At 41.9% G+C, this 142,469-nt stretch overlaps 11 protein-coding genes and 6 non-coding genes across 17 annotated transcripts in view; 9 read left to right on the forward strand and 8 right to left on the reverse strand.

The window, feature by feature from the left end:
• Positions 1 to 1,715: 1,715 nt before the first annotated feature.
• On the reverse strand, positions 1,716 to 1,795 carry Trnal-uag (transfer RNA leucine (anticodon UAG)). Its single transcript has one exon. It is a non-coding gene; the product is annotated as a tRNA-Leu (tRNA).
• Positions 1,796 to 9,108: 7,313 nt separating this feature from the next.
• On the forward strand, positions 9,109 to 12,021 carry LOC128301788 (glycine--tRNA ligase). The gene is made up of 4 exons (XM_053038417.1): positions 9,109 to 9,610; positions 9,697 to 11,377; positions 11,444 to 11,631; positions 11,710 to 12,021. Exons 1-4 carry the CDS (start codon positions 9,242 to 9,244, stop codon positions 11,818 to 11,820), a joined length of 2,349 nt encoding a protein of 782 aa, XP_052894377.1. The 5' UTR covers positions 9,109 to 9,241; the 3' UTR covers positions 11,821 to 12,021.
• A 1,261-nt stretch (positions 12,022 to 13,282) lies between these two features.
• Positions 13,283 to 13,354, reverse strand: Trnae-cuc (transfer RNA glutamic acid (anticodon CUC)). Its single transcript has one exon. It is a non-coding gene; the product is annotated as a tRNA-Glu (tRNA).
• Positions 13,355 to 13,594: 240 nt separating this feature from the next.
• On the reverse strand, positions 13,595 to 15,046 carry LOC128305450 (short-chain specific acyl-CoA dehydrogenase, mitochondrial-like). Its single transcript, XM_053042900.1, has 2 exons — positions 15,011 to 15,046; positions 13,595 to 14,942 (listed from the first exon to the last, which is right to left on the reverse strand). The coding sequence occupies exons 1-2, from the start codon at positions 15,030 to 15,032 to the stop codon at positions 13,750 to 13,752; spliced, it is 1,215 nt and encodes a 404-aa protein (XP_052898860.1). The 5' UTR covers positions 15,033 to 15,046; the 3' UTR covers positions 13,595 to 13,749.
• A 181-nt stretch (positions 15,047 to 15,227) lies between these two features.
• On the forward strand, positions 15,228 to 16,426 carry LOC128305454 (uncharacterized). The gene has a single exon (XM_053042903.1). The coding sequence runs from the start codon at positions 15,975 to 15,977 to the stop codon at positions 16,413 to 16,415; it is 441 nt and encodes a 146-aa protein (XP_052898863.1). The 5' UTR covers positions 15,228 to 15,974; the 3' UTR covers positions 16,416 to 16,426.
• Positions 16,427 to 16,740: 314 nt separating this feature from the next.
• On the forward strand, positions 16,741 to 19,089 carry LOC128305448 (probable ATP-dependent RNA helicase pitchoune). The gene is made up of 5 exons (XM_053042898.1): positions 16,741 to 16,912; positions 17,022 to 17,147; positions 17,215 to 17,925; positions 17,994 to 18,295; positions 18,365 to 19,089. Exons 1-5 carry the CDS (start codon positions 16,849 to 16,851, stop codon positions 19,013 to 19,015), a joined length of 1,854 nt encoding a protein of 617 aa, XP_052898858.1. The 5' UTR covers positions 16,741 to 16,848; the 3' UTR covers positions 19,016 to 19,089.
• On the reverse strand, positions 19,046 to 20,032 carry LOC128305453 (BLOC-1-related complex subunit 8 homolog). Its single transcript, XM_053042902.1, has 3 exons — positions 19,890 to 20,032; positions 19,636 to 19,813; positions 19,046 to 19,561 (listed from the first exon to the last, which is right to left on the reverse strand). The coding sequence occupies exons 1-3, from the start codon at positions 19,945 to 19,947 to the stop codon at positions 19,216 to 19,218; spliced, it is 582 nt and encodes a 193-aa protein (XP_052898862.1). The 5' UTR covers positions 19,948 to 20,032; the 3' UTR covers positions 19,046 to 19,215.
• A 354-nt stretch (positions 20,033 to 20,386) lies between these two features.
• On the reverse strand, positions 20,387 to 21,786 carry LOC128305452 (prostaglandin reductase 1-like). Its single transcript, XM_053042901.1, has 2 exons — positions 21,479 to 21,786; positions 20,387 to 21,419 (listed from the first exon to the last, which is right to left on the reverse strand). Exons 1-2 carry the CDS (start codon positions 21,582 to 21,584, stop codon positions 20,530 to 20,532), a joined length of 996 nt encoding a protein of 331 aa, XP_052898861.1. The 5' UTR covers positions 21,585 to 21,786; the 3' UTR covers positions 20,387 to 20,529.
• Positions 21,787 to 22,205: 419 nt separating this feature from the next.
• LOC128305449 (COP9 signalosome complex subunit 2) lies at positions 22,206 to 24,513 on the forward strand. The gene is made up of 4 exons (XM_053042899.1): positions 22,206 to 22,390; positions 22,581 to 22,901; positions 22,964 to 23,778; positions 23,847 to 24,513. The coding sequence occupies exons 1-4, from the start codon at positions 22,334 to 22,336 to the stop codon at positions 23,989 to 23,991; spliced, it is 1,338 nt and encodes a 445-aa protein (XP_052898859.1). The 5' UTR covers positions 22,206 to 22,333; the 3' UTR covers positions 23,992 to 24,513.
• A 14,570-nt stretch (positions 24,514 to 39,083) lies between these two features.
• Positions 39,084 to 48,241, forward strand: LOC128301254 (very long-chain-fatty-acid--CoA ligase bubblegum). The gene is made up of 8 exons (XM_053037636.1): positions 39,084 to 39,478; positions 39,560 to 39,770; positions 45,745 to 45,846; positions 45,918 to 46,318; positions 46,392 to 46,842; positions 46,922 to 47,191; positions 47,256 to 47,376; positions 47,455 to 48,241. Exons 1-8 carry the CDS (start codon positions 39,093 to 39,095, stop codon positions 47,526 to 47,528), a joined length of 2,016 nt encoding a protein of 671 aa, XP_052893596.1. The 5' UTR covers positions 39,084 to 39,092; the 3' UTR covers positions 47,529 to 48,241.
• A 1,052-nt stretch (positions 48,242 to 49,293) lies between these two features.
• Positions 49,294 to 63,076, reverse strand: LOC128304680 (insulin-like growth factor-binding protein complex acid labile subunit). The gene is made up of 4 exons (XM_053041889.1): positions 62,129 to 63,076; positions 61,458 to 62,015; positions 61,198 to 61,389; positions 49,294 to 49,506 (listed from the first exon to the last, which is right to left on the reverse strand). The coding sequence occupies exons 1-4, from the start codon at positions 63,074 to 63,076 to the stop codon at positions 49,429 to 49,431; spliced, it is 1,776 nt and encodes a 591-aa protein (XP_052897849.1). The 3' UTR covers positions 49,294 to 49,428.
• On the reverse strand, positions 58,725 to 58,796 carry Trnah-gug (transfer RNA histidin (anticodon GUG)). The gene has a single exon. It is a non-coding gene; the product is annotated as a tRNA-His (tRNA).
• Trnah-gug (transfer RNA histidin (anticodon GUG)) lies at positions 59,633 to 59,704 on the forward strand. The gene has a single exon. It is a non-coding gene; the product is annotated as a tRNA-His (tRNA).
• A 10,114-nt stretch (positions 63,077 to 73,190) lies between the features above and the next one.
• Positions 73,191 to 73,262, reverse strand: Trnae-cuc (transfer RNA glutamic acid (anticodon CUC)). The gene has a single exon. It is a non-coding gene; the product is annotated as a tRNA-Glu (tRNA).
• A 19,375-nt stretch (positions 73,263 to 92,637) lies between these two features.
• LOC128305099 (neuronal acetylcholine receptor subunit alpha-7-like) overlaps positions 92,638 to 142,469 on the forward strand; it is a 75,397-nt gene continuing 25,565 nt past the window's right edge. Inside the window, exons 1-5 of the mRNA XM_053042400.1 lie at positions 92,638 to 92,746; positions 94,132 to 95,406; positions 108,306 to 111,061; positions 133,041 to 133,180; positions 139,228 to 139,272. Coding sequence (XP_052898360.1) covers positions 110,911 to 111,061; positions 133,041 to 133,180; positions 139,228 to 139,272 — 336 coding nt within the window. The 5' untranslated portion in view covers positions 92,638 to 92,746; positions 94,132 to 95,406; positions 108,306 to 110,910. The remainder of the gene's footprint in view (positions 92,747 to 94,131; positions 95,407 to 108,305; positions 111,062 to 133,040; positions 133,181 to 139,227; positions 139,273 to 142,469) is intronic.
• On the forward strand, positions 111,371 to 112,284 carry LOC128305100 (uncharacterized). The gene has a single exon (XM_053042401.1). The coding sequence runs from the start codon at positions 111,371 to 111,373 to the stop codon at positions 112,259 to 112,261; it is 891 nt and encodes a 296-aa protein (XP_052898361.1). The 3' UTR covers positions 112,262 to 112,284.
• Trnap-agg (transfer RNA proline (anticodon AGG)) lies at positions 112,829 to 112,900 on the forward strand. Its single transcript has one exon. It is a non-coding gene; the product is annotated as a tRNA-Pro (tRNA).

Raw genomic sequence — 142,469 nt, forward strand, 5'->3', positions numbered from 1 at the left:
CCGGCCACGGGGGATGGTGGTTGGGCTGCTGCTGCTGCTGCTGCTGCAACGGGATAATGCACCGTGGATGCTGTTTGGACGGTTTCATGCTTAAGTCATGATTTATGCGCAAATGGGTTTTCTCCCGGGGATCAAGTTTCACCTACCGGGAGATTTCAAATGACCCTTTCGCGATGAAGACGTTCGCTGCTGGCATAAGCTGCAAATGGGTGGTGCGTGAAATTATTTTACTTTTTGTCGCTCTTCTTTACCATATCTCACACACTTAAAAAGGGATACTGGAGGCTGCTAATGAATCTTTGCAGCTGAACAAATTTATCAATTAGGCAGTGAGATATTTCACACCATAATTTCCTCGAATCAATGTTGCTGGTGTGCTGGGCTAGGTGAAGCTATAATGACGGCGGATGGTAAAGGATCACACTTTGGTACTGTGTGAAAAGAATATTTTTTCATTTGATGCAAACATCGCACCTAGCGTAATGAAGGAACATCCATTTTTATTTTGTCGGTTTTTGAAGGAGTTATGCGACAATGCGATATTTTATTTGGAAAATTGGTTAAGAAGCTATATTCCTCATAGTTATTTTATTTTGAATGAGTATGAAACTTCATACGGAAAGGTATTATTTGTAAGTTTGTAAGTAAGTAAGATTCAATTGTATTGTTTTAATTCATTATAAAATTATGACAAACAATTGTAAGAATCGATTTCTGCTCAAAATTCAAAAATAAAATTAACGAAAAATATCTCAAAATGAAAATATAACCCCAATCCCTTATTTTGGAAAAAAATTAAATTGAAACGACTGTTTCATGTCATTTAAATTTAAATTTCCTATCCTTGGAAAATAATGGGGTTAAGATTTTTTGTAAGCTTTTTGCCAAATTTCGAATTTCTTGTTTTCTTTTGAAGGTATTGAAGAATGGAATTTATTTTCTCGAGCTTCTTATATGGTTGTTTCCGATTTGATCTCATTAGTTGATTTCGATAACACTCCATTACCGTCATCGATTACAATAACTCATATTAGTTTAATATATATAGTTATTTATATAAAATCAAGTCTTCACTCCATTTTTGATTATTGTTATTCTGTCATTATCATTTTTGTCATTATTGGTGTTATGTCAAGAGATGCACCTAGTAAAAAAACAACAATAATCATGTTAGTTCATATATTCCTGGATCTGGTCCCACCGGTACATCGTCTTCCAACGCTTTTAGCCATCCTACGCTAAGACTGTCCCCAGCATCGAAATTAACATTTTAAAGTTATGGAACCACTTCTGACACCTTGTTTCACTTAGTAAATCATCTCTGTGCACATTTATCAGTTGTTGATAAACATTAAATACCGTAAAGATAGCTTTAAAAACAAGATATAAGACCTCCCGCAAATGACGGTTATCAGACACGATACATTGAAGAACCCAATAGTAGTATAATAATTAAATATCCAATAGGTTAATTCAGTTTACATACTTAATACCCCATTGTGATTAACAATGTTTAGATAAATAGAAAACGAAGGAGAATCTCTATCAACGATTCAAACCGGACGTTACTTGAATTCACGGACCTAATATTTATGTACGTTCTAACGCTTTAAAAGAATTTTAACAATAACAAGGGAAAACTAAATAAACAATAACCTTAATTATACCAGATACATTCCATATTAAGATACAAAAACAAAAATGGAAAATAATACTGACAGCGGTGGGATTCGAACCCACGCCATTTCTGACTGGTGCCTAAAACCAGCGCCTTAGACCGCTCGGCCACGCTGCCCTCCGGGACTGCGCAGAATTCGTTACCGCACACATCATTTGCCACCCCTTCTACGGCCGATTGAACGATGATTACACAATCGCTTCATTATCACCCTTGTCTGGACTGCACTGCTTACTACACAGTGCCCATAATACATAATACATAATACATAATTTTAGTACTAAAGTGAATTACTACTAAATTTAATTTAAATTGTATAAAGTAAATTGAAAAAAAATGAAATATGTATTGGTTTCAAAAATACAAACGTAAAAATATCACATTTTTAGACGTACAAGTGCACACACAAGTATTACATCGAGCGTAGCACACAGTTTCGGTTATCATTTTTCAAAATGAATCATTACCAATTAAGCCTCATCATTACATTGTATTTTTCAGAAAAGCTTGCCTCCTACCGGAAACGAGCTCATGTGACTCGGCTCGCATGTGTTTCTCCATTAGTCAAGCTTCTGAAGGTGGATTTTCGTGGATGCCACGTTTACTTGCGGGACACTTTCGGTGCTCTGTTTGTTGATTTGGCCTATAATCACGTCAATATAAGATTTTGCCTCTCTCTTCTTTGCCTTCTGAACCATACCAGTGCAACTGCAGCAAGGTTTTCCTTCTTTTCTTCGGGAGCGCCACGACGGAGTGTGTTTTTCTCCACCCTTGCGTTCGAATTAACCCTCGCATGATGGATGACAATGTGACAAATATTTAATAATATTTAAGTTGTTTGGTATTTTTACCCCGCGAAGCAGAAAAGCAAAATAAACAAATTAGCTTTTTCCCCCTTTCCTGTTGCGTTGTTTTTCCAACCGTTCTTCACGCGTAATACAGTTTCGGTGCATTTTTCAGGCTCGCGGCCGGTGTTAGTGTACTGCTGAAGATGAATTATCGGCACCATCTTAAGCGCTAAGCGTACCCGGGAAGGTTCCCTCCCAAAAGATGACACTATTCGAAGCAATTTCCCCCTGGGGATAGTCGGCCAAATGGATCTCCATCATGAGAACGCATACGGGAATGATGTACGATGCACTTTTGACTGCATTCGAACCGTTCCGAACGGCACGGGAAGAACAGGAAAAGGGGAACGTTTTGGAGGATTCTTGAAACAAAAAGACACTTTAGCATTTTTCTCGCTCGTCCTCGGCTCGAGGTGCATTCACAAGCGTGGTTCCGTCCAGTGTCGACAGCGTTTAACGCGCGTGAACACGTGTTTTCATAAATGCATGTAATTTATTTTCGTCCACTGTGTCGAGGCTAGCGTTGCCACTGTGGAAAGCAAAACGGAACTGGTGGAAATATTGGTCGGAGAAATAAGGGTCTCTCCTCGGTTTCGGTTAAGCAAATTTATTCCCCAAAGGAAACGATTTCCCCGAGAAGAATATTATACCTTGATGACATCTAAGTTAGTCGTAATGACACCTGAAGCATTGAACGCGTCAATTTTTTTATTATTACCTCCATATATTTGTTAAACTCTGTCCAAAATTTCAGCTTTCTTCGATCCCAGATGCACTAGGGTGTCAGCTGATATCCTACAGACTAAAGAACAGTCTTCTTTACTTAAAACGCCTACAACTAGGTGCTATAAGCTATAGCTTCTTTGAACTTGTATAGTTGCGGAGATATAGACTTTGTCCAAAACTGACGAAACCTTGTTAGGTGCTTTCAAGAGGATGATCTTAAGAAAGATGTTTGTCCCAGATTATGTGGAAGAACAAGGAGCCACGACATTGACGAACTTTACGAGTTGTACGTGCTCGAATTAGACTCGCGAGGCTCTAATTCTCATGATGATCAGTCATGTCATGAGAATGACACCGGACGACTCAAACCGTAAAGTTCTTTTAGGTCATCCGTAAGCGGTTTTAGCGCCGGTTAATTAGGAAGTTATATTTTTCCATGTTAAAAACGTAAGCTTATGTAACATTAAAAAAAACTAAAAGTGTCATCATCAGAATCATCAAACGTATCACTAGTGTAATACAAGTAAATCATGAATTTCACATGATTTAACTCTCTTTAAATATAACTTGATCTTAACACCAACGTACCAACTAGCAGCAACGTGATCTTGACCGATCGGTAAATGTTCGCGTGAAACGAAACAACAAAAAAATGCCACACGAGTACAATGATACGATGATAACCTTTGCACTGGAAAGCTTCAACCGGGGCGCAGCTTCCCCGTTACCGTTCGAAACGATGGCCCCGTGTTGCGGTGATATGCGTCATATGTGGCGCTGGGTGGTTTTGCTTAGATTCCGATTTCATCCGCCGTATAGTGGTTGATAAGGGAAGTTAACATGCAAGTTCGGTTTGCATGTGATCTTTTATCACTGCCAGACCGGATTTACTTTGCTGCGATCAGCTCCGCACGCTGGGAGTGCTCTATTTCTGAGACCATTTGATGTTTGAGCAATTGATTGCAGACCCCAACCGGTTGAAAGGATGAAGTATGTTAGTGGCTTTATTGCATCACACATTTAATAATTAAATGTTAAATGTTTTAATGTGCATAAGTTTTTAATTTTGATATTATATTTGTGCTCGAAATTTCTAAATAAGATTTTTTGTTTATTTATAAAGAACGGTCTAGTACCAATACGGCCTTGCTAATTTAAATTATATTGTAGAGATTTCCTTCTGCGAAAAGTGAAAAAGCACCTTAATCGTGGGTGTAAATTTGAAATCTTAACTATACAAAATTTAGAAATACATAATTATATATAAACTTCACACAAATGTTGTGCTTTTCATGTAATCCAAACACTACACAAACCTTTTATTTGTGCCGACTGCTCAGAGCGATGTCAATTAAAATAATTACTCCGAGCGCTTGTAAGTAAAAACAAGAAAAACTATAAAACAAACCGTTCAACCCGTACATTTGTCATATCTTATCAGCCGCAGCAATCGAACTGCCGCCACGACAGTGTTTAAAAAGGATACCGGAAAACCATCTCATTGCACTGGCTTTGCATAAACAAATCAGTCATCGCGAAGGTTACATGCAGTTAATTACCCTGAATGAGCGTGTGCTCAGGAAATAGTAAAGGGAAGGGTTCAAGCGTTGTCGGAATGCACAGAGGAAATGAGCAAGCGATGATGCTCTTTGAACCATTTTGCAAAAGCCTTTTTTTACGCCTTCATCTTATCGTTTGTTCAAATCAAACTTACAAAACATCGCCAGAGCCAGTGTCCAGAGAGGATGATCAAAACAAGTGGATTACGCGAGGCAACGATTTATTAGACATGCAGCATTGAGCGTGTGTTGCAAGGGTTCCCTTGCACAAATGCAGAAAGTTACGGAAAAAAAGGAAACCGTAAGAAGAAGACAATATTTCTTACTGATTACAAACATGGGAGTAAGAGGCAGCAGGAACCGTGATAAGGCACAGACATGAGCTAAGATTGTTTGATTTACGTTGAATTTGATTAGATCTGATAAAGGCGTTTGACTTATGGAAAATGAAGGGTATAAAACAGTAAAATGATCGCCCTTCCCATGGTTAATGAGAAGCAAATGTGGCCTTTAGGGTTGGGTGAATGTGATTCAGATTCATTAAACTGCATGAATATTTGAATTTGAATGGATGAATCTGATTCTCTATGAAAAAGATTCATGAACCTCCCTCCTCGTCACTTTCCAAACATGAGCCCAACTACCATCGGGCACTGTTTTAAGGATTCATGAATCTTTTAAGAGTCTATTCCTCATTTCAATTACTCCTCACTCAAGATTCATATAAATGGCTCTTCTCAAAAGATTAATAACACACAACATTAGTGACGTTTATTGGTTAATGAAATAGTTTAAATTAATTCTAAAATTTCGTCTAAATAACATATCACCAATAACTCATCTAAACGAATCTGGCAACAATGCACACAACCTCGAGATGTCTTTGGGCCCAGCTTGTCAGGCTGAAAGCTTCGAAAACTTTAACTAAATTTACTTCATAGTTAAGCATTCACGTTCACAAGGTTATATTAAAAAAATGCAAGTAGGTCACATACTGAAATTCGCGGTTAATAACAAAATTCATCAACTTTACAGCAGACAACCAAAAGAGCCTGATTTATAGCCGATGGCTGTAAAAATGTTGGATCATTCTACACACGCTCCACATTTTGCAGAAACATGAAGAGCGTGAAATTTGACATACCGCATGAAAAATGCTTTTCCGTAAGAAAAGCCAACAAGCACAAGCATGGACAGTTTGCGGAAAACATTTGTCTAACCTGTGCTTCATAATCTCGAAATAAGTTAAGCTTAAGAATGACTGTTTCGAGGCAGAAGATACCCTTTTTGCTTAATTCTTTATCATTAATAAATTTGTCTGGTAGGACAAATCTGCAAGGATTACAAGGAAATAGAAATCACGACAAGAATTTCGTAGCTGATGAACAATGTTAGAGCAAAAATAAATAAAACATAATATAGTTCATACTTCTTTTGAGAATGATTTATGAAGTGTATTAATTCTTGCTTAAAGCAAGGTTACACAACTATTTATATTTGCTCGTTCTTCACCAAAAACATCAATGTTAATTTTCTCAAGAAATCCCCAAAGCTATATACAATCCCTGGCACTCAATCGTACGCATCACGATCACAGTCACAACAAATTCTGGCTGCTTTTCGTGTTCGTCCTAATCGCGGTTGTGACATACACGCATGCCAAAACACGTGCAAAGCGGCAAACCAAAATATTGGTACCAAAGCCTGTCACCAACCAGTCAATGCTTCGGACTAAATTATGTTTAACTAAGCGGTCTCCATCATCATCATCATCACCATCGTCACACGTGCGGCGCACATCGGTACGGCTCCATTCTCTGCTCAGTTTCGGTTGTAGTCAGCCTCAGTGCGGCCACCGAAAAGTGCATGTTTGTAAATAAACTCTGTTTTGTTTAGTAAACTTTTTTGGCATGTTTACTAAGTCGATTCGTTGTACTACTTGAGTTGTCACCGACCATCGTCTTGTTGATGCTTTTGGTTATCTACACTAACTATATTTGCTTTTCTCGTTTTACAATTCTCCGGAAAATCAATAACGTATTGCTTAAGCTGTTATTAAGTAATTATGTACTTTTTATTACTTTGCATTTTTTATTTTTTTTTACATTTGTCCATTTTACGGTCCATTTACATCACCCAACAGTGTTGTTTAATGTGAAGTTATGGATGCGTGTACTGCTTATTATTATTATTCAAATGTACCATTTATTGTGCGCTGTTATTACGTACGAAACGAAACAAGTTAATCACTTTCACCTTTGCTATTCTTATCCACCAACTAACCTTTTGCTAGCTTACAAAACATTCGCGTAAATCCGGCTTGTTTACTACACCCATTGAAAAGTTGAACAAAAATATGTAATTATTATTATTTTGTTTCGTTCACAGCTCATTTGAGCGCTGCCCCACAGAGATTCGTACGTTCAAGCGAGAGATTGTGCTGTGTTTGTGTGTGCTACATATTTTGAAAAACATAAAATCCGCACAAGCCAAACCAATTCCAAACCCAAACCACCCCATATTCCGCCACAGCCCCTTCCGGCTTCCCCCTTCGGAAGTCCGCTGGCACTTCGCCTCAAGTTGGGTCCGGCAAGATGCTGCTGAATGTTGGTAGCTCCTGACAAATGTTTGTAAAATATTTCAGCTTTATTTTTTGTTTACTATGCTGTGCCCGCCAGCATCACTTTGGCGGTAGTGTGGTTAGTGTTTGTTTAACTTTTTTTTGTGTGTTTTCTTTATTTGGAAGATTATTTGCTTTTGTCAACCTGCTCTCTCTTCACGTTGGGTAAGGTTATGGCTGGACAGATGGTACAGACTTGCACGAAGATTGAATCGTGATACGAGTGCTGTGAGTAATATGGTTCCAGTTTTCCTTTTTTTCCCAGAAATACGATCGACCGATACAACGTTCAGGCTTATTTTCGGTCCAGTACGCTCCGTTTAGACTCATTTGAACTGTATGAAAAATATTAGAGATACTAGCTCACAAGAGTTTGGCGAGTCAATCGTGACCTTGACTTACTGCAGGATAATCTGCAACCATGTAACTCTATTCTAAATCTAAAGATTTCTAGAATTTGCACCATACATTTTGGTAACAATATTCTAACCATCAAATTAGTAGTTCAACTGCTTTCATTGGTTTGTCCTAACCTGAAGTATTGGTATTGAAAGTATGATATCCTTTGAATTATCCCATGCAAGACATACTGAGTCAGCTAATATGTGATAGAACTCACCGAGTCTCTCAATTCCATCGATGTCCCTGTTACATGGAGATCAATCCACTTCTGCATCGTCTATTTTATATCCTTTTCTACATACAAGACTTTTGATAAAGTTTTCACTGATAAAGTTAAGTTCAGTGACAAATTAAGTTACACTCTATCATCCATTGAGAAAACTTTCAAACACGTCACAGAAAGTTTTGTTTTCTCTGCCAGAAGACTGCCACTTGCAAATCTGCCTTTTGAACGTAGAAATTAAAAATCCTTATATACTTAAAGTCCACCGAACAGAAACGATCTGGAATTTGTAACATATTCTCTTTCATAGGAGAATGCCCAGAGAGCCGAAAGGAAACCTCAAGCAATCCGAAAACAGACGAGCTACAGTGCAATACTGTCTAATGATGAAGATAGAAGCCAAAATGACTTTATCTTTCCGCAACGAGATCGGGACAATTTGAGCAGTGATTACCTTCTAGGTGGTTAACTGTAAACATTTTGCTGAAGGCCATTTGATTGGCCTTAAGATACGACCGTCATAACTTTCATGGGCAAACCTACAACGGAGAATCTACTATAATAATTTCGAGGCCAAAGCAAAGGACAATGAGAAAGATGAGCCAAATGCTAATGTTGGGTAGCATATGTGTTTTCTACATGACTTATAAAAAGGGAGGATTTAAAAGGTTTGATTGAAACTACTATTGCCTAGTCAATATGATGACATTAGTTAGTTTTATTAACGCAACAAAAGTCTAATCACTTGGTTCAGTTTTATTGCATTGCAACAAAATTTTCAAATATTTACCACATTTTTCACGGCCTTGGCGGATTTGAATGCAACTCTCCAGAGGAAAAGCGTTACAGAGCGTTATATTCCAACTGTGGAAAATTTCTATTCCACCCTCCAAAGCAACCCCTTCGAGTACATGACGTTACAGAGCTGCTCGAATTACACCATAAGCATTGACAACTGCTCGATAGGTTAGTTGGGAATCTTTACAAACTGCCTTGCTGTCACGCAAACGTCACCAAAAGTAAAATAAAAAATATTGCCGGTGCGAAAACGTGTGAGACCATCCCTGCGTCTATGCGCCAATAATTCCTTTAAGGTTGCGTTCAACGTGAATTCGTGGTGGTTTCCTGCGTCTTCAACTGTTGGTGACCATTGTTCCAACGGATGGTGCTGGATTCCATGCGTAAATGTCCACTCAGCTTTTTCTCAACTTCCTCAGTAGATTAGCGCCTCCTAGAGTTGGTGGTCCCGGTGCAGTGCGACACATTTTCACCTTAGTTTCCCCTGGTAGCGTTCGACCTTTCGGCTGTTCGTCCGTGTACAATTCTGTCATTAAACTACAGAACCCTCAGCACTGCAAACAAAACCCATTTTTGGAACAACGACGCCTATACGCGTTAACAGCCAGCCAGAGCGACACATCGAGAAAGCCCTTCAATTGGGGTTCAAACAAAAAGCACCGTGACGTGAAACTTCGCCTCCAACTGTTGGAAAACATGACTGACCCAAAGATTGAAGAAGAATTGGCGCCGTTGCGTGAAGCAGTAAAGCAGCAGGTATGTTAGGGGGTGTTTTTACTCCCTTCGCAAACAAATGATGCAATGTTCCATCTTCCTTTCACTAAACAATTTGTGTTCCGCAGGGAGACTTGGTGCGCAAACTGAAAAGTGAAGGCGCTCCGGAAATCGACGTGAAGAAAGCGGTCAATGAGCTCAAGGCGCGCAAGAAAGTACTTGAAGATCGCGAACTGAGCCTCGCACCTCAAGTCGCCAGCTTCGATCGGGCGCGCATGGAAGATCTTCTGAAACGACGATTCTTCTACGATCAAAGTTTTGCCATTTACGGTGGCATTACGGGCCAGTATGATTTCGGTCCGATGGGCTGTGCGTTGAAATCGAACATGATAAATACGTGGCGTCAATTTTTCGTTCTTGAAGAACAGATGCTCGAGGTAGATTGTTCGATCCTAACGCCCGAACCGGTTCTAAAGGCGTCCGGACATGTGGACCGTTTTGCTGACCTTATGACGAAAGACGTGAAAAACGGCGAATGCTTCCGGTTAGATCATTTAATTAAAAACCATCTGGAGAAGTTGGCTGCTGGCAAGGATGCCATGGCGGAGCTGAAGGACGATTGCGCCGATATCGTGATCAAGCTGGACGGTATGACAAAGGACGAGATGGCAGCCATCCTGCGGAAGTACAATATGAAATCACCCATCACTGGCAATGATCTTACGGAGCCAATTGAGTTCAACCTGATGTTCGGCACTCAGATCGGTCCGACAGGCTTAGTGAAAGGATTCCTGCGTCCCGAAACAGCGCAGGGTATTTTTGTGAACTTTAAGCGTCTGCTCGAGTTCAACCAGGGACGTTTACCTTTTGCGGCTGCACAAATCGGAAACAGTTTCCGCAATGAGATTTCGCCCCGCTCCGGGTTGATTCGTGTGCGAGAGTTTACGATGTGTGAAATAGAGCACTTCTGCGATCCGCAGGCGAAAAATCATCCCAAATTTGAGAATGTTGCCGACACGATAATGACGCTCTATTCCGCCTGCAACCAAATGGATGGAAAGAGTGCCCAGCAGGTCCGTATTGGAGATGCAGTTGCCACTGGACTGGTAGCAAACGAAACGCTTGGCTACTTTATGGCGCGCATTCAAATGTTCCTGCATCGTATCGGCATTTTGCCGGATCGTTTGCGCTTCCGGCAGCATATGGGCAATGAGATGGCCCATTATGCGTGCGATTGCTGGGATGCGGAATGTTTAACGAGCTACGGATGGATCGAGTGTGTTGGATGTGCCGATCGGTCCGCGTACGATCTGACGCAGCACACGAACGCGACCGGTGTCAAGTTGGTCGCGGAGAAGAAATTGCCCGCCCCCAAAACGATTGAGGTGACGGAAGTTGTGCCGAACAAGGCCGCTATAGGAAAGGCATTTAAAAAAGATGCGAAGGCTATTACAGAGGCGTTAGCGAAACTAAGCCTAGCCGAAGTTGAGAGCATTGGAAAGAATCTAGGTGAAAATGGAGCACATACTTTGGCAATAAACGGAACGGATATGAAACTGACCAATGATCTGATCGCCGTGAAAACTACTTCCAAAACAGTGCACGTGGAGGAAATTACTCCCAGCGTCATCGAGCCCTCGTTTGGCATTGGACGCATTATGTATTCGCTGCTGGAGCATAGTTTCCGGATGCGGGAAGGGGATGAGCAGCGCAGTTACTTCTCGCTTCCACCAGTGGTGGCTCCCCTCAAATGTTCGGTACTTCCGCTAAGCAACAACACCGATTTTACTCCGTTCGTGAAGAAGATTTGTAAGTAAAAGGACACAGTGCTGGGCAAAATTGGGTATTAACTCTTGTAATTTTGGGTTCTCTCAGCAATGGCCCTGACATCCGTGGACGTGTCGCACAAGGTAGACGATTCTAGTGGATCGATCGGTCGTCGTTACGCACGTACGGATGAGATCGCGATTCCGTACGGTATAACGATCGATTTTGATACGCTAAAGGAACCGCACACGGTGACGCTCCGTGAACGCGATTCGATGAAGCAAGTTCGCATTGGGGTAAGTTCTGGTACACCAGCCTTTCTTCCTTTTAAACATAAGTCTTTCTAACTAATGCTCCTTTAACTACATTTGTAGCTGGATGAAGTAGCGAACACGATCCGTGATCTGGCTACCGGACGTATCAGCTGGACCGAGGTGGAACAAAAGTATCCACGCTTTGAGCAGCAAGAAGCTTCTGCCAAGTAAAGCAATGTTCAGCCTGGAGTATGCATTTGGAAACGAAAATGACACTAAACGCGCTTAAGAAGAGTTTCGCCTTTCTCGCCCAGTGGTGGTTACTGAATATTTAATTTACATGATACTTTTAATGCTAAGCCGAGGTATAATTTCGTGCGCGCAGTATGTATACCCCCGCAGAAATCACACTTAAAATAAAGTTTCGTTCGTAATGCATTTATGAAATTTGCTATGTAAAGTGCTGTTCATTTAGAATTCGGTCAGACAATTTAACGTATAGTAGCGCCACCAGTGGTGCCTGGGACTGATATGGGACTTTTTGACATTTATGTGTAGGTATTGGAGCACGCATCCAAGTAGTGCAATAGTTTTTGCAAGTCCGTGCAAGTTTACAATTGTGGATGACCATGGAACTAGAACGTCGTAAATTAATTGTGCACATCCACTTAGAAAATCCTACTTGGTCCGGGAGAAAAATTGCCAAATTCCTGAAAATCGCCGCTTCTACAGTTCGATGTGTATTAAAACGGTTTCGGGAGTGTCAAAGTACTACTAGAAAGGTGCAACAAAATCGTCGATCAGGAACAGTGGATCGTCAGCTGAACTGGAAGGTGTTGAGGACGCTGAAAGCTAAACCAGGGCTTTTCGATGGGGATGGTGCAAAAAAAAATACGGTGCCATCATAAGTACCGCCAGCATAAGTAGGCTACCGCTCTTTTCATGCATGAAAGCATCCCAACAGAACCCTGAAGCAAAATTTAATCGCAAAAACACGCGCCCGAAAACTGTATGATCAGGTTTTGACGAGGTACAAGGGTTGCATTCTCATGGATGACGAAAAGTACATGAAAATGGATTTCATTCAGGTTCCTGGCCAAAAATTGTATGTTGCCACAGCTCGGGGTGATCATCAAGGCTCACAAAGGCCCAAAAAAGTTCTGGCCAGATTTGGCAAGATGTCATTACAGTCGGGATGTAGTACAATGGTACACCAATAACAACGTGGGCGTCGTGGATTACAACCCACCGAACTGTCCAGAATTCCGGCCGATAGAACAATATTGGGCGATAATGAAAAGAAAACTGAAAAAGACAGGGAAAACCATCAAACAGCCTCGCAACTGGCATATTATTGAAAAAAAAACTGCTGTAGTTGCTAAATCGATTGTGCGCCAGCTGATGCGAAACATCATAAAAAAGACCGTGGTTTCATCCGTACATTAACATTATAATTTTTTACTTGGTTTAGTAAAAAAAACAATTAAAAAAAACTTTCATTTGTTGTGAAAGTTATACTTCTATGTTTAAGAATGGTCCTTTAAGAGCATGTGATGAGTGACCAAATTCTAAATGAACAGCTCTTTAATGATTCATTTATGAAAAAAAAATTGAAACAATTGTGCGGTTTAGTAAACTTCAACAAATTGTAGACTGTTCGTAGTGTTAATAAATAACACTTAAAAAAAAGAGTTTCCCATACCGGGAATCGAACCCGGGCCTTCCGGGTGAGAGCCGGATATCCTAACCACTAGACAATATGGGACTGTCGAGAAACGAGCGTTTCATTGCGTACTTAAGCTTTCTCTTTCGTGCCAAGCATGGCCAAAACTAATTTGAATTCACAGATCGTATTTTACATACTTTAACATTTTAAGATCTCCAATGTAAAGAACTTGACTATAAATTAATACATGGAGACTTCCATACACTCTTTTCTTATTCTCAAATAGATCTCGGAATATAAATATTTATAATTGCATACATCGTTCCTTTTGATCAGTTTTACTATATTTGTGCGATCCGTTTGAATGTAAAAATATTCCAAAAATACACCATATAGTCTTTCAGACTTTCACCGTGAACCATAAAATGGAAATATATTAAAACAACACAATTAAATTGTGCCGATTCTTTATAATACTAACACACCCGAGTAGATCATGCCAGTTCCTTGATTATCTGGTCGGCGACAATTGATTTTTGTACGTCGGTTACACCGCCATATATCTCGGTAATGCGAGAATCCCGATAGTATCGTTCGGCCGGCAGATCTTTAACGTATCCCATACCGCCTAATATTTGCTGACATCCATGAGCCGCATATGTTGCCGTTTCACCGGCTACCCATTTTGCCATCGAACAAGCCTTAGTTGCTTGCAGTCCACGATCGACTTCACCTGCAGCTTTACGAACAAGCAGACGTGCCGTTTCAATTCGCGTTGCTATTTCGGCAATTCTTGTACGGACGGCAGGAAGATCGATTAGTGTACCACCAAACGCTGTACGCTGTTTTGCGTATTCTATAGCCGTTTCGAGTGCGGCTTGACTTATTCCCAGAGCTTGCGATGCTATGCCAATGCGGGCTCGATCGAGTTGTTTCATTGCAATACGCATTCCGCCACCAACAGTACCAAGTACGTTGGCGGCTGGAACGCGTACGTTTTCCAGTATTAGATCGCATGTGGAAGTACCACGAATGCCCAACTTATCTTCCGGACGACCGCGATGGAGTCCTGCTAAATTGCCTTCTTCAAAGTCGACCAAAAAGGCCGTAATGCCTTTATACTTTAGCGAAGGATCCACTGTGGCGAATATGATCCCAGCCACCGCTTCTATGCCCGATGTTACCCAGCCCTTTGTGCCGTTTAATATCCAACTCCCATCAGCATCCTTTGCAGCTCTAGTCGTCATAGCGGCCACGTCCGATCCTGCACAGGCTTCGCTCAATGCGAATGCACCGATGGTATGCTTATGATATTTGTTAAAAAATCTTTCTCGCTGCTCATCCGTGCCCAGCCGATCCAACAGGTTGGCGTACAGGCAGTTGTGTATGGAAACTATGGAACCGGTGCTTCCGCATCCCCTTGAAAGTTCTTCCACCACGAGCGATAATGACAGCATATCGAAACCAGATCCACCGTAACGGGGAGATACGGTAACTCGCATCAAACCTAACTGCGCCAACTTCCCAATATGCTCTTCGGGGAAGACACCGGTACGATCGATCGTACTTGCTGTCGGTTTTAATTCCCGTTCGCTAAACTGCCGACATAGTTGCTGCACGTCCTGGTGTTCCTTGGACAGCTCACTAACGCTGAACGATCGCATTAAAATGCAACGAGCGTTGATGGCTGAAAAGGAGGGGGTGAAAACAACCTTCTTATCTTTTACGCAGTTAACAGAATATAGATAAACTCACCAGTGTAAAGTTTGCGGAACATTATTTAACTTGTCGGTACGGTATAAGCAAAACTGTTCAGCTAGCTCAATCGATGACTGATTTTGCATGTTTAATTAAAATGTAAATTAGTTTTCTTTTCACCAGCACAGAAATACTTTCAGCGCAAGTTAGTTTGTTTACGTAAATTAATACATATATGCCAGCCTTTGCACACTCCCAGAGCAGTTATCGATGTAGTTTGTTGGTGAATGCTTTATCACTGTCGGCGAGAAACATAGCACGTTGTACAACAGCACATAGTTGAACTTAAAACGATGTACAACGTAAAGAAATTATAATTTTACTCTTCGATTTTAGAACGACAAGCCTGTGTCAAAAGACCAGGACGGATGAAGAGCAACCGACGTGACAGCACACGATTGTTTACCATTTGTTTTGGGTCTCTTCAACGGAAATAACCAGCTTGCAGTGCTCGTCAAAAAGTTGTGTGAAAAGGTTGTGATTATTAAGGAGTTTTTTTTTGCGTGCAGTACATTAACATGCAAAGATCTAAATACGCTAGCAATAGGGTTTCCAGTTTAGCAAATCGATTATGGGAGCAATGTTTGAAAGAAGTAGAAGAGGAAATGCGGCTTGAAGATTGTAAACGCATGCGTTTGGTACCGAGAGGTAATGTTTTCAGAATTTGGAATGTGTTCATAGGCACAGTCAGAAATGAATTGCGTTATCACTGCAATAGCATATCACTAATCAATGGATGCTGATTATTACGATTCACATGATACAATTTTGTTAGTATCTGATTTTTACACCATTCCTCAAACAGGATGGATACATCAGGCTTGGAGGTACAAAACGAAAAGTAGAGCCTCCTATCCAAGTACGTAGAGGTACATCAATTACGAAAGCCTCATCACACACCGACCATGAAAATCAGCATATTACAAAACATGGACAAAACCCCCCAGAAGAACAACAACATATGGCGCCTGACGAAGAGGATGCTTTGGCAGAACATTTTCTACAACGGCATCAACGCGTTGTGATAGAAAAACAGGACTCTCATCAACAAGACATCTCTGAACCAAAGCAACAAGTTGTAAATGACGAACGGGACCCTCTCGAGCATGATTTGACCGAACAACATCAACACATCGTGAAAGAAGAACGGGACCCTCTTGAGGAAAGCTTGCCTGAAAAAAAGCCATTGGAGGTGAAAGAGGAACAGGATCCTCTCGAAGCACATTTGCCTGAACAAACGGTTATAAAGACTGAGTGTGATGATGACCAAGAAGCGACTCAATCGTTTGACGCCAAATTGCAATACTGGGCAATGACGCACCAAATACAGCCAGCAGCACTCGATGCATTGCTGGTACTACTGCGACAGAGTAACATCTTTGAGCTCGCAACAGATAAATAAATGCGTTTTGGCAAACCACAACAAAATTAAAGGTTTTAGAATGTTGTTTTGTATTTACTCACCATTGTCGAATGATGGCGCTCTTGATTGCAGACGACAACAGAGTATTATTTGCAAAATAACTACATGCACTATTTTCAGTAGGACTACACTAGCTACATAAAACATAAAAATTCTGAATACGTTCCAAAATCACCTAAATTAGCAATGCAAGTGTTGTTCTTGGAATTTGTTGAATTGCGCGATTTGAAATTTGACAGCTCGTTCGGCATCGGGGGAGAATTTTTGGCAGCTGTCAACTGTGTTTCTTTTGGAAACACACGACTGTCATTCGATCGCACATGTGCTTCATTTACTTCGAAAGTGCGCATAAAATCGTAATTTTTCTCGATTATTCTGAGTAATTAACTGTGCTGACCACAAACGGTGTACCATGGCGAAGAAAAACAAAATGAAAATTCCCGCGGTAATCAATAAGAATGTGAAAAATGGGCATGGTAAGTAGACTTGATGCCTCATCGAACTTGGTGCGGTGTGTACACGAGGGCTGACATTCCGGGACGCGTAGAAAAGTTGCCTGAACTAAACATGTTTCGTTGCATTTAGGTACAGTAGAAGATTTGGAAGATAATTATGTGGCAGAAGAAACCACTGCAAAAGGCAAACAAATGGCGAAGAAAAAGAAAAAAATCGCCCAACCAGTTAAAGAAGATAACGTGGAAGTAGGCCGAGGTAAGAGGGGCTCCTTAACCACGACGTGTGCCTTTCCATACAGTGCTGTAATATTTCTTATTTACAGGGGTTAAACGGCCAAAAGATGACACGGATGATGAGGAAGAGGAAAACGGTGAAGATCAGCATTTGGAGAGTGAAGAAGAAGAGGGTAGCGATGATGAGAGCCAAACGGAGGCCGAAAAAGATGCATCGGAACCGCAGATAACAAACAGCGCTTACGAGATTCTGTTAGGAAACCAGGAGTTTAGCTCGCTCGTGGGGAAGGTTTCGAATAACACGATTAAGGCCATCGGCGATATGGGTTTCACCAAGATGACAGAAATTCAGGCCAAATCTATTCCGCCACTGCTGGAGGGTAGAGATTTGGTTGGATCGGCTAAAACTGGAAGTGGAAAAACATTAGCTTTTCTCATACCGGCGGTTGAGCTAATCCACAAGCTACGATTCAAGCCCCGCAACGGGGCGGGAGTCATAATCATTTCGCCAACACGCGAACTGGCCATGCAAATTTTCGGAGTGCTGAAGGAACTGATGGCTTATCACTGTCAGACGTACGGTCTAGTAATGGGAGGAGCGAGTCGACACACGGAAAATGAAAAGTTGGAAAAAGGCATCAACATTATCGTCGCAACGCCGGGACGATTGTTGGACCACCTTAAAACGACACCGAACTTCCTGTTTAAGAACTTGCAGTGCTTGATCATTGACGAGTGCGATCGCATTTTGGAGATCGGGTTTGAGGAGGATCTTAAACAGATTATTGGCATCCTACCGAGTAAGTATTAGTTGTGCTCGATGTTGAGACAAAATATACAAAATGTAATTACATTTGTTCGTTTGCAGAAAAACGTCAGACCATTCTTTTTTCGGCCACACAGTCATCCCGTATGGATGAGTTGGGAAAGCTGGCCTTGAAAGCGGAACCGATTTATGTCGGTGTGGATGACAACAAGAAGGAGGCCACGGTAACGGGACTCGAGCAAGGTTACATTGTCTGTCCATCGGAGAGGCGGCTGCTAGTGCTTTTTACCTTCTTGAGGAAGAACCGGAAGAAGAAGGTTATGGTGTTCTTTTCGTCCTGTCTGTCAGTGAAGTTCCATCACGAACTGTTCAACTATATCGATCTTCCGGTGATGTCGATTCACGTATGTTTACAAATGATCGCGGAAATTTATGAGCTATGATTATATACCCTAATGTTTATTTCTCTGCAGGGAAAACAAAAACAAGCGAAACGAACCTCGGTATTCTTCCAGTTCTGCAATGCAGAAACCGGAATTTTGCTGTGTACGGATGTTGCTGCTCGTGGTCTTGATATTCCGGCCGTTGATTGGATCGTACAGTACGATCCACCGAACGATACGAAGGAATACATTCATCGCGTTGGCCGAACGGCTCGCGGTGAGGATTTGTGCGGTCATGCGCTACTGATGCTCCGTCCGGAGGAGCTTGGCTTCCTGAAGTATCTGAAACAGGCTAAGGTGCCACTGAATGAGTTTGAATTCTCTTGGAGCAAAATAGCGGACATTCAGCTGCAGCTTGAGAATCTGATGTCGAAGAACTACTTCCTCAATCAATCGGGCAAACTGGCCTTCAAGACATACGTTCGCGCGTACGAAGGACACCACATGAAGGACGTGTTCAATTTGGGTAACCTCGATTTGGTACAGGTTGCAAAAAATTTCGGTTTCACGCAACCGCCGTATGTTGATTTTGGCAAGAGCTTCAAGTTGCACAACCCCGAACGAAGACCAGGCAACCGTGGACTGGGACATTTCAAGACACTCAACAAGGACAAAAAGAAAACGTTAAACATAAAGCACATTAGCGATAGGAGTCAGTTGAAGAAGATGAAGTACGCATGAACGTAGATAACGTCGAGTGTGTATGGTAGCGTCAAATAAAAACATATTTTATTGATGCGTTCCCGAACGGGAACAAAATTATAATACTTAATTCTGTCATCTCTCTGAGAGGAATGTGTAAAACGGAAACATCACAGATCGTAAAATGAAAAGGAACGAATGAAATTTAGCAGGTGACTAGCTGTTAAACCCTTTTCCTCTCAATGAAGTGTCGTGTATGATCGTTGCAGTTCAGCAGGACCTCCGGTGGAGGAGTTCGTTGCAGTCGGTGGGTTGTTGTTTATATTGCTGTTTGAATTTCGTGCCTGCGACATCATATGCTCTACACGGTTGGTAGTTTCCCGCACCACTCCGGATATGTCGGTCAAATCAGGCAGGTCCAGCGTAATGTGTGCCGAAAGTCTTTTGTACACGGAACTGTTTGTATCTTTCTTGGGTCGTCTGGATTCAACGTATTTGAGCTGTTGTTTGAGAAATATGGCATTTTTCAGTAGCTCTTGAACATTTTTCAACGAAGTGTCTGCTGCTTCGATATCCTTCACGGCACTGTAAGGTTTAAACAGTTGAAATTGTGATTAAAGAACTACAATTCATCCTTAATTCCATGTCTTCCTACCGACCTTATCGCATACTCCATATCGTAACACTTGCCCTGTAGATCTTGTTGCAATTGAACGACTTCCGCCCGGCGGTCTACTATGAGCGGGATTACCTTGCGAACATGTTCTTGGATGCGGTAGAACGCAAGACTTGGCTCGTTGGCAATGATGTGCATATTCTCCGAAATTTTCTCAGTCGCTACGGGGAAGAATAAATAGTAAATCTGTAATGCGAGTGCTTCACACGTTTCGGAACCAACGGCGGGCTTTTTTACTTTTCTTCACTTTGGCCTGCAATTCAGGGTCGTTAATCGTGGAAGCTTTTTGATTCATTGCAAAGAATGCTTATAAATTACACCACCAAGTTTGCAATAAATAGAGAGCCAAACCAAATTAATGTTTTGATTTGAGGACAATAATTTGACAGTAGAGGCTCGACGCGAATTGAGAATGGATTGTAAACAAAATCACGTCACAATAGGAACGCTGCTCGGTCATCGTCGCCTTTTTTGCTTTAAATTCATGAGCGTGATAAATACGAATGAGATAACATAGCTAAACTTTTATATTAAATGGACTTAAACTTTTCTTTCAATACTGATATTCTCCAAAGAATCGGATTTGAAAAAGACAGAAAGGCCGACCATGTGCATTTCCGTCGCTCTGACGATCAGCGATCGATACTACTGGAATGAATGAATTTGGGGCTATACCAATGTTAAAACTATGTAAAGGATGCCATTAATCGCTTCACAAGTAACGAACGTTCTTCTTAAACAATTTATTTTCATATGAACACATGAAAACAAGAAACAAAACTGGGAACATATATACGATGTTTGCCATACAAAGATTACAATAGCCCGTTAAGTTCCGATGGATGCGCACATTCAAAGCAGCTAACTTCTTTGAATATTATACCCTAAGGACGGACTTTCCAATGTTATCACCACGCAGCATTTTTATAAACGCATCCGGTGCGTTTTCGAAACCCTCGTACACCGTTTCTAGATGCACCAGCTTTTTCTCCTTGATCCACTCTAGCATTTGTGTGATGCCCTCCTGCCACCTGCTCAGCCATCGGAATACAACGAACCCTTCCTGGCGCAGTTGCTTGGTGACAAAATCACGCTGCGGATCCGTCACCGGGGCCGGTTTTCCATTGTAGCTCGACACAGTGCCACACACGGAAATTCGACCATAAAGATTCATCCGTTCGCGTACCAGCTCCGTCAGCTCACCACCAACATTGTCAAAGTAGCAGTCAACGCCTTTCGGTGTCGCATTAATTAATTGTTCTCGCACGGAGCCGGCACGATAGTTTATAACGGCATCAAAACCGAGTTTCTTAAGAACGCGCAGCTTTTCTTCCGATCCTGCAACACCCACTACATAGCAGCCCATTGTTTTAGCTATTTGACCGACCAAATGTCCGACCGCACCAGCAGCCGCACTTACGACCACCGTTTCACCCTGCTTCGGTTTACAAATTTCCAGAAACCCAAAATACGCTGTATTGCCGGACAGACCGAGCGCACCAAGCCCGATCGCGCGAGAATATCCCTCCAGCTCGGGCACCTGATAGGGTGTTTGGTCTTTGCGCTTGGTCGGATTGAGGATGGCATGCGTACACCAACCTATCCGGGCGCACACATGTGCAGCACGCGGAAACGATTCGTTCCGCGATTCGATCACTTTCGCGATCGCCATACCGATCACTGGACTACCAACCGGCAGTATACCAATCTCCATGTACCCACGTAGGCCGGCATCGAGACTGAAGTACAACGTTTCAACGAGAAAATCTAAAACGAACAATAAATTTCATTACAACGTTAAACGATCTTGCACAACCTCTCAATACCTCCGGGTTCCAGTTCAGGAAGCTCTTCTTCTTCAATGGAGAAATCCGTCGGTTTGGGTTCGCCATCCGGGCGCTTTACGTATATCCATTTCTTGGCCAGCACCATCTTCCAGAGCAGCTAGTCTAGTGATGAAATGTACTTTGCACTTGTCTTATCAAACGAATGCTATCTCAACCACACCGAATTCCGGTTCCACAACTGCCCAATATACAATATGAGATATTGGCGTTATTGCATGGCGCGGTGGCTAAAAAGATAAGATGATTTTTTACGGAATGATCTGTTTACCTAAACCAATAGTTGTTCAATTCCGGTAGGGGTAAGCTGCGCGGTGTCGATGGACTTCAACGAAGGTGCATTGAGTGATTTTATTTATTCTTCACGTGTTATACTTGGTTAACAACAGGACAGAACCTCAATAAAATACACACCTACAAAATTCCATAGCAATTATTTATGTCAAACGTTCTACTAAAATGTGAAAAACCTGACGAATTCTGTAAAATTTAAAGCAAAACAAAATTTTTCTCAAACAACAATTATCATCCTTGTATTTTCTCAACTCTGCCACCTTATGATGTATTTATCCTCCCTTTGAAATAATCCAAACCGCACATTCGTACCCCTGTGATGTCAAAATATGCAACTGTCACCGGTGACAACACCTCCCGCCCTTCCCCTTAAAAATACGCAAAAGAAAAACGCGAACGCGACTTGTCTCGACCTTCTTGCTGCGTTAAATAATTGCTCTATTTATGTGCATTTGGGTGAGAATTTCGGTAAAAGTACATACACCGGCTAACTGTTAGCGTATCTATTGAGCGTGTACGTGAAGCGAACGAACCACAGCTACTATGTCAGACATTGACGACGATTTCATGTGCGACGACGATGATGATGATTATGGATTGGTAAGATACGCGCAAAATATAAATACATGCTACGGTTACGTTGAAACCGGCAAAGTTTTCATGTGGGAAACCCACATCAAGCAACCAACGATCCGGACCGTTGTTGGCAGCCTGATCTAATACAGCTATAGCATATAGACGGAGTGTCCTTTGTTGAATATGAACTATGCATTGGCATCGCTTTTCACAGGAATACTCCGAAGACAGCAACTCGGAACCGGATGTTGATTTGGAAAATCAATACTACAACAGCAAGGCGCTGAAAGAGGAAGCTCCACAGGATGCGCTGAAATCGTTCCAGAAGGTGCTAGATCTGGAGAATGGCGAGAAAGGCGAATGGGGCTTCAAGGCGCTCAAACAGATGATAAAGCTAAACTTTAAGCTGCAAAACTACCAGGAAATGATGGCACGCTACAAACAACTCCTGACGTACATAAAGAGCGCAGTAACGCGAAACCATTCAGAGAAGTCGATCAATTCGATTCTGGATTATATTTCTACGTCCAAAAATGTAAGACTAGCGTGTTCAAATCTCATTTGCCACCGTTCATTAATTGCTAATGTCCATTACAGATGGAACTGTTACAAAATTTCTATGAAACTACGCTGGAAGCTTTGAAGGATGCGAAAAACGATCGGCTATGGTTCAAAACCAACACCAAACTAGGCAAGCTGTACTTCGACCGGAATGATTTCGGGAAGCTGCAGAAAATTCTCAAACAGTTACACCAATCCTGCCAGACTGACGATGGTGAAGACGATCTGAAGAAGGGCACACAGCTACTCGAGATTTACGCGCTGGAAATTCAAATGTACACGGTACAGAAGAACAACAAAAAGCTGAAGGCACTGTACGAGCAGTCGCTGCACATTAAGTCTGCCATTCCGCATCCGCTGATTATGGGTGTGATTCGGGAGTGCGGTGGCAAGATGCATCTGCGGGAGGGTGAGTTCGAGAAAGCACACACGGACTTTTTTGAGGCGTTCAAAAACTACGACGAGTCCGGATCGTCCCGCAGGACGACCTGCTTGAAATACCTTGTGCTAGCGAACATGCTGATGAAGTCCGGCATCAATCCGTTCGATTCGCAGGAAGCGAAACCGTACAAGAATGATCCGGAGATTCTGGCCATGACGAATCTGGTGATGGCGTATCAGAACAATGACATCATGGAGTTCGAGGCGATCCTGCGCAACAACCGGAACAACATTATGGCGGATCAGTTTATACGGGAGCACATCGAGGATTTGCTGCGCAACATACGTACGCAAGTGTTGATAAAATTGATCCGACCGTATACAAAGATTACGATTCCTTTCATATCGAGCGAGTTAAATATTGAACCGGCCGAAGTGGAAAGTTTGCTTGTTTCCTGCATACTGGACAAGTAAGAATGTGACTGGGTTGGGCGTTCAAAATTCTGCAATACTACATTGTTTAAACTTTCCTTTTCAGCACGATCCAGGGTCGTATCGATCAGGTAAACCAAGTGCTGGAATTGAACAAAGAAGCCCGTTGCGGCGAACGAGATATTGCGATCGAGAAGCTGGCCACGCAGATTAATTCCGTACAGGCGGCTATTATCAACAAGATGGCCTGAAATCAGGATTGCTAAAGAAGTGATCAAGCTCGATGGATGGTGGCTGTAAAAGAAAAACCAGATAATGTTCTCCGTCGTATTGCAAGTGATGAACCAATGCAGTAAGGATCGCGAACACTGAAACACGTTCACGCGCGAGAAAAGACACGTAAACACGTACTGCGAGTAGTACAGCTTTAACATTTAGCATCGGCTGTAATTCAAAGCATAAGAAATAATCTCGTTGTGCACCACCGCATTTGTCGTGTTTTCAGCGTATGTTTTATTGCTGGTAGTTGTCCGGGTTTGGCTTAACGATTTTAAATGATATTCATTTCTTTGTGCTCGAATATCATGGATTAGGGAATATTGCAGGAAGAGAGCACTAATGCAACGGTGAGATAAGTGGCACAATATACAGAGATACGATCGAATTATGCCTGCAGGTGAAATTGAACTTAGCAACGCACGCGAGTGCGTGTACATCGACAGGGAGAATGTGGAAGATAAACAATAATTGAGGAATAAACCCGCAAATACTGATTGTTAGAACGATGTGTTTGGATTAGAAAGCTTTCCGAAAGGTGATGATTTTTTTTGTATTTCGATCCATACTAGGCGGACATACATGTTTTTCAATTATTTAATCCGTTAATATATTTTTATTAACTTACAGAGTTGCATAGGTCCTAAAGGGACTAATTGAACAATGTACAAAAACACATCAACAGGAACATTAATAATGGAAATCTTGAAGTGGTTGGCTCGTAGACATGAAAAGACGGATTTTAAAACCCATTCTCGTTTGGGGTATGTGTTCTAGCGAATCCACTTTGTATATCCTAATAGGTTCATCATATTGCCCGGTTTGCGTTGATGTCGTTGATAATTGATGCAATAGGAGATGCAGCTTTGAAGTATGAAACGGCTGACAAGATAGATGCTTGAGATATGTGTCAAAGGGGAGACCTTGGACGCAGCTAGCCGAGTCTTCAGAACTCCCCAAATGAAAAGAATTGAATAACATCTTTCTAGTAACAATAGAGGATATCTTCGACGTCATTAGCGCGGAATTGAAGGACAGACAGTCTTCAGTCAAATTCACAATATCGCCACAGTGACCCCGGAACGTGATCTCGACGATACAACTAAGAGTGACCTCCTCGTGTAACGATCATCTGGATCATCAGGTCGATAAGTCGTAAGTCTTATAACAAGTGATCAGAATCTATGAGAATCCCATATTATCCGCTGATGGATGGTTATTTATTGGCCGATTTGAGAAGATTCTCCTCAACGTTAACAAAACACTGACCGAAAGATGTACTGAGTTGATTGACTTTAGTCAGTTGTTCTGCAACGAACAACAGGGGTTTTCACGCGGCCTTGCTTGATGCTTGATTGCTTGATGTCATAAGAAGGCAGCTAAGGATGCGGTGCAGGGTACAGTTTCATAGTGTGATGCTCACGATTTTATATCTAAGGTTTCTGTACGATCATTCTTTCCTTGTATCTCCGGTCTAACTAATGTATTTTGAAAAGAGATGAATTTGATTAGGAAAAACAGGTGTGGCAGATTTTTCAGCAGAAAGCCGTTTGATATTGGGGTTGATAGATGCATCAGAATATTATTTAATGGCAGAACTCGTAGACTGAAGGTGGAATGAAGGTGGATTTATTTTTTGCAATTTCTGAAAACATCTTAACACAACGATATTAAATAAATGTAAACATTCCGAAAGTCCGATTACCAAAAGCAAAACCCAGATTCTAAACAACACACAAGCCGGAACAATGTTCAATGACACAAAATGTAAATCAAACCATAACGATAAAAAGTGCACAAAAGGAAAAAACCCCCAAATGCAACATCGAACCCCGGTCATGGGTATCGAACGGTCGACAGAGGTCGCCAAAGGTGCACGGTCAGCATAACGGTGCTAGCAAAGGTTGCCGTTCGAAATGTGTTGCCTTCAACGCACTCATATTGTGAATCGCTTACGTGTTTTGTTACGATACGATATTGTTTCTGGCACTGTATCATGCGCACCATAATTGCGCCTTATTAGTACACACGATCGTGACGATCACCCGATGAGTTGACAGTGTCCAACTACGCTCGCGGAGGTTAGTCAGCAGTTTAAGTATAGCGTTGGTGCGATACGGAAAGCGCTGCTACCGTTGACGTGCTGCTGTTGAGAGTAGAATACAGCGTGTACGCTTGATACGATCCGCCGTTCTATTACAACATTAGTGTGGCTTGTGTGACGTCATTTGTTTTACATTAAACGTACACATGTAAGTGTTTGCCAAAAAACTATACTTAAATGCGTAACAAAGCGAAAAAGAAGCAATTACACACAGACACACCGATGAAGTGCACAGCAGGCGAGTATGGTGGCAGCATCCAAGTAGGCCACAGACAAGGATTGTGATTGTACAGGCGGTGTGTACGTGATTAGAAAAAGCTGTTGTGATCGGAGATGCCGGGGGCTTGAACGTCTACTGTATACGCAGCCGGAATAGCCCAACCGGGCTTAGCGCTTAGTCGTTTTGCGCATCCCGCAACGCACAGTTCACCGTCGTGGTTGTTGTCGACGCCGTTGTTGTCGTGGCCGGTTCGCGTGCGATTTTTTTTGTTCATCCAAAGCTTTCGTAGTGCGTTCTTCTCAGGTCGGGCCCCAGTGATAAGACAGACGGCGAACAGTTTGTATAATTTTGTTGTGTTATCTTTATTAAGAGAAAGGAAACGCAACTATTTTTGTTTAAAAACGTGCAATTTAGCCGATATTTAGTGTGTGTGTGTGTGTTGTGTGTGATATGTTAGTGATCTTGCTACCGTGCTGTGATTATCCTTAACCATCAGATCGTGATCACATCAAATTCACGAGTAGCTTGGGTTCATCTCATCTCAAAACACGCGGTCGAATCTCGTGCCGTAAAAAAAACAGGTAATTTTTGCTTCTGTGTGCGACGTTCGATGATGGATATCGCAAGAGAGTTCGCATGCGGGAAGGGGGCTTGTAAAAGGGTTATAAAATTAAAAAAAGGAGTGAGCGAAAGAGTTTGATCGACCGAACATGTGCCACCAAACGCATGTGGACTATGTGGACGCATGCGCATGCGTTAGAGCGAAGTGAATGTTGGAACCATTTTTAGGCTCTCGATCTACGTATTGTCTAGGCAGCAGCATCCGCACCCGCTACAGGGTTCGCTAAGAGAGACTCGCGTTGGTCGACCAACACGTAAAAGTGGCAACGCAGAGATAGAAGCGAACGAAGGTCAATAAGCGTGCCTTCGGAACTTTGAGGATCAGCGATCATTGCTGCCGGTTCGGTTAAAATATCCACATGCACAGGCCGGTTGAAGTGTTTTGATTGTTTGCAAATGGTAATGACCACGCTGTGCTTGTCGAATCAATTCCACGAGAGCCGTCCAAAGGTCTAATGTTTTGACAAATTTGAAGACAACAAAAAACACGTGTACCAAACATATAGAGGCGGCGTTATGAACGATTTGGTTTACTTATCATCCGCTTCCTTTTATCGTACTTTAGTTTTACTTCCTTCAGAGGCAACTTAGACGCCAACTAAAGCGATTGAGTGCCAACGATTGTGGTGATCTGTGAGCCAGTCTGTGAGCTCTACAATTCTGAATCGTGTAGGATTTCTGTAATCTTTGTTCTAAGCGAAATGTGAGCATATTTTCGAGTATCTACAGTATCGGACAAAACAAAGGCACTTTATAAGTACATTAAATTGAAGTATTATAAATTGAAGTTATTAAACTTTCATAGGCATCTATTATATTAGTGTGTAAATAACGTCGTTTGAATTAAAAAAAAGTCTTTAGCTCTTTACAAAAAGCTCTACTGGACTCTGAACAATACTCTTATTGATTGTCAACTCACTCGAAGATTATCAACTCACTAGATCCTATAGGTTTGCAATAATATTCAGATTTGGCGTTTGTGGTGGGCATTCGTTGAGCCATTGTTTTACAATTTTTTATATATGTGTAGGGTCATTATCGTCTTGAAATATCCAATGTAAAGGCATGTTCCGTTCTGCATTGCACTTTATAGGTACTTTACATATTTACTGTGGGTAGGACCTTTTGCATGGCCAGAGGAGCAATCCCAAATTGTTACGCTTGTCCAGAAATGTTTTGAATACATGCGACAATTAATGAAACCTCTCAGGTTGTTGATTTCTTTATGCATCGGGCGCCGTTTTGCCTGGAACTGGGATTAAATAATAATGTGAAATAACTTTAAAAAATATGTGATAAACATTGTAAAAAAAGCTTTTAGCATAACCTTTGAAGGTTTTTTATAAACTCACTTCGTATTTGGTCCAAATGCCTAAACATTTTTTTTGGAAAAATTACAGTTAAAATTATAGAGGGTTTTCTTGTTGTTCCATACGAGTTTCAATTGTTTTGTCCGGTACTGTATGTGCAGCAGTTTTCTGTTATCTCTACACATTTTACTCTGAAATATAGTTCGGAGAATGTTTATCACTAATTGTTATAAGCGCGAATATCATTTTACTAATCTGTTCGTGATGCTGCAATCAAAACATTCCTGAATCGTACTGTTATACTATTGAATAAAATCTTAGGTGATACCCAATGAGTTAATATTTTATTGCATAAATCAATGGCATGGGAGGAAATCGCATTTGTCCAATTAAGTTCCGAAAGCAGAAACAATCGATCCGCTGATAACACAAGGTTGTGACGTAACGACCAACATTTAGAGACCTGGAATGTGGGCTCCAGAGCCCGAGAACGAGAACATGTGGTTTGGTAGGTAGGGCTACCCTTCACAATATTGAAGTGTATTATTAACTTTTATGTAATTCGACTACATTCCACTCTAAAGCCTATTGGTGGTATGTTTGTAATGTGTTGTGAGTGCTTTGGAAAACGATAACGCAAGGTTATGACGTAGTTTTCAACGTTTAGAGACCAAGAATGTAAGATAACTCGTACGAAAGTGAGCAAATGAATTGTAAGAAGACTTTCTGCTATTGTACTAGAACACGTGGTAGAAACATGTGATATTTGGTTTAAATTATGTTTGATTATCGACATTTATATAAAAAGTCCTTTGTTATAGCAATTGTGAGTCAATCTTACACGTACGATCATTCATCATCGACCAATTCTCATTGTTCGGTATCGATTGGGAACAAAGGCTTTTATAGTGGAACTAAAGTAAGGCCAATTTGTTTTTAATAAAACTGTTGGTTTTGTTTCTTTGATGTTGAATCACAAGGAATATATACGAAAGAACCTATTAAAAATGATAATGATAATAAAGAATAATAAACATTCATTTAATTTTTGGGTTGAACACATAAATAATTTAATTATTTTTAAAAACATCGACGAACGACAATAATAACATTTCGAACGTTGATCATTGAAGCTATACATATTTAAACACTAAAATGTAACTTTCATTTTCTCTTATTTGGTTAGTACACAAAATTATTGAAAATCAATGTAAATTAAAGTGAGAACAACACACAGGAGATCATTGACTTAAGCCAGCGGTCTGCAACCTTCCTGTCCGCCGGTCGCAAATGGTAGAAACTATCGTAGGCAACTTACAGTGTAGCTTGCGAGCCATTTACACATATATTGTAATTTCTGATAATTTTTTCACCAATTTACACTTTTTAGGTTTGTAATTGTAGCAATTAGAAAATACAGAAAGTTAAAAAAATCTTTATATTAATTGATATTAACATGAATTTTTAAAACGTCATTAGCGACATAGACAATAGCGTCGCGGGCCGCCCTGATGGCTCCTGAAGGTCGCATACGTCTGGACGCTACTTACGAGAATTTCGTTCCTAACTTAGTAGGTTCGCTTCGTTCCTACTGTGGAACGATTAAACCTTGGTGCAAAAAAATCACGACGTATGTTTCTTGCACCTAAATGTTTTATTCGTCTTGTGGAGATTATGACGTTAACGTTTCGACCCCACTCATTATGTTGTGAAAGCCCACTGGAACGTGGGCTTTTGCTTGCACGTGTCACGGATAACAGACAAATATTGTTGTGCTGAAACTACGCGTCGTCGCATATTGGGTCGAGCCTTCGATTGCACGATACTGTCATCATCCATTGTTCGGGTGACGATAACAGCATGACCAATGGGACATTCCATTCATCGGATGATTTCAAGTTTGTCGAAGCTGCATTGGGCGAATGTAATGGCGCGACTAAAACAAACAATCTAATTATGCGTCTATCTAATTATCGATCACACGATCATGCAGCTGTGAGCTGCATCTTCTCTCCGCATTGTTTCTTTGTGCAAAAAAGAAGTGCTAAAAATAAGGTCACCTAGCGAATAAAGACGGTCAAAAACTGGGGCTGTCCTTTAGCTCTAGCAAGTGCAAGTAGTACATAAATGGTCGTCATTTAAAAACGCGAAGTTTATTTGTTTGGTTTGGCTTTTTTTTGCTGCACTATTAGAGATAAGCATGGCCATACAGCCAACTTTCTAATCTTTCTTAACCTTTGACTTGACTGGTGGTGAAAGATCCGACCATCAGTCCGGCACGATAGGAAGAGTTGTTCAATGATCACTAGGTTAGTTTGTAACGCGTTGGCTCAAACACACACCCCCAGGGGTATTTAGAAAAAATAATATTTCCTTATCGTGCACTGGAACGCAATACACCGTAGACGACGTCCCCTTGGTAAAAATGTCTTAATTATCGGATGGGGTATCATTGGGGTTTTAGATGCTTTTTTTCTCTGTCTGTCTGTGAAAAACGCCGCCATAAATTCAATTCTCGTACGGAACAGGTTATTAACGACGAAAAAGATATGGCTCGTGAGCGTCGCTGTTGATGCGATTAGAATTATCTGTACCGTTGCGATAGTGTTGGTGCATGCGTAGTGGTAATGATTTATTATCTGGTACGGTTATTATCATAAACGCTACAAAAAATTCGTTGGTCGTTGGTAGATCGGGAACCAGGGAATAGAGCGGAGTCGATATATTGCAGCGCGATGGGCAATCGATGGTGTTCGAGTGTTGGGCATTTTGGTGCGATACATGTTTTGTATGACGCAATTCGAAAGTAGAGAAGATGATAAGAGTGATCGAAGATAGACGATCGGTATCAAAGTATAGAGGAATATTAACTCACTGGTTTGCCTGTAGTGGATCTTTATGTGGGATTGCAAGGGAGTAACATAAGTGGATTGTACGATTGTTTAAGTTGTATACTATCTGTTAATGTAAATGTACTGTTTAAAATAAGTTCTGTCAGTTAACTCGAAGTTGTTCCTCAATAATCTCTTATTTGGGCAAGCAGATTTCATCTTTAAGCTATTAAATGATGGTATTAAATATGTTGTTTAATAACTACTACGAAAGTGAGAAATAAATAAAAAGTGATTCTGCTATTTATATTTCCTAATCAATTATGAGTACTAATACTGATGCATCTAGAGCAGTGCAAAGGGCGTTTCGAAGATTAGAAAATACGCTCTTCCAGAGTTCAACTTCTCCTTTGCCTGCTTATCGCTTCTAATGCGCGTTTTATTTAAAAAAAAACATGGATTTATAATACAGCATCGTGTTAAAAAACGTACCCGGAGTAAGCATCCGGGACGATTCGGTGGTCCAGGACGCATGCACCATTTGACCTCCGAAGCGTGTAAAAATAGCCACCATCGCAGCGGTCGAACCTCCAAGCGGCCGGGTTGAGCATAAAGAGTTTCATGCGGCATTCGTACGGCGTTAGAATTCATTATCAGCGACCGCTGCAACTGATTGGCTGTTGTTGCACGTTGTTGAAAGATGGTATTCGGTGCTTAAACGATGGGAGACCTTTTTATCAGCGAACGCCATCAGCCCGTCAGCCAATGTACTAACACCATGACAGACATTTTGTGAGGCACAAAATGTTAGACGATTGGGAACTGCTAGTTGTTGTACACCTGCGTTAGTTCATAGACAGGTGTGTTCTGTCAAACTGGTTGATCGAGAACTTCGTTTCGAGAACTTCGAGAACTTATTAATTTTCTGTTAATGTTTAGTATTATCTTAAGTACTCTGCCTAAGTACTACTGAAGTTCGTAAAGCAGCCTCAGGATGCAAAGGCGATTGTTGTACGAAACGTCATAGGTGGAATGATTTCTCAGGCGCTTTGATGCAGCAAGGTTGCGAGTTGGTGTCGGTATAAGTGACCCAGGGCATCGGGTGTGTAAGGGACCGGTTGTGTGGTGATTAGATTACCCGATCCAAGAGGGCATTTCGGGATCGGGATCAGAGGCTGGCTGGTGTGCCTTCGTGGCAAGATCGAACCGTGACCAGTGCTCAGTTCTTCAATAGCTTGCTCGAGGACCGCAGGTGTACGTTGGGTGTCGTTGAGTTGTTTAGTGGCGCAGAGCGTTGTTTTGCCGTCCCAGATACCGGAGTGGATCGTCCATCTAAAGGTGCGCAGCGGACGAGAATTCACGACTGTGGAGTTGTTTTACCGTTTGGCAGGCACTAGACGAGTGAGTCTTTTGTTGTTAGTAGTAAGTCATTAGCTGAACAGTGAAGTTAAATTGTTTAGACATCTATCGTTCAAGTTTATTTCGACAACATAGTGTTGGGTTTGGGTAATCGAACGAGCGATGATTGGGTAATCAATTTTAAATATAACGATCTTTCTAATTTGATAACATTGTTGTAGTTTAAAAATGTGAATACAACATACTTTGAGAGATATCTGTGTAGAAGCATATTTAAAGAACTAAGGTTATGTAACCGAATTTGATATGCATAGCTGCATTGTATAGGTTTTTTTTCACTGAAATACTCCCTTATCAGGATCGATAGCGTGTGCGCACTTGTAAAGCAAGATGCAAGAAGATGAATCTATTATCACACGACTGTTACGTAAACGGTTGTAACATCTCTCGTTCGACACGCCGATCACCAGTCAAAAGTGCAAAGTTCAAGGTCCGGCGATCTTTGATAGTGGAAGAACATTTTCGAGTGTTTCGAGTGCAGCTTTTTGTTGCTATACGATGATAACTAATTGAGATCTTCTATTGGCTTAAAGACAACACAAAATGAACAAGTTTTCTATCAAAAAACGGTAGTGCATCATGTTTTAATGCATCCATTGGAACACGTCGATTAGGTCTCTGGAAAAATAAAAATTCTATTTAGTTAGTTTTGTTGTTAATTATCGTTAATAAGGGGTATTAAACTGTCATTGATTGTGTTATCTGGATGGTCGTTGACATTGAACGTGGTGGAGCCACAGTTTTTTTTTTTTGGATACGATTGGTTACATTTGGTCAATGCCTTTAGAATCACTTGCCAGCACACGCAGGATATCAATGTTTTGATTAGTGGCACGCATTTCGCAGCTGACAACATGGTCGTAATACACCAACGAGCTTATCGATAGGTGGCCGGTACAATGCGAGCCCAGTGTTAACGGGCGAGGTTATGAAAGTGCCGATCGGTGACGGATTTCCCAATTGTTGGTGGAACAGCTGGCAGGGCTCGGTTTTGCGTTGGGTAGCACTTGTGCTGGCCCCTTTCGAATTGGCAAGTCATTGCAGGGTGACTTTTTTTTGTGATGCGATTAATTGTAAGCACGAGCTATACAACGGCTGTACCGTGCAACTTGAAACATCCCTATATAACCGCTAATAATTTTACTATTCACATACAATTCAGAAAAGCTCGGACGTTTTCGTTTAGCAGAAGTGTCCGAGAATGTTTCCCTTATTAAGCAGTAAATTGCATTTCGGAATCGTCAGTTGTTTCTGCATTTTTTTTTGTATGACACAATACTGCATTAACCAGCGGCCCTACCCGCGTTGGATGGATTAATATTATCTTTACGGAAGTGTTTGCACATAATACGCTCTCGGCCATGTGCTGGCGGTGATAAAGATGGAATTAAACACGGCACAAATGATGAATGATTGCATATCAAAATGTATTGGCCGTGCGGGGATTCGAATAAGCGATTCGATTGGTGATGTGTCATAAATGGTTTGATTTCACGTACCAAATGAATTTTACCATCTTTGCGTGCTTAACAGAATCGAGGCGCAAAAAATGCTGCAAGCCCGGGGACAATGAATGTGTTCGCAGGCCGTGACGAAGAAGGGTGTTTGAAGGTGTGATTGAATTTCAATTATTTCCGTACAAAAATAGCTACACGAGTACCTCGTTTGTGCGCTCCCTGACTACCCCTTTCTCCATCTCCACCCGGCCTTATCGTTGCGCTTATCGTTAGGGCGAGTGCGGGATGAGATTGCTTAAATTGCAACTGTCCAGTTTTGGGGTGTAATAGATACGGGCCCGGTTGCCAGCTGCAGTCAGCTGACGGCGACGCAACGTAAAACATTTCCCTGTCCAGCTGTGACGATTGCAAATCAATCGATTAACGCGCGAATTAATACAATTCAATTGCCGATTGGGCATGCAGTGCTACAATTGCGGGCGGGCTGATTGCGTTATCGTGAACCGCACAATAATGCCACGGGAAGGAAGCGCGCCCCGCGAGTAATATCGTTGTGAATGAGAGATTTTTTTTTTTCGCTGTTGCTAATGGTAAGGAAAATTCGTGCATGTTGCTGAGATTGAATTACGCGAGCATAATCGTAGTGGAATAATTATAGAAGAAACATGCTTAAATTGAACAGTTTTTGTAAGCTTGTTTCATACTAAAGTGTGTTAAATATTTTTCCTGAATACTGAGCAGGTTCCGTTTTGTTGCTCGAATGAATTTTTAATGACTTTAAATTTTATTCTAAAATCATTAAATTAGACGAAAAGAATTTAGTTGGCTTGATAGAAAACAAGGATCTAGCAGCATCATCATGTTGAGCAACGTATTGAGTGCAGCAAGAGTTGGAAGTTAAAGCTTGTCGTTAAATCAAATAAGTAGACTTATTTCTTAACTTAACCATCTACTTATCTGATGGGCTTATACTTGCCATCAATGGATAATTGAAGATAGTTTTCCTATCCGATACGCAGATCGGTTTAGTTCAAATGAGATACAGTTTACGACATTCGGCGTATCGGACCGGAAACTAATGCATCTTGATCATGACCCACTGTCCGTGTGAGTAGCACTTAACATATTTGTTAATTTATTTTTTCAATGAGCCTCATATGGCCCCTTTGAAGCTTGGGTATAAAAGTACATTTAACACGTAGTTGGTCGCACAGAACGAATACAATTTAAGAATAATAAACGGGACATGTCAGGTTCAAAACGATCACAAACAGCGTTAAACTCTCGGCACATGGACAATAACGGATCAGAGGAACCAAAACGACTATGACGTTCCGGAACGTAGATGTTGAGCCTGGATAGTAGTGCCGTCGATAGAACATATAGTATTTAAAGGATTTTCATAAAGAGCTTGGTGGAAGGAAGAAGGGAAAGAAATTCATTTTTTCCGGTAGACAATGGTTGTGATTAATATATTGTTTTGATCAAACAACTCTCAATTTCTCTTCGTTGGCTCAAAAGGCTAAAACATTTATTATGAATTGCTTCCTTTTTTTTATTTATATTTCCATTATGACGGCCGAGGACCGTATGATCGACATATTTTGTCGAAATTGCATGACTTTGGGCATTTCCTCCCAGTTATGAGCCTTATCCCGGGCTTGCTCGGTTGTTTTATAAGAATTGCTTCCTTATGTCAAAAAAAAAAATATTTCGTTACTGTCGTTCGTATCGTGAAGCCAGTGGCGGATTTGGATTTAACGTCCGCGAAGGGTTCTGAATACGCAAGTTTGAAAAATAACAACTCTTTCTACAATTCAAGCCCAATTAATCCAATTTAATAGGGGCCCTGTTGGATTCCTCGCTTAGTAGAACCGGGAAGTAAACGGTACATATGTTTCAGGAGGTGTTTAACGAACAGCAGGGGTATCTATAATAACTCACCAGAGACACCAGCAGCTTGATTGACAAGTTTTGATGCGTATGGCTTGGAGTTGGTACCAAAATTTTCAAAACGAGGAAAAGATGTAAGATGTCTTTAAAGTAGCAATAACTTTTAGAAAAAGCTGATGCATATTAGAGTCCAATCGAGAAAGACAACGCATTGTACAAAAATACCTAAAGTTCGCTACCATTATATTATAGAAAAAGGTTGATATAAAAAAATTGTATATTTTAGATAAATTGTATAAAATTGGTATAGAATTGTATTATTTTAGAAATCGTCTTTAGTATTATGTCCCCAATAATGTCATCATTTAAGGACGAATTTCTAGAAAACGTCAAAAGGATGTTATATATGGAGTTCCTTTATAATGTATTACATAAAAAACCCACTGTTTGTAATGCCTCAGTGAACATATTTTAATGCAATTCTTTGAAGGATACACTACATGTCATGTCATAAACACGGCAAAAACTTATGAAACCTATCGCGCTTCAGGATCCGTTATGTTTACAATCAACGAAATTGCATCGAGTCTTTATGGTGTACCTGCAGCTCTATTTGATTGATTTGTCCGACACAAACCCACCCTCATACCCGGACAGCTTGTTTTGATGAGGTTGAACGATTCGTTGAGAGATTACTTCTGGCAGCATCGTAAAAATAGACCATTGCATCGATCCGGGACTGAAGGATGCATGCATGCATACATGCATGTTTCCAAAAAAACAAAATTCCTAATAGCCCCAAGGACACGTATAGGTAAAGAGGTTTTACTATTTTCTCCTGTACCACATCGTCCACACGCCAGGCAAAAAACAAGTTCTGATGGAGTGCAGTAAAGAAATTACTGCTTCCTCATTTTGTGTGCAGCCGGAACTGATAGCATCCGGCATTACTTTCACCCATGGCCCCATCGAGTGTTGTTGATGCTGTTTGCTGCTGGGTGTGGAGCATTGGCGAATACCTTCCCACGGTGACCCCCCATGTCTCCGCCTTCGTGCACAAAATGCTTATCCATACGAATTGCAGCCATTTCAGGGTTATGTTATAACCCATGGACATCATGCTGCAGGGAGGCAAAGTTTTTCGGGTTGTTCCGCATGCTTGTTTCCCTGTTTTCAGGCTGGCGATAAGAAATACAGGACTGCAAAGATGGTTGTGCTGAAAGTTTTGTGAAAGTCGCCCCCTGCCCGGTTCGGATGCATCTCCCATCCCGAAGGCTTGTGATGGCAGAAGTGGTGGCTGCAGAATCTGTCGGTGCTCATAAATAGGGATTTTACGGTTTTACAATCGTGCCACCGTGGTCCTTAGCGCATCGATGGCGTATCTCCGGACCCGGTTTTGCTGGTCGTGATGCGGTGCAATCCAGTCCAGCTGGCAAGTGCAAATATTGGCCGACTGCTGCCGTTTGCTGCATAGCGCCAGCGTGCTGCATATGCTGCATTTTATCCTATTTTATCATCAAACGCGAAATGCCGTCCACGATTGTATCGGGGTGGTGTTTGCTGTTTGAAGGCGGCGAGGTTGCTAAGGTTCCGGGGAGGGATGCTGGGATTTTTCGACAAAGTGTTCGAGTGCTGTGGAAGTGCCCGGTTGTGGCTTGGCGCCTTCCCGCATCGTTGATTGCTTAAGGGTCTTTCGCTTTCGTGTGCTCCGTTGTACCGTGGTTGGGAACTGTCCGTGTAAGCTTACCCAAAAGAACCCATGACAAACTGTGTAACAAGAACTATTAGTCTTGGTTATGTCCTGTTTCGAATCGACGATGCATCATCATCGTCCTTTCGGGCTTAGCCCGGCTACCAGGGGCTACGGTGTGGCCGGCCGGTTGGGAATCGTTGGTGTTGTGAAGGATCCCATCACCAGTCAACTGGCAATTTTTGGGCGGGTGGGCTCACTACGGCTCCTTGCTCTCCTGAGGGTGATCCTTAACTTGTGCTCCAAATATTGTGCAATAACCAAGAATTGTGAGTGAGTTTTGGCCCGCGGTTTGTAGGGATCTCTGGGTCTGGGATGGTTTCTTTTTCTTCATTTTTCTTCGCTGTTGAGTTTTAAGCTCAGCAAAACGCTGAATTGTGGAAACACTTGCGTTTGATGGTACAATGTATTACCAGTATGTCCTCCGCATGCATCGGTTGCATGCTGGACGTACCGTTGCGTGGCGTGCACAATTCAACAGCTTCCGCTTCCTATCGGACAGATTATCCGATGTGCATCATGTATGTAATACCCATGATGTTGATGGTGATTTCCCTTTATCAATCAAATTCCTGTGTTTGAGGACTGGCATCAGGTATTTTGGGGAGATCGCTTTTAACTGCGGCATATGACAATGTTTATGGTACATGTGCTACCATCAGAAATATCTATAATATAAAACGAAACTTTACGTTTGATCACGAACATATTGGGATGTATGAGTCTAAAAGATGAGTCTTGGGGTTCCTTGCTTTCATGCAGGTTTTCGGTTGTTGCACCCTCGAATTGTCTTTTGGACTATACGATTATCTAGAACCACCCTGTAGTGTTGGCAACCACCCTGTGTTGCCTCTCAACTCTCAATGACAGTTACACACTATCATTGTAGTAGTAAGAACGCAGCACAAGTCAGGATTAGGAACCAGCAAGCAGAGGGCGTTGATCGACCGGACGGATAAGAGTGTTTTAATTTGTTATATTGTAATTGTGTTTTATGTTAGTAATAAACTCATAACCAAAGAACACAAAAAGTAGCTTGTTGTTAGGGCAACACGAAGATTATATCGAATAGAGATTACACTTTTTAAGATGTGACCTCCAGAGAGCTACTCAGTACTTTGGACTGCACATTGAACTCTTAAAGCAGCAGTAGCAATTGGCAACGAAAGATTTTCTTACACACCGCTACAAATCGGCATACTCGCGCGATGTATGACTGTGCAATAATCGTGCAATACAATTAACGTTTAATCGTACAATTGGGCTTTGATCGCAAGATAATAGACCATTTATGACTTTCGTATCGCATTAATTACAGGGCGTTGCAATGCATTAGAACGACTTTAGGACCGGTACCGGCGTTGGATTAATTGAACCATATTAATTGGCTATTCATCTCTTTTGTAGATTTGCCGTAAATCGACACCGGTAGAAGGTGATCTATATCGTGGTTAGAACCGCCCAACACAGCATGCCTGGAGAAGAGAACGGTAAGGTTCCGTCGGTTCCGACGGTACCAACGGGCCGTATCCTGCCGGCCGATAGCTACACATCGACCGATCCCGCCGTACCGGTGAAGCTGCGCATAGCGAAGGAAGGCTTGGCTTCGCTCGATCCACTCTCCGTCCCGGACCTGATGAACCGTACCGTGCGCGACCATCCCAACCATCCGGCGATGGTGTTCCGAAACGCCCAAAAACAGTGGCAAACTGTCACTTACAGCGAGTATCGCAACCGTGTCCATCATATGGCGAAGGTGTTCATCAAACTCGGACTCGAGCCCCATCATACAGTGGCGGTGCTGGCGTTCAACAGCCCGGAATGGTTCGTTTCCGAGCTTTCGGCGATTCACGCAGGGTAAGGTGTGCTGGATGCATATGTTTATGTTGGTTTCATTGTACCGTTTGTGTAACGGTTGGCTTTCATCGCGTTTTTCAGTGGCATCATTACCGGCGTGTACACTACCAACTCGGCTGAATCGGTGCAACATGTGCTTGAAAGCTCCCGCGCCCAGATCGTGGTGGTGGACGATGCGAAGCAAATGGAGAAAATCTGTTCGATTCGTCAGAACCTGCCGAACCTGAAAACAGTCATTCAAACGATGCCACCGTACGCACCGTACGTCAAGCGGGAGGATGGCTTCTATCGCGTAAGTTTTCCGACCAAACTCGCAACACTGCAGTGTATTTTATTCTTTCGTTTTTGTGTTATTTAACAACGAACACCGTCCCATACCAATCATTTTTATAAGATTTTTTTGTTGGCTGACCAGTTTGATGGAACAGAACACAAACAGCTCGGGTTTTCTGTTACTGTTACCAGGGGTACGACCAGTGGCGAACGAATAGTCAGCACCATTCGACAGGGTTAGAGGGCTTTTGAGGGATATCTTTTATGCGCTTTCGAGTTGAACGGTTTTTGCGCCACATTGCTCACTCGGTACACACGGAACTTTCCCGGTGGGAGTTGTGGTAAAAAACATGAAACGTGCGCGTGCTTTACGTATGTTTTTATATCAATTCTAGCACCCCTTATAAACCAACAGTTGCAATTGCCCTTTGCCGCCGTATCGTAGTGCTTCGCTTTTTTGTCGCAATCCCAATACACGTTTACGAGTTCGCACTAGGGTCAATGGGAGTAATGAATCAAATTTGACCTATCTTTATCAAGCTTTTGTAAACCGTTACAGTTAATAATCGAGGTGTTTCTGTATTTGATCAAATGCATTGTGAGGATAGGTTACATACAGTGGAAAGAGAGATTTTACCTTTCGAGACAGTATTCAACCTATTCTATTAGTTAGTACAGTGGTTTGCTCGTCATTGGGGTGGCCCGGTGGTCTCTTGGTAGTGGTGCCAGTTTTTATACGACAGGACCGGTCCAAAATCCCATTTCTACCAATCCTCCGGACGAAGGACTGACTATTGATACTTGTGAACAAAGTCAAAGAAAGCGAAAAATGGCCGCCTAGACCCTCTTGAGGTTGTTGTGCCCCTGAAAAAGAAGACAGTGGTTATAAATCATTTTCATTGTATATAGTCACCGAAAATGATTCACCTAATGCCTAATTATGGTGGTTTTCTATAATCATTGCGTTCGTTAGTCTCGATCATCTTAGTTGGCTTGTGTCATATTTTAAAATTTGTTAACACACTATAAGAACTTATACGACTTCCTGAAAATTATTGCTTGGTATCATAAAAACACCCAAAAATTACCGTAAGTTCTATTCTTTGCAGACTGTAATTTAAAATAACTTATTGTCAAGTTTCTTCGAAAACTTAAAATTTTTTCTATAAATATTTAGAATTCTGTTTCGATGCTTTATCTTATATTAATAAGTTATTTTTGTTTGAGTTTGATAATTCTTGTAGGGTTAGGATAATTCTTGCAGTGTTCTTAAGAGTATATATTGATTATCTAATTTTAAACGAATCTACGAGTATTAATTTCACATTGAAGAAGTTTTCGAATTCTTATTTATCTTATTCCAAGTGTTATACGTAGTAAGCTTCTCCATCCTCTGGCAGTTCGTTCCACCAGTATAGTATTATCACAATGGAATATTATTATTTGAGATACGCGAAAAATCTCTTATATTTTCAATATATAATCCTTTTTCATATACTTTATATTTTCTACATCAAACTGTAGTATATATTTCAAGCCATCAATTAAGCTCCATTTTACCATGTACACACACTGAACACAATTGCTGAAAAGGTTTCGTACCGTCAGGGCGCAAGGTGTTTTCAATTCAATTAGAATATTATTGGATTTTCCGTTATCAACCTGTGTGTGTGTGTGTGGTGTCGCAAGGAACACGATTTTAATGGTAACGAAAAAAAATCCAGATTATGTAGGCAAAAAACTTGAACCAAATTATTTCGAAATCCTCCCCCTATGTGGCGGGCGTAAAGGAATGGGTAATAGGTTTCTTCTGCTATCTGGCGCGCGCGGACCGGAACAGTTGAAAGGAACAGGTGAAAATCCGCATTAAAATTCATCCTGGTGGTGGTATTTTAGCTTTCCTTTTTTTTGCATTTGTTACCCCACCGGCGATGATAATCGGCAGCAGCCGATGATGATTGTGTTCTGCCCTGTGCAATTTGCACACACTACTGCCGGGGGTCTATGTCGCAGCAAAGCGAATGGAATGAAATTAGCAAATGACACTTATAGGAGTGGCTGAATAGCTCGAGGGATATTCTAACTAATTGTAGCGTGGGCTTATTCTTTTAACGGAATATGCACAGCAGAAGCTTTTTTGATAGACTTTTATTTCACGCTTGGAAACTGTTTGGATTCCGTACATATTATGAATCACATAATGTGAGACGTCCATTCTCTCATCTTGTTTTTCACTAGGTTTTGGTCTTTGACTCTTGGTATTTTTTGCTACTTTTTGCGGAAGTCGAAATGAAGTCTATGTCATCAGAGAGTCAATTGTTACTGTAGTTGTAACGATAGCCACTTGTTCAGAATTTGGAATACCAGAACAATAATTTTGAAGAGCTTCTCATGGAACACACCGAAGAATCTTAGCGAATTCGGAAATTCCACAGAATAGTCACGAAGAACTTGTGGAGTTACTGATGCAAGTTTCTACAGCAGAAGATGGAATCTATGCTCGATTCCGAAGGAATCAATAATAATAATAAAAAAATCAATAGTCAGTACAGTGGAATAACCGTTACTCACAGTTGAATAATCATAGCATTTGAATGATCACGAATCTGAATGAGATGTGGTACTGGTTCTTCGGTGTGGAGTTTGACACGAGTGTCACTGAACTAGAGATGAGAATAATCACTCTTTTCAATGATTTGAATCAGAGTCAAAGAATGGGTTTAAAGATTTGAAACCTTTACTCATTCTTTTGAGATTCATTAAAGAGTATTGCAGTGCATTAATGATTTTACCACTCTTTTGCGTGTATACTCACTCTCATTCTCTGTGCCGACTAGAATCTCACTCAGGAGTGAGTAAAACTGTTTTATCACTCTTTAGATTATAATCACTCTGTAAGAGTGAGTAAAAGAGTAGTATAACTCTTTTGAGATTGAGATTTAAGGGTAAAGGAGTCATAAAAACTCCTCATGTTGATTTATACTCATTCACTCTCTCGAAGGTTTCAACTCACTCATTCACTCTTACTCAGCGCGCACATCTCTACACTGAACCACTGGGCGCCCCCATTACTTCTTGAACACCTCGTCTAAGATTCGCGCACATTTTTCAACGACAAATTTCAAATCAAAATTGGGCGCTTGTAGAGATACATTTAATTGGTACTTTTTTATTCGACACACCAATCTCAAAAATGTTAACCTTCCAGCCCGACATCATGTGCTCAAGATCTGGTAAAAGGAAGACAAAAAAAAACACATTGATGGCTCCGACAAGCTTGCAATGAGGGCAGGAAAATAGATACAACATCATTAATCACGGTACATGAACTGAGCAAAAGCTACCGGTTAAACCGGTGTAACCGTAGCCATCATCTGAGCATCGCCGGTACCGTTGCGGAGGACAGGAGCAAAGCGAAATATTAACGATGATGACACCTGCGATGCGACGCCCTTTGACTATCCGCAGTACCGTCATAATGGCGTCATATAAACAGGAACCTTTACGCCAACAGCTTTCCATCGATCCTTACCGCTGGCACCAGTCTGCGTTGCATTGCGTACTTTGCCGGTAGATGTTTTCGGTTTCCCCTTTTAAAGAAGGTCGATAAAATGTATCTTTCTTTTTCGTACATCTTCGCGTACTCGTACCCTCGGTGGGCGGTGAAGGTGTTGGGTTACATCGGTTAGCCATATTTTCACTTGTCATTTCACTTTCGACTCGTGCGTGCGTTTGCGTGCGGTGTATGGGTGTCGGTGCGCGACCAAATCTCTTGTCCAAAATTGCCATACAACATTGTCGCATCATCATCATCATCCGCATCTGCACGATCGGGGGCCGCAGTAGGTGGTGGTGGAACGTGCCTTGCCCCGGCCTTTAAAACTCTGTCAATGGAGAACATTATTTCACACCCGCCAGTAGCGCCAGTTTGGGTTCGATAAAAATGGCACCCTCCCGCTGCCGAGTGCCGAGCACACCAGCGTGTTCGATATGTCTTACACTGGGATGCTAGCGGGGATGCTATTGCTACTAACCGAAGACGTTCCAATATATCATAAGTAATCGGACAAAATAAATCACACCATCGCAACCGTCGCTGGTGCTGCATCCGCGGTGGTAAAACAGGAAAACGCATTCCCTCGCCCCGATACAGGCACACACATTCGTGACCGTACATTCGGGCGGGAGGGGACGGTCGTGTGTTGGTACAATTTCGACAGCAAATTGCTACCAATTCGTGGCAGCAGGAAATAGCGACGTCCGATATGGTGGCCCTTTTCCCGGTTCCGTATGGTTCGGGGTTCGCGCGTTTAAGTTAGAACGTCTTCGCAGCATCTGTGAGCATCAGACAGGGGTTGTACGATGAAGCAGGGAACAAACACGGTAGAGGAAGGAACCGACCTTTTTTTCTGTTTGGCAAACCATGGCAAACCGATCCAATCAAGTTCCAATTTCGATGCCGGGCTACGTGAGTGACGCCAGGAAAAAACGGCAGTGGAAGTTGGACTACCGCTTCAAGGATGAAACTGCTGGGATACAAATAGTAAATTTTTCTCAGCATATGATTGATATGTTTGGCTAAGAAACATTGTTGGGATATTCGGAAGTGTGTGTTGGTGGGTGACCGCAGAACTTGCGTGGGCATAGAATACGGTGCGGTTGGAAAATGTGAACTGGTTTTGTTCTCTGAATGATAGAAGAGCATGATGTAGGACATTTTTTGTGGAAAACCAGAACTGCGAGTATTGTTGCGTAAATATGAGAATTCAGTAAAACTTACATTCGTTTTTGTACGGTTTCAATTTCCAGAACCGCATTCGTCTCTATTCATTAAGTTTCTTATCCACCAGCACGGACTTTGGACACAGTGCCACCAGCGAGACCTTTTCTTTTCCGGTACTTTTGGAAGACTGGAAAAAAAATCATTATGAATCGAAATGATCCCACGCTGGTACGTGACCTGTGCAGTACGGAGAAAAAACACAATCGCCCTCCCATAAAGAGACAGTATGAATTTTTTCACCGCTACAAGGGTTAGGTGGATGCTAATAGGATGGGCACCCACCTAATGGAAAGCTGAAAACAAAGGAATCTTTAAAGAATCCTCAGAACACCGGAACTGCACGAACATCCTGTTTAACTTTTTCCCATTTTGCAGTGGAGTGTTATAGCCAGTTGCTGCCTTGTAGATTGTTCCCTTTAGTCTTTGTCCTGCTTTAGAAGACATTCGTGGGTTGAACATCATCGATTGCATGCGGAAGTTGTCAATTGCCTCGTGGGGATTGCTAATGAATGAAGAAGAAAGCTAGGGGTGGGGGAGGGGAAAAAAAATGGATACAGAACTCCGATCACCCGAACGCATGTGTGCGCAATTCCTGGACCCGCTTGAGAATGTGTTGCTGAAGCCGGGTTTGTACCCTGCGGAAAACAATAGCTGGAAAAAGGGGATGGAAAATGGGAAAACGGCACAGTTGGGGTAAGAATACCACCACCCAAAATTGTGCCTCAAAATGACTTCATGCCAAGTCGTGACTGGACTGTGGACACGAATCACCAATCTGTGGTTGAATATTATGCCACCATTCGCCGTTCGGTACCCAAAACCGGTTTGGGTCGAAAGAAAATTGGTGAAACGTTTTTATAACGAGATATCTTCTTACGAATGGTGAAGACTCTCGTTTAGTCGGTACAATTGAGACGTTTGCCCCCGGGTGAAAATAACATAACACAATGCGATTCTGTTATGGGATATTTGTTCATATTATTCTATTGCCCCGCGTTAAGGTCGCAAGAAAAGGGCTGTAGAATATGGCCTCCTCTGCTGTGATAATCAATTTTAACGTGTGTTTGATTCAATTCTAATGATTTAATTTACTGTATTGTCATAGGTTATATATGCTTTTGCTTTCAATCAATATCAATTACTTAAGTTAATGTTTTTGTAATTTTTCTACTTTTTTCTTTGTTGGTTTATTGCTGCTTTCCATCGATAGTGGTCAGAATTGGAGGAAATGAACGTGGATGATGTGGAGGAAGAGTTCAACAATCGTCAAGCGAACATAGCCATCAATCAATGTTGCTGTTTGGTGTACACGGTAAGAAGTTATATTTTTTGACATTTGAAACAAAAACCAAACTGTTATCCTGTTATCCGTCTTCTTCGCAGTCTGGTACGGTCGGTAATCCAAAGGGCGTTATGCTAAGCCACGACAACTTCACATGGGATTCGTACGCGATCGGCAAGCGACTCTACCAAATTCGTTACGCCGAGGAGGTGCTCGTATCCTTCCTCCCTCTCAGTCACGTCGCCGCCCAGATGGTAGACATCTTCCTAACGCTGCAGTTCGCCTGTACCGTGTACTTTGCCGATAAGGATGCAATGAAGGGTACGCTACTGAACACGCTGCAGGAAGCGAAACCGACGCGTATGCTAGCGGTGCCCCGTGTGTATGAGAAGATCCAGGAAAAGATGCTCGCGATCGGGGCCCAGAGTGGTGCGGCGAAGAAGTTGGTCGCCGGTTGGGCAAAAAGCGTAACGCTGCAGCATCATCTAGACGCGATGGAAGGGTAGGTGTTAAGATATGTTTTGTTCGGTGGCGTAAATGATGCTGACTTACGCTTTATTTTTCCGATTTTACAGAAAACCGACAAACTCGTGGCAATATCGCCTGGTGAAGAACTACGTCCTGTCGAAGGTAAAAGATGCGCTCGGATTCAGCCGTTGCCTAACATTGGCGACAGCGGCCGCTCCGATGGACCGTGAAACGAAAAAGTACTTCATGAGCCTCGATCTACCGATCAACGAGGCTTTCGGTATGTCAGAAACATCCGGTGCGCATTCGTTGACTGCTCCGGATAGCTATAACTTCGATACGATCGGTAAACCACTCGGTGGTTGCGAGACGAAAATTGACAAACCGGACGAGAAAGGACACGGTGAAATATGCATGCGTGGCCGTCACATACTGATGGGATATATAGGAGAGGAAGGAAAAACTCACGAAGCTGTTGACGAGGACGGTTGGCTGCATTCGGGCGATGTGGGATACGTAGATGAGTCTGGATTTATGTACATTACGGGGCGCATCAAGGTAAAGTTTGGGGAGTGCTTGTCGCTTTTCCGTTTGTGTCCGCTTCTTCTTATCATAACTACATATACACATCCTTCAGGAACTTATTATCACCGCGGGCGGTGAAAACATCCCGCCAGTGCACGTGGAGAATCTCGTTAAGAATGAGCTACCGTACGTGAGCAATGCATTCCTCGTGGGCGATAAGCGCAAATTCCTTACCATGCTGATAACGCTCAAAACGCAAATGAACCTCGATACCGGTGCACCGAAGGATGAGCTAACGCCGGAGACGATCATTGCGCTGAAGGAACTTGGCGTCGAATATGGCAAACTGAGTGAAGTTCATGCAGCTGGTCCTTGTCCGAAGGTTTGTAGTTTTCTCTGTGCGTAGTGTGCTTGAATAATTAGTGTTGCTTTCTGCGATCTTGTAGGTTTTGAAAGCCATCCAGGAAGGCATCGATCGCGCAAATGCGAAAGCCATCTCGAACGCGCAGAAGATTCAAAAGTATGCCCTACTGAAGGAAGACTTTTCCGTGCCTGGTGGTGAGCTGGGTAAGCACGCGGACAATCTGGGTTTAAAACCAGTCAAAGTATTTTGTTAATGCTGTTCTCTCTTTCATTTCTTAACAGGCCCTACGCTGAAGATCAAACGTAACGTAGTGGTGGAAAAGAACAAGGACGTTATTGAAAAGTTCTACTCGTAGGGAAAACATACCAGTGATCGACTCGTGCAAACAACTTGTGCAATTTTCTAACGATGTTTTTGTTTTCTTCCCCTTCCTATGGGGCTATTCCTTTTCTTTTTGTTTGTTAGTGATATGTTTTGCAAAATTTCCTATTTCTTTACACTATCTTAATAAGTAATATAGACAAGACATACATAAGCATTTCCATTCTGCTTCTGGTAGAAGGAAATCGATGGGACAAGTGCGACACTATTATATCTACGGCATTCGTCACCGGTTACCCGGCGAGAAACAATGCCCTTTACCCGCTACACCGTAGCTGATTGTTAGTTTAAAGTAATTGGTCAGTGTGCAACGTTCTGAAATTCACTTCAGATGTGTTGGTTTGATTATCGTGTACTGTACCGTTAAACGTAAGTTGTTTGGTGATATTATGTAGATGCTTTCACCATTCGGGTGAAAATCCCTTGCCAGATGAATAAGACAAGAATAGAATGGATCATTAGAGTGGGAGTTTGTGTTGCTCGCAAAAGTGTTTTCGTAGTTATTGTGGTAACATATTGTACAAACATTCGTTCAGATGCGTATCTAATGCATTTAGTCATTTAGACTTTTCCAAAGTAATTGTACAGACATAATGGAAAGCAAATGCGTAACGCCAGGAAGAAAAAAAACGTTAACTGTGAATAAATCATTGTTGAACTGATTCGAAAAGAAAAATAAAATGTACAGGCTTCATAAAAAGTAGTAATGGTGATATTATTTCACGGTACTGAAATCGTTTCCGAACGCACTAAAATCATTCTGTTTCATGCTTGATATGAAACTTATCAACCATTTTCATCCGGGGGCATTACTGATTGCATTTACGGCTACGGTTCTGTTTGATTTATCACTTAAAGTATGTCCTATTACCGAAAAACGCTGCTTCTCCCATTCACTGCCTATTAAAGTTGTAGCCTAGATATTGCACAACACTGTACACCGTGGTGGGACCATATACAGTGCGCCCCGTTTGGAGAGGAACTGTGGGTAAAAGCATCAAATTTTAAAGCGCGTGCCCGGAACCATTCTAAAGCAAAGCGGGGGAGCAAAAAAAAAACTAACCAGAAACTCGACCGGGGGAAATCGTCAGGAATATCAACGCCTGGCGGGGGTTCAAAGTTCAAGCGGAAACATTCGAGAAGATTTTATGAAGGGCCCGATGTTATCTGGGCCATCAGATAAACTTTGGGACTTGCCAGGCAGAGCCGGAGCCGACTTTTGATTTTAATTTAATTTTTGGCTTTCGGAATTAGGAAGGCCAGCGGGTGTGTGACGTTTCGGATCAGCTTTCTGTGGTTGATTTTAAACGAGTGTAAAATCTTTCATCGACATCCATTCGTGGTGGTACGGTGTTGATTAAGAATAACGCCACGGTTGTTGTAGTTGTTATCGCATCCGTTATCTGTTTTGGGTAGTGTGTCGGTAATAGGACGAGGACAGCAAACATAATGTTTTAAGCCTTTAAATATGTTTGAATTGATTTTTATATCAACAGCACATTCACATTGTCATTCTAGTATTTTCTACACATATTAAACACAAATTATTGCGAAACTGTTGCATTGTAATTTGTGCGTCGGTTAACCCTAACGCCCTCGGTTTAATCGACCATTGTACGCGACAAATCAAAGTGAACACCGTCCGACATTTTCTTCATTTCGGGTACGCTTTCAATCGCCTGTTTTTATTTTTGCTTCCCTGTACCCTCCAATAAATTATACCAACGTGGAATGTGTGAGATGGGAAGCGACAGCACTTTAATTAGCTTCGAAGCGAGGACATAATTTTCATTTTGTTTGTCCGGCCTCGCTATGGTTTCCCGATTGGCCGGCTCCTTGCCTTCCGTCAATAATTATTTCATTCCATCGTACACTCATTTGTCGTCCGTACACTTCGTTTCCAGCGCTTTGCTGATGGCGATATCCCGATCGTCCGGCATGCTGTACTCGAGCTGCGGCGGGCATGGGATGGATGGTTTCGGATGTTTTTTTTTTGGGGTTTTATTATTTTTTCCGCAACCGAGAACGGAAAATGAATTTTCTCGAAACGTAGAAGCAGGATGAGTTTGTTGATGGTGACAGGATCAGGAAGCGCGATTGTTGGAGCCCGATGATGGGTTTTTTCCCCGTTAACAGCGATTCCATCCGAGCCGAGGATGAGATGAAAATCCCCGATAGCGGTGGTATTGTATCGTTGCCCGGCAACCGCGATCGTTGAAACAATGGCGGATGCAAGCGGATAAACGTCAAGAGGTTGTTTGATAGTGTGGTGTTGATTTTTGTTTTTCGTGCGTGTATCGTTAACAAGCAACAGCAGGAAATAGTTTGGTGTTGGTGTTTGCGTATTCCGATTCGATCCGGTATCGATGCGATGTATCATGATGGCAAAGCAAAGCAGCGGTCAGGGTAATACATACGCGGCATAACGAGATTGATTTTCATTTTGCCCATTCGGTGTTGTTGGCGCATAGGGTGTAAGTGTGAACATCGTCATCGGTATGCCACGCAGGGTCAGCGGATCGTTTACCCGTGCATGATCGGCGTCGTTTCGTGAAACAGAACCGTACGTACCAGCAGTAGTGTCCAAAGCAAAATGGTAGGAAAAGATAAAAAATGGCATTCGTTAGAGCAGTAAAGCATAAAAAATCCAATCCACCAGCCTAGCAGGCAGATATAGCTTAAAATTATCCTGTGGAACGCTGAATACAAGGGGGTTGGGAAAATAAATCAATTAGCAGCTTATCGGATCGGGTTTGCAGCGAAACAGAAAGTGCCAAAGGACGTTAGCAAAGGCAAAGCGAAGCAGGTTTTGGACTAGCTGCTCCCAGGAGCATTCCACGATGTTTGAGATATCCCCCAGAGACAAACTATCAGAAAGCGGCACCGTCTGTCATTCTGTCCGCCTGTCTATCAGTCTATCTTGCTTCCTGTGCTATCAGGAATGTTGCATGAAACGGGGAGTAATGCCAGAACTTCGTTCTACACCGTAGGCCGACAGCCGTTGGGTGAGTGGATTGGAACAGCTTGCTAACGTTTGCTGCTCGGGTTAGCTTTGTATCCGGTCCGTAAAAGTTGCAGGAAGCCTGGGTTAAGGTAAGCACGGAAATAGTTGAAATTGAGTAACGAGATAAGCAAATGAGCACGGATTTCTGTTAATTAAATGTATAATTTTAATCAATTTCCCAACCGGAATGCGCGGATTTATTCGAGCTTTATCATTGCTTGTTGTTTTTTTCAACGTGCCGTAGCTCTCCATGCTTTCAAGTGGTTTAAATCGAAAAAACAGTTGCAAAAATGAAGCATAGGATAGAAACATTAGGTATAACTCCTCTCAAATGAAATATTTTGAATTAAATAATGTAGAATGCTTTTTGTATTCATCGTATTTTTTCCATTTTTTAAACCCTGCGTTGTGGCATGTTAGAAGTAAATAAAGATCGACTGAACAACATAAAATTTTGAGAACACTAAGAGCGCAGTGAGACAACTCAAATGGCGGCCAAACTATGGTTAATAAACAGCATGGTTCTACTGTATATTTGGCGGGACTGGCAGAAAATTGTGTATTATGAGCTGTTGATGATTTTCCAAACATAATATTCAGAATTTTACTGTCAACAATAGGATAGTTTGAAGCTTTGAAGCAGATTAGACCAATAGACGAAGTGTTGTGTTTCATCTGAGCAGCACCAGACGACAATATTCCGTTTTTACTGTTTGGGAAGTAAATATCTCATTCAGTCTGGAAGAGGGATTACAATCTGAATGATAAGCAATTGAAACCGAAAGAAGATTGAAATACTTGAAGTACTCGAATACTTGAGTTTTTCACCAAGAGCAAGACTTTTATGAGAGTGTCATTATGAAGCTACTTTAAAAATGGAAACAAATTATACAAAGAATCATTTAAATTTTCACGCCAAAATAATGGGTTTGGTGGTTCTTCAACCAATTATACTTCTAAGACATAAACCATTTGCCTAAAACGTTAGTGCTTATCATGTTTCTTCAGTCCCGTATTCCCAAATCTCTCACGAATGGATACATCGTTTTCCCAACTACCGAATTCAATTGCGGATCGCATTTACATATTAATGCACCATGTCATGGAAGTTGAACTTTGTTTTACATTCTCCCTGTTATTTCCTATTGCTTGACTGTTCAATTCATTTGAATAGTCGGATGGATTCGAATCGGATTCGGAAGATTTTTCGCAATGTCTGCTATATCGCATCGCACTCACTGCACCGTGGTTTCATTTCCTTCCCAACAATCCAACCGTTTTGCAGGGAATGGAGCCTGCAATAGAATCTATCCACGGGGATCAAACATTATTGTCTAGTTATTTTTTTGCGCAAAAAAACAGAACAGAAGAAAGAAAACACAATACCCAGCGCCCCCTTCGGCCGGTTCGGCCCCGTGTTTTCGCCACAAAACTATCGAGGGTGATCGAGTGTTGGCAGTGTGGCGGAAAACATAAAATGGGGTCACGTTGTTGTCGCTACAAACGTGGCACAAACGTGAAAACGGATAAGGAGCCGAGCACAATATCAGAAAAGGTAAATAAAAAGCAAACTTTCTCAAATACTGGCGGCGCAATCTTTGGGAAGAAAATAAATTTTCCCAACCCCTGATTTTCGATCCATTCGGCCGGGGCTCCGGTGGTAGTCTTCGGTACCCTAAAGAGATGATTTTTTCTTCTCAAAAACCCCCAAAAGAGAAAGCAAACAATGGCAGCAGGCATCTCTACAGGAGCAGGGAATGGGTTTTTTGGTGGAGAAAATAGTAGAACTACGGCATAGATTAAGGATATGAGAGCTAAGCGAACGAGCTGTGGTTCCCTACACATTCACTGTTAAAAGCGACCGTACCCAGCAGTCGGGACACGGTCTGGGTGGGAGGTGAATGATAAAAATAACAAACATCTGTTTTTTCGCATCCGAAACCTTCGGCATCAGGTTCACACCAAAGAATCCCGAAGGATCTTGGAGGGCGTTTTCGAGCTGCTTTTGAAATGTTGATCACACTCGTATTTTGATTCGCCTGCGCTTAACCCATACAGCATCGGCCACTTGTCCGACGAAAGCAGAGGGGAAAGCAGCGAATATAAATAAGCTACTCCATGGTGCCCATTTTTAATAGACTTTAAAGTTCGTAAGGCTCACGCCTTCAATGCGGCAATGCGGTATTACGTTGATGGGAACCGGAAGGATATAGGTTCCGACACTGGAACCTCGCTCGGCTGAAAAATTGTAACCGGAATCTATTTGCACGGCTTTAGCATTTCAAAGCGGTAGAAGAATCACAAGTAATCAAAAGAAACGGCCCGAACATGAATCAAGCCCGGGAAAAGTGTCTTGCGTTATGCACCCAAGTTAAAGGGACAGCTTGGGGTAAATTAGTGAAAGATAGATATCTTTCATGATTAAGAAACTAAAAAAAGGAAGGAAAAGGGTAAAATATCTTTAAGCACCACACCCTGACACACGACTCTATAGCGAAGCTCGACGATACAGAATCTGCAGTCTCTCGGGCTTCTTCCTGAAGCAGGGAGGTCATTTTTTTCGCCAAAGTAGGAGACATTTGTTTAGGGGAGCTAATTTGTTTACTAGGGGCAGGTTCTAGCCTTTAATGCTCCTCGGTTTGGAGTTGGCACCAAATGCGAATGTAAAGCTTCCCACCATCCTCGGGGAGCTCACATATTTGTAATGATTAGCTGCGCCACTACCTACTCGTGCCCGTGATCCATATAAGCAGGGTGGATGGAGATCGATCTAGCAACAAAATGCAAACTTTTGCTACTTCTGAAACCTGCAGCTAAGTAGGCCACATGTGTTCTTCTATTTGTTGCGAAACAACGGGTTCGTTGGCAGAGTGCCTAGCATACAAAGCACCAGGGTTGGCTCCTTCAAAGTTTTGTTTGCTAATTGGCGTACGGTTTCTTTGGTTGGGATGGTTGTGCTATTACAGGTTTAATATCGAAGTGAGAGGAACGATTGTATAGAAAGCGGGTAAGTTTCTAACATTCAAATCGAATATGCTGATATATGTAGTTTGAGAATATTTTGCAAAATATTCCACTTACTTTTAATTAATACCTACTTAAGGTTCCTTCAACTAGAGTGCCGATTAGTTTAACACAATAGTCTCCAAACTTTACAGTCTATAAGCCGCAAAGGTTGAAACTACGTAGCTGGGAGCGACTTAGACAGTGGCTTGGGGGTCATTTGCACGCTCGTGATTAATTTTGCGTAATATTTGCATTTTTAACTTATTTGAAAAATTATTAAAAAGATAAACGATTAACAAAAATTATAACTTTATTTGAATAAGACAATCTCTTATGATGTCAAGTGTCGCTAGTCGCTCTGCAGGTTCTCGAGTATGGAAGGTTTAGATGACATTTTGTAGGATATCTGGTTAGTGAAAGGACCATTGAAGTTCCTAAATAACAACCAGGCAATGTTATTGCGGTCTAATCTTCAATCTTCAATGCTTCAACCAATAAACTTAAACTGTTATGTGTTATTATGTTTTTAAGTAAGTTCCTCCATCTATATTCAGTCATTTCCCGAGTTACGAGAATGATTCGTAATGAATAAATTCGAGAAACTTAAATTTTCACGTAAATTGAATTCCATATGCAATATCGTTTGTGTTTAGTATATCGGGATCCAATACTTTACGTTACGGAACACATTTATAGTTGAAGTTATAATAAAAATAGTTTTTATAATAATAAAATGTAAATATTTGTGAAAATTTTTGATAATTTTTTTTATTTAATTTATAGTATGACGGCAGTGCCGTATTTTCACAAAAATTTTTGATAATAATAAATATATAATAATAGTAATAAATTTAAAAAATCAAATTAAAAAATTATTAATAAATAATCAAAATAAATAAGATTTTCATAGGTCAGGCAAGTATTAAAACATTTGAAACATAGTTTGCACAAATAGATGTTAGAAATCAGAAAACGTAATAAAATCATACCATTATTTAAAGTATTTTCAAAAGGAACATTTGAATAAGATTTAGTGGTTTTGGAAAACCAGCTTTTTTTTTTTTTTCGGGAGTTGCACGATGGGATGCCGAAATTAAAGCTCCCTGAACTTCACGTAACGCGCTTAACAACAGAAGCGCCATAAATTAACACCAAAAAAAGCGCGCACCGTAGACGTCGATTCGCTTCGCCGGGTGAAATTCGTTCGGAAATAAAACATGCACGTCGAAACGGAACCAAACCGTAGTACCGTTCCGATACGCTAATGAAGGACTTTTTACCCTCGTTTCGTTGCGTCGGTGCTTTCGGTGCGTTGGAAAACAGCGGGATATCCGGTTTCAGTGCTCCGGTGTGGAAATAGTGTCTTCTAGCACGATGGGGGAATGGGGGGGAGGGTGAATCCGCTAGTCCGATTGGCAAACTTTTCGAAAGCTATTACCACTAACTCGGTCGGTGGACCGTGCTGGACGTGATTTAATTATCTGACTACGCTCGCGAACCGCACCGGTTCGATCGGTTTCGTTTGATTCGTTGTGGTTTGCCGAACAGACCAGAACGTTGCTGTATCGTGGTCGTGTTTTGAGCTGGAGCACAATAATTAGTGTGTGTGTGCGAGCGCGCTAGGAGTGATTCATGTTGTTGTGGACTTTTCCCCAACCGGATGTTCCACTAGCAAAGACACTCAACTCCAAACGATTGCCGGGCTAAGGGTAAGTTAAACGCAAAAGGGAGGAAATGCTGAAGTTACCCAGCACAGCCCAGCCCAGCCCAGCCCAGACAGAAATGGTGTGTGATACACAATCGATGGGTTTTGCCACAAAAGTCAAAACGGTCAAACGATTAATTATTAACATTTGGGCTGGTGCTCCCGGAGGTCCTGGAACGGATTTTGCGGAAGCTTCAGTTTACAGCGAACCGGTGAAGCGAACACGTACAGGGAATGCTCGCCCTAATGCCGTTGGAATGTAGGCTTTCAGCAGCCGATTTCGTGATCAATTAATTATTAGAGTGGTCAATTCATTTGGGCTCGTGTCGATTGTTGTTCGGATCCGGTGGTCCGGAGGCATGGGCGAGGGATTATTAGCGTTTATCTTTTCACAGACAAGCTGTGTAAAGTACGAAACAGTTGCATTTAGCAGCAGATTAAACAAACCTAAAAACAATATGTTTGTACGCATAATGAGTGTGTCTGTCGTGCAGATATTTGTGTTGTGCCACATGATCAGTACCGGATTTTGAAGCCTATTATAAAGCAATCAGAAGGTGTGTGTGTTGCAGATTTATGTGAAGTTGAATACGTTATTAATAGTAGTTAACTAGCATTTGAAAACAAGCAGCAATAAAGGTGTATTTTGGAATATAGGAATGTAATAAATAAACTAAAATAAATTTCCTTCACCATAGGATACTTATATATAGTAACAGATTGGGGCTTCTTCCCTTAGTAATATATATCCACCCCTTTTACGGTTTTCATGTGCGAAATTTATGCTCATGTTTATTTTAACTTCAGTTGTCCTGTTTCCGACTAAACCAATGTCAATCCGTTCTAATCAATCCATCCTATTCCTTTACATTATCCTCTTTGTCTTCGCTAACCGTATCTTGATTAGCTTAAATAAGTTTTTGGTTTAGCTTATATTTAGTTTTAAGAACTGTCTGTTGGCGGACAGAACTGTCTGTCTGTTGGAGAACGCCATGTTGGCGGACAATTTAAGCTATATCATCCATTTCGAATTTAGAAATACGGCCTGACCATTGTTCATGAATATAAAAACGTTCATTTTGAATTTGCGAAAAGTATGTTGATGACTACAGCGATAATTGTTTAACAAACGATTATGAATATTGATAGTCAAATAAAAACTTTTGCGCATTCCTAATATCATCACAGATTTTGTGTGAAGAGATTTTTTTTGCATCGCGAATAGCACAATTATTATTTTACTATCTAATCGTAACGCTTCTCTATAGACATTTTAAATTGCTTGTTAGTTGTTAATTCTCAATTTACGCGCAGGTAATTCTAATAATTACGCTTAAAACATGGAATCAAAAATTTTGTTCCAAGTGCGCAATGGCGTCAACCATATTTAGATGATGAGGGACCCTGGTGTGGACGCGAGGATGATGGGGACGCGACACGGAGCTATGGAGTATTTTTTTTATTAGTGGAAAATATTTTTTGGAGCCTTTGGAGGATGTATCATAGTCATGAAAGTTGTTCCACAATTCGTTAAGTACATACAAATAATTTCTTAAAAATGAAACATATCTGTCTAAATGACTATTCCGGTAGTAATATTGTAGATTGCTGTATCTTTTTGGTAAAAATATGTATCCTGAACTAGGTATTGAGTGTTAGTGTTAAGTTTTTTTAATAGTTACGATTATGGAATTACTTAAAAGACTTTTAAATTTCTTATGAACGATTGTTTAGGGCATATTTAACATACAAGACATGAAACCCCTTTATGCTGCTATTATAAATATGATTAATATCCTAAATTTACGGAGTCATCGAAACTGTTCCATTAGTACGCTATGTACCATTTTGATCAAATTTCAACTAATATGAGCCTTTTACACAGTCAGTTATTTGTAATAATTGTATGTAAAAGTAATTTTTACGATTGTTGTATTTATTTCATCCAGTTTGTGATACTAGATTTTAGTTTGGCATGAGAAAGAACTGCCCAAAAGTTTAGTGATAGTGGCGCCGGTCCTTACACGATAGTACCCATTCCAAATCTCCCATTCTCATTGAATATAAATCGTGTCTCAACTTCTAGAAGCTCTTTGTGTTTATTGATACTTTCATACACAGAAAAACCAAACAGTCATTACCCTCTCAGATGGAACTAATTCTTCCATTCATACTTCATTCTTCCCTACCCGTTGCGGAAGTGTTTTCGCACAAGATTTTGTTTGTAACAAGGGAATCAAAACAAAGCTGATCCTTCCGCATCCACCAGCAAGCAGCAGCCACGACCTTCGCATAAGACACTTCGCACTAAACGGTTCCACACGACTGAACGCCGCCTCTCGTCCGCGAGCAACTCACTGCGCATCGGTTGGTACTAGCAAGCAGCGTTTCAAGTGCAAAATTTTCCGCCAAAATCATGGCACCGAACGGTGCTTTATGCGATTCGTAACTTATCTGACACTTGCGCTTCCGGTTCATTAAGCGAAAGCCCCATTGCCAGACAGCATAATAAAAACTTATCTTCACCCCGCACTGCTTCCAGTTTTGTGCGCGGTTGGCACTCCAATGTGAAACTTGTCCTAGTTTAAGCCACTGCCGCCGCTACTACCCACCAAATGGGTGGCCTTCGTTCCATTTTCTTTCCGCCCTGCACTGGCCACTGCGTTCGTCATGCCGAAGCGGAACCCGTTTTTCTTCTGCCCACCCTGGTGAAGGTCTTCGTGACCGAAATTTATTGCAAATCCGGAAGTCGCATCCAGTCTGCCACTCAAAAGCCTGCCGGGCATTTCAAGCTGGGCATCAAGCTGGTAGAAAATGGCTTACGTTAAGCTTCCGGTTTGGGGTTTATTTTCTCTGGTGTGTGTGAGTGAGTGTTGTAGGGGTTGTTTTTTGTATGTTGCGTTATGCTGTCGCCAGCCGCTGCCGCTGGATTTGGATTGCCGTGCGGACAAATGACGCGGAAGAGCAGACAGTGAAATGAAAGAAAGCATCATCTTCCATTCACCGTAAAGGATACGGCACGGAAATAAAAACGACGAAACTATGGTTCTGTTTGTGGAATGGATGATTGCGACTGCAGCAGCACTGGTGAAGGATTGCAAGAGTTCTTCAGCAACATTTACCGTGCAACTATTCGGTTGGATTAAAGTGTTCCGCATGGTCAAACGGAATGTAGGTCAACGGATATTAGGAAAAAAAGGGGGACAAAGAGTGGTAAAGGCGCTCACGCGAGATGCTATCTAACAAAAATGCGACCTCATCGCACATTAATTCGAGAAAGAAGCGTAGGTAGTTTTCTTCGGAAAATGTATCTTAAGAAGCTTCTGGGGCCAATCGGGGGATGGATGGAAAAAAAGGTTCCCTCCGCATTCCTTTCCTTTCCGTGACAATGTTTGGCATTACTAATAACTACTACTCTCCTTTTACCAAGAGAATGTATAGCATGCCAGAAACATTGCCGTGACCAGGATTCGAACCTGGGTTACTACGGCCACAACGTAGGGTCCTAACCACTAGACGATCACGGCTACAAGGAGAATGTTAAATACCGCGCGATGGAAAACAGTTTACCAACACCGGTATCATACACACGCGATTACGATGGCTCAGCAATGTCGATAACGAGCGAAGTGGTTTCGGTTGCCGCAAGTGGCAGCAGAATAAAAGCGCAAGTGCTCGCAATTAGCATGAAAACGATTATGGTGAAATGTGCTGAAATGGGTTTTAGTGCGGTTTTGTTTTTGTGCGCGATCGAATGGTAAAACTCAACTCACTGTTGGCAGTACAGTGTATGAGTGTGCTTGCGTGTTGCTAACGAATCAATTTTTTTACAACCCCGTGGTAAGTTTAATGAGAGTTAAAAATAGATATTTTATGTACAAAAAAGCTGCACGAGTTGAATTTGTAGCAGTTTGATTTCATATCATGTCATAGGATGACAATATGAAAACTTAAATTAAAACAATTTACTTCAGATTTGAAAATATATGATTGTTGCACAAGTGCACTCGACATTTGTTGCGACAAGCAACAGCGTTATTGAAAGAACGCACTTTCTAATTATCAAATTTAGTTGAATATCATGCATACGCAAATTACAAAGTATGTTTATCTAGGATGAAGTCAAAATCTTTTGTTTGAAAATAACATTAACTTGACCATTTTGTTCAACGTAGAGCACATGCTTTACGCTAATGCTACTAAATTTACAACCCTATTCTGAGCTAGTCTTTTAGTTATCATAGTCAGTTTGGGTAATTTTCGTGCTTTGATTCGTTTGAATGATATTAATCACAACGGAATGCTCAAAAGGTACATTGTACGTTTGTATATTGAGCTTGTTAAAGAAGTACAATCCTCAATAGCCGTGATCGTCTAGTGGTTAGGACCCTACGTTGTGGCCGTAGTAACCCAGGTTCGAATCCTGGTCACGGCAATGTTGGAAAGGTGTTTAAGACAAGAAAGCAAGTAGTAAGTGTAGAAAAAACACCATGAAAACATTGTCACGGAAGAGGCGCATACATTTTTTTAAGTAACGAAATGCAATAAGAACAGAGAAATGTTTAGAAGAATTTTGCTTTGGCACATTTGGTAAAGTAGACAGCAGAGCTTTCATGTTGTCAACCCCCTTTAGTTAGTGGTGTCAGCGAAACATGTTGTCTCTGTGCGTTGGAAAATGTTTTGTTTTATGTTTTACACATATGCGTACTTCACTTTACATAGACTATTTTATAAACGGACAATTACTAGTACGGAAAGATGAAATACGGGACCTAGGCATTATATTAAACACTAAACTTATTTTTTTTGCAACACCGTAATGACATATTGAGGCGTGCTAATAGGACACTGGGGTTGATTTTTAAGGTAGCGAGAGACTTTGACGATCCTACTTGTATAAAAATGCTATATTGTGCGTTAGTTAGGCCTATCGTGGAATATGGGTCTATCATTACATGCCCATATTCTGTGTTATGGAAAGAAAAAATCGAATCGATCCAAAATAGATGTACCCGTTATGCTATTCGACGCTTACCGTGGCAAGACCGTAACAACTTACCTCCCTACTGGACATTATTGTTGCATCAAGTATTATTTGTTGCAGGTGTGCTATGTGGCACCATTGATGCATCCGATATATTAGAATAAATTATACTAAACGCTACAAGAACTGCAACACGAAACCGACAGATTATCTATAAAATTTAGAAACACGCAATACGGTTCAAATGACCCAATATTATCAATGGCTAGGGAATTCAACAGATTGTCTGAGCACTTCGATTACAATATGAGCAGAACAGCATTTAGAGAACATCTGCGGTTCGTTTTATAGCAAATTAATATGTTTGTAATAAATAACTTAAAAATTAGTAATTATCCGTCTCGTACTCATAGAACCCTGTCCTGTTAAAATTATGTCTCGATAAGCCGTATGCTGGTGGACTATGTATTTAATAAATAACAAATATCAACTATCAAATTAGTTAGTTAACATACAGGGGTTAGTTTGTTCCACATATCCATATTTATTAGTTCTGATTTTCCCTACACATTACACATCGATACGCTCACAAATGCGGTACGAAAAAACATACAGCTATAAATCACACTTTTCAATTGTTTGACACTTAATCGACTCCTAATACTATCTAAAACAATTATCTAACAGTTTCAATCACGATCACTTATTGACAATTTTGAAATAACAAAAAACAAACAAAACAAAACAAACATAAATGCATACAAAACGATCACATCGAACAGTTATTTTATCGCCGGTGAGTACTGCCGCACACAACCTTGATGGGGCACGTTAAGGAAGAACTTAAACCCGCCCGAGGTGGCGGAAGTGGGGGAGATGGTACTTGCAGTATTATCACTAGCGGAGTAGTGCCGTGCGGCTTCGTGATCTTCGTCGCTACTTACATGCTGAGCAAGTCGCCACTTTTCGCTCTGATGTTCCGAGTGTCGCAGCAGCATCTGTATCAGCTTGAACGCGCCGAACACAGCTATCGCACCGGACATCAACCAAATGACGGTGGATTTTGTGTCAAAGTTGTCCTGTATGGGCCGTGTATCGACGTGGCCTTCGTGGAAGAACTTGTACCGTTGAAATTCCTGCCAAAAACAAGGGGACGAGATTGCGTTAGTTGTGTCGAGAGCACAGATTTAATAGAAATACACACCAATTCGCTGTCGGTAGGTTTCTGTGGTGGCTCCACGACTACAATGTCACGATGTTTTCCACGCTCGTCCGTACACTCGATACCGGTCGCAGTAAGAATACGGCCCGTATCCTCGACAAGGTAGTTTTTGCCGTAAATCACGTTGCTGCTGTGGTGCACGAGCTCCTGCACGAGGAAACGACAGTCCCAAGGGTTGTCGTAGAGCTCGGCAAGCGCGAAACTTTCCAGCAACGACGCGTTGATTTTGCGGAATCCATTCTGGCTCATGTTAAGCACGCTGAGATTCATCAAAGGCCATAGGAAAGAATCATCGGTCAGCTGATTGTGTGCTACGTCGAGCGTGCTTAGCTTCGGCAGATCCTCGAACGCGTCGTGCTCAACGTCACTGATGGAGTTGCTCGACAGGTTGAGTCGCGCCAGTCGGGGTGTTGAGCTGGACAGTTTCAGATCGACGTGGGACAGCTTGTTCCCGGAGAGATCGAGGTCCCGCAGATTAGCGCAATCCTTCAGTACATATTTGCTCACCACTTCCAGCTGATTGTGACTGATGTTGAGCGCCTTGAGGAGGATGATAAGAAGAGATTAGTGTTTCTACGAAAGATATTTTAGATGCAAGCACGTTAAGCGACATGCAAATGGCGACTAGACACAGTAAGGCGTACTTATTTTACCTCCAGTTCGTATAACCCCTTGAAACTGCTGTCCTCCAGATGGCCGATTCGGTTATAGCTTAGATCAAGCAACCGTAGATCACCATTATTCTTAAAGCTTAAGTTACCAATCGTCTCAAGCTCGTTGCTACTAGCGTTCAGGAAGGTGAGTCGTGGAAGATTCCCAAAAAGTTCCGGTTCAAACGCTTCTAGTTGATTTCCCTGGAGCTGCAACACCTTCAGATGACTGTTGCCAACAAATGCAAACGGATGGATCGTCCGAATGCGATTGTGGTGAAACGCTACGTGCGTCAATTTGTTGAGTCCACGGAGTGTACCTTCAGCAATGGTAGTGAGCAAGTTTTTGCCGAGATTGAGATTCTTTAGGTTCGCGATCGGTTTGAAAGTACCTTCGGGAATGCTGACGATAAGGTTAACTGCCAGATTTAGCTTAACCAAAGCTGGGTAGCGATGGAAGGAGAATTCATCGATCGAGCGTATGAGATTTCGTCTAAGATCGAGCACTTGCAGTGTGTCTAGGTTATGATCACTCCATGACTTTATCGTGGTGAGATTGTTGCGCGATAGATTCAACGACTCGATGTTTCGTAGCCCATTAAGGGCAAAGTCCTGCAAGTTGTTCACACGACTGTCACAGATGTCCAACGTCTTGAGATCATTGAACCGTATGAAGATTGCGTTCGGGAGCTCCTGCAGGTAGCAGTGGTTGATCTCTATCACCAGCGGGTTCTGATTATGCTCCCGAATATTGCGTAGATCCTCCACGTAACAAGCGGTGAGTGAGATGGCATCATTCTCCTCGTCCAACTCGATACCAGCATTACCGTACGGCAGGGCAGAAGCACCACTAATAGGCCATGGTAGAACCGTACTCAGCACCGTAGCAAATAACAATACCCGAAGTAGCGTCCAACGGTGACACCCTCGTAGTGCGGTTTTATCTAGCATACTTCCTACTTGGCAATTCGCACGAAACTAGACCCCGCACCGAGTCAAATACGCCACTGTGGATTTTTTTTTCTTTTTCGCGCCACTAATTTTCGAGGTTACGTCACGTTGGAGAGTTTCACTTGCACCGCAGCGGCGGTAAAACTTTGCCAATTTTATTTAAATTATTTAACAGCATTCATTTGCCACCCACCGACCGATAAGCAAAAGGGGACACTCGGGGTGGGTGTTGACACGGATTGGGAGGATTATTTGTTTGAAGCGTGAGAAAAAAGTTACAATATTCCGTTTTTTTTTTGTTTTGCTCGTGATTGTCACACTACACTATTTGCACCGATTCTGCTGCAAAAGAGCAGAGGGTGACTTTTGGTGGGAGATGGTTTTTTTTTGTCGTCACCCAGTTTCCTTTTTTATACCGTTGGTGCTATTGCCGTAGCTTGTTTGCACCCGAAAACTAAAAGTCTGGCACCAGCGTTGCCGCGGTGACCGCGTTGCGGAATGTTCGTCCAATTGCTGTCCGCGGTTAGCTCGTTGGTTCGTGGCTGAACCAAACGCAGGAGTGGAAGAAGTAAAACTTTTTCACTGTTTTCCGCAAGCTCACAGTTTTGTGCGAATTATACACCACCACTACTTTTGCCACCGAATGGGAAACGGTATGCGTTCCCCTTTTCTTCTGGGGAAGGGATTGAAAATTAAGTCCCTTTTGAAAGGGCACAGCAGGCAACCGGCACCGTACTGTGCACCGGGAGAATCGGGATGAAAAACCTCCTTGCGGACGGAAGGCTTTCGCTGCCTTTACGAGAAAACGCACCGAAACGCTTAGCAGAACGCGATCACCAGATCTTTCGAGAAGAAATATTCGCACAACGTTACTACCGGGGACGTACCGATGGTTTGTCTCAACTGTCACGGCGGTCGTATTTATGTGCTGCACGGAACACACGAAACGGACACACGGTTTGTCGGACCGCCACCAAACCGGAGTTTACGCAGCGAAATGATAATGTACGATAGATAAGTACCTATTTTTATGGTGCGGCTTTGCGCCGCAGGGATTTTGCGGCCATCACGACGATGATGAGCCCGCCGGGAGCTGGGCGAAGGTGTGGACCAGGGAAGGAAGATGGATGGGGAGTTAACTTAAGGGGGTTAATATTTATTGTTTGTGAGTGTAAGTGTGAGTGTGTGTGTGTGTATGATGAGAATCCGTAAAGCGAGATATAAACAGAGAAAGAGATATATACAGGGCCAGAGCGTCAGTGCCGTTGCTGTTGATCATAATGATGGTTAATGCGCTAAGATGAATTGAGTTCAGAAATTAGTCATTGGTGAAGGTCATGTTTACGTTTGTACGTTTGTTTTCTTTTTATAGAAGACCTCTTTCGCGCGTAGATAACACTTTTGTTGTGGTCGTGCAGTTTTCGATTTGTTTCGTTCAAAAGAATAATTCTGTAAAAATATATAAGCTAAACAGTTCGGAAGAAGCGCAGCACGTGGTTTGATATTTTTTGGACGCTTAAATACAAGAGTGTTGTTTTATTGATTTTTGTTTTGTGAGAGTTGCCTAGTCAATCGACCTTTAATTTTCCTTATTCTCAAATTTTGTTTTTCTGCTATAATAATTCTTCTTCTCTTTTTACCTTTTTTGAGGAAATTATTGATTTTTATTTTTATTAATTCAGAATAACTCCTAATTCTTTAAATTGAAATAACACCTTTGACTTATGTATAATGATGTCTGAAAAATACGCGAATCTCTTTGGAATTGTTAGATTCTGCACTTCCTAACAATGCTTTATTTTTTTTTTCGGCAGAAAACAAACTCTTGAACTGCTTCACTAATTCTCTCATTTCGGAAAAATCCCACACTGCCACTTCAACTGGGCGAAGGGTGAAACATGCGGTACATCTACGTCACACATAATTTATTGCGCGTTCTGTGGACACGTCTCTACTGACCAGCATGTCCATTCTTCCCCACTTGCGTGCTACAGCCACTCCGGATAACTAGCGGGCAAACAAACAAAGCAGAAACAACGCGGAACGGTAAGCAACAAACGTCAAACCGAGCAGGTGGCAAATGTGTGGTACGACATGTACGGTGACGAGGGAACATAAGCAGGCGTATCCCCACGAATGTCCGTAGGCGTTTGTGGAGAGTGTCAACCGAGTGACGGTAGAAAACAACCGTCCAGAAACAGGGGCGTCGGTCAAGATCATTCTCGCGGCCGATGGGATTGCGTGCGGTAGCTTAACGGCTCCTAAGACGGCGATGGAGATGCGCGAGATAAAACTGTGCGGAGTGAATGGGGATACCGAGCACCATGGCGAGAGATCTCTCAGCAGCGTTGTGAGTGGTCGTAAAAGAGAGCAAAGATAATGAGCGAATGAATGGCAAATAAGGGCTACTAAGGATGGTATAATTAGCGTGTGAAGAGCATCAACACTTACGTGTGTTCGTTGTGCTTTTGTTTGGACCAATGTTTGCAAGCGTTTGGCAAACAGAACGGCCAACGCGTTTGTTCCTCATAATAAACATTGGTGGTTGGTAATGTCGAGCAAGCACCATTAGAAAGCAATTATGTTGGCATAGTAATATTTTGTGCAACCCTAGGCCCAGTGTCACTTTTCCCGAGTAAAGTACTAAAGCCTTTGAAACAATGGATGCAACGAGCCGATAGATAGCAATGATCGTTGGAGACCTTGAATTCTGGCGATGCTCTCGCACTATGTTTGCTTTATATGAACTTGGTAAGAATAATATATGAAGTGAAGTGTAGTGTAGTTTGTATGTAGGGAATAATAACCATAAATAATACAACAACATCCCACATTGCAATGGCACAAGCTAATGTGAAAAACATTAATGAAAATAAGCTTAGTTCCAACGAAAGAAGCACTCTGTATAAATTGGTTAATGAAAGAATTTACATTCAGGAATTAAAATTTATATACAAAATGGTACAGCATCCTAACTGCGAAATTTGAAAATGTGTCGAAAGCATAGAACACAAACTAAAGGATTGTAAAATTAGAAATAAAGCTCGGAACTATTTTTGCCAAATCATTAAAGGTTCATGAAATTAAAATGCCTACATTTAGCCAGCTAATGAAATTGGAGCTAGGAATTTTTGAATACAAAAAACCGAATTACAATATTGTCGATTTTGAGCAAATACTTCCAGTGTGTTTTCAATAATGAATTCGATCAGAACGTTTCAAAAGATGAGCTAAAACAGCTGATAGGGTAACAACGGCATGGTGCGTTAATAGGAAATTCATAATATTTTTTTTTTTTTTATTTATTCATAGACGGCCAGGCCGTATTGCTTACAACTAAGAGTAACTTAATCTATTGTACAATTCACATTCGTTTGAAGACATTTCCTTCTCCAAACGGTGAAAGGTCACCTTATCCCGGGTGTACTCGGTCGTTTTGCTGCGTATATTCCGTCATCCTAGAGAGTGGTCCTTTTTCTTGCGAGGGTCTGTATCGTGATTTGGGTTGTGATCCTTCTTCTTCCATGATTTTGTCCGCATTGGCAGGTCGCTCTGGTGGTTCTGCAGCGAACGACTTGCTTTCTCGTACCCACAACTTACACGCATCAAACACATTCATACTTCCGTTCATACAAACACGTATACATCTTCATACATACAAGCGAGGTACAACATACAACACAAACACAAACATAAGGAAGACAGGGTCACACAGACAAACCATTAGCTCGGCAAAAATCAAAAATAACCTTGAGGTAAGCTACATCCGAGCCCCCCAGCAGATCTCGAATTGGGGTATCAGGGACTCTTCCTATACTTCGGACTGCGTCCAACAAGGAGGGTCTTGCAGCCTCGTATTCCACGCAGGACCATAAAAGATGATCCACATCGTGAAATCCGACACCGCAGCCACATACTTTGGAGTCGACCTGTCCTATACGCTGGAGATGTGCGCCCAATGCGAAATGGTTAGACCTAAGTCTAGACATCATTCGAATGAACGCTCGATCTCCAGAGATGCCAGAGAACCAAGGCTTCAAGGAAACACAAGGAGTGATGGAATACAAAAACCTCCCGAGCTCATCCATGTCCCACATACTCTGCCAACGTGCCATGCAGAGCGACTGTGGGGCACAAAGGTGCTCGTGAGGTAGGATGAGCCTATCAAAAAGAGCACCTTCCGAAGCGCCCCTTTTGGCCAATTGGTCTGCTTTTTCATTCCCTAGTATGCCGCAATGAGAAGGCAGCCAAACGAGTGAAATACGAAATGATTTCTCAAACAAGGAGCCTAAGACTTTCAGTATTTCTTTCACAAAATAGTCTGGGCTCTTAATAGCCTTCACGGATTTTAGTGCTTCGATAGCACTTAAGCTATCAGAAAAAATAAAATATTCGTCCGGAGGGCTAGCACTTATAATTAATAAGGCGTAAAAGATTGCGGCGAGCTCCGCTACGTACACCGAGCATGGTTGGCGTAATTTGAAGAATGCTTCGGATAGTGTGTTGTATACGCCAAAACCAATTCATAATATTAGCTTATGTATACAAATATACGAAGATAATAAACTATGAAGTATTGTTTTTATATCAAATAAACAGCAGTTGCTTATATGGAAAATTTTACTAATACTGTGTTGGTGTAATGTGTTGACTTTTTTAAGAAGAATCATTCAGCGAATCTTTCGCGATGAGCCATTCGAATCAGGAATCGACTCTTAACAGTCCGTAAATTTGGTAACCATATGTGTGGTCCAAACGGAAAAGTTCCTTGCAGGTCATTAATCTGGTATGATAGAGGATTCTTGAATCTTTTGAATACAGGTTCAAATTCATTCAATCGTTTCAAAATTTCATTCAGATTCATAACTCTGAATCACATTTACCCTAGACTAATATTTACTAATGGCAATTTGTTAAATGAAGGAAGTTTTATTACCTAATTATTAATTATTTATATTTGATTATAATTTACAATAATTTATTATTTATTATATAAATAAAACCGCTTAGATTACTATTTCCTGTAGGTAAAACATTCTTTAAGAGAAAGGAATTCTTTAAGAGAAAGGAGAATCTTCCAACTTTTAAGTTGTCCTTCGGGGTCCAAAGTTCCGTTTTTATTATTATTACATTGCATTAACTTATTGCATTAACAACCTGATTTTTAATTCATTTGCTCTCTAAACTACAAAGTCCACCCATTACAAAAACTTTTGTTTTCAAAAGATCACGGTCAAGCCATATTGCTTAGAACTTTTTTGATGGGAGAAACAAATGTGACCAAACAATATAGCCATAAAACGTGTTTGTTTATATGTTTGATATCTTCTTTAAGGTGTAGTATGTTTGATATTAAGTATAGTTCATTTATAAAATAGTCTGTGAATAAATACTTTAACTTCAATTTGACTGTATCGTTCTTACTTTATCTAAGGAGAAGTTCTTACTTTCTCTGCGTACGTTTTCTTGGTAGTTTCCAGTAAAATAACGTCTATATGATAACTACGAACGGTTCCTTCTTTAAACAGGAGAGATTACACATCAATCAAGAAAGGAGCTGCAATTAACAGAACCCGCCACGGTAGATCAAGGCGTGCACTGATCACGCACGAGCCAAATATTTTCTGACTTGCCTGCTACAATGTGGCGCCTGCACTGCTCAGAATATGCCACCGCCGTAACGGCCGTTCATTATGAATGCGGAAAATCGTCCTTTGCCAGCTGACAGTCTACCATCTAATGAGGTTAAAACGGTGGCGGCCCGAAATGGGGAGGCCGTTAAATAAAAGCTTCTTTGCGAGAAATCGCGTTCGCGTTTTGATAGACGTGAGAAACGTTGCAGTGGATGTCATTGCGCACGGTCCCGTCACTAATGCCCATCTCTGCCGGTCTCGGTTGTTTTTCCTGTGGCTCGTCGTTCTGCGTGAGTCGGTAAGATTTAAACCGTTTGGTTGTTTTTTCGTTTTTTTTCTGCTTGCTTCCTCCTCGGTTGCACATCACTTCGGAGTTTGGCATCGCGAAAACGTTCATCCTTCGGACGGACGCAGCCAAACCAGTACCGTGCGCTACCGGGCGCCTCCATTAGCATTTGTGTCAAAAAGTGAGCCACATTTTCACGCAGCAGATGGAGTGTTTCGAAGCGTTTTGCTCGATGATGCAATAGTTTTGCATACATGAATGGTGAATTAAGTCCCAACAATCGGGAGATCGTGCAAAACCCCTCGTGAAGCCCGTACATCGGCGGTCTTTCCATGCGGTCTTTCCATGTCGGAGCGCACGTTTTGACAGTAAAACATATTTTTCAAATAAATTTTTCATTTCACCACAATGTGGCGGGGAGGGTTTTTTTTTGCTCCATATTGCTGTTGGGATGGTTGTGATCGACTTTGTGAAAAGTGATACACATTGCTTTCGTATTCTCGAACCCGGTCGCGGGATCGTGCTCGTTCTTCGTTGACACTTGGGAATATTCTCGCGCGAACGGATGTTTATCACGTGACGCCAGCATAGAGCCGGTGGTTTCCTGGTGGCGAGTGAGTGTCCCGGTGCCACGGACCTCGGACACGTCCAGTTCGCACGTTGTAAAAGCGTGGGCAGAAGAATTACAGCGCTCCTGAGGATTAATATCGTGTTTAATTTTGTCAACCATCATAAAGCTCCACGGCCACGGCTGGTCCGCCGGAACGTGGGTATTTGTGAGTTGTCATCTTGCGAAGCGTCGATCCGAACGGGGCTTGCCTTCGCAGCGTACCGGGCGTTATGGTTTGAAATGCTGTCAGCATGCATTCGTGGGAACTGGCTCGCAGGAAAGTTAATTCAGTTATGCAGGTGACTGTTTCCGTTTGACATACTCTGTTTCGTGAGCGGTGGAGAGGAATTAAAAGAGAATGCCGTGTAGCATTGTTGTTCCTGTTCCTGTTACATTATAAGATGATGGCACATTTTGGACACACGAAAAAGAGGGCATCGCAGAGCAATGATCGTTGAGCTGGGACGAACGACGGCAAAGAGAGTAAAGCCAAAACCATAAATCAATCAGGTGACTTTCGTTCACCGGAAATGGCAGTTGCTGTCGTGCCGGGGACAGTTCGTCCAGCACGATGTGTGCTGACAAATTCTCCGTAAGCTTAGTGTGCCTGAATGGTTTTCTCTTCTTTTGCTGTTTGGGTTTGTGATGTGATGTTCGCTGAAGTTCCCTGCTCGACCGTACCCGGCCAAATCACTTATGTTTAATGGAGACATTTGTATGAATGGAATAATTGAATATTTACCGGAAAGATGTCTTTTGTTTTGATGAAGATAAATCATGAGGTAAGCAATGTTGTATCGCATGTCTGGAGGGATTTTCATCAACTAATTTGTCTGTCTCTGCTTTGCTTTGCCACAGCGAATTTGCATTTTATTGATGTCTTACCAATATATGCAATGAAATAGACATTGCAGTACTTGATAAGATTTGTGTATGGACATAAAACCATTTTGAGATTTACATGCGGTATCATTAATCACTAGCTGGCTCAAATAAATCAAGGTTTTGTCAGTAGTTATTAAGTTATTAGATTATAACTGTTACATACTGCTAAATATTCGGGGAAGTTGATTCCGTTCGGTATATTATTTTCATAAGAAAATAGTATTTAATGTTTAATGTTTATTAATTAATTTGTCCACCGAGAACGGTTTAACGAGGATCGTTGTTTGGAGTTACAATAAACGCATAGAACTTTTAAATTGCGACATGGACATCGTGTTGCGGAAACATTTTCTTTAAGCTTTGAAGTGTGTTTATTACAATTACTCTTGAAGCTCGTTGGAGCATACAACGCTTTAATCAAAAGCAATCTTAAAAGTTAATAACTTCCATCACCCACTGACAAAATCATTTCAGCTACAGCGTCAAGCTAAAGCTGTCAAACTCGTAACTGTGACATCACTAAAAGCGCACATGGCTAATATGCATCGTCCGGTGCAAAGTCCAAAGTCCGAAGGAAGAATGCTAATGCCCGCCGATTGAAAGTTTTGCGAATTGATTAGGCCAGACTTATTGGAATTTTGGCTCCAGCCTCTCGCGATAGCTTCAGCCCAAAACTTTGGCCTTAGCAAATGGTTTAAAGAGCCATCATTTCCTTCACTTGATCACATCGGGTGCCACCCCTCCTCGGTGGAACACGAAAGTGTGAAGTTGAAATCGATTTTGAGACATCCAATCGATAAACTTTCCTTCCCAATGAGCGTGAAACGAGGCTTGGCGGTCCGGGAGGAGACCGTGATCGCTTTTAAACGCTTCCAAATAAGGCAGCAACTCAGCTCAGGAAAGCGAACGGCACAACGGAGCTGGCATTGCGATATCCCCTACCGTCATTACCATTAGGCGGGTGTTTTAGGCGCAAAGTTTATCAATTTACCTTCTTCTGGTAACTTGCTCGTTTCCGTTCTTTATTAGCTTTATCTGTTCTGCAAGGGTATTACGAGCGAAGGTATCGATTTTGTTGCTAGTCGTATTGATAAAAAAGTGCGTTACCGTATCATTTACCACACTTTTCCCACCCGCAAAAGGTTGGGCAGAAGATTATGCGCTAAATTCTGACTTATCGCACCGACGGGGGTGAGAAAAATGGCCATGGTTTCAACGAAAAAGGATGCTGGGAAAGGATGGGCGAATTGAAGCTCGAAGGAATCATTGCTCGTTGTAACGATAGGCTTTACGTTTTACCTTACGGGATACGTCATCCGATGAGGTTTCATCCCTTCTCCACAAATGGTTTACGTCGCACTTATCCGTTGGTTGCCTTATGTTTCGGATTTATCCCAATGAAAAGGATATGTTTACGGGCATTTTGCTCTCATCGCCGAGGGCCGCACAAGCTGGGAAGAGATATTTCATCGGACTGTCTTTCTTTCGTTTCTGTACGCTTCCGTCCTCTGCAGTGTGGCGTAGGTCAAACATTCATGTCCGTTTCAGGTAAAAATACGCTCGATACGCCTCAATCCGATTCAATGCTGGATGTTAAATTTATGAATGAAAATAAAAACGCACCAAAATGGGCCAGGTTATAAGACGTGGTCCAACACGCTCGGAAGAACCTAATGCAATACTGGGCAATACCAGGGGGATGATGGGATGATGGGCCAGGGGTGAATGTGCATGGGAATCTAATAATTCTCACCGATGAAATTGAATTTATAACACCATATTTTTCCATTTACTGCAATATCGGTATCAATATGCGCCTTATCGCAATGAACTATTCCCTTTTGTGGCACTTCCTTGACCTGTATGGAATCCTGGAACAACTCACTGGTGCGGTGAGTGGAATGAATGTGGAAACACTTTGACGGTATGTATAAAAATGGAAGGTTTTGTGTACATTTTAAATTTATTTACCCCTACATTACAGCAATGGAAAGATGCAAAATATTTTTTTTGTTTCCAAGCAGCATAAATTCCATTAAATTTAATTAAATTAGTTTAAATTGTATTATGCCATTTCTTAACATTTATTTAAAACAGTTTCAAAGTAAAATGTTCAATTTCAGTTAAAAACTTCTTCAGATTTGAGAAAAAGAGGCACAGTGGTTATTATGTAATAGCACCAGTCCCACACGAACAGATCGAGACAAAATTTAGCTTGAAGCAGTGAATTGACTTCTTATTAATGTCATTATTATTGACTCATTTAAAAAAAACAGTTCTATTTAATACGTTGCCATCAACAGTACCTCGGTCATATAAAAAAAATCATAAAAGTTGTTATAATTTGTAAAACCGAGAGTTGGAGTGACGATTGAATGTAGACAAACTTTACAAATTTAAAGCTTTTGGGATTGGGAAATTAACGACGAAAATAAGTGGCTTTAATTATGTTTAGAATGCATTTATTTCGGCAAAAGGTACGTAGTTTTCGTTTATTCATTGAGTAGTTAATGTAAACTTGTCACCTGGCATGAAATGAATTCTATTGGAATAAGTAAGTACTCATAAGAATCATAAGTTTTCCAACTAGGAAGTATAAGTATAAGTATAAGTAGGAGGGGTTTATTGATCAGCACAATTTCCCATTTTTGATGTATTCCAAAATGTTCATTCATTTCTGTGGCACAAAAAAAAAACAGTTTCCCATACCGGGAATCGAACCCGGGCCTTCCGGGTGAGAACCGGATATCCTAACCACTAGACAATATGGGACTTGTACACACTGATCATTATTTTTAGTCCGAGACACCAGTGGTAGAAACAGTCAGTCGAAGCATGTTTGCTGTTTGATGCCATCGTTTATTTATAACTAGCTAGGGGAAATCATTAATGTTTGCACAATGCTCAAAGTCTCGAAGTTCTTATGTTGTGAAGGGAAGTCGTACGTTTTTGTAGCATATAACAAATTCAAACAATGTTACACTTGAGGATTTTCAATAACAAATGAACTGATATTAATATTTTAAATATTTGCCCTTATTATATTACCAAAAGTAAATTGCATAACACTAGCTGGTACAACAACATCGACTTCCTGTCAAAAGTGTCCAATTGCCAAATCCGTCGTACCGTACGCATGTTTGTGTTTTGTTGTTTGATATCTGCTTTTGCGCTCGCTGGGGTGGATAATCATCTCATCATGCTAATTAGTTTTTTAACGCTTCCGTGATACTAGCGCAACGCCGTTTGAAGGAATGCCGGCAAGGAATGCCACTGGGGCAGAATCGTTTACGTGTCTTCCGATGAGCACTGTGTTCGTCTAGCGCGGTTCAGATATCACTGTTTTCGCACACAGCACTAGAAACAGTTGACAGATTGGTAGTGCCAAGCTAAGGGGACTTTTTATTGGTTGAACCAAAATTGTTCTCCACAAGCGTGAAATGTTTCGCGTCGAACCGGGCGTGCAAGTAGCGTGAATTTTGTGTTATTTATGTAATATTTCAAGTGTCATAAGACTTGATGCTATTAATTTTCTAATGCAATTTACTGTAATACGCTTTGTGTAATATGATGTTTTGTTGGTAAATGATGTAATGTTAGCAGATTATTTAAATTTTGAATTTGAATTTTGACATTTGACATTTGACATTTTGAATGAACCATACAATGAACACCGTATTATTATTATTTTTAGACATGTTTGCAGTTTATAAAAGTTGTCCTTAGATAAAAAATCATATGAAGTTCGTAACGGAAAAGCTATGTTTTTTTATATTCTTGTAATGGATATAGCTATAAGCATTGGAAATCAAAACTTTAACCTTTTTTGTTCCAAATCGTCGTTGAATGTTACAGCTCCTGTCAGGTTTTGCTTTTTTGGAGCAAATGTTTTTGCATCGCTTGTTCACGAGCAACATTTATTATTTAAATTTTCATTTCTAACTAAGCGTAACTTTTAATTCCTTTTTCTATTAAATATGACCCACATCCATTGTCTTTCCAGTGTTCGTTGTTTGGACAGGTTGTGCGTGATGTGCTCCCGGTGCAAAGCCGAATTAGTAACAAAAGCTCAATTTTCCAATTAGTTTCCTCGGTCAAACCGTGCGCACGAACACCGCTCGTCAGACCATTAATCCATTGAACGGTCGGTAAATCGTACGTACACACAGGCACCGGGTTTGGCGAGTGTGCAGTAATTTTGATTGCCGTCTTACATCCGACCGAATAAACCCGTTCATGAAGCAAGTGAGAGAGATTCAATTTGGGCGTAGATGTGTTTGGGTGTAAAATTAAACGATGCGCCTCCTGCGCCGGATGCACACGCTATCGGTACACAGGTTTTTGGGGCATTGTCGAAAATGGTCCTGAAAATGAACGTCCTTCTCGCACCCCCTCATCCATCTCCTCATTCGCTGCGCTTCCGAGGCGACTGTATCGTATTACTGGCTGAATGGGCATGAATTAGTAATCGGATTATGGAAAACGGATTTTTCGTCGCAAACTACGGCCATGGAAAAGCTGCATACCGACCAGAAGAAAAGTAGTAAATGGAAGTGTGCGAACGAGCAAGGAAAAACGATTTGTTTTTTTCTTTACTCTGTGAAAATTGTTCGCTATGCAGAACTTTTATAATGATGATCCCGATGAAAAGCACGGATGCAAAAGATATCCGCACGAGTCTGTTTGCTGATGGCATTAAAAGTGGACAATTGTTCTGGTGCTGGTCAGGTTTATGGTAAGTCAATTTGCGATTAGCCTGTAGGGAATTGCTTTTCATATTTTATAGTTTGACGTTGTATGCATTTTGACACTAAAAAAGCAAGATGAATGGTCAAGAAAAAAACGTAATGTGAACCTTCAAAAGATTCATTCGAGTTTTTTCCTTCTCATTCGCTGTTTGGGACTATCGTCCCAAGATAAAGTTAACGCAAATACTAGTGCAGTACTACCATGATCATCAAACGATCGATAACGAAGTAGGCTGGTATTATTTTATTCATTACAACTTAAATACTACAGTTCCGATTGGTTAAGCTCGTTGAAGGAAGAATATGTTCACCGAATATTATTTCCTCTTGTAAAAGTTCAATAAAGGAAGCTAAATTTTACTCTTACACTAACATGATGCTCTTCTATTTACAGGAGTTTAAAATCGTACTTTTACGAATCAAAATTTTGTTAGCATTCTGTATTAGTAGAGTATATGACAAGATATATTAGGTCCGCAAATAAATTACGGCCGTTTTTAAATCAATGGGGCCACTGTGGACTGTGGCGCGATTTTGACGTTTACTAACGTCATAAATCAAGTTCGGGAATGACATAATCAAACTAAGTAAATAGATTAGTGATTATTTCGTGCGAGTAACGTTCGCCGACGAAGAATTGACGGCCTTACTGGAGGAAAATCACTGCCAAACGCAAGAAGAACTTGCAGCCGTGCTTGGTGTAACGCGTCAGGCCATATCATCACGGCTGAATGCGTTAAGCATGATACAGAAAGAGGGCAAATGGACACCACACGAGTTGAAGCCGCGGGACATTGGACACCGACTCTGCATGTGTGAATTGCTGGTCAAGCGGCACAACAGATTCGTGACGGGAGACGAGAAGTGGATTTGTGGAAGTGGCTACCGGAAACAATTGATGAGTTTAAGCCGAGCACTCAAATGGGATGTTTTATCGCACCCGCCGTATTCACCGGATCTGGCACCATCAGATTTCCATCTGTTCCGATCCATGGCACATGGATTGGCTGACCAGCAGTTCTCCTCCTATGAACAGATCCAGAATTGGTTGGATACCTGGATTGCGTCGAAAAACGTATCATTTTTCCGAAAAGGAATCCGCGATTTACCCGAAAGGTAGAAGAAAGTAATAAATAATAATGGCCAATACTTTGATTAAGCCAATCTCTTCAAATAAAAATGACACGAGGTAAAATAAACTTATTAAAACGGCCGTTATTTATTTGCGCACCTAATATTTATCACAGATTTTGCTAAAAAATAAGCTAATTCCGTTCAAAACTTTGTCGAATGACAAATTGAATATTTTTACATTTCCACATGTATCTCGAAAAAAATCGTATTCTACTTCGAGAAGGAGAGATTCGAGGAGATTCGAGAAATGGCTTCGAATTTATCAGTTAAACTGCCTAACCCTGTTAGTTTAGGTTGCAGAGTACGAAAATGATTAAAACTTTATCGATTCAACTCCGAAACTCTGTAATGCAGGTGTTCACAATAGTTGTACAAAAACAGCTCTTAATCTGGAACTAAAGTTAGTAGAAAATTGTCTTACTAAATTGGGCCACGATTTTACGTAATGGTTGTTATCTTTAAGCTAAAATAATAGAATATTATGTCTAGAGTAGGTGATAAAGTAGGTCAAATAACATAGACACAGCAGTATATAAAGATAGGCAGTAAATGAATGCACTGGTTGAGATATGATTTGGTCTACGAACTTTGGTGCATTATTAATTTCCCAAGTGAAAAGTTCTACCAAACGATCTAAAGTAACGAATAAGTAGTACATTCTTGTCATCTCATCTCTAGCTTCTCACTCACTTCTCACTTCTCCTATAGGCGCTTACTGCATCGGGCATGTTCGGTCACAGAAATCAAACATACGATACTCGAACGGTAGCGGTTTGGAGAGAGATTACTTAAAAATTTATACTCGCCCTAATTAGGTTAAATATTGCAGGAAGCCTTCACTGTAAATCCGTAATGGTTTAATAATGGGTAAGTTTTTAACCTACGGTCCACTGCCAACCGCACGTTGCACATCGGCGGAAATGAGTACGGCACTGAAAGTAGATGGGATGGTGCAAATGCACTTTCAACACCATCAACCATATTCGCAACGCAACGGATGTTGATGGATGCAGTCCATTAACCATTAGTGCTATTCATCATTCGCCCTTTCCGGGAAGTGTTCCAGTGGTGGCGGGGATAGTGGGACAAAGTGTGTGTTGGTTTTCTGAGCGATACGGTACGTCGTGGCCTTGCCGTGCAGCCGGCGCACTATATATCTCTCCCTCGCTAAGCTTCTGACAAGTAACAATATTAGCATGCCAGCACCGGATCAGAGATCATCCTTGAAAGGCGTCGTCAGTGCCGTTTGGTCGGCATGCTCGCGTGAAAACTTAATCGAATGGATGCGAGAAGGTGAGCCGCAGTGACGTGCATGCAGTTCAGCAACATCCAGCTAGAGGGTTACCGCGTGCCCGGGCTGTTGACAGCCCGATTTTCGTTGTGGAGATGGAAACATTTTTTCGCCCTCGGAGCACCGCTGTTTTCCACAATTGCCAAAAAGGTTATGAAAATGCGTGCGTGTGTGTTTTTCCTCCTGCCTAAATATTCTTTAAGGCTCGTAAGCAAAGGAGGCGTTGAAAATGTCGCCTGCGCGATTTATGATTTATCGTCGCTACGCATTGGTGGGTAATAATTTAGGCTGTGCGCGATCGTGTGCAATTTATTTTTGCTATTTTCACCACATTACTTGATCGCTCGAGCTGCTGGCGCTGGTGCGAGTGGCATCCTGCCCACAGCGAGGTTCCCTTTTGAATGGAAGCCAAGGAAGAGGTGGGCTGAGGGTTGAAGGGAGGCGAACGGGTTAGCTCTCGCGCGATCTCTGAGGCGAATATAAACATATCAGCGGCTTTAATTTTTAATCACGCATAAAATTTTCATAGCCCCTTTGCTGGGATGTGCGCTAGGATGGTACGCATTCGAAGGGTGGAGAATTTTGCGTGTGATGTAAAAACAGCCAGCAACAACCACAAAAACAGTCCGTGTGAAAAGAAACACATCGTGATGAAGAAACATGATTCTGCTTACTCCTCGCCCTGCAGTATGGTTTTGGTGCCTCCACACACGTGTCAACAGATTCCGTAGAAATTTAGCACCGTTTGTGCTTTCACGACAGTTCCTTGCATAACTTTGGTGGCTCCTGTTTTCGCGCCTACCTCATTTCTGCCCCACCTCGGTCTGGTGTAAGCGAAAACATTACCTAAGAAGGGGGGAAACCAGGTAAGAGCGCGTCATCCTGCTTTACGAGGCCATTAAAATACAAACGATGTGTCATATTTTCACGCAAACTTGTGCTACCTGCCGAAAGGTGGACGAGGACGGAGGCGTGGAGGCGTGGAGAAGGGTATCGGAACACACGCTCATTGACGCAATGTGAGGGTGAACATGAGCGTGAGCGTGCGGGACGTGAACGAATGCGTGTACCAGCGACAGGTTTACGCATGTTTCGGATTGATCTTTACCCAGTGGAATCCTTCGAGTGTGGGTGGGTGATGTTGATATGATAAATGTAGACTGGCAAATGTTTGCACGCACATCTGTAAATGTGCAGGGCTATGCTGAGTACTTGCTATATACACAGTGTCGCGAGCAAATCAGGACTTGAAGGGAAATATTTAAAAAAAAGATAAGCACGAAGTAAACCACACAGCAAACAAATACAAACATGTATCGATATAAGCCTATGCTAATTCGATGTTAATAGCAGGTGGTTGTCCTGATCGTTATCCTTCCCGAGGGAGACTTTGCGCGGATTGATGTTTGATGGTTTTATGAACTGTCCCATAAGGGCAACAGAGTCCTACGTGACTGATGTAAATGTGTGTGACAGATTTGACGGGAAGCAATTCTCAGCGACGAATAAACAACACGTAACTTCAGAACAAGAACAAGATAATGTCAAGAGGTCATTTCTTGCTCTTTTTTGTCCTAATAATCTGTAGCTGGATAGTTTGTTCAGTGAACGGTTTGGTTGGTCCAGATGGGATTTTGTAACGGTTCCGTCGTGTGGAACCGATGTAGCTGCCAAATGCAGCTTAAATATTAAAGTAAGGAAAATATCAAAGATCAACGAAAAGAAAATTAATAGACAAAAAGTTTAAGAATTTGTTATTTGGTAGCAATTAAATTGTCTTTGCATCTTTAACTACTTGTATTTCATGGTGAGCGAATATGAACAAAAAGTTTGTAATAGTGTGATTAACAATCATCCAGTATTGAAATATACAACATCTTAGATAAAACATAGACGTTAAAAAAAACGGTTAACATTTATCTGAAAATTTATGAGTGTTTCAAAGTCAACGTTTCTATAAACTATTTTTATTTTTGAACAACCATATTTGCTCTTGTGCAAATTATATGTTACTTAATATTAATCTTTTCTCTAAGCCTATGTTTCCCACTAATAATTTTTTCTTAAATAATATTTCCAAAATGGAGCTTATTTTTTATATACGGGAGCATTTTGGAGATACTGGGGTAATCATGTAATTTGTATGTGTTAAACGGGTTTTAATGTTTCTGAATATTGAGAGTGAAAGAATTAAAACTTGGCTTAATGTCATCAGATCACCAATTGCTAATATACTTAGCACGTTAGTAACCAGTTTAAAACTGAGAATTGAAAATAAACAATATCGAAGAACTTGCGGAGAACTTGCTCAGTTACTTATGTTGAGGAGTTATGTAATGCAGCAGAAGGGAATTTGTAGCGGTTTACGACATAAGACATATCGTATATAACATGCAAGAAGGGAAACAGAGCGATCGATCCGCGAGCTTAAACTAAATTCTTCGTGGTTCCTGCGTCTTTACCAGATGAGCGAAAATAATTAACAATAAAATCTCACTCTTACTTCTTGACATGACATGACACAGAAAAGACATGACGGTCTTAAGCGGGTTGGCTGATATTATTTTACTCGATGTGATTTATTAGAAGATTAGACTTAAGTAGTTTTCATGTTTTTTATAAATAATAAGTATTAAATAATTCTGTTCCACCCTTTTATACAATTTTTTTCAATAAACGTCCTGTTTCGAGTAAGAAAGTTTTAACCCTAAATATTTCTTTTAATGTGACAAATACTGAATGCCACTTTGTAATGCTTACAATAAGGGATCGATCATTTTTCATTGCTTTACCAGATTTTTTAAATTAATTATAGTTACATTATTTTTGTTTCGTTAGAACGGCCTGGTCCTATCGACTTATTTTACCACGTAGCCGGGTAGTCAGTCCTTGGCTACGGGGGATTGGTCGGGATGGGATTTGGTCCAGTCCGTTCGTGTGAAGACTGGCTCCGCTACCATCATGCCACCGGTCCGCCCCATAATAGTTATATTAATTAATAATATAATTAATAATACATTATTAATAAAAAGATGTTAGAATGAGGGGAATTTTTAAACAATTCAATTAACAAACTATACAGCAAAACTTAAAATTGCAACAAACAATAATTCTTCACAATCTATTAAAGCAAATAAACCTGACATATTTGTTCGACTATGTTATTGGCATGCAAAACAGATTCATTCTCACTTATTTTTGCTGCCAATGGAAGGGTGTACCATTCACACAGAAGAATGTGGCGAACGAGAACCATCTTCTTCCGCAGCTTGGCTATGCTTAGTGTTGGGTTAAAAACACCCCAACAACAAGTATATTACCATTCGAATGAGGTTGCATCCCTGCCACTTGTCAAATATTCACCCAATATGTGCTTACAAGTGGTGAACTATTGCTTTTGCACATTCTGTAGTGCAAATTTTGTGCATAATAAGGCGTGTAATAATTTGTTCGCTCCCGTTTTCACCGTACCTTACGCAATGGGGGTTGCACTCGGTCTGGTGTGTTTTTTTTTCGGCCTTCCTGTTGAGTTTCCCACCCACTTCACACATGACCTTCCGTCCCTCTATTCATAGCGATCATTTCGAAGCGGAACAGCCCGGAACGTATCGTTTTGCACGAAATAAGCTGCTGTATTACCGGCCTGAATTTATGCAGCAAACTTTTGCGAACTCCGCCCAGAATAACATAGCGCCGGGAAGGGAGAGAATCCCGCTCGCTTCGATGTGGGAAACGCTCTGCAGCAGATGTCGAGTGCATCTGCAACTGCACCGTGCCGCTTATACGTGCTTATGTGCCGACGATGGTATGGAACTAGTTTTTCATTATGCTATGGGTCTCCCATTGGGAAGAACATGGGGTTTGGGGGGCGAGAATTATGCAGCACCCATTCGTTTTGGGGAGTTTTTTTTCCGCCCGATTGCCGTATGAGTGAGTGTGTTTGAGTATTTCACGCGAATTTTTCAAAAGTTTTTCATAGCTATTGCGGCTATACTTTGGCACCTAGTTTACAAAACTTATTCTTCCTTCTTTTCCTGCGTCCTTGAGTGCGCATGAAATGAAGGAAGTTTGGGAAAAGGGTTTTGGGCATTGCGTTCAGTGTTTTACGTACCATTCCAATCATGGTTAGATCGCAATATATTTCGCGATATTAGTTTTAGATAAAAATTTTATTTTTATTTAATATATTAATTTTAAGGACGTTTTAGAATTTGTGCTAAATTTAAAAATCTATGCTCAGCTTTCTTTGTATTTCACGTACACAAAGCATCGTCGAACGTATCCTTAAGATATCATTTTTATCATTTTACATAACAGGGTACCGCGGCAAAACGGCCAAATTTTGAAACAGCGGCACCAAGTTGGAAAAATATTCATGACGGTTCTGCGATAGAAGCATAACCACTCCAGTCGAGAAGTACTAACGGAAAGAATACTGTAACCACGTTCATTTCCAGCAATGCATTTCGGAAACCTTTAGCGGACTGCATGTTGGCACTAGCAACCTAAAAGAAGCAGAAAAAATCAGCTTTGGCTGCGGAAAGAATCGTCCACAGAACATTTCCCACACTTTTACACCGCACAGAAGTTATGGTTTGAAATAGAACAAAAAACATTACCGATTCGACCACAATGCATATGGTCGGTGGGCAGGATTTTCCATCGCCCCGAAAGTCAGCTTCGGTGCATCGGTTCCGTAAGCATATCTGGAGCACGCGATGTTGGGATGGTGCCAATGTGGCTTCGCTGACTGCTACCAGCGGCCGGCTACCATCAAATGGTGGGAGCATCACGGAGAAAACTTTTCTCGTGTTTTTTTTGTTTGCAATGGTGTGCGAAAAGAAAACGACGGCAGAATTTATGAAGCGCTGCATTAAGGAAAACTCAAAAGTGGACTATTATTCTACGGTCGTCGGATTTGTGGTACGAGTTGGGCGGGAATATTTATTTGCGTTTGTTACTGTTCGTTAGTGGATTTTTCGCTGAAAGGAATAAAAAGGAATGAAATCAATCGACGGTTAGGCGAATTGCGAGCAAGGAGCAAGAACACAGGGAATGGTGGATGCTTTAGTTTTTGCAATCTATTTCGGGTTATTCGTCGGATTCTTGGGTTAAAAAGTGGCTGTCTAACGCCGTGCTCGGGACCGTGTGTGTGTGTAACATTAAGCGAATTTTCTTTCTTTGGTAACTTTACAATATCACAATGATATGTGAGCTTAGAGCTTGTGTCTACGCCTGTCTCGCCTGTATGAGTTGCAGTGTACTGGAAAAGTGCAGAATGTAAACGCTAGCTAAATCGAATGGTAGAGGAACGCTATCGTGGGCAAACGGCATCCGTGGCTTATCCGTGTTTGGCGTTCGGCGCTAGTTGGGGAAGCATCTCGATGGTCACGAAAAGGGCATCAAGTAAGATGGGTGATCTGATAATGTTTACTGCATCCTTGCATTAGTATTTTTTATCTTGCTAAAATGGCTGTTGGGCTACGAGTTAACGTTTTTCGTTGGCATCGTTCTGAAAGCATAATGGGATAGCTGATTTATGACGTAGGCGAGCGCATTAAGGTCGTTTGTTTGTGGGTCATAGACTTTGAACGGCTCTTTGTCCCTGGTTGTCCCTGGCAGTTTACGGAAAGCAAAGCATTAGTTCATAAGCGTTAGGAACCAATATTCTTTGGTTAATCATATTTTATTCAGACATTAGAATGCTGCACATTATGCCATGATTTTGACTGCGGGCTGGGCTATGTCCCGGCAGTTGAAAGCTTTATTTATTCTTACAGCCAGACAGATAGACAATCCTGTATATGAAAGTACGATTCGATCGTGTGAAGACCTAAGCTGCTACCGATGTATCACTAAGTCACATTTTGGAAGAAGCTTTGCAAGCTAATATGATTGTGCATATTTGGAATATTAATTCATATTTTAATTAAAAGTGGTTATCGAACTTGACGATGTTCGAATCCGTCGACTGAGGATGCGTTCCGATACGCATTTGAGTCGATAACCTCGTCTTTGTACGTCACGTCACGTTTGATGTGCAAACGTACGCGAGGGAGAATTAAATGTGTAAAAGTATCTCACCGCATTCCGCGTAAGCTACGTGCGATCAGCGGATCGATCACGGCATCCTAAGTTCTAATTTCATGCACCAAAGACTGTAGTGATGTTATTAAAAGCTTTCAAATAAATTTATTCGGGAGTTTTTGACCTTGTCGCTTCGTGCGAAAAGCAATGAGAAGTAAGTAAGTAAGTAAGTAAGTAAGTAAGTAAGTAAGTAAGTAAGTAAGTAAGTAAGTAAGTAAGTAAGTAAGTAAGTAAGTAAGTAAGTAAGTAAGTAAGTAAGTAAGTAAGTAAGTAAGTAAGTAAGTAAGTAAGTAAGTAAGTAAGTAAGTAAGTAAGTAAGTAAGTAAGTAAGTAAGTAAGTAAGTAAGTAAGTAAGTAAGTAAGTAAGTAAGTAAGTAAGTAAGTAAGTAAGTAAGTAAGTAAGTAAGTAAGTAAGTAAGTAAGTAAGTAAGAAAGTAAGTAAGTAAGTAAGTAAGTAAGTAAGTAAGTAAGTAAGTAAGTAAGTAAGTAAGTAAGTAAGTAAGTAAGTAAGTAAGTAAGTAAGTAAGTAAGTAAGTAAGTAAGTAAGTAAGTAAGTAAGTAAGTAAGTAAGTAAGTAAGTAAGTAAGTAAGTAAGTAAGTAAGTAAGTAAGTAAGTAAGTAAGTAAGTAAGTAAGTAAGTAAGTAAGTAAGTAAGTAAGTAAGTAAGTAAGTAAGTAAGTAAGTAAGTAAGTAAGTAAGTAAGTAAGTAAGTAAGTAAGTAAGTAAGTAAGTAAGTAAGTAAGTAAGTAAGTAAGTAAGTAAGTAAGTAAGTAAGTAAGTAAGTAAGTAAGTAAGTAAGTAAGTAAGTAAGTAAGTAAGTAAGTAAGTAAGTAAGTAAGTAAGTAAGTAAGTAAGTAAGTAAGTAAGTAAGTAAGTAAGTAAGTAAGTAAGTAAGTAAGTAAGTAAGTAAGTAAGTAAGTAAGTAAGTAAGTAAGTAAGTAAGTAAATACATAAGTAAGTAAATAAGTAAGTAAGTAAGTAAGTAAGTAAGTGAATGATACGTATATATGAAACGTGCTTTAATCATGGCACAATGATATGACCTTTGTTAAAGAAATGCTTACTAACACATGGAATAGACAGGAGTTCAAAAAAGTGAAAAGCCGAAAATAAACTTCACAATTAACACAACTTATTAAACCGGCAGGAATGTACATATTTGTGTTTAAGGTTGTTATTAAAGCTACCTATTCCATGTTGATTGTTCTTCCTTATGCAATTTTTACCTTTTATCAATTTTACTGCTCTACAGTTTCAGGTCAAAAACTGCCATTAGCTACGAAAGTTTGTTTGTTCAGTGCACGTAACACGAAGCGACTGGCATCTCCATCAGTTTATCCGCTTCGGGCGCTATTGCGGATCGTTTGGAAAACTGCATGCATATTTGAAAACTAACGCAAATAAACTACTGAACCACTTTCCCAGACCAACGGTAGCGGATGGTACATCTTTCCGCACCATCCGTCCGGATGGGGGACGGGGGGAACGGTTGGTTACGGGTGTTTGATTACTATTTGGCGAAAACTTCTCACTCTCAGTCAACTTAATACCGAATGCAAATTGAACTTTCGTCGAAAGCTGCACTGATCGCTCCGGGCACTGTTCGGGCTGCTGGCACGGTGCTAAAAATGTGTCTGGGTCGTAAATTCATTACACCACCGTGTGCGTGCGAAAGAGCAAACGATGCGGATGTCAGCAAAACAAAAAAAAAACAGAACGTGCAGTGATAGTGAAGCTGCGAAAACTAACAGACAGACAGGAACAGTCTCCGTTGCATCCGTTCCGAGATGCACGACCCCGTGGGCCATTCGGGTGACATTTTGTAGCGGGAGATTTTTGTGCCACGATGGTAATATAGCAGAACAACATTCCTACGATGGTTGCCGGATGCGTTACATTCCCCGTACGTTCGGTGGTCGTATTTCTCCGATCGTTATACGCATATGCGCTAATGGAGACAAACTGGGACGTGCCTTTTGCTTTCGGGTGCTGGATCTGAACAAGTGGCACAATGGTGTGAATAGATGAAAACAATAGGGAGTCACATGTTACACCTTTATGTATGTGTGTTTCTAGTTTCAGTGTGCTTCAGCCAACTGGTGTATGCCAAACATAAATTATCCGAACATTCTCAATCAAAACCCCGAACCGGAGAAATTCGTCCACAGTTCGGTGGATTACAAAGAAGCGGCGGAGCGATAGGAAGACAAAGGTGGTTCCCGGCTCCGGTTACCTCCGGGTGTGAGTTTCCATTATTGGCAAGTGGCAAGTACAGCGGTGCTAACGTGTGTTTGAAATGGAATTTTTAAACTGTTCAATTTTAATTAAGTTTCGAGAGGGAAAACACGGAAGATGGCGTTACTCGAGGTATTTTCGCTGCTAGAAGAGGAAGGCAAAACTTTCCCATCCTTCCGTGTCTGGTATGGCCACCAAACACATTTACACACACCCACACATACATCCTGCCGGTGTCGAAAAATGTGCGATTTTATAAATGGTTTAATTAGGTCAGGGCGGGCCAGGGCAATCCGGGATGGCAGGATGTTGGATTAGTGCCGGGGTGGAGGAAAATGGGGGAAAAAAGGAAGTGGAAAGGAAAGAAAGAAGAAAAAAAAGCACACAACCCCATGAGAAAACTTCCGCCAAGTACGGGGTAGAATGTTGTGTTTTGTTTCTTTTCATTTTCATTCCCGAACTCGCCCCCAAAACAGACGAGAAGAAGAAAAAAAAAACCACTCTCGTGCAAGCTCGTTGTGCTTGTGTCTCGGATAGAGAGAGTGTGAACTGCTGGAACGTGCCTCGGAAGCTAAGCGATATCTGAAGCGAGCGGCTTTTTCTCAAGTGTTTTCTTCCATCGGCACACGCTACACGCTTAATGCAAGCAACGGTTTGTGCTGGGAATTTGTTTGTGTAAAGTACGCAGCCACTTGGGAGCGGACCGGTACTGGAATTAAGTTACGCTCGGTTTTTCGGGTTTTGTGTTTTGTTTGTTTCCGGCGGTGGCTTCCCTTATCACAGGGCCCTCGGTCGCTAGGTGAAGCCTGCGTTGTAGAATGGCTTTTACGTAGTGATGGGTTTTTCTCAACTGGCTGAGTGTGTGTGGGTGCTTCGGGGTTGCGGAAAACGGTAGGTGCAACGGAAGGAGTTGTTTTAAATGTGTTTCAAAGTGGCCCTTTTATGGAATGGTTCATTTTGAAATTTGTGGGTTGGTTTAGTTTTGCTGGCCAAATAAGACCAGCCGGGCGGGAACCAGACCCCATGCACTAGTGCTGTCTGTTTATCTCGCAAAAGTCCTTCAGAGAATTTCAAAGGAATGTTTGGAATTGTTCGTATCAAACGAGTGTTATCCGAAAACCGTGGGGCCGGGCTTACCGGTATGTTTCAATCTTGCAAACATGCAGATAAAATTTATTAGCGTAGCTTCATCGAATGGTCAGTCTAATTGTTTAACAAGGAAGCTTAAAATTCCTCACCTTGATCAGTGAACGAAATAACCCATATATTTGCTTGGTGCCTACCGTGTAGGCTGTACTTGTTTATCTTGCTTGGTGCTATCTCGTAATGTACACTTTCGTACATTCAACTCACACATACCCGCACATACACTCACACACCACACCGAGCACACCAATCCTCAATCATTTATTCAACGGACGCCACATAAACGGAGCCTAATTAAGTTGCCCATAAAACGTGCCCCCATTCGAACAGCCATAACTTTTTACACCAACCGTTAAGCCGCCGCTGGTGAGAAAAAGGGGATGAGAAAGCGCTACGGTTGGTGGGGTGGGGGTAGGGTGGGGTGTGTGGCCGAATCCTGCCACCGCCAGAATGCCAGATGTTTCACTAGCGCACCCGGGCTGGGGGCTGCGGAAACGTTTCTCGAGGCCTTAAGCCTTCACAATTTGTGGTGAACCACGTTTAAAAGAAAGTGGGCGCTGGCGTAGAGCACGGCGTACAGGCAGTAACAAGAGGCAGGAAAGAAGTCGAAGAAGAGCGAACAAAAAACAACATTCGATTTTTCTCTTTCCGGGTTTGCGTTTTCACCATTTTTCCGAACCTATTTTTTTTCTTATCAGCGTGCAGCGTTACATGTTACATCTCCATCGCTTCGCAACGGTTTGTTGAAGCACGTGAGAAAAATAAAAGTGTGTGCGCGGTGCAGTCACGCCGGGAGGCTGTACCATCCCTCCCGCACATACCGCATGCCCTCATGCGACGACCGGAACCAACCGTTCCGGCGCGGTGTAACCGTTCCGATTTGCGGAATATAGTGCTTTCGGTTCGATTTTCGACACACGGTTCGTTACGAGATGAGACGATGAGCGGAAGGTAAATTAACGTAGTAAATTGCTTTTCGAACCGAGAGTCCGCCCTAATGCCCATTACTGGATTTGGATGGGTTGGCCACGCGAGTGCTTCATTCGCATTTCGCGGTAGGTTGCGGTTACGGTTTGTTTAAACGGGGTGGCCCAATCCACGTTTTCGGGGAATCGCAATCGTTTGGTGGATGGTGCTATTGCTGTGAGTCTTTCCGGAGTGAATATTTCGCTTGCTTATGGCGGAGCCGGTGGATAGTGCGAATGGAAGTTTTCTTGTTGATGAGAAAGTATATGGCATGGGCAGATGCCTGTGCGCATATGCGATACAGCGGCCCTGTTAAACGGAACACAAATCAATCAATTATAAAGAATTAAAATCCTGCTGAGTTACGCACGGGGTAATGAGTCAGGCAATACTAATTCGGTAATGATATCCTTTTAAATTGTTACTCATTAGGAAGGAGATTTCTCATTAGAATTTCTGTGAATAAATGAGTGTTTCGCATAAAGTTGGAATAATTTTTAGTTAAATACCTTTAAAATTTAGCTGCGATATCATTAATTTTACTTTCTGCTTCGTATTTAAAAGTTAATTAGTGTGTAATTTCGGCTAGGTTTGTCAGGAAAAAACGTCATTTCAAATGCCACAAAAAGCAGTAATTTCAAACAATGTAAAAAAGATGACTTTCCTCAAACGTAGCCATGGTATTACTCAATATTTTTACAATTGTTAATGATTTTTTACGTGTGTACCTGTGGATAGTGATTTTGTACCCGGCCATGGCTGGGAAATGTGTAATCAACCTTCTCATAACTCATTTAATCCGTTCGAATATAAAAAAAATCTAGTTATACGATTTCCATTAAACAGTATCGAAAGGGAAATCACTAGAAAAGTGCATATAATGTCTTTAATTTGTTATGGGATTGATAAAGTCGCAAAACTATTTTTTAAAGTTTTGTTTTGATCGTTTTTAATGAATTTATTTCCCATATGGCATTGTGAATTATTTTGTATAGTCCGAAAATGCGAAACAGTTTCATGCACGTTCATTCATTGTTAAAACGACTATATCATCAGAATAAAGTTTGATAAATCCCGTGCTTTCAACTCCTTTGGAATGTGTTCGATAGGTTGAGGATTGGAGCTATCTACTGCTTACTGCATTTGTATCAGTAACGCCAAATGATGTTCAGGAGGCTCAAATAGTTCTTCCATGCTCTGAAATAAACGCTCTGCAAAATTTTCGTTTTGAATTTCTTATCCTAAACTTGAAGTTTACGTAACAATTACAATAATAATTAGTGCTCTAATGGTATTGACATTCTGGTTTTAGATCAACCAATTCAAGATCTTGGCGTGCTGCAGGAGTCCTCTAAACCGCTCACGGTCGAGCACCATCGTATGTCAATCCATTATCACGGCCTTTCTCGGCCTTGCATTACTGCATCTCAATTTGGACGCTTCCTCTGTCCATGTGTACGACCTAAAAGGACTTTACGGGTTGGGTCGTCCGGTGTCATTCTCATGACGTGACCATTCCACCGGAGCTTGAATCTGGTGAGTAATCCGAGCTTGATTCTGGTGGTCTAATGTAATACGACAATGAGTTCGCCGTACAGCTCATAGAGTTCATTGTAGCTTAAAAATCGTTGCGAGCATCTTCCTCTCGAACGCGGCTAAGAGGGTTTCGTCAGTTTTGGACCAAGTCTACGTCTAAGAGGCGTATGTGGGTACTAAATAAGTTCTATATAGTCGCAGCTTTGCACTTCGCGAAAGGTGTTTTGAGTGGAGAATTTTCCTCAGACAGAAGAATGACCGGTTTGCAGCCAAAACCCTGGCGCGTATCTCAACATCCATGTTATTGTCGGTAATGACTTTTGATCTAAGATAGGTGAAGTTTAAGGTGACTTCTAAAGAGCACACACCTATTTGTTGGGACACACCCTTGCTTAAGTTAGGATTTGTTAGTAAGCCCACATCGATTAATTTGGTTTTGGCCTCGTTAATCTCCTACACGAGATTTTCTGCCGCCTGCTCAATCCTTCGGTATTGAGCATCCGCTACGTAGGAGAGCCGTAAACCAATGATGTCTATGTCATCAGCTTATGCCAGGACCTGGATTGACTTATAGAATATGGTCCCCAAAGTTCCCACCTCCACCATATTACACTAATAATACACAAATTTCAACATTTCGCCAAAACTTACGGACATTGGTTGGGTCAACCTAGAGTAGAGGGCAAGTTGTTTATTTGTTAACGCCGGAAGTAAAGCTAAAGAGCTAAGCAAACCAATTTTACAGCCATTGTGTTTAAATTGCTATTCTTTTTTAACCAATGTTCAACATTCAAAGTAAACATCTTAGCATAGTAATGCGTTAAATATTAGTTTGTTCTCTTAGTTCGTTATTCGTTGGTATACTGATTTGACACTTATACCAAATGTTCCCGAAACCTCAAGTGTTGAGAAAATGTTATTTATTTATTTATTTATTGTATTTATTTTATACAAAACAATCAAATAATTTGTCGATGAATTAAATTTTTATGCTTATAACAATTAATATTAAAGCTGCTGTCTAACCTACAGGTCGCATAGACTACAGCATGTAATAAAATGAACGGTAGCACATAAAAGGAAAATAAATATCACATTCCAAACATGTGTGTAGTACCGCTGGCAGCTGTGTGAGTGGGTTAGTCTGGTAGTGTGCAATTTTAAGTAATATTAAACAATATTCTCCAGTGGGTGTGCGGTGGTAGAGTTATTTTTACCGCCTTTTTATGGCACCGGGCATTCGGGCAAAATAAAGAAAAGAAGCAAGAAAATGACAGTCTCGACGACTTCCGCATACCAGCAAAATGTCCAGCAGAAAGAAGATTGGTCTTAAGGAATTCGAATGTGTTGCTGCCTCGTTTGGAATGAAGGGGAGCTCAACAAGCAAACATTGGATGTGCAAGCTCTCAACCTTTTCCCGCAAAGCAAAAATCAACAGGAAGCTGGCGGAAACGTGCCACGAAGCAGGAACGAGTGAGAAACGGAGCAGGAAAAAAAGGGGAAAAGAAATTTGAATTTCTAATTTTATTACTCCGTAGCCGTTTGACTGGTGTCGAAACGAAATGCCAATACTTGTGTCGCTGCAACCCCCCGATTAAAACCTTACGCTCTTTGTTGACGGGTTTTGCTGTTGCGAGAAAGGGTTCTTGCACGCAAAGGGTTTTCCCATGGTTTTTCCGGCACTGTCTCGGGGGAGCGTCGTAATGGTGTAATTTACCTTACATTACCCATCATTGTACTAACGCATCCGGTTTCGGGGGTGGATTTTTTTTCGCATTTTTCTTCCTCAAATGAACAACGCCAAGCAGCGATTTTCTCGACCGGTTCGGAAACAATGGAAGCACTGTTTGAAACATCGGTCACGTGAGTGGTAAATGGGAAGCGGGCTGGTATCACGTTGAGTATTTAATTTCGCTACATTTGTATCGTAAAGCAAGTGGGAAATTGTTTTTTGGGGATATTTTCTCGCTTTTTTGTTCGTTGGGGAACTGTATGAAAATTTACAAGGGGTTTAATAAAGTTAAGGATTTTTTTTGTTACTTTTTTACTCTCAGCAAAACATCTTTCATTTATATCAGTACACCACCGCAAGTAATGGAACTCGCGCGATCCCAGTATGAGCACTCCTCTCTATACTGTGGTGGAACTCAATCGCATGGATTTACCGGAACGGCTGAGAGCTGATGAATCCGTTTTATGAATCGAATTTGGAAACTTGTTGAGAAGGAACCGTTGTCATCGAGCAACAAGCATACTAAAACCCGTCGAGTAGACACCACACAACCACATGGCAGTGTGGATGCGTATCGGTATTTATGCCTGCACTAACACAGCTGAACAATCGAATGAACGGGGTGACCATCCCCAACGGTTCTCTTTGTGACGTTCAACAGCGGGTTTTCCCATTTTGTTGGTGTTCGTTCTCGACATCGACAGTTTCTCCGACATTCTCTGAGTACGCCCGATGTACGTTCGGTCGTCCTTTTACTCGGGGATTTCGGGCATCCGGGCCGTGGCGCAGGTGCACTCGAGCTCGAGCGGGACGCTCGACAGAGAGGATGGTTGCAGAATAGAACGCCTTGCAGGTGCGAGCGAGAACGTACATCTTCCCATGTCTCCTGGCGCTGGAGCGGTTGTACTAAAAAACCCTACACCAGCCATTGTACTAATACAGCGCCACGAAACCCTGGCGGGAATGAAAATGAATGGGATCTCGTCCTGTGCACCCGAACGGGCCGAACTGAAACCACCCCGAAACGGATCGAGCGAGCGTCCTTGTCGGTAGCGTCGCGTGATCGGACGACCTAATGCCCGACTTCCGAGATGGCTACGGATGCCAACCGTGGAACAAAAGCGCGAAAGTGCGACCGAAACGGGTGCGAGTGTATGGGTGGGTAAAGCGTGCGTCAGTGTTCGGGTTGTGGCTTCGGGGATGCGCCCGAATTTCGCTCGAGATTCGGTCGGGGCTTCGGCACGAAAAAACAGGGCAAACCCAGTGTGGCAGCATCACTCCGGGAGCTACCGTCCCAGTTGGTGTTCCGGTTTAGAGTCGTGCTGTTGTTTTTGTATAGATTTGTTACTTAATGCTTTAAATATATATGTGTGCAGTGAGGGTATACTCTTTTCCTTTATCATTTTCACGGTCGAACGGGCGTTAAGAGAAGAAAAACAAGTGAGCCAACAGTGGGATGTAAAACGCTGAACAAACTACAATGGGAAAACTCCGCCATCGGGCACACAAATGAGCATGGCTCCACCGGGAAGAGGGCGGAGACGGCTCCGGACCGCAGAACCGTTTGGATGCAGGGTCCACCCTGTAAAACAAGAAGAAAATTCGAACCACTTGGCTGGGGCTCGCAAGACAAGCACGAGCTGCAGCAAAAAAAAAGTTCATATCAAAGTTTGATTGAAACGTTGCGTTAGGAGTTTTCCAGCATATCCAGCCAATAGGATCGTGCACCTCAGGAAAATGAATCGGGCTGGTTTGCTGGGCCAACTCGGAAAAGCAGACCTTTCTCTCTGTGCAGACAGCTTCTGCTCGGTTGAAACCGATCCGAAAAGGTGGAAAATGAGCTGGCTGGTGAATGAAAGTGACCAAAAGTGAGGAGAGAAAAGAAGAGAGCAGGTGCGTGCGATAAAAAAAAAAGAATGAACCATGAATGGGCAACCTGCTTCCCAACCTGCTTGGACTGATGTGAGGTGCTGAACAACGAAATGCCCCAACATGGTATGGTCGAACGGTGTGTGGGTGGAGTGCGTGAGTGAGCAGTGCTTTTCCCCGGGGTGTCCTGGAAGCAAGGAACGTGCCGAAAAGAATGCGTGAGAACGTGTGTCCCTAACGCGCTGGATACAATTTGTGCCGTACAGGTGATGAAAATGTGTGTCGTTTTTTTTTTTCGTTCTGTTTCGATAAAATGAGTCGAGAGCGGTGGAATGCAGAACGTATCCTTCAATGACAATGGAGGTTAGCCGTGGTGCAATGGTCAGGCGTTTATTGATGAGCATTAATTTAAGCAAGAACGTGGACCGTAAATGCGAAATTGCCATGAAAGGAATGGAAACAATGAAGAAATACATCGTATGGATTTAATCCTGGAAAGTTATTTCACCGTACAACTCATTAATGGTAGCTAGTGAGATCGCATGGAAGCAACCAGTGTGCCTACGGAAAATGTTTTCTGATGGAGGCGCCTGGTGGGTCTGAGAATTAAACTGGCTGCGTACGTGATAAAGCTGCACTTGGTACGAAATTAGCATTGATTTTGCTGCAAAGACGGTGTGAATCTTTATCTATGCTCTCAACTTTTTATTGAAATGAAAATATGAATCCTCGAAACACAGATAAATAAAACGTGTGGATTGTACAGTGCATGTATGAACTGCTTTACTGCCAGTAACTTTCGTTTGATTAACAAATGAACCATAATTTTACTATATTAACTTTTTGTTTAACGTGTATGTTTATTGGTCTGCTTGATTTAACCCCCTCTGCCAACAGTACAGCGTTTGTGGAATTGCTTACGGTCGATCCACCTTCTCACACCTACGCGCTATGGTGAAAATACTAGTGCGATTGATTTAATTACAGCAAATAAACCCGAGAAGTTAAGTATACATAAAAAAAAACGTGTGAGTGTGCGATAGAGCGAGAGGTCGAAAGTAAGCAAAAAAAAGGAAAAAAAAGTGAGAGAAATAGTGAAAATGTGAGAAAAATGTGCAGCAAGTGTGAGCGAAAATATAGGCAAAAAAGCCACAAATTGAGAGCAGTGAGTGTAGTATAATAAAATTAGTAGCCCTTACCAACAAGTGTGCTCCCGGGGTTGCGAAACAGCCAGAAGCAAAAAAAAGGAAGATTCCCGAAGAAAAAGAAAGATATACACTACACACGCTGGAAAGCACAAATTGGGCTAAAAGATATTTAGATTCGAATAGCAAATAAAGTAACATCCAGCACGGTGCGCTCGGTACACGTCCGTTCATGACCATTCGCCTACAGCCGAACGGACCTGCCCGAGCGCGGAGAATGGAGGACGAATGGAAATTGCGAAACCTAGCGCACCCGGAGAACGGACCGCGTGAGTGTGCCGAGTGAACGCGCGGAAAAAATGCCCCAACCCAAGTGAGCGATGTTGCTCACGTCGATGTGTTGCTTCACGAAAATCTTACCGCAGCCACGATTGTTGGTGAGGCATGCAAGCATATGTTTGAGGAACGAGTGTAATGTGAAAGCAATCTGAGCGACAGAAAGTTTGCCCAGCGACCACGATAGGCTTTCGCAGCGATCGAGATGAATCGGGTGACGGTGAGCGTTGCGTGTGAGCTAGCTTACTGTATGACTGGTTTAGCACACTAAACGCAAGCTGATGCGGCACACAAGCTCCAGCGGCTTGGCAGTATATTGGATGCTTGGTCCTCCATGTGTGTGTGTGTGAATGTGTGAATGTGCCTGCATCGTTGCCACACGCGTCCGGACGCCGTAAACCTGTGTACCCCAACGAGCAGCAAAAAGCTGTGCATAGCTCACTGTTAATGAATGGTGAGAAAATTTGAGAAAAAAGCGCCTGCTCGATTTGCTGGATGTGTGTGTGTGTATGTGTTTTGCTGTTAAACGAGTGAGCGTTCGGAATGCGTGCATAGTGAGCTGTGAGGATACGACAGTTGTGCGGTGCGCTAGTGAGCTGTAATAAAATCTCCTTTCTCTGCCCGTCCAGCATTGGACTGAATGGTGGCTAGGCTCCGAACCTACAGCAGTTAGCAACGTTTAACGGAAAAGGTAATAAGATACAGCTGAGTGCAACAGTAAGAACCAATTTGATCTAAAGGTCGCTTAGTTAACTTTTGTTTTCCATAAGTTTTTCATTTTGTTATCGTGAGATATTGTATCGTGCTTGTATTCTTGGAAGAATGAACATATAACACTATAGTTAATATCTTTTTTAATGACTATTTTAGTTTGCATTCACTTATTAGGTTAACACGAATGATGTTTGTTTTTACAAAATACAGATTCGATCTTTATCTTTTTATAAAATGAAATGACACATTACACAATTATAAGCCATTAATATTACAATCTCTTTACGACAACCCAATGGAACCACTCTGGTTGTGGCTCCATCTTTGTGAGTTAACTTTTTTTTCCTTTTCTTTGCTCAATGCCCTTGCCAATGTGTCTCCTGCGAGATGTAGAACAAAAGAACCCCGTTTTGAAATCACGGCCACCCACACACTAATGCACTGCGTACGATGCTCTACTAACACCATTACCCAACTGCTAGAACATGTTCCGTGGGTGAAGTGAGAGATTTAGCAGACCGTAGTTAGCAAGAAGGTTGATGCATGTAAATTTCTAAAACACACCTTGTTACACAACTTAACACTATTGAGCTGAATGTATATGTTTTTAGAAAAATTGTAATGCCACGAAACTTGCAAGGAATTAATCGTTTTGCGTGGAAATATCTCTTGGACTCAGCTGTTAAATATGTTCTTGTACCACCTTTTACTGGATAATTAAATGTTAAAATGATGGATTTCGAGTACAACTATAGTATCAAAAGAATAAGATATAACTACTGAACTTTAGAGCAAGAAAAAGTAAGGTGCTCTAAATAAGCAATGAGCAAACCGAAATATACAAGTTATGTTTTATTATTTAGCGTCCCATAGTTGTGTATTTGTAGAATTGTCGATTTATTATTTGGAAGTTTGATTATTTAGTTTGAATGTTTTCCAAATTGTTTCATTTTATACGTTTGTGTTTGAAGATACTGCTTCAGTTTGGAACTTTGCCTTTTTTGTATTTCAACTTAACTTTAACATTTACTGAAGGAGACTGTTTCGTACACCTTTCGTTGTCGTTTTATGCCTCGGCACTATTATTCTCATTATAAACCCATCACAATTGCTAACAAATATCAAGGTCTATGCTAAATGCGTGTGGCGATACCAAGTCGTATGATAAAACGATCAACGCGTTAACCGATGAACACTCGCCAGATGAACGCACCGCAACTGTAAAAAGGACACGGGTGAATAGGAATGCTTCGTAGTGTGCGTGCGTAATTTTTCTCCTTTTTTTCTTGCTCGATGAATACAACTTTCAACACACCCACACATGGGTGAATTCATGTTGCGACTGATTCGTTATTTGTACTACCTCAACACCAGTATAATTCTGTAGGGACCTGTACAGACTGCTGTGCTGCTGTGTGCGTTCTTTCTCCCGATCGCTCCTATCTTGCTCGATTGTGTCGTACGGTTCGGAAAGTTTGGGGCTCTGGAAAAATCGCTTACCGAACGATTGGTGCTTGTGTTGGTGACTGAATGACTTTGTGCTTCCCATGCCAACCGCCCACCATACCATGGCCGGTGCCTTCCGTTCGGTTCATCCCATCATCCGGTGTGAACAATGGAACAAGTGAAAATTTGTCCTTCAAAAGTGCGTTCTTTAAATCGGCCATTCTACACCTGTGTGATGTGTTTACCTTGTCATCAGCTTTTTTTTTATTATCGTAGTGTATACGCCATGAATTCCTTTCTTGCAGTTCTTTTGGGGTTTTTTTTTGTTAGTGTTTCATACTAATTGCCAAAGGACTTTATCACGTTCAATGTCCATATTAAAAATATGTGAAAATTTTCCCTTTCGCAACACTTATGAGATAAATCTTAGAAATGTTTCGAAAGTTTACGATTTCATCGGTTCAGTCGTTTAACTTTCGTTGTATAGAAAAATCGTAAATGAGCAAATGATCAATCGTTTCGAAGTCAAAAAGATAAATGATTCCTTTTAGACTAAATAAGTTGTATGTTATTTTATTCAGAAATCAGATTTTTAAGTTTAGGAAATAATTTGTTGTTAAAAATACAAACTGAAATAATTACTTCGGATATATGAAACATAATTTCCACAAAGAATGATTATGTTATTTAGGAATTTGGAAATGATGTCCCCAATAGAGGGTTCATTATAAAATACCCGACATTATGCTTCTGTTGAAGCTAAAATTAAGCTTTAAAATTCCAATTACTAGTCCTAAATAATCCTAAATTGCAATCACTTGGTTTGTAACAAACAAGAAAATTGTGAGGCAATTCAAACTCTCTAATAGGGCATGTTTTATTTCAATTTGTTTGAAGTGTATGAGTATGTCCAGAAATGAACTGAATGTGTTATTGTTTAGTCTGAGATTTTTTTTCTTAAGAAAATATCTACCACCCGCTTGTGTCAAATGTATTTCCATCACATGTTTTCCATCACATAAATAACGGCCAGGTCGTATTATTTAAAACTGTTGAACATATAATCTAAAGTACAATCCACATTAAACTTTAGACATTTACTTCTTCTAACAGTGAAACAGTGTTATTCCAGGTGTACTCGGCCTCATCAGCTGCCTCATGTTCACATCACTGAATGCCAGTACTGCCTGTTCTGGATGTTTGTTCTCATAATTGGACAGAAGGTGTTAAATAAACTTGAAAACAATTCTTGAATAACGGATATCCAAACTTATACACAAATTACTGACTTAATCTGATAGTCAGTAAATCGTGTTGGAGAAGGGTCGGACTGGGATTTGGTACTAATTGTGCAGTGTCCGGCTCCTTAACTTTTTCACCAGAGTGATTCAAAAAGGTTATAAACTTTAAATTGTAAACTATGAACTAGTAAAAATTCAGCAGATAGTGTTTTTTACGAAATGCTATTTAAAAAATAATTAAATTAATATAGTTTAGTTAACCAATCATTTCTTTTTTTCTAATTTCATAAATATGCAATCCATTTAAAGCTGCAAGATTTTCGGTTTTCATCAATTAATTAATTCCAATCATCTTTTTAGCTGTTATTAATTAGTTTTTTTTTATTAAACTGATTTGTTTCTGTCCGTATGGCATCCAAACTGACACTGGTTAATTAGTTGCCAACGCGATACTATTTATGCTTTCACAATGAAACCGCTCACTCAATCAGTGCACCAAACCCAATCGGTCAATTGGTACGCTTCGAATCAGGTCAGCTCCTGTGGTTTTCCGGTGATTTTAGTTTGGAAAAAATCCCCATTTCTATCACCCCGTAGGGAGGCATTCCGTTCTAGTTGGTCTGATAAAATGGCCTTAAGTGGTCAGAAAAATACACACTCACACACACTCACACAGTCTGCTTACCCACCCATATATAACTCCTACTGGGAAAGCTATCGAGTACGGCCTGCGAATGCATATTGTTGCTCGTCATTTTGCATCCCAAACACGTCCAGTCATTCGTGTATAATTTTGTCAGGCCAGAAGAGCACGGGTTGGATTGCCACCCGCCCGGTACGTGTTCTCTTTTTTTCCATACCGTCCCAACAGCTCGCAAACGTTCATTACAGCGGCTCATCGGATGCTGGCGGAGTGGCGGTGTGGCACGGGTTTTAAGAGCCACTGTTGCATGTTTCCGCATTCCTACCAGCGAAACCGCTACCGTGCTGCCGTGTCACGTGATGCTTCCGTTTTTCGTTTTGCGAGTTTACTCACGGACCTGTTTGTCTGCTTAGCTGTTTGCTTTGCATGAGTATGCAAATTCTCGATCCCAGACCCGTGAAAGGATGTGTTGACGAGTGATGGCAGCGCGAGCAGAGCTTAGATCAGATCATCTTCAGACTTCGTGCTGCGAGCCCTTTCAGCGGCGTTTTCTTGTTGCTCGCCGCTGACAAATTTCACGAAATCATGCCGTGAGATTGGAATTTCCTGGAAGCAACAATGCGATGAGCATAAGTTTGATGTTTGTTGAGTGTTGTTAGTTTGGTTTTTACTTCCTATATACTACCTGTTCATTTACGTACGGATTTGTATTTCAAACTGGGTTTTATCTTTGTTCGGTTACCTTTATCTTTACTTGTTTCTTCTTTTAACTTTGTTTTTTTGTGACTCAATTCAATTCTTTTCCATCTATAAATCGACAATTTACATTACATTAGCTGTGTCAATTTTTATCACAACAAGACTGCTAATATTTCCTACTAGGAACGTTCTCCGATAGGAAGTTTACACTAAACAGCAGCATGATAGAATTAAGTTGACTGCATTTAAAACGCAGGTTAAAGTTTAAAATGATCATTTAATAAATTCACCCAAATAATGATTTCCAAATCGTTAAATGCAAATTGAAAAATAATGTTTAAGAACAATTTAAACATTAAAAACTATGATATGTCCAATGATAATTAGATTAATTCCAGCCGTAAGGTAATGCACATGAAAGTTAGCTCAACATCAAGGAATATGAATATTTCATGATGAGATGAGATTTCTGATGAGATGCTAGAAATTTCAAATAAATCGTAACTCATAGAGCATTGATTTGCATTCTTAATCGATTGGTTGTATGCAACATTTGTTCATAAATATTTGATCAACGTTGGATGCTTCGGCGTTGTTGGATTTCGTTGCTGCCGGTGCCTGACTTTTGTGCAAACTGGGCAAAAACTTTTCCGAATTATTATTGACGCTGGAGCACTAGGAAAAAGTGCTCTTCATCAAAAGTGTCATGTCCCGCAAGCTGACGCTGCTTTGGCTAATGTTTTGCTGATGGTTGCTGCAATTGCAATAACGCTCGTTGGTTGATTATTTTTTTGTGTGTGTACTACTCTGCTCGTTACCGCGCAGCCTCCCGGTGGATGGATCGATGCCGGAGGCATTGGGGTTGCGTGGTGCATAATTAATCACACACCATTGAACGTAAACCAAACGCGGTGGTTTTGCTTGCACCCGGGCCGTGATGTGGTTGTGGGTGAGTTGTTAGGTGGGAATTAAAAATTGATTCTATCAATTACGAATGTACTGCACTGGTCTGGTAATAGATTCGCTTGCATCTCAAAGCGTGCTGCAAGCGCGCATTCCAGGAAGGAAAGAGAATATTTTTCATAACCAAATCTTTCCTAAAACTCGTGCTCGTGCACTCGGTTTTATGTTTTTGGTCGTGTGGTTTGAGATAATGTAGGAGCCTTCTGGTCTGAACTTCATTAATAGATGATGCAGGGGAAAGTGCATCGATAGCCAAACCGTCTCTCTGGTTTCCGGTGAAAATCTGGCCATTTGCGGTCGTTGAGGTTTAGTGAATTTTTCATACAGCTATATTCATCGGCACGGTCCTGTGGAGGTGTTAAGTTTCTGTTTGACTATGAATAAATGATTGGTCACGAAAGCGTTGCAGAAAGCGTTGATATTACTGCACCAGGAGATTATGGGAAGGAGAACTTACTTGCTCATGTAATAATTGAGTAGTTGATGTTAGCTGTTGAAAATACCCGAACGGCCCAAATATATTGGGGCGACGCGGTGGTTATTGGTAGGTGCACTGGTCTGCACACGACAAGATTGGTGCACAATCCCATTTGGACCAATCCCCTGTACGCAGAACAGACTATCCAGTTGCGAGCAAAAATGCCAGCCAGAAATGGCAGGCCTCTTGAGGTTGTAGTGCTGATAAAGATTGAAAAAATCCACTACACCTGAAAGAGTGGTTTAAGAAATTATTGTACATATTAAATTAAGTATTTTAATTTTTTAATTTGATGTTGAATCAGGTATACTAATGAATTTAGGTGAAAAATATTTGGGCCTAAGTAAACTATAATAAATCATTAAAATCATTAATTGTACTAGCTATTAAAATTGTTTATTAGCAATATGGCCTGGCCGTTCTTGAAGAAATAAAAAAAAAATATATTTTTCTAGCTTCTATTTGAAATATTAAAATAAAAGTTACATTTTAATGTGGTTTTTTTTTAAATGTCGGTTTGTTGAACCTGAAATGTATGATTGGAAACATTCTTTGTTTACCTAAAAATTGTCGTTCATCACTATCTGTACATGTTCTGTACAAAAGTGACCCCAATTGAGTACCATTCGAAGATGTTTCTATTTCTATTTTGTCCGTACTTTTGCTAATATTCCCTCGGGACCAACCGCCAACGTAGGATGTCATGAGTTGACAAATGAGCTCTGTGTGAACCAAGCGTATTCTGCATGCCGGTAGGCCTTCGAGAACGTGTGACAGTTCACAGCGAGAGTTCAGCAAACGCCATTGCGTTCCGGTTACGCACATGTCGCAATGTGTCGCAATGCTGTTTGTAAGACTGTTTTGCCGTTGTTACATATTTTACCTGGGGTGGGCTATCCCGGGAAAGGTAGCCGGAAAATTTCGGTCTCATTTGCACTGTTTGTGCGTGATGGTCGTAATGAGGAAGTTGATGTTCGGTAGTTCATATCTGTATCGAATCTGTCAACGATGTAGTCTATTCGTTAACAACTGTGTGATGTAACAGATTTCGTTATTATTTTCATGTTTCTGTTTGTGTTTGTTTGTCTGTCTGTTTTTTTTTGTGTACAACACAATGGAGAAATTTTGAAATTATTATTTTTTCTGTTTAGTCTGATTTCTTTTAATGATGACATACTTAGTACTTTAACTTTGCCGTTATTTACACTTCTTGTACAGTTTTTGTCTAAAACTTATATTTCATTTCATTGCAACTGTGAGAGAAAAGTAAACTTTTCATAACTTAAACTTTGTGAGGTAAAAAATAAGGATTTTTTTTAAATAGTATATTGTCCCAAGCAACGTTGTCTTCATTGACATTGAGGACACTCAATTAATCAACAATAAAAATACGTTGGTTACACTAACCTTGTGTGGTCTGCTGTTTTGTAGATAAGGTTAGAGAAGGCTGTTATTATTCAAAATTTTAACCTTTCTTGCTACATCATTGCTACCTCACTGGAAAAGCTTTCCTGGAACTTTGAAATTGATAGTACCAACGAAGGGATCGAAAATGTCCCAAGCAACGCATAATGGCACAATTGAATAATGGCAAGTTGTAGTTGAAGTATTCAAACAGAGGCGAACGTAAACTTTGGACACGTTTGTCTTTGCGGTAGCAGACCTTTCTTTAGGTTGTTCAAATTAACCACTGCCGTTCGGCAAAAGGATCTCCGTTCGCCAACCGTGCTCTGAATGGGAAAGTTTCAAGCGCACAGTATGAAAAGCAGCCCTAAGTGAACTATTCTCTCATGTGTGCCATTCATATCATCGTCATCACCATCATCATCATTCCATTAAGACCGAGGTACAGTAGTTACACGTTGATGGTTGTAGGAAATGTGTCTAGTACGCGGCATATAGCTGTGGTGTGGTAGCTCGATATGACGAGATCCATCCACAACGATGGTCCCAAGCCCGGCCCAAACGTAATGGCGATAAAGTTTCAGCCCTGACTTGAAGCGTATATCATTTTAGACGAATTTTAAATGAGCACTCGCACACTGTGACTGCAGGAAAAGCAGAGCACTGAGACACCATCCATCGTCAAACTGGTTTCGTTTCACAGACGAATGGAATAATTGATTATTATTTGCAGAAACGTTCCCTGCCAGCGTACGTACCATACATGCAGGCGAGAAGAATTAATTGTTTCCACGGGTTGAAAGAATAATGCATCGGCTTCAAATGAGGCTTTGGAAACTTTGGGAGCGCACTAATTGTTGCCGGGATAGTGTGGCTCTTTGTTTTCGAAAGTGTAATGAAAGCAAGATTCATTGTGGGTTCTGAATTACTTTCCCTGCTGGGCTGGGAAATGTGCTATCGACCCTCGATCGTGTACGGTTTGTTTTGGGTTTGGGTTGGGTTGGGAAAAGATTTAATGCATTCGTTTGGGAAAAGTTTATACGTTTGTCCTATTTGAAAAGCGGAACGGATACTACGTTTCATGTAGTGTCATGAAATGAGGCGTGGCCTGAAAATAATTGATATAGTCGAATACGATGCATATATTATAGTGTAAGTTTGTTTACAAATAGGCTTATCATAGACTGTGAAAGAAATATATTTTAGATTTCATTCCTATCTTCAATACTTTTATAAAAAAAACAAGTAGTTCAAGATAGAATGTAAGTTCAGTGTTTAGTGCTTAGATAGTTTAGAGATAGGCTTGAGCGCCCTTTAACAGCACCGTGACTGTCATAAGTGGAAAGGTTCTTAAGGTGTCAATGTTTATTTCAACGTTGAAAACATAATTAATCAAAAGCTTATAGAACACCTTTTTTTTGTTTCGTTAGAACGGCCTGGTCCTATCGACTTATTTTACCACGTAGCCGGATAGTCAGTCCTTGGCTACGGGGGATTGGTCCGGATGGGATTTTGGTCCGGGCCGTTCGTGTGAAGACCGGCTCCGCTACCATCATGCCACCGGGCCGCCCCAAGAACACCTTTTTGATATAGAATAAAGCACATAAGATTACTTAGGTACAGGTACTATATTACTGAATTAGACTCACCCTGGACATTTAAAATATGGACTTGTGCTCAGATTAGGTGAAGAAAAAAATTGCGTTAATTTTATAACTTAATTAAATTTTTTCACAGGGTTCGAAGACCATTTAGAGGAATATTTCGAATTGTTTTAAAAATTACACAGAGTGTCATTATGCACTATTACCAAGATATAGAGTTTTATTGTTTACCACTCAAGGTTACAGTTTAGTCTTAGTAAAAGTTCTTGATGTGGACCACATTGACCACAACATTTGGATATTTAATTTTAATTGATAAGCAAAAAAATAGTAAATAGGATCTTATTGATTATATTTAAATGTGAAGATAACACTAAATTACTTTTCTGGATTAATTTCAAAACAAAACCTAATTTAAAAAAAAAATACTGATGCAACAGTATTTTTCGCATACTGAGAAAACATTAGGCTACAAAAATTTCATTCAATTAAGCCAAAAACTGAAATAGTAATACGTGCCCTGTTCCCTATTGCAACTTTTTTTTTTTCAGAGAAACGATCCATTTCATGCCAATACAAAACATGGTCAAGATACCTGGCATGTCCGTTTTGATGTTGGATCAATTATCACGTTAACATTAGACTAATGCCTAAACATTCGTACACTGCTGATGTGTGCAATTCTGCTTAATGCTGATTCACTCATAAATTTAGCATCGTTCTCATCTTCATCAACATTATCATCATCACCATCAAACTCATCGGGCTTTCTTTCCCGCACCGACTGTTTCCTATCATCAACGCGTCTCGTAGAATCGCACCCGAATGTACATCCTCCTCATCGTTCGTGGTTCTTCCAGTGCGGCCCCAAGTTTCGTCGGTGGATCGTTTAAAAGTTTTTTCTCCCCTCCGAGCGAAGTCCACTTCGTTTCCTCTTGAGCTAGGTTTTGGGCTTTGGGCGAACTGTTGGAATTGTATTTTTTCTTATAGCATTATAATACCGTCCAATGAGAAACGAACTTGAAAGCGAAAAAGGTAAACACAAAGAAACGCAAAATTTTCGCTAGCTCCAGACAGGGTGCGTCTGCAGCAAGAAAGAGAGACAGACGCGTTTCCTAAGGGAGATTTCCCTATTTCGGACGTCTTTTGAAAGCCGTTTTTGCGTACATAATTCAGTCGCTCATTTTCTTTTGATTTGTTCTCATCACCATGTTTTTTTCGCTATGTTCATACTTAAAACACGTCAGTTTGTTTGCTGGATTGTAGATTGCTTGAGGTTTACTTTTTTTCTTATCATTACTCCTCCGGTTGAGTAAGAGTTTTCCAGGCATAGCCTATGGAGAACAGCCGTGAACAAAAAGAACCCACAGAACTTTTTCCACTGTTTGAGTAGCGATTTCTCTTTTTTTTCAGTCAGTAATGTTGCTGTGATGATGTGCGTCCATGGCTAAAACTAATGAGGGGAAATGAAGGATTTTTTATCACCATCAAGCGCCGGCGGGCTCCGGCAGCGTGGCGAGATCTTGAAACATTTTTATTTCCAGCCAAAGAGCAAAAAAAAAAAGACGTCATTCTAGCTTTTAGTTACCAACCAGTCGCTTCATCGACGCTCCGCCCTCTGACGGTTCCTGGATAACATTTTAATTGAATAATGCTCCCTACTTAGTGTACGAGTTGGATGCACTTTTCCGCACTTTAGGGGCAAAGTGCCACCTAGATGAAAATCCACCGAAATGAGTCGACGCGGAGCAGAAGCAACGAGGTGAAAATATTTCTTTCGGCGAAAGCACGAAGTCTTCGAAGTGAATTTCAAGCAGGCCAATCAAGCGTGCTTGAGGCCGTCTCGGTCGGCGAATGGGACGGGCGGGTTGGGAACTTAAGAATTAGACCAGCTTTTTAGCCGCAAACTAAGAAAAGTTTGAAAGTGAAGAGTGCCTAAATTAAGCGCTTTTAAACGTACCGTGTTTGTGGGCTGAAAAACTGAACGACAAAGTGGATACATTGTGCTGTCTGAAGAAGCGGAGGTTTGCCGTTCGGATGTTGCGTTTACTTTTAGAACAATATGCGGCCCCGAATTGTAAAGCCATACAGAGCACAACGTCGCGATTGTTTCAGTTGGTTGGGTATTTTTAAAAAATGCTTGTTGTCGCTGTCTAACCGTGTTTTGTTCGCAAAAGTCAGAAATGTCTTCTCGCAATTGGAAACATTTTCTTAATTAAATAAATTTAACTATTTTCTAAAAAAGAAGAATTTCAATTTTCAAACAGGAAATTCGAATTGTTTGTTATTAACACAATTTAGAGCATTCTTACCTTTTTCAGTTCTACTTCAAATGAACAGCTCAGTATTTTAATTGTTTTGGCGTTGATCTTCATAAGGCAAGACTCCACAGGAAAAATCAATGAATTGATTAGTTGAAAATAGCCCAAATAATTCGACAACCTACATGTCATCACAAAAACCAGGATAATCAAGAAATTCTATCAAAACCCTAAATAAACTCCATTTGAAAGCAGCCGTCTACACTATCTCTCGTCAGTTGTCTTATTTCGTTGGCAAACGGTTTCACTGACAGGTGAAGCGAAGATACATATTCGACGAAATTTTTCATTGCACTGAAAAAGGCACGAACACGTTGTGGAAGTTTGCTTCTGTCTATCGATTTCATCTCGTCCGTCCGTAGCCGAAAAACTGGGACGAGGGCATTAGAAGGGCATTTATAGTTCCCAGTCCGGTTGGCGGTCCATTTATGGCCAATAATGATTGCGATTGTTTTCGACAAAAAGGGTTGACTTTTCACCACCACCGAGCACTAACCCGAGAGCGGGTTTAGAAGTTTTTGCCACCATTCTGTCTATTTATAGCATTCGGATCGATGGTAACAGTTGGTATCGAGAAATCGGGTTGTCTGAACCGATTGTCCTCCGTATGTGTCAAAGTTTCGCTTTGTATTATCCAACGTTGTATTTTTTGTTTTTAATTTTGTACGATACATCGTTTAATCGGTGCTAAAACTGTTTTACCAATGCCGGCATTCGGAACTGATGCGGTTGCATCACAGCTGCCGAACGGGGGTATAACGCCCCGGCGCAGTTTTCGTGCCTTGTTGAATGCATGCGGCTACTTGAAGCTTCAAGCCCGATATTTGCAGTCAACCGAAGGAACATTATCCTCATCCATTTTTGAACAGTTTTCCCTCCTTTTAGCTCACCTTATATACTCGTTACGGGAGCGTAGTATCGTCTGGTGGCTGTTTGCGGCGTTGACTTCAAGCTCCTCCCCGGGCTCCGTTCGAAAAATCCTTCCCGCTCAAGTGGAAGCGGATGCACGGGAAGCCGTCAGACATCGTTTCCCCCAAAATGGGGCCATTTGGCGAGCGAAAGACCACACGTAGTCTTCGAGCAGTGGTGAAGTGGCTTTCCGTGTGGCGAGACGGCAACACGGGGAGGTCATTCCAGACGCTCCATTGTATGGTGCAGCATAAAACTACTTACTGGAACTGCTGTCACTCTGCTGGTTGTCCTTGTCGGACTGGTTTGAGGGCATTTTTTTTTGTTTGGTCCGTCTGCACGTACCAAAAGCAATCGGTACAGTTAAAGTTGTAAACTTTCCGAATTTTCCACCGGCCCTCATGCTACACCCAACCCGTTATGCCTTCAGAGCTGTAAGGAATGAAGGAGAAGGGTTTTTTTCTGTATTTCAACAAAGCAAAATCAAAAAAACACATTGTAAAATGATGGCACAAACCAATGTTGCAGTCAAATAAACGAGGGAAATACAGGTCCAGGCTGGCGAAAATATCGTGGGTGGAAAACTGTCTTCCCAATTCACACAATGGGCGAACCATTTTTCAACATCATGCCCTAGATTTTGCCCTCGAGACAATGGAAAGAATTCGTTTTCTATCATACCTACCGTACAGCAAGCCAGACAAATAGACAGATCTTGTCAGTGCTTCCTCGGTAGAGCACTTTGTCTGGAATGCTGTCCGCTGGACGAAGCGTTGGATGGGTTCGCGAAAAGGTGATGTTGTTTAATGAAGCCTTCTAGCATGCTCTGGAAAGTCTTTCTTTCTGGATGGACTGTTCTTGAAATTTTAGAATTATTTGACATTTTGGAGAGTGGTAGCGTTATAAAACTAATATAAATGATTTATCCTAGCTAGATTGGGTTCAACAAATTGTTTTGAGTTTTGATTTTTTTTTTGTAAAGAACAAGATTCATTTTTATACTGGAAGCTTCTTTCGAATTTATGATTTCAATACATAATATAACGAAATATTTTGATTTTCCAATACTCGTACAAAACATACATATAAATTCATCCATTGAGTATTAAATAGGTAGATAATATTTAAAATCTAACACATTTTATTGTATTGGTTTTTTTTCTTTCAGAAAACGCAGGACATTAGCGATGCATAAATACAGTTCCGGTGATCGTAAATCAACACGCACGGCAAGACCAACATCTTGTCACACGTTTGAACTGTAATTTCCCCCCCAAAAAAAAAAACAGCACAACAGATCGATCGTCCAAGATCGTCACACTCCGTGATCGGGTTGTACAGCGAGGCGAACAAAGTAAACGCGAGTGCGAACGGCTCCGACACATTCCGAGCCCGCGGGTGGGAAAAATGAAAACTGCCATCACGAATAGCATTGCCGTCGCCACCGCTGGAAGTGCGAATACACGGTTGCACCGGAAGCGATTATTTGCGAACGTCGTCGCCGTTGTTGTGATTAATCGAACGAAGTTGAAAAGTTGAAAGCGAACGAACGCGCCATCGTACACACCGTCGTGGTGTTCTTGCAGCACTCGCAGCAGTCACCATCAACCGTTCGTTCGCACCGCGCCCAGATACTAGGGCGGCAACACAGCACATACTACAGCGCAACTGCTGCCCAAAAAAATTGCCACCTGAAACTAAGTGGAAACTATCGGTAGCAACACGCATCCGGATACGGTCCCATCGCGAACCACCGGGTGGAAAACTCACTCGCCATTAGCGCCATCGATTACCGATCGACATCCGTACGTAGAGCAACGAACACGCGAATTAATCTACCGTTGATAGAAGATCGTAGCCCAAAACGTGTGTGGTACATAATAGAGTACGCTTTCCCTTCAAGGCACCGTTTTTTATTCGCGCATTATTACCGCTTTTCAATCGTACATCCTCGAACTTCAAACAAACATCTTCGCCACTTCGCCGCTAGGAGAAAGAGTTAATTGGAACAAAAAACCAGCATTGCAATTTGCGATCTTTTGTGCCAATCAAAGCAAACTATTCATCATTCACCCCTCTTCCTTCTGGCTACTTCTGTCCACCCATCTGTAACACCACAGCGCAACAGCCCCACCGGAAACGGGAAGTAATAACAGGTGCAGCGAAACGAACGGGAAGCTGCCGAAATAAAAAAAAAGGAGTGAAACGGAACAGCAATAGCCGACCGCCGATTTCCGGAAGCGTTCTAATCAGTCCCAGCATCCTTCCCGGGCCTCGCGGATCCTTGCAAAGCGTTTGATTTGCAAGCGTGTGTACGAAGGAACGAAACGACCGGTTGCGCCCGTGGCGGAAGCCAATGTCGTCGGATGTGAGCAGTTGGGTTTCGCGCTGCGAAAGAAGGAAACATTCCGCGTAGTAATAATACTGTTTGGAACATTAATAATAATAATTAACATAGTCAAACTAACACTAATAAATAGCATTAAACGTATCGTAACATTAATAATACTTATAACAATATTGATAGTAATAGCGATAAAAAAAACCCGTACGATCATTACTCTAAACGAGGCCCACATCAAGTCGAATTAAAAAAGAAATCGTACTGTAAAAAAAAGGCTAGAGTGCTGTTGTGGTACCGATATACAGCCCCGAAAAGCTGTCCCATTTCAACGACTCCCCATAAGAAGGCCCGGTGGCGTATCAAAACGACAGCACCAAAAAAAAAACGCAAAACGGGCACCGTAGACACATTACGTGTAACGGGCGTTGCATACATTCCGGCGCCTAAGCTGTAACACCGCGAACGCCGAAAAGTCAGCACCTAACGCTCTATCCTTCCGCTCGCGAAACGGATGTGTCGCATCGACGGTTGCCGTGGTGAATGTTGCTCCGTACCGAATGGTGGTAAAATGTTCGATAGCGGCCACACTGCGACAGTGAACTACGGAACATTCTGCCAGTAGTGTTTGAAGCGGCTGCGGAACGATCAAATCATGCTTTGCCAATTCGAACCGGGTTCGTAGATAGTTTTGGGCACCTAGAATTGCTGGCAAAGAGAGCTTGGCACGGCCTGGACATCACGTTACAAAAAGCACTAGGGAAGCCAATGCCTCACCTATACGCTGGGAATCGGATTGCGGCGTAGTGGCACTCACGGAAAGTTGGTACGACGCCTGTCGGGCAGCATTTATTGTGCTGAAAGCTTGCTCCTGCTCCTGCTGGTTGTTGTTTGAACGAGTGGTGACGATCTCGCACCATCAAGCACATCCCACCACATAAAAGACACGCACAAACAGTACCATACAATTACACAAAACCACACAACGCTTCGAATATATAAAATCACGGAATAGTAAGAGAGAGGGAGACACTTGCAACCGCACCGTTGCATCGGCCGGAAGGAATTAAGGACCAACCCAAAAAAAGAGAACCCTCGTCCTCGGGAACACCGGGGGGATGCGAAGAGAGAATTGAATAGATAAGACTTCTACAAAACGTTCCCGGTTGTGGTAGGCACCGGTGGACCGTACCATTGAAACGCAAGTGCCGGGGACGGCGTACGAAAATCCTAGGCCACCAACCGGCACCGGCAACAATTTCGGGGGACCAACGACAACGAAACATCCCTGAGCAGCGATTGCGCACTGTGGGACTCCACCCTGGTCCGGAGGGAAGAGACACGCGTACGGGGTCATTGTCAGTCGGCGTATCCTACGGACAGCGCAACGGTGGCTTGCTGGAAGTGGTGACCTCGCGCATCGCACAACCCAATGAAGAAGATACTGATCATCGTGATCAAGATGATCAAAATGATATCGAAAATCATTATGCTGAATCGATATCATAACTTTCAGTGCTACAAACAGTTGCGGATATACAAGTGGATCATCGTGCTGATGCTGATAGCGAATTCTTCAATCTGTAAGTAGTTTTATAAGCCATTTTCTACTTATATTTATATTTGTCGAAGTGCCGCAGCGTCTCTTCTAGCTTTTTGATCTTACATTCGTCTTTTCTGCATTATGTTTGGGAATTCCCTTTCCATGTCAGATGTGAATACGAGGCACATGAAAATGTTTGCGTTTGCAAGTGTATGTGTGTGATTCATTGCTATCAGTTGTGGTAAAGCTGCTACAGCTGGACATAATTTCGTTAATACTATCAGTTGGTCGAGATGCTTTATATAGAAACGCATCGAATCAGTCGTTGTGAACCACTACAACGCGCAACATGTGGAAACAAGAGTTACTTTTCGTAGTGTTTTGCGCAGTGATCATTGATAGCAGTGTTTCTCTGCGTGCAAAGCGTCAATTTTTCGCTCCACCAGCGGAATGCGAAATATCCCGTGCCGAAATAGATGAGCTGGTACAGCTGACCAGGCTGGTCGAAGGCCGTAGATCGTCTCGGAAGCGTCCTCCTAGTGTGAATCCCACCGCGACAGACAAAACCGACGAATGTACCCGTAAGCTTCGTGAGTTCAAAACAACCATCCAAGATGTGCTCGCACGGTACAGTACCATGCAGAAATCGTACATCTCGGCCAACCAGTACGAGTTGCTGAAAGCCCAGCAGGAGACCGAACTGACCGAGCTGATGCGCCGGGTGGACAATTTCGAACGTGAAGTCGAGCAGCGGTTTCAGGCAGAAATCGAACGGCTGCGCAACAGTTTGCAGAAGCTGAAGCAACGCCTGAACGATAATCTACGGCTGCTCGAGCAGGAAAGGGCCGCGGGTCGCCGGGCCCAGGAGGCACTCTGTGTGGGGTACATCCAGGGTGAAAACATTGAGGAAGCCGTCAAAATATACCGGGCCTTAAATGGGACCTACGATATAGTGCGGCTCACGAACGACACCTACCAAATGGATGGACACGGTGTGGGTGCGCTAGTGGGGTTTTTCGAAGGGCTTCGGGAGGATGCGCAGAAGTTTGGTACTATATCTGGCTACGAAATGTTGCATTCGCATCTGGATCGCAACAATCAACTAAACCGGGACCGTAGCAGGATCATCTTTCATTCGCTGGTTGGGCTGGAACATTATTACACGAACCCGGTAGATATTAGCCGTGTGCAGGTTTTGCGAGTGAAAATGATAGATAAGTTGCAGTCTTTTGTCGGTTGAATTGCTTCCAGTGTGCGATTATAAATTTGAATGCCTCATTCGATGAATAGAAACAAGAATAAAGTTAAATTAATGATCATCATGTTGTGTCAAAAATGCACGAAGCAATAAAATATTATCTTTATCCCCATCTGTTTTCTCATAATCGGATTCTCTCTTTGAAAACAAAACGATTAAATAAATTTAAATAATAAAATCATATGGTAAAAATTAGATTTTTTGTTAATACTTAACAAAAGCAGAGTTCTTTTATGAAGAACTTGATAAAAGAGTACAAAAAGAATAATGAAAAAACTACACACAAAATAAAAAATGACCAGTCCGTGTGCATGCGGAACGCCCACCGTGCACTCATCCCTTCACAAAACGCAGCGGCTCTCTCGCACAACACTCACGCTCTCACGCATCGCTTTTGTGCCGTGCTGTATGCTCACGGGCGGTATTTCGAGCAAATACATACACGATTCGCAGCACCCCTAAAATTCGAGCAGTGTTCCCGTTTCGTGCGAGATCGGCTGAGTGAGAGCATGTGCTTTTGATGCGTACTCGATGCGGGCTCTCTCAACGGGCTCGTTGGTCTAGGGGTATGATTTTCGCTTAGGGTGCGAGAGGTCCCGGGTTCAAATCCCGGACGAGCCCACCTGCTTGAAGCAATCCTTTCTTTTTACTACTCATCTTTTTACGACTCCCTGGCGTTGTTCTTTATCCCGATGAGGTGTAATTCTCTGTTATTTATTGGATGGTAGTTTCCCGCTTTGAATAATTATCCAAACACACACACACATGCGTGGGACGACAAAAACACACTTGATACACTTGATATAAATTGAAGAGCTTACCGCGGCGAGGCTTTTCCCCATTGAGAAAAACGGCATACCCCCGGCAGTGCTTACGTCAATCGCTAAGCTCTGAAAATTTCTACGCATTGTTACGCATGGTTGAAATCGAAAGAGAAGGCACCGTTTGACGTTTCGTGAAGACGGAGGACTCCGGACCGTGTGGGCCGCGAACTGAATCTTTCTCGCATTCCACCGGGCGAAGCAGAGTATCATGTTCTGGTGGCTCGAAAGTGTTCTCGACCAAGAAGGAAAAAAAAAACCAACACCCAGCCGCCCAGTGTTGGGCGGCAGTGTGGGTACAACATTAAACGGATTCGTTATTTATTCATGCCAACCCATGTACCAGTGTAATAATACTCATGTGGTAAGCCGTCCGGTTCGGTGCTTTCGGGTCTGTTTCGGGCCCCTTCCCAACCCGACCCGAGCGCTCTGGCCGCTGATGCTGGTGGTTTGTGTACACCCCCACCCCCCGTACTGATGCGCGCATGTCATCGAGGTGCAAAAAATCTGGATCTTCGACCCGGGTGAGGTTTCTCTCTGTTTTTCGTGTTTCTCTTTGAGACACTCACTGAATATGACGGGCCTAAATTATTAATGCCCATGCCGGGGATTGTTTGCTGGCGAGAAACCGAAGCTACAACACCGAAGCTTTCACAGCACTGGAGTGCGTGCGTGCGCGGGAGGAGGGGATGGTTTGCGGAACCGGAGGGTGGGAAATTTGGCAACAATCTGGTGAAAGAAGTGACTACCTAGATGGGCGAGTGCTTTTTGGCGAAGGTGCAATAAATATGAGCCACCTACACACCCCGGGGCAACCATTACGGGCTAAATGGCGACGAATGCTCGACGACTTGTGCGCCTGCCACAAGAAATGCGCTGCACCGTTTGTTTATTTGTGGAGGGTCGGTTGCAATTTGCTAAAAATACGCCGCCGGAAATAAGGAGGAATTCTTTCGGTGGGGCGCGGTGAGGGTGAGACAGCTCAGGCTTGGGTAGGGTTTGATAAGGATTTGCTGGAACGCTGCCAGCAGAACTATGCCGAGGATTGGAATGTTGCTCTCTTGGCTGCTCATCATTCCCGGGGCCCGGAGGCAAAAGGGGCCCCATCCCCGAATCCCTGTCCGGCATACCGTATCGATACACAGTGGCTATTATGCAACAGGCACTACCGGGAGTCTGAGTGGCAAAGGAAAAAGCAACAAGCCGGTACCGCACAATTCCTACCATAGGGCTGCTTGGAATTCCACAGCCGGGCGATAAAGCGGGTACGGAGAGATGGATGACTCTTGACTTGGTTGGTTGGGCCCGGTTATACGGATGGCACGACGGATCGATACGACACCCGGGCCCCGGGCCCCAAGCAGATTCCCTGAAGCGCGTCGTGCACGGACGGGGCATAAAACCCGTAAACTTCGTCTTTCGGGCAGGCGGCACGCCTTTTGTGCGCCTGCCGATAGGAAGAATAAGGACGTGCCGGAGTGGATTTATGAAGATACCTCCTTTACAGGACACAGTAGCAATTCCGCACTGATTCGATGACCCCGCAACGGGGAAGGAAACCAATCGAATCTAATCGAGAGGCAATGAGCTATTTATAATGGTTCAGATAACTGTCCCCCGAGACCGGCCGGTGTGGCCGGGTGCTGCAGCGGCAGACCGGCTGTCTGCTGCCTTGTTGCAGTGATGCTTTATCCAGTAGATGACATCCTTTCCGGTTGAGTGAAGGACTTTTCACGGCAGTAATAAAACACTCACATTTCACCTCGATTTGGCCATCGGGGGCTTTTACCCTATCGGTTTGCTCTTATGTGTAGTTAGGTCGGAGTGTGTATGTGTGTAGGTGTATGTTTGCAAAAAAGGTGTGATTGGGTTGAGGCTCAATACGTTCTGAAGGAGACACTTTGCTTTATACTCTAGTGGTTAGATCATCGAATGATTGGTTCGTTATTCATATCGTATCGAGGATTTTTTTCCACAAGCATCCAGGATGTTGTCGTTTTAGCAGTCTGGTCATGGTGTGTGGCATTAATAATAAGAATCTATGCATCGTATCGGAATGCATAGATTTGTGGTCGTAATTTATGCATAAAAATCGGAAGTGATGGCTTTTATGCATACTACAACAGATACATACTCAACGATACATAGTAGCTTAAATTTCCTGTCCCTAATGCTATTGACACAATCAATAACAATCACCAACAGAAAGCTGATAAAGTTTTAACTGCGGGCAAAACTTCCCCCCCAGTATTCCTCCCGAAAGGTAAATTTGCCAAATAGTTGCACACGTACCTTGAGCACACTTGAATGGAGCGCAACAAACTTTGCAGCGTTTAACCAACGGTGCTTGTGCTAAACTATCCACAAATGTAATACACATGGCCCCAGCGTTCCACACACGGTGTGCGGGGCCCAAGTTAGTCTCTCGTGGCCAAATGTGAAGGCCACCGTGCAACCTCAACCTCACGAGAACAAATTTTGCAACGCCATTACGACAGCTTTTGCTGTTGACGTTCCCCAAAGACTAGCGCTTAAATGTTTATCGCTGGCAGCTGCATTTTCGAGCAATTTGCTACCTTGTTGTCCGACACCCTCTGCTAGCGACATGCAGGAATGGAAGTTTTGTTCAGCTTTCTTTTGAATAGGAAAAAAAATGCTGGCGTGAGTTGTGAGGTGAAATTTTAGGGTGAGCTATGTAGGAATGCTTAACTTAGAGTTCCTGCAATTTGAAAGAAATTTAAGACAGTTTGAAATCAAAGTTCTAAGAATTTAATTTTGCAGTGTACATCAAGTATAGTACCAAGGTTTTATTTTGTGTAAGAAATTAGGTACACTTACACTAAAACTACCAAGGATGTCATGTGTTTTTTTAAACTATTAATTTCAAACACCTGGATGTTGCTTAAATATTCTTTATTCATATCATTACAATAGAAATGTAAAATTATTACTAAATTCTGGTTGCATTGTTTTACTATAAAAATTAATGTACAGGCAGTCCCCGAGATACGCGGTACCTCTTATACGCGGATTCGGACATACGCAGTTCTTGGAAATTTGACAGATGAGCTAGTTTATAGCACAAAATCTAAGCAAAGAATGAAAATTTTGTCACATAAATCATTTCTTTCTAACTTATTTTAATGTATTCTTTCTTAAAATCGCCTGATTCGGTGAAAAAATTAAGTCCGGAGAAGGAAGTCGACTCTGTGACTTTGAAGCATAAACGAAATTGCACCAGGATTCGACTTACGCGGAAATTCGAATTATGCGGATTTTTCCCGGATTATAGCGGTCCGCTATAATAGCGTTTCTCGGGGACTGCCTGTATTTGAGTTTAAGCTTTCCAGTCAAAATGACTGATCCTGTAATATTGGTGTTATTAAAACATTTTTTTAGTTTTGTTGATGACCACCAAGCATTACTGTTTAAATGTAGATTTAGTTTAAAGTATATTCAAATCATATTGAGTTTAATGTAATAAAACTATACGAATATTAGTTAACACAAGAGTCTTAAACGTTTTTCTTTGCTGATTACTTTGTAAAAAAATCTAATAGCTGGAATATTTTTATAGCAATACATTTTGAAGTTTGTGCTATAAAAAACGTATGTAATAGTCATGCACTAATTATGGCAGAATCGGTTAATCTTAGAGATCAAATTGATGAAAATGAAGCGTACCAATCAAAATGACTGATCCAGGGAATCTAATGTATGTGGATCTTAATCCTACATTTGTTTGTTTACTACATCATTCAGATAATTAGAATTAAGAAATCTGTACAATGTAATTGATGTAACAGTCGTTAAAAGTCCTCCTTTCTATTTTTGTATTATTCATGTGTACGTGAAGTACCAGGCGTCTCCTTGCAGGAGAACTGTCATATATGAAATTTGAATTCAAATCTTTTAAATGCTATCGTATTTTCTCTTTGCTCTATAAAAGTTACCCTAATTATCGATAAAATTAACATTAATTTTAACAGTAAATTAAGGAAAAAAACAAAATGGCTGGATTAGCCAATGATAACTTCGCACGGAAGGGTTAATTAGCGACTTCTAATTTTTCCTTGCTTAATCCGGTAAATTAAGAGTTATTTAAGGGTAACTCACCAAGCATAACTTATTCTTGATTTATTGTAGCTTTAAGAATTCCTTTAAAAAATGAATTTCTGCGAGCATTTTTTACCTACACTGCAACGGTCAATTTACACTCCCGTTAAATAGTTGCACAAAAAAAAAGTGTGCTGAACTTTGCCAACAAACAAATGTCATTATGTTGCTGCTTTTGGCATAAATGGTGAACGCAGCGTAAGATTTCATCAGCAACCCGTTCGCTCGCTCCGTACCGTCCTTGCCTCGGTGTGGCAAAGAGCAGGATCTTAATTAGCCGAAAGACCGGTCTTTGACGCTCACCGGTGGACACACCCGGATATTGTAGTATCCCTTTTTCATTTGCCAGCCGGACGCAGCGCCCGGGGCTGTAAGCTGCCACATCCACGGACACCTTACGGCTAACGAACTGCTTGAAACAAGGTGATGTGTATCCCATCGTATGTGGGTGTGTGTGTTTGTGTGTCATTCTCGATGGAAGCTACATCGGGGACACATCATGCAGGCGTCCACAAACTTGAGCACATTCGCATTCGGTGCCCCTGGAGCTGTTTTATCTTGACTGTGGCGTACGCTGCCACTCACACGCGTTGCCCTTCCTGCGCGGGTGCCCGATATTCCATTCCTTCCCGCGGGGGACATTTGTTTAGATGGGACTAGAAGTTTTCACCTCACCAGGAACGGACGTACGGTGTGTTCATTAGATGGCAAACGCCTCCAGCTGGCTGGAACCTACATTTGCAATGCTTTCGCTGGTACGTGTTTTATGAAGCATGGGATTTATAATACAACGCAAGCGTATTACACGGTTTAAAACGCGACCACTGCTCGGTCGAATTTTGCGTGAAATCTTCTGTCCCATGTCTTTAGTGTGTGTGTTTCTGCGGAAATATGACAACGGCCGTTTGCATATTGCGTGACCCAAACTGTGGAGCTAGCCGTTTAAACTTAACAGCTTCCGACGCCGACGGTCCATTAGTGGTACCGATCGATGGAAAAGATTTATGCCAAACCGTGGCCAATATGTGCGGAAGCTGCAAATTTATGGAACAATTACCACCAAGTGCCACATTTATCTGATCCACCAGCGCCTGGTCCAGTGCAGCGCGTGCTCCTGTGCAACTCTGCCGGACGAATGGCTACACCGGTTAACTGTCACCTGGACGCTTTCGCACTGCCACTAGCCATGAAATGTGTGGGTGTGTGTGTGGCCAACCGGGCACGTTTTCCGGTGGCACCGTTCGTTCACGTTCCGGCACCATTGTGTACCGTGCGCTAAGTGTACTCATTAAAATAATTAAAACATAAACAAAACCCCGTTCCCGCATGGGGCTTTTGCTGCTAGTTGCGCAAGGGGAACGAAGAACCACCATGCGGGACACTTTTCGGTTTGCCAACCAATTTTCACTGGCCGCAAGCGTTTATTTCGCAAGCGTGGTGTACATGGGTTTGAGGTTATATTTTTAGTGCATGCACTTAATAAAAAACAGCAGGGGAGTAGGACCAAATTTTAATTTGGTTGATATGTGTTAGAATAAGGTTTGGAATAATGCAAGCAGAAATGCTTCGTGATATAAATACAAAGAGCAAATTCGACCTTATTTAACACTCTCTTCTATTCTCCTTCTGTTTGGACACTTCAAGCTAAAATAATTTTCTGTGTTTTTTTTTTTATTATCGTTAGAACGGCCAGGCCGTATATCTAATTTTCTGTGTTGATTTCCTTGGATTTATTTATCTTAAAACTAAATAATATTTTGTCTTATGTATGGATATGGATTGGATTCCTATCTTGCTACGTTGAGACCCTGATCGCTACTATGAAATGTGGCCTGTTATTGGACTGAATAGAAGTATAATTGTACTTAAGAATAAACTTTTCATTTAATTTAATGATTTAATGATTTAATGATTACAAGTGATTTTATGATGCTTCAACATATTTCTTATTGAGTTTGTACTCCTTCTAAATTTATTTTTTTATATTCGCATATGAAATTCAATGTTTATTTATCATAATTTATGAAAACTTTCAAAATTTCTGTTTGTTACTTTTTTTATCAGTTGGGTGAGTTCTTCAAAAGTAAAAGTTGAGTGAATTTCTTAAAGTTGCTAATAGCAAATGATTCTTTGCTGCCAGTCTAAATTATTAATCATGGAGACAGACCACAGAAATGAACTATTTTGTGATGGGAGATAACATATTTTTATACATCCAGTACAACCGAGTATGCCCGGGATAGGGCAAATCGCAAGGAGGAAATGCCTTGTGACAATTGTTATTATCGCTCAACACAAGCGGTGTTGAAAATACGGCATTGCCGTCATAATATAAATTAAATAAAAAAAATAAAAATAAATAACATATTTTTAAAAATGTTTCCCATGTTAATATTGAAGCAGATTAGAAGGATTTTCAAAATAATAGTAAAACTATTGGAATGTAAAAGGCACACAAATCCAAATCTATGATCATTTTCTACTTAGCATTCAATTGCTGTGCAGTGAAAGTTGTTTTATCGCAAACATTTTATAGATTTACGAACTGCTAAAAAAAACCATACTTAAAACGGTGAAGAGTGTATATTTAAATAATCAGAGAAACTTTCCCCCATTAAACTGTTGAAATTGTGTTTGAAATCAACGGTTATAGAAAGCTCAAATTACAAAGAAATTTCCATTCATTTCTTTTGATTGAAACCCACCATTGGATCTTCCTAGCATTTAACAATAAGCAGAAGGGATTCGCGTAGGTATTTACATGCTGTTCCAGTCTCTTTTTCGCTACGGATGAAGGACGTTTAAAGAGAATAACTCAAAAAGACTTATTACGAAATATTGCCTTAAACCATGATCCTAATTTTAAACACAGCAGTGCCTTCGCAACGTTTTGTCGACATGCGATTGTATTTCTTATCCCCTAACATGCGCCCAAGTTCCGTATGTAGATTGAATGTAGCTGTTGGAGAATCACATAGATAAGCGAGGCATCTTTTTAGTCAGCAACCATTCCACCAAGGACGGACCCTTGCTTCATACAGAAACACACACACACACATCCATGCATACAGCAGCTTACACAAACCTATCTAACTAATGAACAGATCCCGCCTGCAATTTACCGCCCGTGAGACACAAAAAAAACTGGGACACGCGGGACGAACGAACAGGCAGAAACAGTAAAACGCAACAAACGAATCATAAAAAGTATGCAGCAAAGCCAGCAGTTGAAAATCTTTACGATATGTGTGGGAGGTTTCTTTTTTTTTTGTATCACCATCATATGATTCATCCACTTTCGTCCTTCGGTGCAAGGTTTTCTTGAGCTCAAATCTCATGACAGGACAATGGCCCCTCTATCCGCAGGGGATGAGACACAGGGGGGGGGGGGGGGTGGCACACATACGCCCGGCATCGGGCATCGGAAGCATGATCGTGGGTTCTTTGCTGCAATAAAACCCGACCAAGTGCAGCATTTGTGCACCGAAATGGGGGCGGGAAGGTGAATTTCTCCGCGAGGAACAATTTCTTTGTCTTCCGGCCACATCTGCTGCTGTTACGGTGCTTTTTAGATAGCAAGCACGCGGTATCCGTTTTGCATGTGAACCGCAAAAACTCTGCATCGGCGAAGATACGCGGAACACAGTGGCACAACTCCTGGGTGGGTAGAAACAGAATTGTCATGCACTTGGAGCAATGGCGCACATTGAGCATATGTGTGTGTGTTTCTTTGGCTTTGTTTCACCCAAAGCTCCTTTTTTATTCACGCTCCCCAACACCTTGATAATGTTCATAAATTGGCACAAATTTAATCAACACGGTGTGGCAACGGTGGCTGCCATGGTTCCAGACCGATCAGAATTGAGAGATTGCTCGCTGGGACCATTAAACCGTGGGACCGCCTTCAAAGCTGCCTTTCATACGTGCTGGGATGGCTGTACCTTTATTCGACTTGCTTGAATGCAGTCTGAAGCCAGCAGGGACACGATGGCGATGGATAAAAGACTGAACTCTATTCCCCGGTCAGTCGGATACTTATCATCAGTCGGGCTTGTCCACCCGACTGCTTCCCCCTGCTAGCCTCCGGCCCACCCTCACACGATACACACAAATCCCATTCAATTAATTGCATTACACGCTCTATTTATTCATTCGCTACATCATAATTAATACACATGGGTTGGCATGGTTTTTTGTGGTGATTGCGTGTAGAGTTTTGCGTCCGTGTGCGAGTGGGCTGAAAGCGAGACGTCTTCATTCAGCCCGTCACTGGTGGGTGATAACGGCCACTCGACTCGCTCCATTCATGGGACGCGCAAACTAATCGCGTAAAAATGATAATCGATCCACTTCAGCGAACGGTTGGTTGAAGCGTGTGTATACCACCACGCCCCGATATAGGAAACCGGATAAAACGACCCAACGAATGGCTTTTCTGGGGTGATTCTTCTCCGTCCGTTTGTAGGCGTTGCGTCACAATTCTCACCGGGACAGCACATCATAATTAAAGCATTATTATTTGCCTCCATTTTGAATGGCCGCCGGTGCTTTGTGCTCTGTAATTAGCAACAAATTGTTCCAGAAATTGTTGCTAACTATTGCAAAGCTTTCCGTTTTAGAAGGCGAAACTTTAATTAATGATTTAAATTCAACTCAATTAACCACTCATCGGACACATTGCACAAAAGTTTCAACGCTTAGACGCACCGTTAGACAAACAGGCAGTAAATTGCATTGCGAAGTACTTGACCGCCGTTGTGCAGGAGAAGATTTCCCTTTCGGCGGTTAGAAAACAAATAGTTTATATGATGAAAATTAAATAATAGTCGGAATAGTTCTACATCCGTCTTCTGCAACCATTTCCATGCGGAAGGAAATCCCATTTCAACTCTGCCCCGGGAACACCCGGATGGTTGTTGATTGTGTTGCAGCCTTATGATTAATGCCCGGTACGATGAGGACCCCTGCCACCATCAAGCGATAAAATAGTGATTGAAGTCTGCATTCGAAAGCAATACAGCCAATAAATGTGAAACATTCAATTGGATTTTACGTCGATTTGTTTTGCTTCACCGCAAATGAACATTTAGTAGCTATACCTTCACATTCGCTTTTCCATTCAGCACATTCCGCAAGCGTAAACCATCTATACCGACATATAGGGAACTCGGATACTCGGTACGCTTTAATACCGACACCAACCCCAACACAGAAAGGAAACGGTTCCTGGGTGCCGATGTTCCCCGGGAGAAGCCTACGCACACTACGCCTTCCCGGAAAACCCCGGTGTTACGATGGAGAATATGGTTTTGTTTGCTCCTTTTCTTGGTAACCCGTGCGGGAACAGGGCCCGGTCGTCGTCGTCACTCATCGATCGGTGTTGCATAACATCCGGGATTTTGCCGGGCCCAGCTCGTCGATACGATACATCGGTATCCGCCGCCTGTATTTCGGGGAGGGGGGGCTGTATTACCCTTACCCCCGGGTGTGTTTTGTTTGTGTGGGTGGGTTTTTGGTGGTGTGCACTTTAGACTTGTATTAAAATGAATGACTGTCATCAATCATTTGCCAGCGGAGCACTGTGCAGACGCGGTGGCTCATTCACCCGTGACCAGAATGTTTATGGTGGTGACGTGACGCGAGCTTTTTCCATTTTTCTTTGGCCCCCTCCCCCTCCCACACACACACACACACACAGCATCCGAGATTCCATAAAACTAAGCTGCCCGAAACTGTCCCCACATTTGGTGCAGCGAAGGAAGGAGCGAATCGTGCTTAGGAATTGATAACAATTGATGATAAGAGTTTTTTTGGTTATTCCAATAGCGTGACCCAACAGTGACACTTGGTAATATTCCCGTTTGTTTATACGCTTTTCCTATTCCTTCTGAACCAATCGTTATGCTATAACTATAGGAAATTATTCACAAATATTCTCACAAAAAAAAAATAAATGATTTGCGTAAAAACTTGCAAACCATTCCACCTGCGGGAAAGCTCTCCCACTCCCAAGTATTCAAATGTTGGGTCCGGAATTCTGCCGTTAATCCTCCGGGCGAAGGACTTCCGGTTGAAATCCGTTCAGCGGGCGTGTGCGTTTGTGGAATATTCTACCAGCATACCAGCGAATACGCAACGGCACGACAGGATTAGAAGCTTAAAGCCTTAAAGAGACCGACAGGACCCTTTACGTTTCGCGTCCGTACAGCATCCGTACCGCTTTGATCTGTGGGGAATCATTTAATTTCCATTCTGGTCGAGGAAAATTCGCTTGCGCAAGGGATGGTTGTTGTTGTTGCGATATTTTCTTTCCGTGCATAAGCGAACGCTAAGGAGTCTTGTGGGAAATGTTCGATCACTGTCGCCGTCATGTGCTTTTAAAGCTTTTCTTTTTGGGTTTGGAGAACGCGCGGACGGATATGGTACGCTCAGGGTTTATCGATTGGTTTCGCTGTAGGTAGAAACGGTGCTAAGCATTGTTTCTTCGCATTCGTACGGTCTGGTTAAACTTTGGCTTCCTTTGCCACCTCTCCTGGTCACCCGTCCTGGCCCGGTGATTGTCTGGTTGGTTTAACATCGTCGACATTTTGGCACCCCCCTTGCCCATGCCCATTACAATAAACCACCGCTGCTTGGCTTGGCTGTCCCTGTGGAGGTCACAGGTACGAATGGGATCCCGCCCGGGTTAGCATTTCCGTTCCGAAAGAGCTTTCGGGCTGGTAAAAGTTATCGAAAAAGCGATCGAGTGCCTGTGGACAAAGGGGAAAAGTTCGCGGTGAAGCCGAAGGGGGAACGAACCTGGGAAACTTTGCTAATCAGACCAAAACCGGCGTGGTATGATTATCATTGAAAATTACTTTGAACCGCAGCAGGAGCTTTTGCAACACGGAAAATGTTAATGTTTTGTATACTAATTTTTACACGCTTATTGTACTGTTTACTTATAGTAATGTGAAGATGAAAATCGTTTTTTTTAAATAATTTTTCAAATAACAATTTAAGAAAAAAAAAATTTGATAGTCTTTCTAAGCTTCTCCATGAGCCGCTTCATCATATGCACCAAAAGATTGTCACATAAAACTAAGTGAAAGTGCGCACCGAGTATTGTACCACTATGTCCATGCCTTCGTAAGTAATGACTTCTAACCCCCTTTGGGTAGAGAGACAGAGAGAAACCACTGTGGAGCGATTTTTTAGCTGCCTTCTGACAGATTCCTTTTTTCCCTATTTTACTTCCACCAGGCACATGGCAGGGCGAAAGTTAAAATGGAGTTGAACGGAGTTTATGTTTGTACAAAGCAAAGGACGCGCCGTAAAAAATACAAACACCCACACACATATACACACAGCCACACATATACCACACAGAACACAGAAAGAGAGAAGATGGCTCGGTCCTCGGACTTGATTTGCTTCGGTGCGGGTACACTGGTAGCCCGGTTGTTGAGCCGTGATTCCTGCGGCCCCGAGACGAGTTGTATTTAATAATGCACATGTTCTGCTACCATACTTACCTGTTAGCGAAAAGCCCCGGCCAAGAAGCGGGCTGGGGCAACCTTTTCCATTATCTACGATGGCCTCCCCCCCCCGTGTTTACCTTTACGGTGGCTGTGACACGGGCACGGGCGAAACGGCAGCGACAGGCGAGTTTCATTACAAGCAAAGAAACAAGCGACCGATGTTTGATTGCAGGAATGGGAACCAATGGTACACGGGTGTGACTCTTTGCTTTTGCACCGTACCGTCACCGTGTAGTCCTCGCAAAACTCTCCCTCGCCCTCGCAGTATGGCCGACCCGTAATGGTTTACAGAGTTTCCTCTTTGTTTCGGCTTTTTTTGTTGCTGTTGTTGTTGTGTGTAATATTTATCTCAGTGGATGGGTGTTATTTGACATGGTAACAAATAAAAACAAGCCTGCCCCGGGAGTGTGGCGCCGCGAGAGTGGAACGGTGGAACGCGGCTGAAGATGCAGAAATGAAGAATTTTTCGTGCATGCACCAGACAATCACGGCCACCATCTTCTGGATGGCGCACTTGAAGGTGGAGAAAATGAGCGCACAAGTTCGCACACAAACACGGAAAACAAATTAGTGGTTTGTCAGTGTCACTTTTTAAGCATCACATTTCAGTGTTTGCAGAAGTGGAGCTTCGGATTAGTTTTTGCGTGCAGCAATGTTTGGTGATGCAGACTGACGGATGTATCGGAATTGAGCAAGCGGGTTAAAGGTGCTTTACTATGCTGGTATATTTAATATAAATGACCTCATTTGTCCAAACGGTTGAAACATTGGTTAAAAATGTTTGTTTTCGCCGTGGATATACACTATACGTCAAGGTACACTTTGTACATTGGTGCCGTTGGATCTCATTGATAAATGTTAAGTATTATCCTTTTCGAGATTCAATTCGTTTAGAGCATCGATAATTATTTCCTTCAACAGATTAAATATGTGTTGCATTCAGGATTCCTACTTGGCAAGTCACTGAATTTTAAACCCTACATGGCCACTAGATTCCTACCATTTATACCATTAGACGAACGACATAAGCTCTCCAGATGCCTACTTTTGAGACCTCAATTACTGATTTTAAGACGTATGGAAGTACAACAGCTGTTTTTGGTGCGATGCTAGTGCACTTGATGTACTAGATGGACTTAGCTCCGTGAACTTTATTGGACTATTGAAGAGTGTAAAAAGCACAAAATAAACCATTTGGCTGGTTTCCAGAAACGTTTCAAGAATCTCAGACTTGTTACCGAAGTAATAAGGACTACAAACATTGTGTTAAATTGTTTCAAGTTTCATTAGATACTTCAATGCGCTTGGATCGATTTGTAGGGTGAGTGTAGATCAATTTGTATTTTTGTTATAAAGTTTACTTATGTACTTTATCAACTGTGTTAAAACATATTTTAAAGTAGTTTTTAGTGAACTAAACAAAGAAATGGTTATATAATATTTAATAAAATGAAATCTCAAATCAACATACATTTGTAGTGAATTTTGTAAGTAGATCCTCATAAAACAATTACAATAATATTAATGCAGGACTTTAAACTTAACAGTATTAGCAGGTGTCATATTGATTAAACAAAACGAAAAAAAAACTTTGGAGGATACAATTCAAGAACTTCAACAGCTTCAAAATTCAAGAAAATTTAATTAAAGTATCCCTAGATTCAAGACCCTTTCAATTATATTATTCTTCACATTTTTTTAGATAACAGTTTCTGGCATTGGAGTAGATCATACCATAACTTAGTAAGCTTAAGCTTTTTGGCTAAATATGTCAAATAATACATGCCTGGTTCCATGGGCTGTTTCATTATGCACTGATTCGTAAGGGACAAAGCATTTTGACATACAGAATGACATAAGGAAACATTTTTGCACAACCGCAATTAGCGAAAGATCGATAAAAGTTTAGACATTTAATTTAAAATTCAAATCATTTAGACCGAATTATAAGTCTGATTGGTTAAAAATAATTAAAATCTGATTCAATAATCCTTTTTTATTGTTTTCATACATAAAATGTTTGTTTATATTTTTGGCATACGGAAAACATAGCCTAACCTGGTTTAGACCAGCATCAAAATGCTTTGTTTTGCCATTTGTTAAGAAACTGACCGAACCTTTCACTAGGTAAACAATCTAATCCTTTTTTCCTAGGCTTAACATGGTTTGTCATTTGTAAGGGGTACTGAAAGCGGATAAGCTCGGAAACGTCAAAACGCATACAAAAAAAAACTGACTTAGGGTATGATTTCGGCCATTTTCGCGACATTTTGTATGCGTTTATTTATTGCAATCTTGCATAATCGTCATAGGCCAGACTATTTAATATTAATTATCATGCATTGAATTTAAAGCTATTTTTCGGAAGTGCTGAAACAAAAGTAAAATAAACAAAAGCTCTTTTTTATTTTTATTTCATTTCTATTATGACGGCAATGCCGTATTTTCAACACCGCTTGTGTTGAGCGATAATAACAATTGTCACAAGGCATTTCCTCCTTGCGATTTGCCTTATCCCGGGCATGCTGAGAAACAAAAGCTCTTATCGTATTTTAAAGAATGTGTTATTATTACTTCACATGCACATGCCTTAATTTTCATTTAATTTCATTGCATAAGTGTGCCTTGAGTGTGTTTATTCTGTGCCTCAAAGGTTTAACAATTTATTAACTAACTTATAACTAAACGAACTTAAGGTAAACTGACAACAATGAAGTAAAAAATCCCGTGACAGGAAAAAAATAGAACAGGGTAGGAAGGAAAGGGAAAAAAAGAAGAAACAAGGAGAAAGGAAAAAAGAAAAGGAGGTGAAAAGAAGAAAAAAAATAGTAAAAGACCCAACAACAGAAGGAAAGACAGAGCACAAAAGGGAGAAATGGGTAGTTCGGAGGAGAAAGAAATACAAAAATGAATAAAATGAATGCATAATAGTATCTTATCATCTGACAGATCTGCATTAGACCTAACGAGATATAGGGGAGCTTTAGTGCAGTGATTGATTAAATATGTTAAGGAAATACTTTGCAATTATAGTCTAGTCTAAAAATAATTTCACCAGAAGAATATAGCTAACATGTACTGGTTTTTAAAATCAGTCCAGCAACAAAATGTGACCCACTGATCGATTTGGCTCCCGGATGCTGTGACACAAAATTAAGAACTTCCGCTCGGCAGGCATCAGCATTCGGTGGCTTCACCGCAACCGCTCAAACCAGTGCAGATAAGAAACCCCAAACCATCGGCGTTGGTCGGATTGAAGTGAAATGCGCAAGGCATAGTACGAGCTCAGCATTTCCCTGCCCAACCGTGCTGCGTAATCAGCATGTTGCGAACGCAGGGCACGGTAAAGGTTTCGTTGGATTGGTTTAGGGAAACGAAACGCAAAAAAAACCCGTCCCCAGGACGCGATGACAGCCACCTTGAGAGCGATTCTTGTGGATTGCTACTGTTGGAAGGGAAAATAAGCGAAAAATCGAAACGTGCTGGCAAGAGAAACACGGTTGCAGTGGCAAAAAGTACTCACGAGGAAGTGGATATGGTGGTATTTGTGGCGGTCCAGATTCTGTTCCTTCTCCATTTTTCATCCTCCCCCCCTTTCCTTCTCACTGTATCGGCTCCCCAAATCGCACCGGTAGGAACGGTTATAATGGCGAAAGGGCAAGGGATGATCATGGGCCAGGTTGTGCGAAAAACCTTTTTGAGTAAATAAAGTATGATAGAAAAATAACAGTTGCCCCCCGTATTTCCACCCCACCCGGATCCGGTGCCTACCGCGTTCGTCCTGCAGCGTCATTTTTTGCCATCCCCCACAGACCCCCAACGCAGTCCGCCCAAATATGCCAGAGCATGCTGGATGAGACTTTTTTTATGATTTCTTTTTTGCCTGCTGCTGGAATTCATTTTTTGCCGTTGCGTAGTGTAACCGAGACGGGTTTAAGAGTGAAAAAGACCAAACGCTTCGGCGGCGATTCGGACGGATGGAAAATCAGCAGCTGTGGTGTGTTGTTGGGTCGGAGAAAAAACGCAGCCTTTGCAAGCCTACTGCGAACCAGACCGCCTGCTAAGGGGATCCGGATTTTCTTGCATTCCGGCCTTAGTTTTGCCTTCATTCGACGCTGTTGTTGTTGGTGTTGCCCACGGCGATCCGGGCAAGCAGCAATTTTTGCCTGCTTTATGTTCACGTCCGAGCGTCAGTAGGGGGGGAGCACGCGCAAGGAAGGCGCAACAGCCGCAGGAGTTTGGAATTGAAAAGCTCAGTACGGTACGGGACACCCTAGCTCGGACGTTCAGCGAGTGTGTGTGTGGGTGAGTTTTTTTTTCGTAATGGCAACCTGAAAGACACACCTTAAAGCATGCAAAGGCAAAAGGAAGGTGTAAATGGGAGCGAAGGAAATGAAGGAGTTAAAAAATCACAACCGTTCTCGCCGCCGGGCCAAAGCAGGTGCCGCCGTAATGAAGCCCCGTAGACGAATCGAGTCGACCGAACCGACCGAGTAGGTTCCGTTTCGGGATCACTTCCGGCTTATAGCGGGTAACGAGGTGGAATGCTTTTATACATTGGAGGTTTTTTTTCCTCTCTCTCCTCCCACTATGCACCTGGCTGTGGCATGATAAACGGCCAGTGCGGTCTGCTTTGGCTGAATGGGGTGATAAGAATTGGGCGTGCGAAGAAAGGAAGTTTACCGCAAAACCGGCGCTGCTACGTCACCGAAAGGGAACTGCAACATATTGGCATAGTGGTTGTGGTCGGGGCATGGTAGAATAAATGAGTTAGAGCTCGCAGAAGATTTGCTTCTAGCGCTGATGCTCTCTACGACCCTCGACAACGGCTCTAGCCCACGACAGGTAGCGAACACTTGCGAGAGGATGGATGGGCCGTGTGTGGGTTTATGTGTGATGGGATCATTAGTTTAATGACCTCATCCTGTTTTGTGTCACTTGGTGTACCGGGAGCTTGCATGGAATGCTGGGAGCCAGTGTGTGCGTGTGTGTTTGTGTTTTTTTTTTGTCATTCTGCTCTCTACATTCAACCTGATGCAGCTGGGAATGTAGGTTGCAACCGGAACAATCTGTCGCAGGTGTTAATGAGACTTTACCGATTGTATTTCATTTCTCCCCCATTAGTTTTCTAGGTTGTGTGAAGCGTGTTACATGAGGTTGAATCTATTTAAATAAAGTTAAACAGATTGAGAATTGCGACAGAAGCGTGAATTATTTTTTTATATTTATTTATGTGGGAAAAAGGTTTGACAGCCCTGGAAATAGTGTTATATAAGCCAGCGCAGAAAGGACAAAGAGGCAGTAGCAGTAGCAGTAGCAAACAGAGAAGTAATCAGAACGGAGCGTTTAATTGTAGACCAAAAAACACATATCCCATCATTATCTTCTTACATTTATTAACTACCATTATACAAATAGATTACTTAAAGGCTAAACCTATACTCTATCCATTCGTAAACAAGTCACAACTTGGGAGCGATGTAAGGAATAAGTTTAACGAAAATGAAAAGTGTTGCGGAGGTTTTTCGATAACCGTCACTTTTTATTTGGCCCGATTCTACTCTCAGAGGCTTGTAGACGGACGGATTTGCGGACGGTTCTGAAATTTCGTCTCCTTTCTGTGTTTCCCTGTTCACTGGTCACTTTCTACGTTGAATATTCTTCACTGCTACTTTTGTACTGACCCTACACGCTTCCTAGCTGCCTACTCGCGTGCCAATTGCGCGCCGTTTATCGTCGGGTCCTGCCGAAGCGCGCCGTTACTTTACCGACAGGGGTGTCGAACGCTTTCGTCGCAACAAAAAGATTGGAAACGAAACGTTGTGTTCATGTAACTGATTTATTGTATTGAAATAGACGATAATGTATTAAATTTTTCCTCCGCCCCCAAGTTAAGTTCGCTTTCAATTATTGGCTACCAAGTGTCTGGTTGGAATTTTGATTTTGAACTTCACGATTCCTGAGGTTAAATATTGCCTCATTGCATGCGCCGGTCACGTTTTCGCCGTCAGGAAGACGGAATCACTTCTCATCCATTTATTTATTCCTCGACATAATCGATGACCAGCAGCGATCGTGGCGAAGGAAATGATGCCTGTACGTGTAAACGTATTGCGTTACCGTTTGGGTAACGCATCTCCTCCCTATCCGTTTGATCTCCCGCGCGTATAGTTGTGCCCGGTATGGTGCTTTGGGGAAAAATAAAACGACAAACCGACCGTGCAGCATTTCGTGTACGGCATCGAAACGAAAACACCATCTTAACATCATCTCTCCACCTGGCAAACAACAACGTACAAGAAACGACCAGAATATACATCGCGTCCAGTACCAAACGGGCCGCAAATGTGGGGCGAAGTAAACGAAGAGAGAGTGAAGTCCACCGTCTGAAAAAAGGGATTCATCTGTACGATGGCATGTCATCGACAGGGCACGTGAACGGCCTTTTCGGTCAATAAGGTCCCACAAATGATGCGGGGTTGTGCTGGTGCAGATTGACCCCCGCAGTCCACCTTTTTGAATGCTGAGCACGGATTTTTGGTCCTTGGGATCTCTCTCTCTCTCTCTTTCTCTCTCCCTCTCTCTGTTAACCGGCAATGGGTACAAAGGAGTGAGACACCTTCAGAAAGAAGAAGGAAAATATTGTCCCTTTTATGAAACGGAATCGTCGAATTATCTACTTCTTTCCGCACGGGTTGTGATGGCCATCGGCTTTTCCGTCGAAGTGGTTTAGGGGATGAATTATGAGCGACTTTATTCGCTTTCTTTTGGCGACGGCCAGCCATCTTCTTCGTCTGCCAAGGTAGTTTATTGGGCTTTGTAGCAAAGAATATTCAACAATGGGTGGGCCATTTTTTTTTCGAGCGGTTTATTTTCATGACTGGATGAGATGATTTGGGGTTAAGTGTGAGTTCTATCGAAACGACAGCTTTAAATAACTCAACTACTTCGAGCGTACTTCTACTTATTAATCGTAACGGAATATCTTCACAAGTTGCTGTTTTAATAAAACTTAGCATTCCTATTAAAGTTATTCCTCATTCCAAGACCGAACCGTTTGTTTGTGTTGGAATGGAGTTAATTTTTCAATTTAGAATTACCGCCGGTCGCTACCGTCTATGGCACCATCATTAATTCACCTCTGGATCCGTTTGCGATGGAGACGCCCGGTAGCTTACTGCAGCGTTATGGCTGCGTACGTTGTTTGTGGCTGCGTACTCCACCTTGCGCTCACCTCTACAGTGCACGCGTTGTGCGGGATGGGGCACGATTCCAAGCCTGCTAACGTGGTACAACTGGGGCCTGAACCCCGGATTCTTAAATCCGAAACTTTACGACTCAAGTTTACCCAAGCGGATGATACGTCCTTACCTTCGTCCCCGACAACAGCATCGAATGAGCCCCGTGTCAAAAACGTAATCCCGTGGAAAATTGAACGAACAACCTTTCCGTGTTTTCTCCCTTTTTTTGCTGTTGCGCGTTCTTTACCACTGCCGCCTCGAAACGGTTTAAGAAGGCACAAAACGGGGGGAGCTCTGTATTGAATGGGAGAATTCCCCGCCTATGTACCGAGTACATGGTACGGCGAGGGGGGGCCATATTATGAACATGTTACACTCGATTATCGTGTGTGTTTACTCATATGTACACACGCACTCACACACACATACACACCCACGTGTGCGGGTAGTTCAGCCCATAGGCTCGATTTTTCAACCGACTCATGGAAACTGCCGTGCCGCTCCCATTAGGACTGCGGAAATGCCAAGCTAATGTGCCGCACACACACACTGCCGTTTGGCAAGGAATTTCATTTTCTGCTCTCACATTTCGCGCTAATAAAAGGGATTTTTCCTAATTTTCCTTCGGTTAGGCGTTGTTCGCATGCGGGGTTGTCAAGCCGTTGTCGCAAACGGATCTAGCAAACTCCCACCGGGTGGGACACGGCAAGCACCGAATAAAGTTATTTATTTCCATTCATGCGGATTATGAAGTGTAATTATTTTGAAGGTACTGAAAGGGAGCCCACATGCGGTGGATGTGGGGCTGGGGCAGGGTGCGCATGTAATGAATTTGAACACACCGGAAAAATGCCGCCACCGACATGGACAGTAATTAAATCACCTGAGACACATATTTCATTTGGTTACGATTTGGTTTATTTACAGTATTTTTCCGTAGTAATTTCCGCACCGTTTCATTTATCAATCAACATTCGCTATGATACCCTGATACCACAACTGTATTGCCAAACTGTTGACCTAATCGTAATTCTTCTTTGTCTCACCCCGCTTTCCTTTCCAGTGTGCATGGCCGGATACAACGAGAAACGACTGCTGCACGATCTGCTCGACTCGTACAACATCCTGGAGCGGCCGGTGGTAAACGAATCGGATCCCCTTCAGTTGAGCTTTGGTTTAACGCTAATGCAAATCATTGACGTGGTAAGTTCGCGACGTGACATTAGCTTTTATTACACCGCCGTCAGACGTGCTTTGACCAAAAACAGCCGATTGCGGCGGTTGTTTCACCGCGCGACGGTCCGGTGCATTTATTTATCTCTGGCTGTTTGCAGATCATTTGATTTTTCGGTGCCCATTCACATCGATAACATTTAAGAGTGTAGCCAATGTGTCTTCTGTAAAGTGCTGTTGCTGTCAGGAGCTTTCCCAAATACGGTTCTGCTCCGCCATATTGTTGCGCAAAAGCATTCCCTTTTATGCTGCTTGTGTATTTAAATAATACAATATCTGCATACTTTCTTCTCATTCCGTACCATTATCACCATTCCGACGTCTTTCGCCTTTTGGTGGGCGATAGACAACCTCGAAATGTGTGCTATAAAAATCGATCGATGGATGAATGGGTCATTGAGTTTTCTTTGCGTTGTTGTCTTTTTTTGTTATGCGAATATGAAGCTCACATTTCGATTAGCTTCGATTTGTTTTACGGTTGATCGAGCTGATGAGTTGGTGGCATCGATTTGTCCCACTCAGCGAGAGACAGAAAAGAATGCTTTGCTGAAGTCGAAGGCACTACAGTCCTTTTTGTTCTTATTCGCCCTGAGTCCAGTGCGGCCGAGACATCGTTAGCGTTGAAGCTCGTTAAAACTGGAACGCAGATCTAGTCGTTAGGATCTCCGTACCTTCTGCTGTAAGTTCGGTGCCAATCGAACACAACCTTTGGCCACGGGTCATTAAAACTTCAAACGCCTTCTCCGGTTGGACTGGCCTTTTTTTTTGTTGCTCGCTCGCTCGCCTTTACGAGACACTTTGTCCTGATGGTGGGATATAGAGTGGGAGTGGGAATAAAATACCAACCACCTGCTACGGAACTAAATTCATGATACGAGTGGTTAATCTTCTATGTATGTGTGCGACGGGATGTGTTTTTTTTTGTTGCTTGCGCGATCTAAAAACGAGTCTGCGCTGGTGATAAAAGTAAATAAAATCATATTTTTATTACCTGCACGCGGACCTTTCGATACAGCTGAGCTGTCTTAAATCTACCGAAATGTGACCAAACACTTAGTAGCAGATATTTGAAGTGTTGAAAAAAAATAGAAAATGGTGCTGGAGTCCATTTTGTAGAAAGGCGATAAACAATGCTTATACGACGTAGATGATTTATTTTGGCAACGTTAAATCAAAATCAAAGATATTTTAAAGCACTGGCAAATGTTTAACTCACCACATGCTATGCAAAAATTACTTTAATCTTGCTGCTTCATAAACCTTGAAGAAAAAAAAATGCATTTTAACTTTAGCTAAAAGAGTAGTTAACACCACTGGAAGCACAAATTTTAGCATTTGGTGTAGGTTTTATTTATTTATTTATTTGATAAAGCCTTGGTGATCCCGAAAATCCTAAATTAGGTCCTCTATTCGAGGTTAGGTGTAAATAGTTCTGGCCATGGCATATAAGCTTTCAGTAACTACTTCTGTTAAATAACCTGCTGGTCTGATACTGTTTTCAAGAAACTGGTTTCAACTGAAATATGGAAATTTACTATAATTGATCGGCCATAACTGGAAAATACAAAGTACAGGCAGTCCCCGAGATACGCGGATCCTCTTATACGCGGATTCGGATGTACACGGTTTGTGGAAATTTGACAGCGGAGCTAGTTTATAGCACAAAATTTAAGCAAAATGGTGGAAAATTGGTCGAAAATACCTTTTATGTCACATAAAACATTTGTTTTTAGCTTATTTTTATGTAACCTTTCCAAAAATCGCCTGATCCGTTGCATAAATCAAATGCAGAGAAGGAAGTCGACTCTGTGACTTTGAAGTATAAACGAAATTCAACGCACCAGAATTCGACTTACGCGGAAATTCGAGTTACGCGGATTTTTCCCGGTTTATAGCGGTCCGCTATAATAGCGTATCTCGGGGACTGCCTGTACCTCATTTGTTTACTATCCAATTAAATATGTCATTATTTTCTAAAACTAATGGTTGGAGAAAAGCCAACATTAGCTACTCTAACCGAATTTCCATTTGCAATCTATGAACAAAAAATGTTTCGCTTTAAAATTGGCAGCGGTAATCTTTTCTTTTTAATTGTTTTCACATATCATGCTTCCCGGAAACATAAACAAACGTTGCCACCGATTTCTGCAACCCATTTATCGCCTTAATCTAAATTTATGTTTCAATTCCATGAATGCTAATCTCTATCACAAACGGTACCATAATAATTCTTTGCGGATTATTCTAACTACCGCCGTTTCGAGGCGTAATAGAGTGCATCGCGAAGTGTGCTCATTTTATCAGTGTTCCGTTTTTTTTTTTCCCCATCTGCCAATTCTATTTGCTCCCTTTTAACAAGGATTCCAATCACTCCATCTACCTGTAGTTAACCTGCAACAGTGTGCATAATGTGAAGGTCTCGCGCGGTACGGTGGAAACGTTCGTTCAACAGTGCAGTTTTGCAGTTCGGTTGAGCCTTTATTCAATCGGTCCGATGCCTTCCACTCTAAGCGGTTTCTTCAACTCTTTGTGTCGTGAAATAACAAAGCGAAACAAAAACGGATATCCGTTTCGGAGTTCCCTGTTCGTCGCGCACTACCTCCCTTGCGCAGGGTTTTCACTGTTCACCCACAAAAAAACCGGGAGCCAAGTGAGGTTATCAAAAGTGATTTTACATGCACATTTAAGGGCTGTAGTGGATTTGCTTGCGAAATTTTATTACAGCTGTCGGTGTCCTCCAGTACGAATGCGAAGGAATACCGTGAACTAGCGACACCTCAGCCCGGTAGCGAGCGGCCGGCGGGTTCGGAAAATCGGTGGCAAACTGAAGCTTGTACCCGTCCCGTATGCTGCCAGTGTTCGGTTACGGGGTTTTTGTACCGTTTTAGGTTCGGGGATGAATACGATCCCTCTGTCCTTTTTTGGTTTCGTGTTTCATGGATCTCCACCAAAGGGATATAATATTCACTTTAACAAAATGGGTCTGGTGTAACGGAAGAGAAAATGGATCGTTCGCATAAGCCGAACACAAGTGAGCTGTAACGAAATCGGGGGTCGGGAGGAAATGCTAGGAAGCATAAAGAAGAATAGCATACTTGTGCCCGAGTACCGAGTGTGTGTAGTGCGCTTGCGTTTGTAAATTTTTAAATAAATGATTCTCTCACCCGTGCCTACTCACTCGCCACACGGTTCTCACTTTCAACCGTGCTCAGCTCACGCTCATGTTCGCCTGTTCGCGTGAGGTCAGTTTTGCCCGGTGTGTGTGGCACCACTGCTTCCAGCTTCCACGCGAACTATTATAAGGGGTGCTCGGATGATTGTAAGTCAGGGCCAAACAGACGAAACAAGGCCTGGCGCTCGAATTCTTCACTCCATTCTGGTTCAAGAGCAGTGCGGCAGTGGTACAAGAATTGGTAGAGCCTGTGTTCTACCCACGCCCTCCCACTGCAGTGTGCCATTTTCATCACTAGGAGTGTACTTCAGATTAAGGGCTTTGTCCGAAGTGCGATATGGGAGCTGTAATTGAGATGCAAATAGTCGTCGTCCCTCTCTCGCCCTTCCGGCCCCCTTTCGATGGGCCGCTCCTTGGTGTCTGTTTTTCTTCGTGTTTAAGTGAGGAACGAAAAAGCGAACCGGCGGACAGGACAGCTGGAATTGGAAGCAGGTTGAACATCACCGTCGACATGGTTGTATAACAGCGTATCCCATATTTGGTGGAAGGCAACCAGCTGGAAGATGATTCGTTGCCCTTTTTTCGCGCGCTCCCGTACGTCTGCAACAGTGTCTGTCCTTTGTGTGTGTGCGTGTGTATGTGTATGCCGTTCGTGTCGGTATGTAAGAGTCATGTAAGTAACGAGAAAACTACCAGCATCATTTTTGTGTGACACGTCCCCGTGCTGGGGCATCGCCATGGGCCGCTTGCATAATTGATTTTCCCAAACAATCTCCCCGAGACCCCGCCGAGTGCCCCGTACCCCGTACAACCCATAAAGATCCGGTCTGGGGTTTTCGGGTTTTAAGCTTCATCCATTTCTGGAACAACGTAATTTTAGTGGAACACGGGCAGGATTTCGCAAAAGCGGGTTTGCGAACGTCTCAGGCCGACCTGACAAAAGGGCACTGAAAGGCAGGATAGTGTTACGTGCTTAGCGAGGGGGTGGGGGGTTCAATTAGCACTCTCGATCATAGTTCCATGACCTGGAGGCCTGCCAGTTGTCGGACGGTAAAGGTTGAGACACTGGTTCACTAGCCAAATTTGAGCTTGTTTGCATTTATGTTCGCCCTTCAGTTCGATGCAGTGATTGTAAGCCATCCACAGCATTTCGGCTCGAAACAGGACAGTTCCATTAGGGAGCCAGCGCCTGCCGGCTAGTTGGAAGTTTGACGATGAAAATGCTGACTTAGCAGATGCATCTGTCGAACAAAAATCGATAGTAAGTTTGGAAAATAGGTTAGTGAAGTTTATGATGCGAGTTCGATTGGTAGATTTTCGGTAAGTAATAGTAAATAGTAAATCTGGACTTTTCTGCAGACTTTGTTGCTACGGGTAAATCCCGTAGCATTGGAAATCAAAAGATTGTCCAAAAAGTTCCTAGGTTATTTTATTGTGTTATTGTGTTCAAGCTAAGCAAAAAGTAAGCATTGGGTACGTTTCTTGAAAAGGTATTCTAGGCATTAGACAATATTTTACTTATGTGTGATATCAATCATATCTTGTGATAGTGTAATGTTTAATGTCACTTCAATTTAGTTAATTTGGTGTGTTGTAAAAATCATTGAAACCGCCTTCGATCGAGAGCTGTCTGCCAATCCAATATCCCGACCCAAGGTCTGTGTAGGATAGAGGACAAATAATAGCCAAGATAGGGGTACGCCATTTTCGATTTCATTTGACGTTTGGTCGCCCGTAACATGCTCACTCATACTCTCTTATCGTGGTATTAGCGACACTTTTTCCTTGCGTCTAGCCTAGATGTTTGCTATATCGCAAAGTTCCGAATCCGAATCTCTGCCTTCTCACCTGCCTTGAACACCAATCATGCCTAACACCAATCGCCAATGAGATCTGCAGATGTTCTTCCGGACTAAAATCGAAAAACAGCGACACAAATTTCCAACCAAATCTCAAACAATAAAAATGTTGTTGCTTTGACCGGCCCGTCTAACTAACACAACTACACACAAAACATTTGCATGGAAAAGGGCATCCAAACGTCAAATCACGTGTAACGAACTTTTGCCTACTTGTCAAATTGCTCGACCTCTATCCTACACAGACCTTGATCCCGACTTAGGTGGCGCTCAACGTCACTCAACTCCATCTCAATTTTCCACGCCTCCTATGTCCATGTGCGCGATCTAAAAGTATTTTACGAGTTGAGTCTTCTGGTGTTATTCTCATGACATGTCCAACCCACTGGAGCCTGGTAAAGCTCATTGCAGCACTCAGCTCATCATTGTAGCGACTGTCTTTCTACGCTATGTAGGAGCTCTGGAGCTCCTTTTTGGATATATTTAAGTTCTACATAGTCCCAGCATTATCATCGCAACACGTGTTTTATATGAAGTCGTTTCCCCAGTACGTAAAGGGTTGCAGTCAGCACTCTGGTTCATATTTCAACATCAATGTGTGGAATTTTGACCGTTCGCATCGCAAATTTTGATTGACTTCAAAAGTGCAGTAGAACGTCTTCTCCGAACTTCGGGATTTATTAGTGTTTTTTTGGAAAATTATAAATAACCAACTTTTATTTTAATTTCGCTCGTTAACCGATAGGTACACTCATTTACCTTCATCAATAATGCTTCTACAAAATGAGAATGGATCATTGACCATCCATGTAGTCGTGTATCACCAGCTGATATTTAAAAATTCATTTCAATGAATTACAGGGTTTTCGAACATTATTTACCAACAATGTCAATATAATTTAATTTTCACTAATTTACACTATATTATTCAATGCACTGTTCAAGAGTACTAACCTAAATTTATTGAATGCTTCATCTTCTTTCAGGACGAAAAAAATCAGCTGCTCGTGACGAATATTTGGCTGAAACTCGTAAGTACGAATGACAACGCGTGGTTCCCGGGTAGTTCGGAATCGAAACGCGGCCGAATGGAGCATCGTTGTCGATCCGTTCTGCGTCCAGGATCGTTTAGACGGCACAATACTCCATTTGCGTTACCGAACGATTGCGCTACCGTGCGAATGGAGCCACGCAGCGAGCTTACACTTGTGTATCAAATCCGTACAGCATTGTATCGTTTTGACACATTTTATGATCTTCAACACCACATTTGTTTCGATGAACACAATCATTCTCCGGCGATACGGATCGGTTTCAAACACATATTTTTCTAAACGTTTATTCATTACAAATGATCAAATCAATAGTTAAAGGGTGAAATTATGAGCCAAACAAACGCAGATCATTTTGCTGTTTGCCCAATCACATTACCCACCAATCGCAGAAGCGCCCCACTCATGAGTAGAAGAACGAAAAATGAGGTTCAATTTCAAAAGGTTTCGTTTGCCGTCTGCATTAAATGGGAAGCCAAAAACAACACCAAACGTGACTTTAGATACGTGTTGCTCTAAAGCGAAACTCCAATTCTAGGGAGTGGGGGAAGAGGTACAAACGGAAGCCAAATAATCATCACGTGCTCAGATCGATTGCCGCCAATGGCAAACCGTTCTGAACGGTCGGCAGCATTTTTCAATCGTCTCGGCATCGGAAACAATTTTAACCTGATTACTTGTTCCGGGCACCGGAAGCCGACCCCCTCCCCGAAATGATGTGATGATGTTTGGGTTTTGGTATCGAATGAGAAATTCGTTACGGCGTCAAGCGGGAATTGGATGGCTTATAAGAAGCACACTAAAGTTTAGTCTTAGCAGTAGGAAGTAAGTGAGTGCTTATGTACAAGCTCCTTATTCTAGCATGCCCTATGTGGTAAGGAATGGTAAGCGTACGATTATTTTTGCCTCCAACTCAATCATTTCGGGAAACTTCACGTCAGAGCCGAGTGTGAAGGCATAACATAGTTAACAAACGCTCCTAAGCGACCGGAAGCCAATTCACCAACACGCAGCTCTACGAAACAAAGCTCACCACCAAAGAGCCACGGACACAGCTGCCATTTGAGTGAATGGAGTTGCGTACGGAATGGTTTGTATGCGGCCATTGCTTTTGCTGATTCCTCCCCCGGGGTTCCGTTTCAACTGAACCGTGTCGGAGTGAAAACTTCACTGGAAAGAAAATCATCAGGTGCGGCCTCGCAAACACCCGAGCGAACGCTCTTTAATAAATAAAATATGAACCGAGCAATTTGTTTCGACAGGTTCGACTTCCGTTTCGTGCGCGTCTCATCGACGTAGGTGCGAAGCCATACTCCTACAACGCAAAAAGAACTCGACCTTACCACAAGCTGGAAACGATCGCACTTTTTGTACTGTTCGCGCGTACGCGCTCCGTTCGGGCAGATAAGCTTTTATTTATATCCTGCTCGGGTGAGCCTTTTCTTTGGCTCGCTTCCACATCACGTATGCCCATCTTGGACAAAGACGGAGGCCTTTTGGCACGGTGCATGTATATTTTTGTTACCTCCTTTGTTACGTACCGCCGCGCAAAATCCACTGTACCAAACCTACGGCCCACAATCATCATCATCGTTGGTGCCGGCAACGCAACTCGGACTGCAGAATGTCCGGCCGACTGCGAATTGAAGCGAAACCTCCAGAATTACATTTCCTGGTCGCTTCCGAAACGGCGTCCCGCGCTGTGATTGTTCCTCCTGTCCACGGCCACCACAGAAAACCCATAATATGATGTGCAATTTATTGCGCTTTTCGTGAAATATAATCTTATTTTGGGCCCCACTTGACTCAAACCATCCCGCGGGTCTCCGGCCATTCTGTTTTTTTTTTTGCTCGGTGTCCAGAGTGTGCGCGGGATTTTGTGTGTGCGTGTATTTGTCGGTCTGTTTTCTTTCACAGTTCCTTTTGTGTTCTGTGCGCCTCATTCGACAGGCGCTTTACCTTCCACACCGTGCGGGGGTTTTTTTTTTTGGCCGGCACCTTCGCTGGTGTGCTAGGGGCTCGGTCATGAACTCGAATCCTGCGGTCGGGCCGCAATCATTTGTGGTGATTTTTGACCGGCATTTCTGCCATGGTGGCATATTTTCGTTACTTATTTATGATGCCACTTGCCGCACGCGGTGCGTCCCGTGCTTTTCTGTGGCTCAGTCAAACCGGAACTGTCCGGATGCGATGAGACGTTTAGCGACTGAATGGAAGCGATGAAAGGGGCGTTTCATTTCTCGGGGTTTTTTTTATGGAATTGTGTTGACACGCTCATATTAGAATGGATGGTGACTGATAATGTGCTTTTAATAATCTCTTCGATGGTTTCTAACTACACGCGGTGTGCGAATGATGTGATTAGAGTTCTAGCTTTTATACAAGAGTTTATAAACACATCTTCAAATTTAATGGAATGTATTGTTTCGTTGCCAAGGAAATTTCAGTCACATTGAACTCCATTCTTCGTTAAAAAGCTTACTTCGGTGGTTTACCAGTTGCCTCTATTGTTGACCTAGCTTCACATACATAGAGGAAGCAACGATTACTTATGTTTGTGTGCTATTTCCACTGTGAATTATTGCACATTCGTGATTATTTATTTTAAGTTTTCCTATTAACATCTTATTACGGTGTATACAGTTAATAAAATTACCAAAATTGTTGGACAAGCAGTTGAAATAAACCGAAGAGTAAAAAGAGGCTTTTTCACCTGTTGAGAGATTTATTGAACAGTCCACGGACCACAAGATGGAGACTGCTTAGAGTTATTAGAGAGAATGCTTAGAGCATTCAAAATGTTGAAAAAATGTAAGATGGTTTAAATGATTATATTCAACTTCAAGCATCATCTCAAGTCTAGATTCTATCTTTGAGAATTGTTCCGGGAATTTTACACAAAAAAATACTGATGTTCAATCGGTTGTACAATAAAACTGTGAAGTGAAATAAACTGTGGGATAAAAGAACAAAATTTCAAACATTAATACACAAAAAAATCCTCACAGCATGGGGAGAATGATTGATTTTTATGAACAGCAAAACCTTTCACTAAAAATGGGCATCTCTACTATCTCTATCACGCTAATGCTAGGATGCTATTAACACCTAGTATATATTAATTTTATTATTTGTTTGCATTTGCTTTGAACTTTTTAAACTGCTTTTTTTATTAC

Source organism: Anopheles moucheti, chromosome 3, assembly GCF_943734755.1.
Source record: "Anopheles moucheti chromosome 3, idAnoMoucSN_F20_07, whole genome shotgun sequence".
Taxonomy (NCBI): domain Eukaryota; kingdom Metazoa; phylum Arthropoda; class Insecta; order Diptera; family Culicidae; genus Anopheles; species Anopheles moucheti.

Excerpts from the sequence above, each read along its gene's own strand:
- LOC128301788 (XM_053038417.1), top strand. The coding sequence starts at position 9,242 with ATGTCCACTCAGCTTTTTCTCAACTTCCTCAGTAGATTAGCGCCTCCT. Across the intron at positions 11,378-11,443 it reads TCCGTTCGTGAAGAAGATTT|CAATGGCCCTGACATCCGTG; the intron begins GTAAGTAAAAGG and ends GGGTTCTCTCAG. Across the intron at positions 11,632-11,709 it reads TGAAGCAAGTTCGCATTGGG|CTGGATGAAGTAGCGAACAC; the intron begins GTAAGTTCTGGT and ends CTACATTTGTAG.
- LOC128305450 (XM_053042900.1), bottom strand. The coding sequence starts at position 15,032 with ATGTTCCGCAAACTTTACACTG. Across the intron at positions 14,943-15,010 it reads GTTCCGCAAACTTTACACTG|CCATCAACGCTCGTTGCATT; the intron begins GTGAGTTTATCT and ends CCTCCTTTTCAG.
- LOC128305454 (XM_053042903.1), top strand. The coding sequence starts at position 15,975 with ATGGCGCCTGACGAAGAGGATGCTTTGGCAGAACATTTTCTACAACGG.
- LOC128305448 (XM_053042898.1), top strand. The coding sequence starts at position 16,849 with ATGGCGAAGAAAAACAAAATGAAAATTCCCGCGGTAATCAATAAGAAT. Across the intron at positions 17,926-17,993 it reads GATTATTGGCATCCTACCGA|AAAAACGTCAGACCATTCTT; the intron begins GTAAGTATTAGT and ends GTTCGTTTGCAG. Across the intron at positions 18,296-18,364 it reads TTCCGGTGATGTCGATTCAC|GGAAAACAAAAACAAGCGAA; the intron begins GTATGTTTACAA and ends ATTTCTCTGCAG.
- LOC128305453 (XM_053042902.1), bottom strand. The coding sequence starts at position 19,947 with ATGAATCAAAAAGCTTCCACGATTAACGACCCTGAATTGCAGGCCAAA. Across the intron at positions 19,814-19,889 it reads GCAGGCCAAAGTGAAGAAAA|CGACTGAGAAAATTTCGGAG; the intron begins GTAAAAAAGCCC and ends TCTTCCCCGTAG. Across the intron at positions 19,562-19,635 it reads GATATGGAGTATGCGATAAG|TGCCGTGAAGGATATCGAAG; the intron begins GTCGGTAGGAAG and ends TAAACCTTACAG.
- LOC128305452 (XM_053042901.1), bottom strand. The coding sequence starts at position 21,584 with ATGGTGCTGGCCAAGAAATGGATATACGTAAAGCGCCCGGATGGCGAA. Across the intron at positions 21,420-21,478 it reads TCCTGAACTGGAACCCGGAG|ATTTTCTCGTTGAAACGTTG; the intron begins GTATTGAGAGGT and ends TGTTCGTTTTAG.
- LOC128305449 (XM_053042899.1), top strand. The coding sequence starts at position 22,334 with ATGTCAGACATTGACGACGATTTCATGTGCGACGACGATGATGATGAT. Across the intron at positions 22,391-22,580 it reads ATGATGATGATTATGGATTG|GAATACTCCGAAGACAGCAA; the intron begins GTAAGATACGCG and ends CGCTTTTCACAG. Across the intron at positions 23,779-23,846 it reads GTTTCCTGCATACTGGACAA|CACGATCCAGGGTCGTATCG; the intron begins GTAAGAATGTGA and ends TTTCCTTTTCAG.
- LOC128301254 (XM_053037636.1), top strand. The coding sequence starts at position 39,093 with ATGCCTGGAGAAGAGAACGGTAAGGTTCCGTCGGTTCCGACGGTACCA. Across the intron at positions 39,479-39,559 it reads CTTTCGGCGATTCACGCAGG|TGGCATCATTACCGGCGTGT; the intron begins GTAAGGTGTGCT and ends CGCGTTTTTCAG. Across the intron at positions 46,843-46,921 it reads ACATTACGGGGCGCATCAAG|GAACTTATTATCACCGCGGG; the intron begins GTAAAGTTTGGG and ends CACATCCTTCAG.
- LOC128304680 (XM_053041889.1), bottom strand. The coding sequence starts at position 63,076 with ATGCTAGATAAAACCGCACTACGAGGGTGTCACCGTTGGACGCTACTT. Across the intron at positions 62,016-62,128 it reads AGGGGTTATACGAACTGGAG|GCGCTCAACATCAGTCACAA; the intron begins GTAAAATAAGTA and ends ATCCTCCTCAAG. Across the intron at positions 61,390-61,457 it reads AACCTACCGACAGCGAATTG|GAATTTCAACGGTACAAGTT; the intron begins GTGTGTATTTCT and ends TGTTTTTGGCAG.
- LOC128305100 (XM_053042401.1), top strand. The coding sequence starts at position 111,371 with ATGTGGAAACAAGAGTTACTTTTCGTAGTGTTTTGCGCAGTGATCATT.